The sequence below is a fragment of the Drosophila obscura genome, unplaced genomic scaffold, assembly GCF_018151105.1.
Source record: "Drosophila obscura isolate BZ-5 IFL unplaced genomic scaffold, ASM1815110v1 contig_46, whole genome shotgun sequence".
Lineage (NCBI taxonomy): Eukaryota > Metazoa > Arthropoda > Insecta > Diptera > Drosophilidae > Drosophila > Drosophila obscura.
In genome coordinates, this window is record NW_024542835.1 from 633,443 (window position 1) to 775,000 (window position 141,558).

The 141,558-nt window shown below is 40.8% G+C and overlaps 11 protein-coding genes, 1 long non-coding RNA gene and 1 pseudogene across 21 annotated transcripts in view; 7 read left to right on the forward strand and 6 right to left on the reverse strand.

The window, feature by feature from the left end:
- Positions 1-2,905: 2,905 nt before the first annotated feature.
- On the reverse strand, positions 2,906-12,769 carry LOC111073816 (atrial natriuretic peptide receptor 2-like). Of its 6 annotated transcripts, XM_022366325.2 has the most exons (9): positions 9,414-9,524; positions 8,969-9,096; positions 7,859-8,042; positions 7,526-7,795; positions 5,887-7,003; positions 5,728-5,826; positions 5,012-5,122; positions 4,887-4,953; positions 2,908-4,820 (listed from the first exon to the last, which is right to left on the reverse strand). In XM_022366325.2, exons 2-9 carry the CDS (start codon positions 9,051-9,053, stop codon positions 3,133-3,135), a joined length of 3,621 nt encoding a protein of 1,206 aa, XP_022222017.1. In that variant the 5' UTR covers positions 9,054-9,096; positions 9,414-9,524; the 3' UTR covers positions 2,908-3,132. The 6 variants fall into 6 exon arrangements, with proteins under 6 accessions (XP_022222018.1, XP_022222017.1, XP_022222015.1 ...); XM_022366323.2 differs by lacking the exon at positions 9,414-9,524 and adding an exon at positions 12,731-12,769 and having other exon boundaries at positions 2,911-4,953; XM_022366322.2 differs by having other exon boundaries at positions 2,911-4,953.
- Positions 12,770-15,340: 2,571 nt separating this feature from the next.
- On the forward strand, positions 15,341-17,282 carry LOC121404894. Its single transcript, XM_041595291.1, has 2 exons — positions 15,341-16,177; positions 16,470-17,282. Exons 1-2 carry the CDS (start codon positions 15,341-15,343, stop codon positions 17,280-17,282), a joined length of 1,650 nt encoding a protein of 549 aa, XP_041451225.1.
- Positions 17,283-29,093: 11,811 nt separating this feature from the next.
- On the forward strand, positions 29,094-30,143 carry LOC111073811. 2 transcript variants are annotated; one of them, XM_022366315.2, is made up of 3 exons: positions 29,094-29,278; positions 29,375-29,495; positions 29,547-30,142. In XM_022366315.2, exons 2-3 carry the CDS (start codon positions 29,451-29,453, stop codon positions 30,021-30,023), a joined length of 522 nt encoding a protein of 173 aa, XP_022222007.1. In that variant the 5' UTR covers positions 29,094-29,278; positions 29,375-29,450; the 3' UTR covers positions 30,024-30,142. The 2 variants fall into 2 exon arrangements, with proteins under 2 accessions (XP_022222007.1, XP_022222008.1); XM_022366316.2 differs by lacking the exon at positions 29,094-29,278 and having other exon boundaries at positions 29,403-29,495; positions 29,566-30,143.
- On the reverse strand, positions 30,085-31,889 carry LOC111073809 (TBC1 domain family member 20). The gene is made up of 4 exons (XM_022366314.2): positions 31,643-31,889; positions 30,791-31,578; positions 30,627-30,736; positions 30,085-30,571 (listed from the first exon to the last, which is right to left on the reverse strand). Exons 1-4 carry the CDS (start codon positions 31,695-31,697, stop codon positions 30,358-30,360), a joined length of 1,167 nt encoding a protein of 388 aa, XP_022222006.1. The 5' UTR covers positions 31,698-31,889; the 3' UTR covers positions 30,085-30,357.
- Positions 31,890-35,892: 4,003 nt separating this feature from the next.
- Positions 35,893-36,424, reverse strand: LOC121404881. The gene is made up of 3 exons (XR_005968255.1): positions 36,311-36,424; positions 36,091-36,236; positions 35,893-35,999 (listed from the first exon to the last, which is right to left on the reverse strand). It is a non-coding gene; the product is annotated as an uncharacterized LOC121404881 (long non-coding RNA).
- A 133-nt stretch (positions 36,425-36,557) lies between these two features.
- On the reverse strand, positions 36,558-38,359 carry LOC111073812 (asparagine synthetase domain-containing protein CG17486-like). The gene has a single exon (XM_022366317.2). The coding sequence runs from the start codon at positions 38,305-38,307 to the stop codon at positions 36,595-36,597; it is 1,713 nt and encodes a 570-aa protein (XP_022222009.2). The 5' UTR covers positions 38,308-38,359; the 3' UTR covers positions 36,558-36,594.
- A 10,273-nt stretch (positions 38,360-48,632) lies between these two features.
- On the forward strand, positions 48,633-49,156 carry LOC121404895. Its single transcript, XM_041595292.1, has 2 exons — positions 48,633-48,712; positions 48,784-49,156. The coding sequence occupies exons 1-2, from the start codon at positions 48,648-48,650 to the stop codon at positions 49,154-49,156; spliced, it is 438 nt and encodes a 145-aa protein (XP_041451226.1). The 5' UTR covers positions 48,633-48,647.
- Positions 49,157-53,274: 4,118 nt separating this feature from the next.
- On the forward strand, positions 53,275-55,353 carry LOC111081803 (serine/threonine-protein kinase haspin homolog). 3 transcript variants are annotated; one of them, XM_022377951.2, is made up of 6 exons: positions 53,276-53,387; positions 53,446-54,409; positions 54,468-54,483; positions 54,571-54,671; positions 54,728-55,023; positions 55,096-55,353. In XM_022377951.2, exons 1-6 carry the CDS (start codon positions 53,323-53,325, stop codon positions 55,298-55,300), a joined length of 1,647 nt encoding a protein of 548 aa, XP_022233643.2. In that variant the 5' UTR covers positions 53,276-53,322; the 3' UTR covers positions 55,301-55,353. The 3 variants fall into 3 exon arrangements, with proteins under 3 accessions (XP_022233642.2, XP_022233644.2, XP_022233643.2); XM_022377950.2 differs by having other exon boundaries at positions 53,275-53,387; positions 54,468-54,671; XM_022377952.2 differs by lacking the exon at positions 55,096-55,353 and having other exon boundaries at positions 53,275-53,387; positions 54,468-54,671; positions 54,747-54,837.
- Positions 55,354-55,590: 237 nt separating this feature from the next.
- On the forward strand, positions 55,591-60,433 carry LOC111081804. The gene is made up of 6 exons (XM_022377954.2): positions 55,591-55,991; positions 57,974-58,184; positions 58,247-58,358; positions 58,435-58,590; positions 58,649-58,816; positions 58,874-60,433. Exons 2-6 carry the CDS (start codon positions 57,981-57,983, stop codon positions 59,038-59,040), a joined length of 807 nt encoding a protein of 268 aa, XP_022233646.1. The 5' UTR covers positions 55,591-55,991; positions 57,974-57,980; the 3' UTR covers positions 59,041-60,433.
- Positions 60,434-85,415: 24,982 nt separating this feature from the next.
- On the reverse strand, positions 85,416-86,073 carry LOC121404896. The gene is made up of 2 exons (XM_041595293.1): positions 86,028-86,073; positions 85,416-85,960 (listed from the first exon to the last, which is right to left on the reverse strand). Exons 1-2 carry the CDS (start codon positions 86,071-86,073, stop codon positions 85,416-85,418), a joined length of 591 nt encoding a protein of 196 aa, XP_041451227.1.
- A 42,667-nt stretch (positions 86,074-128,740) lies between these two features.
- LOC111074586 lies at positions 128,741-130,387 on the forward strand (annotated as a pseudogene).
- Positions 130,388-130,476: 89 nt separating this feature from the next.
- LOC111074585 lies at positions 130,477-134,933 on the reverse strand. The gene is made up of 5 exons (XM_022367415.2): positions 134,839-134,933; positions 131,731-133,573; positions 131,253-131,666; positions 131,033-131,193; positions 130,477-130,979 (listed from the first exon to the last, which is right to left on the reverse strand). Exons 2-5 carry the CDS (start codon positions 133,561-133,563, stop codon positions 130,733-130,735), a joined length of 2,655 nt encoding a protein of 884 aa, XP_022223107.1. The 5' UTR covers positions 133,564-133,573; positions 134,839-134,933; the 3' UTR covers positions 130,477-130,732.
- Positions 134,934-140,980: 6,047 nt separating this feature from the next.
- The window catches only part of LOC111074588 (ATP-dependent (S)-NAD(P)H-hydrate dehydratase), a 6,139-nt gene continuing 5,561 nt past the window's right edge, over positions 140,981-141,558 (forward strand). For both annotated transcript variants that reach the window (XM_022367417.2, XM_022367418.1), the window contains exon 1: positions 140,981-141,148. In XM_022367417.2, coding sequence (XP_022223109.1) covers positions 141,007-141,148 — 142 coding nt within the window. In that variant the 5' untranslated portion in view covers positions 140,981-141,006. The remainder of the gene's footprint in view (positions 141,149-141,558) is intronic.

The window sequence follows — 141,558 nt, forward strand, 5'->3', positions numbered from 1 at the left end:
CGAGCCACCCGATGCATTAGCAGCGCTCAACGACTAATGATGACTGTGAAATTTCATCTAACCGCGTTCTCGCCTTGCATTCGATCCCCGATTCCCTTCTCTCTGTCTCCCTCTGTTTCCTTCTTTTTGCCACTTTATCTAGCATGCCCTGGCTGTTGCTGTTAGGGCTGTTGCTAGACCATTGCATTAGTGCGGCAGAGCGCAACATAATGTCGTTGTGCACTTGCCGCGGCTCTTTTTGTGGAAAATGCGGCGCTATTCGAAAAGGAGACAGAGAAATGGGCTGGTGGCGCTGGCAGCCAGTGCCGAGGCGGGAGCTCTATGATGTGGATTTCATAATTACGTGCGCTGAGTGCGATTATTATGATTGTTTCTTAATTCAAGGATTTACAATGTGTGTGCACCAGGGCCGGGGAGTATGTATGCGATGGAGTAGTATACTCGTGGTGTGGGTGGTTTTGTGCCAAGCATACAAAACCCAGGAGTTTGGATGTACATTTAATGTGAGTTACATGTATTTTTATTCATATTAAATAAATACACTCTCTGTGCATATGAAGTAGCTAACTTTAAAATTATCTCTTTTACTTCGAAGAGTTAAGGCATATTACAGCTTACATTTCTTTGTATGACTATGTACATGGAGTACATATCTACATACTTTATGTCGTATACATTCATACATACATATTATAGTGGGCCGAACTTTCAAATTTGTTTAATCTTAAATCGGCCCGGTTATAAAAAGTTGTTTTAAGGGATTCAGGATTAATGGAAAATCAAAATTTTCAAATCCGTTAATGTTTGACCCTCGCGCATCGAGGTCCAAATTATTCCTTTAAGTCTCACTTAAAGGCCTGTCTCAACACCGCGGAAAATTCCTCCTCCCAGGAATTTGCTAGTTATTCCGTGAGGGTGTGGAGCCACAGCGATTTTGAATATTAACCAGTCGATTTTTTTTAGCTTATATCCCTTGCTGTAAGCATTTATTTTCAAAATTGCCAAAAACTTTTCAATTGGCCTTAACTGAAGAACATTTTGAGCGTTTTGCAGCCTAGGCATAAACTTAATTATCAAGTGGTCAAGAGCTTCCAGAGTTGTTCTGGCACATTGCGCATACGCTAAGTCGTGCCAAAATACCGTATTATCATTCACATGATACTTATCAATACATTTTTTAATCGCCGGAAGACAATTCTCCTTGCTATTTTGCGCATTCACAGCCAATCCTACTTTAGAAAAGAGAGAGGATCGCTGATTCCCCGCTCGCTTATGGCCAGCACCAATAAAACCTTTTTAGGAAACTTTTTTGATGTAATCTGAGTATTAGAAAGCTAAAAGTAATATTTCGGAAAAGCTGTGAAAAGCTTGCAGAAAACAAATTTCCAGAAAGAGCACGCAGCCCACGTTTTATTCTCTCGCTGTACTTCTATGACTTTAGGAACGGTTTTTTTAGAACATTTCATCACTCCCATGTCTTTTTCATACTTTTTCACAGTTTTATCGCTCACATTGTATTTTTTGACACGCAATTTCAGACTTTACGGAACTTTGGAACTTATTGAGAACATGTTAAATTTTGTTCGTATTTCATTCCGCATACCTTAAAGCAAAACAATTATTATTGCTTCAATTATTGATTTTGTTTCGATTTAATATTTATACATTCACGACTCGTCACCTGTATAGATGTTAAAAACATATTTTAAAGCACCACGATCGCATTTTTTTGAAAATTCATTTTAAACTACCTTCATGAAATTCGTCCTGCAACGAAGAACGTCAACTGTTGAATTCGCTATATCAGTTTTTTACATTGGCAATACATGGTGCTTCATCAATAAAAGTTAAACTAAGCTCATCTAAACATTCTTGGCTTAAAAATCCACCTGAAATATGATAGAAAATCATGACAAAGACATTTTCATATCTTAATTTCAATTTTTGCCCGATTGCCTGAATCAGATTTCTTGAAATTATTAAGTAGTGTCTATCTCGTGCCAGAAAATAAATTGAAATTGAAAATAGTATTGTGTGCCTTACTGATAGTGTATATCCGTGCAGATATTTTTTATGTCAGAATAAACATGAAAACTGGTTATTCGACTCCTGCGGAGAGACCATTTAAACCGTACGTCAAATAGCCGAACAAGCGTGAACTTAAGTGTAACATCCCAGAAATTTGCATATGTTGATAAAATGCCGTTTTTCCAAATTCAGCTATAAAGAAATACATGAAACAACAGTTTTTTGAGAACCCAATTTTTTTTGTGTGAGGACTCCTCTAACAGAATAGTATTATCTAGTTTTTTAGAGGATAATAAACACATCTTTGCTGCTACGGCTCATTGGAAGCGAGGAAAACGTGAGGTTAATGCGACGTAATCAACCAAGGCTATGAATTGGTTTCTGTTTGTTTTTGGCACTAACACAGCCAACAAAAAGAAAAGGTTTCTGACCGTATAATTTGAGATAATTGAGAGAGAGAAAGAGAGTCTGTCCGTCTATCCGTAAAAGACCTTAAGAGTTAGAGCAACCAAATTTTGTGTGCAGACTCCTATTATATCACATTAAATCAAGTACAGGTACCCTGTACAGGCTTCACAATGCCAAAAATTTGTGGCACATCTCCGATGTGCTTCTGGACCTCAGAGACCATAAGAACTAGATCAACGGAACTTTGTATCCAAGCTTCTGTGATATCACACTGTTACAAGTGTATTTTAAGATTTTGCGTTGGCTTTCCTACCAAAGTCCCCCACTCTCACCGCATTAACCAACAAATCAATTCGACCCTTTTACGAACAACGATACCAAAAGAAAGACAAATAATAATTCCAGCGCTTTCGTATTTTTACGTATAAAATGTATTGTATAGGTTACATGTATTATATATGTATGTATGTACATATATTAGATAAAAGTAAACATAAACCACAAATTACACAAATTAAAACATAAGAAGCTTAATTAATTTAAAATTCATGTACCATATCAAAGACTCTGAATATTAGGAATGTATGTATGTTTGATTCTTAGTAATTAGTTATATTTTAATGATATTATTTGTGTGGAGATTTCTTATTGTTTGCGTAAATTTAGTGTGTAAATTTAAAAAAAAAATATACAATATTAATTTATATATGAGCTAGACCGTTCATTGCCTTGGGGCATTAAAAGTGGAGACATTATACTGTAACCATCTGGGGTTATTGGTGTAAACGAACCAGTATCACAAAGAGGTTTGAATATAGCATCGGGCTCAGCATTGGGCGAAATGGTCAAATTGCTCAATTCTTCACACTCCTTTATTTGATCAGATTGACTTTCCGGCATTTCAATACAAGTGGCAGGGACCTCAAGAGTAGGAGTTAATAGTCGAGGGTAGCTGGAAATATACTCCACAACCTCCAAAGCAGTAGGCCGTTTGCTTGCTTCCTGGCTCCAGCATGCTTTTAAGAGACCCTCTAGTTGCGGCTTAACTCCGAACGGTATATGCATCGTTTTACCATTCTTTACAAAATCAAGCACCTGATTATTCGTTAGACCTTGATAGGGATACGAGCCGAATGAAATTACTTCATAGAGTACCACACCGAATGACCATATATCAGAAGCTGGAGTAAATAATCCCAAGGCTAGTGTTTCTGGTGGCATCCAACGAACGGGAAAAAGCTTACGAACGCCCTTTCTATTAAACCTATAATAGTCACTCTCAAACGTTGGTCGAGCCATACCAAAGTCTGCAATTTTGACAACACGCTGGGCATTTACTAGACAATTTCTGAGCGCGATGTCCCGATGAACGTACTTCTTTTCAGCTATGTAAGCAAGACCACATGCAATATCCATAGCATACAGCGTAAGACGCTTTGATGAAATATCACAGTCATCTGTAATCTTTTCTTTCACCATATTCCTACGGGCCAATAGATATGTTTTTAAGTCGCCGTACAACATGAACTCCATTACTGTATATATTGGTTCATTTTGCAAACAAACGCCTAATAGCTTTATAATGTTTTTATGATCGAATTTCTTCATTGCCTCTGCTTCGGACAAGAAATCCAATCGATCTTCCATAGACTGCCCAGACTTCAGCGTTTTTACAGCTACCGCAGTCCACTGGCCAGAAGATATCTGTGCTTCTCCACCGTAAACCATACCGAATGCACCCTCCCCTAGACGACGGTTAACCACAACGTTCTCCTTTGGAATTTCCCATTTATCTAAAGTGTTCATTTTATTCTGCGATGGAGAAAGCAGGTCTATCCCAAACATTTTCATAATCTGTGCCGATCGTTTCAGCTTACGGCTATAGCGTTTCTTCCAGAACCAGAACGATATAAATGATATTAATGAAATTGTAAGTAAACACAATATTATGGCGAAATACATCGCAGCCGTATCACAGTTTACTCGCAATGTACGAGCTAATCTCGAAAACCGGCAGTCATATCTTCCATCCTCTGGCACTACACCTTTTAACCATAATATATTGTTGAAGTTCAACGATAAATTACCTCCGCATATATGCATACCGGCTCCCCTACCCTTTATGGTGGGCTTAAACTTTCCCACTTTTACATAGCTAGCATTTTTCCACTGTAAAATGTCCAAATCGATAATACGTGATCCCACAAGCTCTCCTTGGGCAAAGGAAACATGACCGGACAAACCTTCAAAATTAGTTTGCCCAATTAGTTCACTGAGCCGATTTACAATCTCAGTATTCCTTAAATGATTGACAGCATACTGGTCCTTAAGAAGCAATTTGTGTGCGGCGATCGCATAGGCCCAAACAGCGTCGTAAGTAAAACCTGCATAGTTTGAAAGCTCTCCATATTGGTTTCTGTATTCATCTAACCAAGCCCTTATTGGCTTACCCTCCGGCATTATTGAGTCAGGGTTACCAAATGGAGTATGCCTTACACTAAAGTGACCTTCGATTGCCTGTAAAGGATGTTCATAAAGAATTTGAGTTAAAGATAATATATTACATCATAATTACATTTCTGAGCTCACTCGCAGTACAGCTACTGTTAACTATACTTTGCCACATTTTAAAATCTTTTGGCAGCCAAGGTGGCAGAAACCAAACATATGTATCTTGTTGAGTCATCTATAAAAAAAAGCAATGTATAACGAGAAGACACGTGTGAGTCACTTCTTTGGACGCGACTCTACTTTTATACCCGTACTCAGTCAGTATATAAATTCGTGAGCTTATGATTTATGCTGAATTTTAAAATATTTTACATTTCACATTTTTTTCCTACATCTGTTATCTACATCTACAATGTCGATTCCACATCTGAAATGTAGATTCCACATACACAATGTAGATTCTACATCTTGTCCGCAAAGGTTCGGCAATCAGGTAGACATGGTCATTCTCTACAATACTGCGTTTTTATTTTTATCTTATCTTTAATATTGTGGCTGCCACAGATGTTCGTACTTTGTGGGGTATCACATGAGTCTGGAAACCAAATTTGGTTGCCCTAGCTCTTATAGTCTCTGAGATCTAGGCGCTCAACAAGACGGACAGACGGACGGACAGACTGATGCTGATCAAGAATATATATACTTTATGGTGTCGGAAACGTTTCCTTCTCTGCGTTGCACACATCCACTTTTACCACAAATCTAATAAACCCCTTAACTCTTTTTGAGTACGGGTATAAAAACTAATTTAATTAAAAGCTCAAAATTAATTATACAAACCCCCAATTTGTGCGCTTCGCAAAAAAGAATGGCGGCATTTTTGATTTGTATGTCTGCAATTATAATTTTAGCATGAGCTTCTTTTAATTTATGTAGATGCTAAAAAAATTCAAAAATTGATAGTTATCAAAAATTCATAACTAATGCAAAGATATGTACCTCTTTCATTTCCATGGGAGTGACAACAGGTTGCAATTTTCGATGAGTAATAAGATTAAAATTTCGAAGCTTCAACTTTTTCTCCATTTGAGACGTATTTTCATTGGATTCATCTTCTGTTAAAGATGCAACACGACTCCATTTACATTGCTCCATGATATCGAGATATGCATCAACAAACAGCATATTTGAGCCAATTGTACGAAAAAAATAAGGATAGGCTTTGTGGTTACTAAAGGTAGCACCCTCCGCCGAATAGGACATTATCATCATGTTCATGTGTTTTGAAATACCAGCAATTGGCTCTACTGTTTCGCTACACGCTGGACCTAAAACACCCAGCATATTTGGAACATTGTAATAGTGTATAAAGGACTTCATGACCATGTCCGACTTGCATTGCCCATCGTTTACCAAGATTTCCAAATGATAGCCAGGCAGTATTGTCTGGTCTTTATTAATTGCTGATGCAGCCTGTTTTGCAACATTTATAACATTTTCATGTCCTCTATTGGTTATATTAATTGGAAATATGCCACCGATAAATAGAGTAATATGTTGATTGCTTTCCTTCCACAAATTGTAATAGTTTCTATTTGTCAAAATCCAATGGCATGCAACTTTATCGTAAATTTCAGTAGCAGTAATACTTAGATCGTTTCGATAGTACTTTAGATCCTCTCTTATATTTGCCAAATGCTTGTCAGATAAATAAAAATACCGAAGTGCATACATAAGTTGCTTGTCAGATTCCAAACTCTTAGCATAGTATTTTAAAATGGGAGTAAGCTCATATTTGCAACCTGAGCGCTGCAAGCATGTAAAATCTTCACATCTTGGCATTGTAATTTGTTGAAACGTGTTTTGGCCATCAATTATTTCGGATGGCGACCAATGCAAAATTATAAATCGTTTTGATCCATTGGAAAATTTCTGTTCGTAATCCTTGATAAGCCATGAAATTGTCTCTCTAAACCTTTCACCAATCCAAAGTACATTAACCATCATGGCAGTTTCATCCAACTGATCCTGAACAAAACTGGAATCGTTTCTGAACTCTGCTAATATTGTTACACATTTGTATCCAACGCAGATGGGATTTCTGTACATCTGAGCACTAAGCAATTGGTTAATAATAAAATCATACATGGTTTAAAAAAGCGACTACGAGTATACCAACACATGCCAACAAATTTTAACGTTTATCTGCTGTAGGATTTTTTGGAAGTTCTGGACCGCACGTTAAGGGATACATATGTATGTATATATTCTTATAACAAAATATTGAAATATTTTCTCTTTTGTGATGGCGTTCTAGTGAAACGCCATTTTTTGTATTGATTTTTTTTTTGTTCAAGTTATGTTAACGAAAAATTGTTTGTACATATATTGTATGCTGGATGCGCCATTTTTTATGTCGGTATGTAAACATTGAATAACTTTGACATTTGCCAACTGACTTCTATAAATAAGGTATGCTTGAAAATTGATGTGGACTAATTTTAAAATACAATACAATAGACATCTGTGTATGAGCTATATATTGTATATGAAAAACTCGTACGTACCAGAACAACTGCAAAACTATCCTTACGACAAAATCTTAGAGTGTAACTAAGAAAATAAAATATTTTCAAACCTGCTAAATTGTAGAAGTCTATTTATCACGCTGTCTTCCATTATATAAAGATCATAATATGTGTTGTTGACATTTTTAAAGATTTCGTAATGTAAGCTTTGGTATGAAATCATGTCCTTTGTATTTTGTGATTTTGGTACAAACCAGCCAAAGCGACCAAGCGTCATAGAGGCACCCGCATCCAAAACATTTTCAGGTAAAGCACCAAAAGTATATGGCATCCAAGCTTGTAAATTAATCATACTGATATTTGGATACCTATTATCTCGTCTAGGATTAAAATGACAACATAAAAAATATATATAATTTACCACATATCACGCATTGTTTTACCTAACTAAATCCAGCGTCGTCCATGCATTATAAGTATTAATCGGAACAATTCGAACATTTCTGTAACCCAACACATCTTTTAAAAACATAAAGAATATACGCGTCATCACCTGGTGTAGAGGTCGATTGGTCATTTGTAATCCAATTTCCAATTCATTTATTTCTTGTTCATGTGAAATAATATCTACAAATGAATAATAAAACAATTAAATGTTATTTTCTCTTGGTAAAGGGACTAAATGGACAATATTACAATATTGATTTCTCGAGCGACTATAAACTACAAAAAATATATTAGAGCTTGCTGCTTTTGTTAAAAAAGGCTTTCAAGGAAACCTACACACGGATGTCATCTTCACCGATTTTAGTAGAATTAATCCGTTTTAGAAAAATACTTGATCTACTAGAATTTTCGAACAATCTTTTGAGCTTAATTTCAAGAAATTTAACTTTTGGGTCATAAAGAGTGTTTTTCGAAAAACTCCCCTCGGAAGTACCCATCCAATGGGAAGACACCATCGCGATGCTGCATCGGTTGGGTGTTCAGACGGCTGTAAGAATTCTCAGATGGTAATAAGAGAAATGCATTAAAAATAGATTTAAATGAAAATATATGATTTGACTTTTATGGCTTACTCGTACATTCAGTATTCTGAATACCAAACAATTTTGTTATTTTATTGATCATTATGGAAAAATGATCTGCGAAAGCATCCCTCAGGTGTAAAAAGAGTCAAAAAACAAGTGCGCTTAAACTTGATTTGTTTATTCTGACTATATTAAAAGTCCGAACGCAACTTAAATATATATATACATACATATTTCTATAAAATTTTTTACTCGTATCTTTAAAACTGTGGAGGCTACTAGATTTATCAATTTATGGGGATAGCCAGACACGGATACATAGACTAGGCTATTGGTTTTTATCAAGAATATATATTCTTTATGGGTTCGAAAACGCTTCCATGTCTATTAACAGCACATCAATTCAAATGCAGTTAATAAACGCCTATACTCTTTGAGTACCAGTTATAAAACTATTCATTTTTAAAATACTCAATGCGATGATAGCATTGTAATGTAATGTAGAAAATTTTTAGTACGTACCGTAATTGTTAACGCAGTGAAATTTAGAACTATCTATTCCGGATGAAACCAGAAAGATTACGAAAAATGGTAGAAGCCCAATCATCTTAATGGAACAAATATTTTATAAAATAAAATATAACATTGCTCTGTAAAAATACAAAAATAAAAACATCGTTAAAAATCCGTTGATATACATAAATACCCAAAAACAACAAATCTATGTCAGTATATCTAAGCGGGCGGACAGATATGGATATATCCACTCGGCTATTGATGTTGATAAAAAATATATGGATTTATGTAAATTATGGGGACGGAAACACTTCCTGCCGGCTGCTGCATACATCTGCACGAATTTAATATACCCCTTTACTCTTTAATTACTGGATATAAAATATAAGCTCTATTCCACCTAAGTATAATAAAAGCTGTAGGCACTGTAGACAGTAATGTTGCTATTTACAAAATTAAACCAATACGCATTGTACATATGTACTGTTTAACTACAATTCTGCCATTTTCCTGCTACCAGCTAGACAAAAAATAAAAACAACAGCGCTTATATGTACTTCTGGCTCGTACTGTTTGCTTTTTACGTAAGGGTTTTATTCCAGGTCTCACCAACCTAACAATTAGTCTCAAGACCAGTCAAATACGGCCGTTATGAAAGCGCGACTAAATGAAATAGAAAATCGGAAAAACACGCAAATGAATGTGATTCTTTCCAGCTTAATTTAATTTTGAACAGTACTCTTCCATGCAAAATAAAAATGGTCCAATATATATGCACAAATGACATAAAAACCATTCATTAAAATACACATGTATTTTATACATATTATAATGTAAAATTATTATTTATTATTTTTTGTATTTTATAATATTATATTGATATACTTAAGAAAAAAACTAAAGCATTATTGGAAATTTCTACTCCCGATACTGAGACAATGAATTCAATATTTTTGATTTATTGAAAGACAATACCACTATATTTTTGTATGTATTTACATATGTTTGTTTTGTATATATAATTTTACCATGTTTGGGCTGCATATATCATATATGTATTATAATAAATATTATTATTATATTAGTCTGGGCCAAAATTTGACCAAACAATTTTTTTTTTAAGCGGGATTTCACCTTATTCTTATTCTGTTCTTTATTGGTAAAAAAAATTATAAAATTTTGTTCAAATTTTTAGTGTAATGTTTATTTTTATACCCGTACTCAAAAAAGAGTTAAGGGGTATATTGTATTTGTGGTAAAAGTGGATGTGTGAAACGCAGAGAAGGAAACGTTTCCGACCCCATAAAGTATATATATTCTTGATCAGCATCAATAACCGAGTTGATATAGCCATGTCCGTCTGTCCGTCCGTCTGTCCGTCTCGATGAGCGCCTAGATTTCACAGACTATAAGAGTTAGAGAACCAAATTTGGTTTCCACACTCATGTGATATCACACTGCTACAAGTGTATTTCAAAATTTTGCCCCGCCCCCACAACGGACGAAAATCTGTGGCAGACACAATTTTAAAGATACAATAAAAGACTTCTTTTTTTCTATGGCAGAACTTTTTTATGAATAATTTTTGAAGGCTGGTATTTTTTTTAAATCTTTTTTAAGAGGTAGCGCTTCTTTTTTTCACGTAACTCTAGTATCTTACGTCTGGTTGTATTGCTATTTTAAAAAGATAATTATAACAGCTACAAGGTAAGCCCAAACACTTTGTGATTTCAGCTTACCGTCTGGGAAATATAAAGCATTAAAATGCAAAAATTATGATTTTTGTGCGGTATTTTTTACGAAATTATGGCTTTAAAAACTCAGGAAAAATCAGGAAAAGCTTTACAAAAATACCTGTTTTTTAAAAATTCTTTAAAAAAAATTTCTGACATAGAAACAAAATATCATGAAACCATTTCTAAGCCCCATATCTATCAGAAAAAGTCGGGTTTGTTCCTTGAGGAAAAATCGTGTCGGGTATTGTAATTGATTAATGACGATATTAACGGTATTGATATGTATGCAATAGATTTCACCGCATTATCCAATTCATTGAACTTTTTTTAATTTTCTTACTACAAACATTTTTTGAATTCGGTAGCAACCTTTTTAAATAAAAATAAAAAACATTATTATATTACTGTCTAACCCAAGATAACAAAAATTAAGTGGTTGACGTTTGAATTTCGAAAAAACAAATTTTGTTGCTCAACATATTTGTATACCTTTTTAAAACCAAAGTATATTTTTTTTGTGGACTCAAAATATACTAGTACTCAGTCAGTATATAAATATGTGTGCTTTTCATTTATGTAGAACTTTATCTGCATCTATATCTATAATGTCGATTCCACATCTGAAATGTAGATTACACATCTACAATGTAGATTCTACATCTTCTCCGTAATAGTCTCGGAGAATAGGGCAATAGGGCAGAGTGTGTGCGAGCGAGAAAGTGAATGAGTAGCGTTGTCTCAAGCTGGAGGAGGTGGGGGAAGCAACTGAAAATTAATTTCTTTATTCTCACTATAATAATGATCCGATCTGATTGAAATCTGCCAATCTGGTAGATATGGTAGTTTTCTACGATACTACGTTTTTAGTTTTCTCGTATCTTAAAAATTTTTGGATGTCACAGATTTTTATCCTTTGCGGGGCGTATAGGGGCGTGTCAAAATTTTAAACGGAAACGGTTCCTTCTCTTTACACACATCCACAAATACAATATACCCCTTAACTCTTCGAATACGGATATAAAAAGCTTTGGTATCTTAAAATTATGGAATTGCGTCTTGGAAAAATTGTACCGCATTTTTCCAATTCGGATTATATTTAGAATGAAGAGACAGTTTTCTATGTAACATTCATGCATACACAAACGTAAATATTTGCGATTAAAGTAGCTATCATGTTTTACACCAACAAAATATCAATACAATCATATGTACATACTCTTTTACATATTTTTTAAATATATTTTTTTTATGTGGATATTAAAACATTAAAACATTACGACTATATGAAATCAATTAGTGGTGGTCTGTCCCGTGTGCGGACGGACGGATTCGGCTTTCCGATAAAAGAATATGATATTTAGTGAACAAATTGCTTGCTTGTGAGAAATGTATGTGTGTACATATTATTAATATACTGCATCACTATAATTTTGTATATGTGAGCGTTTGTGATCTTAAAAAAAAGCCAAAGAGAATGTATAATAAAAATATATATGTGAAAATTATAAATAAACAACATTTCCTGTGTACGAGTATTTTTGACCGTTTAATCAAATTTGATCAAGTTCCTATCCACACCACCTATGTAACTTGATATACATATATATAAATGCACATATGTATACTTACTTAATTGCGTTCTATTTTTTTAATTATTTCTTATAGTTTTTTGTGATTTATTAAATTTAATTGAATATCATCTGTGTTAACTACCAGCTTAAGCTTTACTGTACATATTATTTTAAATAAATATTCAAATTTACACTATTAACATTTTTAATTGATCGTCTACAAAATTGTTTTCTGTATAATTTTTTGTTTGTTTTAATCGCTGCTGGAACGAATTTAATGGTTGGATTTTAATTTCCCACATACATATATATTTATCATCAATATATGAATGTTCAGTCTGCTTTTTTATAATTTTAGATTTTTTAACATCGACTAACGGACACGAAGTGTTATGTAGATTAAATATACAATAATTTCCTCTTAGATATTTTTAAATAACACTATATAGATTTTTATATACTTAGATTTCAGAAATTATGTGCTTTCGACAAAGCTTGACAAGTGACTGAAACTGAAAACGCAGAAGCATCGCGCTGACGGCAATTTCGTCCATGTTTTGACGATCAAGAGTACAAAAGAAATACCCTTCGTTGTGTTGTTGCATTTCTTTACTAAGATCTAAAAAAACTTATTTTTTTCATTGATTTAAAAGATTTAAAATCGTTAGATATTAAAGGAATTTTAACAGCCAACCATTTAAGAGTAAACTTGTAATAGATTGTTAAAATTTTTTCAAACTATATTTTAAAATTCATATAGGCATCGCTAGAGTATTAAAAGAAACATAATCATATTTCTACAAACAAAAAATTGCTTTATATGCAATTCCCAACTCTTCAACTAAGAATTTTGATGATATTTTTACAATGTTAATCGCTCAAAAGAAAATAGGCATGTCAGAGATATATGCTGATATGCTGTTAGATGTGCCAATAAAGACTATTAATAGCTGTTCTATACATTTAGATGTTTATTCATTGTAACGTCTCACCTGCCTACCCACGAACACAAATATATGAATTATCCCAGGCTAGTTGTTGGTCAGTGAGGGGAAGCGCGCGCTCGAGGTTTCCGGATTCTGCTCGTGATCTTGATGATCTTTGCCCCCCACCCCCATCATGCTGGTGGCCTATTCTCATCATACCGAAAATAATCTAGCGTGCTACGACGAAACTAAACCGGGAGGGACTATTTATCCCTGAAGTACAAAAGAAAGCTTGAGGCTGTGCTGCGAGGAGCTTTGCCTACATCTCTGTTGTCATTGAGATGGTGTCGCCCGCCCTACCTTGGCCATTCCAAGCCGCCTTCCTTAAAGATGGAATGGCCCCTTATGCCTAGGGATGTCTACTTGGGGAGAATGCTAGCTAAGGCAAAATAAAAGCAAATTAAAACATTATAAAATATATTCTAAATTCTAAAGAAAAATTGAACATACTGACATACTTAAACTACAATGGAAATGAGTGGACTAAGATTGAACCAATATGAACTAATACGAACAAATAATAATAAATATGAATCATTACGAACTAATATGAATAAATATTTAAACGCGCAATTAATAGGCAATTAATCGAATGTTTTTACTCTTGGGAACGTGCTCTATAGCTAGCAAGAAGTGCTGCGCGTAAACTTTGATGGCAGATCCGCTCAATTAAATCCGCGTATAAATGTTATATGTCCAATATACAAAAATGCCGACTTAGGTGGCCAAAAAACACTCACCCTTGTCAGGAGTCCATCGAAGAAAGCGCTTTCACCGACGTACTGCTGAAACTTTAACAGGGAGAAAACGGGAGAGAGGAAAAATACTGGGACAGATACAACATATTTTTAACGCGCATTCCCTGACCTCTCGCTCTCATGGCTCATTGCACAAACACTTGCCTAACTGGCTGCGACACAAACGTAACGGTTAAACTAGAACATTAATTTTCTTTCAACTTAAACATAACAAAAAAAAATACACGAACTAGTCACAAAAAAGAAATAAAATTATTTTTGGGCATCTGATAAGCCTCGGGAGATTCGCCGCCCGGATCCACAAGGGGGTCTCTCTCGATTCCCTCGTTCCCGATAGCGAAGGGTCGTCCGACGCAGCTTTCTCACTACACGTCCACGGCACTAACTAGCCATCCGCTAAGCGCTAGCTCTGCCTGCTAAAATTTCTGCTAATCCCCTTTTCCCTTGTTCCCTAAGCTGCTGATCGCGAGCGCGGCTGGTATTGAACGAACAGGCAGGCGCAAGGGATATGCGAAAAAAATGGGCTCGTCCGAGCTTTTGCGTGTGTTGACCGCCGCCTCCTATGTGATGGAGCGGGACTCCTCTGCTGATTTTCTCCTGGACAGCGGGAGCGATCCGCCAACTCCGTACTCAATTTAAGGGCACCTCTTCGCTGCGTCGCCTCTGCCCAGCGATGGCTAACGGGCGCCAAGATCTGCGATGGAGTTGGAATGCGATGGAATTAGACGTTGTCGCCTTCAAACTTTAGTTGTTTATTCTCACCAATTCAACGAAATTCTACCCAAAAATAGCCCTCCTCCTTTCTGGACCTTTTCACAACCACTTTGCCCTTTACTTGTGTGTATGCGCGTATAAAAACGGAAGTTCTTCCACTCCGCACAACCGCACTGACTGGGGGACCAAAAACAAGAGATCGAGCCAGACGCTTCCTTTCAAGCGCCAACCTCATGGAATCGGAAAGGTTAAGGGCCACTGAGTGAAAGGCCTGAAATTTGTCCCTGTTACTCTCTTTCCCTCCGAAAAATTCCGTGCCCTGATCATTCGCTCTGAGCCCTAGAGGGCGCCACCTTTTTCCCCCCTGGCCGACAGCGAGCGCCACCCTCGCACACTCTGTGGCAACCCGGATCGCGGCCCTCTGGCAGGGCCAGCAACAACCTCGAGACGAGATGGCAGCTCCAGCAACGGACTCTCGACAAGTTAGCAGCTTCAGCAACTACGACGACACGCGACAAGACATTGTAATAAAATATTAAGAAATAAAGAGTTATACCAAACGACAGATAGAGCGTACATTGGCCAAGCCGCCAAAGTTAAAAAACAACGGCAAATGCAAAATCAGCACTATTTTTTGCGTTCTTCGACCAAAAGCAAACCGGCAGAAGACGACAAGTTCTACGACGCAACAAACATGGCGAACACGGAGGCCACACTAAACGAGTTAAGAGAGCAACTGCAGCAACTTCAACTAGTAAACGCACAGCCAACAGCTGCAAATTCTCAAAACTTAGCTCAAATCGTCATCCCAAAATTCAACAAATCGAATCCGACACTTTGGTTCGCGCAACTAGAGCGCCTCCTTAGTTTACACAATGTGGTGCGCGACGACAACAAGTTTGACCTGGTGTCAGTACAACTGGAGGAAGATGCAGCCCGTGCAATCGAAGATCTCATTACTCGGCCACCTACTGACAACAAGTACGACGCAATGAAGCGTCGGCTGCTCGAAACTTTCGGCGAATCAGAGGATTCGAAAATGAGACGACTCCTCCGGGGTGGCGACATGACTGGGAAGAAGCCGTCGGAGATCTTGACTCACTTGCGTCGCTTAGCACCTGCTAGTGGGTGCGAAGCCGTAATACGAAACCTTTTCTTCACTGAGTTACCTTCGTCGATTCGCCCACTCATTTCGGTTTGGGAGGAGAACGACCTGGACAAGCTGGCAAAGATTGCCGACAAGATGCTCGAAAACAGCGCTATCGACTCAATAGGTGTTATGTCGACTCAACCCAAGCCCGCTGAGCAAAGGCAGCACAGCGTGGAGGCGGTAAGTAGCAACAATCCAAATTTAAAAGACGTTGCTGCTGCTCTGCATATTCTAACGCAGAAGGTGGATAAGCTACAACACGACACGCACGCCGCCAAGAAGCCCAAGGTTCCTCAGCCAGTAAATGGCACGAGCGCAAACAATGATGTCAACAATGCAACCCTTTGCTACTACCACATCACGTTCGGTGATCGGGCACGCAAGTGCCGCCCAGACTGCCGATATTATCAACAGTTAAACTAAAGCTGCTACCGCTAACTCAGCTGGTAGGCGGTAGCATCTCAACTGCACATCCAAGATCAAAACACTAGTCGGACGTTTCTCATCGATTCCGGTGGTGTCAGTTATACCCTGCGCCATGGCTCAACGCAAACTTAGAGAAAGTAAACTTTAATTGTATGCCGCGAACCAGACTACCATACGAACCTTTGGACATCAGGACCTGGAACTCGACCTGGGCCTGGATCGTTCCTTCAAATGGTCATTTGTCGTCGCTGATGTACAATCGGCAATAATTGGCGCTGACTTCCTAGCACAGTTCCATTTGCTCGTTGACATCAAGAAACAACGTCTTACCAACGGCACAAGCATATCCGTAATCTCGCAGGATTTTGCTTCGCCAAATGACGATAAAACGGAGCAAGGCGAGCACCTACACATCGACAACATGAACTCATCCAATTCACTTTCAGTTCGCCACTACATAACAACAACTGGAGCACCCGTAGCAGATCGGCCCAGGCGACTCATGGGAGAGAAACTTTCTGTGGCTAAAGCACAGATACATCAACTAATCGACAACAAAATCTGCAGATACTCCAAAAGTCCATGGGCCAGCCCGTTGCACATGGTAGCAAAAAGCAGTGGTGGATGGCGGGCTTGCGGCGACTATCGCAAGCTTAATGCCATCACCGTTCCAGATCGTTACCCGATTCCCCACATTCACGATTTTGCCGACCGACTATATGGCAAAAGCGTTTTCACTACACTAGACCTCGAACGAGCATACTATCAAATACCGATGGCCCCAGAGGACATCGAAAAAACAGCGGTATGCACACCGTTCGGGCTAATTGAATTCGTAAAAATGCCATTTGGACTGAAAAATGCGACACAAACGTTCCAGCGTTTCATGGATCAGATCTTCCAAGCGGTTGAATACGTCTTTTGTCCAACTCAGTGGAGGAGCACAGACAACACGTGGATAGGATTCTACAAATCTTAAAAGCGCATGGACTTTGCATCAACGAGAAGAAGTGTCATTTTGCACAACCTGAAGTGACGTTCTTAAGTTACACAGTTAACGGTAACGGAATTAAACCCCCAGAGGATCGAGTCAAGGCGATCACTGAGTACACTCGGCCACAAACTATTTGCGAATTAGGTCGCTTTCTTGGTATAGTTAACTATTACCGTCGCTGCATACCTCATGCGTCAGAGATCCAGGCGCCACTCAACGATTTGACACGCAACATGAAGAAAAATGACAAACGACCAGTGCAGTGGACGCCAAGCTCGATTAAAGCATTCGACAATTGCAAAAATAGCATAGCTAACGCCGCAACCCTCGCTCATCCCAGTCTTAATGCAGAACTAAGTCTCACTTGTGACGCCTCCGACACAGCCATTGGAGCGGTACTTGAACAAAATACGAAAGGGAAATGGCAGCCTCTCGGTTTCTTCTCCAAAAAACTCAGCGCTACTGAAAGAAGGTACAGCACTTATGATAGGGAGCTTTTAGCGATTTACGAGGCTATAAAGTATTTCAAACACATGTTGGAGGCCAGGATTTTTGTGATTAAGACTGATCACAAGCCGCTGAAATACGCCTTCAACCAGAAACCAGAAAAAGCTTCAGAGAGACAGCTGCGACAGCTGGGGTTCATATCCCAACACTCAACTACAATCTTGCATGTGAGTGGCACTGATAACGTGGTTGCCGATGCCCTCTCCAGGATTAACGCCATCACGATGCCGACGACTCTGGACACAAAAGCTATTGAAACTGCCCAGGCAACGGACACCGAGCTGTCTGAGATTTTAAATGGCGACACATCTTTAAATCTACAAGCGATTCCAGTCAACGATGATATCCTATATTGCGATATGGGAACAGGAACAGCTCGGCCATATATTCCCCAGTCCTTGCGATTCCATGTATTTTCAAACGTACACGGACTGTCGCACCCAAGTGGCAGGTCAACTCTAAGACAAATCTCTCGAAAATACGTGTGGCCGTCAATGCGCAAAAATGTTCTGGAGTGGTCAAGGAACTGCCTCCCGTGCCAACGAGCCAAAATTCATAAGCACAACGCTATGATCCCGGAAAAGATCACCGTTCCCGATGGAAGGTTTGATCACATACATCTAGACATTGTCGTGATGCCCTTGGTTAACGGATACAGATATTGCCTGACAATGATCGACCGCTTTTCTCGCTGGCCAGAGGCTGTGCCATTAAAGGATATAACTGCAGAGACCATTTCTGAGGCATTATGTTCGCGCTGGATTTCACGTTTCGGCTGCCCATTGACTATTACAACCGATCAAGGAGCTCAATTCGAGTCGGCACTCTTCAAATCACTGGCCAATATGCTGGGAAGCGAGCACATTCACACGACGCCATACCACCCCCAGTCAAATGGCATGATCGAGCGTTGGCACAGGACTATGAAAGCCTCTTTGATGTGCCAACCGGATACACCATGGACCAAGCTGCTTCCGACCGTTATGCTGGGCCTCCGCACATGCTTCAAGGAGGACATTAAGGCATCAGCAGCAGAAATGTTATATGGTTGTACTCTACGCCTTCCAAACGAATTCTTTTACGACCTAGACGCGCCTTCGAACCCACTCGACTTTGCCAGTCAGTTCCGGAAAAGAATGCAGGTGGTGAAGCCAACTCAACTTCGCATCACAGCACACATAAACTCTTCCTGCTTAAAAACATTCAAAATTGCTCACATGTCTTCGTCCGAACTGATGCGGTGAAACAACCCTTGGAGCCGCCGTACGCGGGACCATACCCGATTATATCCAAGTCATCAGACCGGGTTTTCCTGATTCGGATTAATGGAAAGGAGACAGCCATTTCAATCGACCGGCTTAAGCCAGCATTTATAGCAAACGACGAGACCAGTCCTACGCAAGATCAGCAGTCGAATGTGCCGCGGACATATGCAAAGAAAAATCAAACCTAAAGATTTGGCACTTTTGTAGGGGGAGTACTGTGGCAACCCGGATCGCGGCCCTCTGGCAGGGCCAGCAACAACCTCGAGACGAGATGGCAGCTCCAGCAACGGACTCTCGACAAGTTAGCAGCTTCAGCAACTACGACGACACGCGACAAGACATTGTAATAAAATATTAAGAAATAAAGAGTTATACCAAACGACAGATAGAGCGTACATTGGCCAAGCCGCCAAAACTCTGGCTGCTGCTACAAGCGTTACATTATCCATGAGTATACCAGGTATAGCTGCTAAGAAAGGAATGCAAGTCTGATTTCCCTTTCTATTAGTATGATTGAAACTATATATCAATGCACGTTCCAGTGCACATGTGTACATATGTATCTTGCAAGTATTTAAATATATACAATCCTTGTTTCTCGTTTCCTGGGCTTCCTCTGACGTCCAATTGTTAGGCACTGATGTTCAATTACAATTTGACCATGATCCAAGAATATCAAGAATAATATTCAGAATATTTTTCTAGTAACAGATCTGGTCATCAAATTTGCGATTCGCCAGAAAATATTTTTGATTGAAAAATATTAACAAAGAATACAAAGAGACTAAACCAAGAATTATACGTTACATAAAGTTGCATCATTTAAAGCTCTCATTAAGTTTTTCACCTGGTTTCGGCTGAGGCCCCACTGTGCGACAGCCAAATGTTTGGTATTTGTACCTATTACGTTGTCTAGTCAATAAATGTACAGAAGTACACGAAAATTTGGCGAGTTTATCAACAAAGGGTAAGTAAGCTTCTTGTTCAGGCCAGGACTCAACTCGATGTTTTTTTGAAATACGCCAAGTTGTAATTAACACTCAGCAGCTCCAGCTGATATTACAGAAATTTGTCAGAGCATTTGTCAGAGCATATTGTCAAGGACACAAAAAGCGGCCCATACAAGAACCTTACCAGATTAGATTGGCGAATGCATAGGAAAGCTCCACATGTTTGATATAAATGTTTAAATGTCCCTTTCCATTTATTTTGCTAAAGAATTTATAAAATACTTTTTTCACATATATGTCTAAATAAAGCCTCACGCAGACTCTTCAACAGAGCTAAAGATCTAAATTTTGAGCAGAACTACAACAAGGAACTTCGGAAAGTCAAACACGCCTCATGGCGTAAGTTCTACAGCGAGAACCTCAGAAACTTCGCACTTGCTCAGAGTTCTTTCGACGAAAACACCCACCTTAGGCTTCCCGAAGAAAGACGATCAGTCCTGGACAACGTACAGTAATGAGTCGTTAAACCTTTTCCTCAACACTCACTTTCCTGGTTGCGATGTAAAGCGTTCCTCAACTATACGCCTTCCTTGACATAGAACTCACGCTTAACAACATCCTCCCGACCGCCATCACGGGTGCACTCACGGACCTGGGGATTGATTCCCGGTAAGCTTTATCGATCAGATTACTTCAATGGGGACGTCAACGTGCACCAGATTTGTCAGCAGAGGCACAACGCAACAATAATAAGTATCTGGGCCTGACCCTCGACAGAATGCTTGACTGGAAACTGAGCATAGAGAATAGGGTATAGAATGCCACAGTGGCCCTCTATTCCTGCAGAAAGACCATCGGACTTAATTGAAGAATGACCCCGTGTATAGTTTGGTGGCTCTACACTCCCGTCATTCGGCCAATCATGATGGATGTTGGTGTGTTGGTTTGGTGGCCAGCCCTAGACAAGAAAACTTTGTTAAATAATCTAATCCGAGTTCAACGCAAGGCAGTGCTATGTATAACTTGCGGACTGCATACTACCCCAGTCGACGCTCTGGACACAATGCCGTACCTTCTTCCCGTGGTATGGCTTAAATAAAAGCTCTACAAAGCTTTGCTACATCTGTTATCTCCATCTACAATGTCGATTCCACATCTAAAATGTGGATATATACAATGTAAATTTATCATCTTCGCCGCAAAGTTCGTGCATTGCAAAGGGCAAAGTGTGTGCGAGGTGGGGAAGCAACTGAAAATTAATTTCTTCATTCTGGCTATAATATTATTCCGATCTGATCCAGATCCGGCAATCTGCTAGATATAGTCATTCTCTACGATACTGCGTTTTTTGTTTTATCTTATCTCGGAAACGTTTCCTTCTCTAACGTTACACACATCCACTTAGCCAAAGCAAGCTAAACAAGTCCCGAAAAAGCCTAGGAAACCAAAGCCAATTACGATCTCTGGGGTTCTGGACATTGCTGCCGACGAGGCTGCCCTGAGCCCTCCGATCCCTGAAGGGGACTACGAATTCCGCACGGCTCCCTCAGCGACCTCAAAAGCTATGCCAAGGACGTTGACACTCACAGGCAGGTGATCAGGGTCCTAAATTCCCTGCAGGAGCAATATACCCACTTCTGTCTCTCCAAAGACAGGGCCTACCATGTAGTGGCTAAAAATCTAGCAGCTTCCACTCCAAAGAAAACTATAAACAAGACCTTTGTGGAATTGGGGAATCGGGTGGTAAATCTATATAACCCGAAGTCCAGAAGAAGCCCCATCATCAATGCCGACGGAGTCAGGCGGGATACTCCAAATCAAAACGTTTGGCTCATTGACCTTGCCCAGGCCCCAAACAATAAGGAGGCCCTTAAAATTGCAAGGGTGGGTAGGCGACGTGTAAAAATTGAGCTGTCCAGGAAAAACAACGGCATGAGGCGATGCATTGCAGCGCAGAGCCAAAAACACAAACAACAAAGGGCTCAAAGAGTGATGAATATCCCCTCGATGGCTGTCCAACGAGGGACCTCCTTCGAGGATGCATCCAGGTTTAACCAGTCCCAGGAAGCATGGCACCAAGGAGGCCAACAGAACGCATCATACCTCCCACAGGACTACAACAGCTCCTTTCCGGTACTCCAAAGCAACCGCAGGCAGCCTACCTCCCACTCCCAAGACCAATGCCCTCCCTCAGGTCACCCCCTATAACGCTCGCAGCATTGCTCACAACTCCAGTGAACTGGCGCTATTGCGTGCTCACAATGGCGACGTGATACTAGTCACAAAGACTCAGCTGATTGAGGGCTACGATGTATACGGAGCGGATCACCTGAGCAACAGGGCCAGAGGAAGATCTGCCGTCCTCATAAAGACTAGAATAACGCACGACCACCTGTGCGCGGTAAGACTAAGGCAGATCCAGCTAGTAGAGGTCGTGGTGACCTACCTACCACCATCGACCCCTTGGACCAGTGCGGAGTTCGACAGCTTGCTTACCCAGCTTGGAAGCAGGTTCATCACCGCCGTCATGCCTGGACTTTTTCGTCTACAAGTCGATCCCCAGCAACCTGTTCTCAGTCCGTGAGGAGCACGGCTCCCTGGACCTAAAAACGGAGCTGAGGACCACCAATGGAGTGGAAGGGGTTATGGACTCCACTCCATTCAGACCATTCAGGACGGCCTCAGCGAGGAGAGCAAGCCTAGTTGCTGCTAAGCTGGATGAAGTCCAACAAATTGAGCTCCCGGTGGCCCCAATCACGCTCCAGGAACTAAAAACGCCATGCTCATATCAAAGACTCACCTAACAAATAAAAACTATTTTCACCCCGATGGCTATAATTTCTATGCGACAAATCATCCCGATGGTAAGGCACATGGAGGTACTGGCGTTCTGATCAAGCATCGCATTAGGCATTATCCATTGCCTTCATTTGCTACACCTTATCTATAGGCAACATCAATTCATATTGAAATTCAGAGCGGCTACCTAAACCTAGCTGCAGTAGCCCCCCGCGCTTCTGCATATTCGAAACAGAATTTGTACCATTCTTCGACCTACTAGGTGACCGATTTATAGCAGCTGGTGACTACAATGCCAAACACACCCATTAAGGATCTAGACTTACCAACCTGAAAGAAAGACAACTATATAACGCTATAATAACGCCACGAAACAAGCTAGACTTTATCTCTCCGGCAAGCCTACATATTGGTCCACAGATCCAAACAAGCAACCCGACTTGATTGATTTTGCAGTTACACGAAGGGTGCTGCAAGCTCAGATTCATGTAGATCACTTAACAGATCTATCATCGGACCACTCGGCCATTCTACTTCAACTTTACGACCATCCACAGCTTTCGGAACGCCGACACTTTCTAACTTCTAGCAGAACAGATTGGCTCAAATATAGAAAGTACATAAATTCTCATATTGATAGCTGCCCAAACATTTATTGTAAAGATGACATTGATAGGTAAGTCGAAGCATTAGTATCCACCATGTCACTGGCGTCAAAACATTCAACACCAATATTAGCACCTAATAAACTTTCAAACAGCAGTCGTATTTCTAGGCACATTGAAGTGCTGCTACGCGATAAAAGAAGGCTTCGCCGAGTGTGGCAATCACACAAATCACCTGCCTCGAAAGAGCGGCTAAAAATAGCCAACCACCTACTACGCTGAGCCCTAGAAGATGAAAAAAACCGAGCTCAAATATCCTATATGGAGCAACTCTCCCCAACTAGCAAACGACTCCCACTGTTGAAAGCTAAATCAGGCGTATGCTCACCAATCGAGAGTGAATCACCTTTGCGTACACAAACAGGAGAGTGGGCTCGCAGCAACAAAAAAAAGGAAAATATATTTGCGTCCATCTAGAAAACGTCTTCAAACCACACCCAACAAATAGCTTTGTGCTCCCAGACAAAATCTTTGTTGAGCTACTGAGCTTCTTCAGTAGCGTTGTATTGCGATATTATTAAAAAGGCGATGATTGTTCAGTTAATGTATTCACAGTTTATTGTACTTAAGTTAATATATATGTTTTATCCAAAACTAGCGAAAGGTGTGCGTATTTGATAACGAGAGTTAACGATGGGTCGATTGAAGACGCGGGGGCCGGTTCAAGACTGTTGAAGTTTATGTAAGGTTTAGTTTAGAACTCTGTGGCAGGCAGGTCACTGTGCCAGACAGCAAAACGTTTAACTACGGTGATGATCGAATCTGAAGTGTCTTCTGCTTTCTCTGACGGGCCTCCCCCACAGCGGCTGTCGAACGCCGACAAGAGCAAAGCACCAGACAGAGCATAAGCAAAGCAAACAAAACAGTAATAAAGAGAGACGTTACTTAAGGATGTTACATATGGTCTCTTTGCTCATTGTGCTGCCATGGGCCGGCGCTTAGCCGAACATACTCCCCCGTTGAAGAGCACGGATCTTTAACGTCCTTATTGCAGCACTGTTGTTGTCTCAGCACCGTCTTCAGTACCGCTACATGCTGGGTCGAGCGAGGGCCACTTCAGATGAGCTACCTGAAAATAGAGAAGCAAAAAGTGGAGCTGCCTTGAGAGACGGAGAAACCTCCCTGCAACTATCCATCCCAGTTTGGTCTCCTGAAGACGTGGCAGTCCAGTTCCCAACTTGATATTGCCAGGCATAGAAGCTCGAAGAACAGAGCCGCTCCAATCAGAATATCAACTGGCTGGGGCTGGTGAAACTTCTGATCCGCCAGAGGTATGTTGGAGGGCATGTTCCAGCGATTAATGTCGTGGATACCGTTGGGTTGGTTACCCGTAATGGTTGGAGCAATAAGTGCCGTAATGGTCGCGGCATAGTTGGACGCGTATGATTCCAGTTGGATATCGACGCAGCATCCTTCGGATATGGCACACGAATCGCCTAGACCAGAAACGGAAACTTCCGCTCTTTCTTCTGTAGCTGCAACTGTTGAGCCAGACGAGAAGTGACGAAATTCACCTGCGATCCAGAATCGGCAGGGCACGGCAAGGAATCAACATCCCGGAGCGACCCTTACGCTGATTATGGCAGTGGGCAAAATCACAGCGTCCCGTCGATGACTCTGGCCAAGAGCGACGTGGCTGACGATGTTACGGCATGTTCAGCGACAGGGGTATCGCGGGAATTCGTAGAGTCGATGTTGATTTGACGAGTTGAGGCAGAATGGCTTGAGAAGTGTAGGACGAAGACTCGAAATGAAGTAGTGTGTGATGCTTAGCACCACATACTCGGCAGGATCGTGACCGACATTCACCTTGCTGATGGCCTGATCGTAGGCAGTTGGTGCATAGGGATAGCTTATTAGCTTCCTGGAGCCGAAGTCGAGGAGAAAGGTTGCTGAATTGAGAACATCGATATATCGAATGTCCGGTGTCGCCGCAGAGCGCGCAGGCAATCGGCTTGAAGGTAGTTGCAACTAGGCAGTGTTTCCGATTGCTATTAGTGTACATTTCCTTAGCGTGCTCCTGAGTCTCCAACCTCTGGCATCTCTGCTCCAGAAAAGCGGTAAATTGCTGGCTTGTGGGTATGCTATCCATTGACGAGCATTCCTCCCACTTGGCTTGTGTGGCGCTGTCCACTTTCTGTAGCAGGATATGTATCAGAATGCAGTCAGCTATCTGGTCCTTTGTCCCCATACTCTGCAAGGCCCGCAGATTGGCATTAACAGTATCTGACAATGACCGGAGCTGGGACACAGACGAGGTCTCAATACGCTGCACACCCAAAATGTCGGTGACATGTGCCTGAAATATTAAACGCTTGTTATTGAATCGTTTATTAAGAAGGTCTAGGGCGATGGGATAGCTGGCGTGGCTGAATTCTAGCGAAGAGATTGTGTCTAGAGCAGGTCCTTTCAGGCAGGATCGTAGGTGCTGCAGCTTCTCCACATTCGTTAGGTCAGAATCCTTGTCAATTATGGAGGCAAACATGCCCCAAAACGCAGCATATTTCGCGTAGCCCCCGCTGATTCGGGAAGCTTTAATTCCGGCAGGCGAGGCCGACTCTGCACTATGACTGTAGCTGGGGCCTCTCCAACATGATCCGTCCGCATTGTTGAGCATGGGAGCATTGTGGGCTGCCGCTTGTTCAACTCGCGCTTCATACGAATTTCCAGCATGACCACGCATTCGTCAAACTCCTCCCTCAAGGGACTGCCAATCTCATCGAGATCAATCCTCTCCAGGGCATTATGGTGCTCGTTGAACGAAGCGACCAGATCCGCTAGCAACTTTAGTCGCACATTTAACTCCTCCTCACTGAGTTCCCCAATCCTCTCCTTGCCGACGGCAGTTTCCATTCTCCGTGCTGCTCCTACCATGGATTGCACCTTGCGCTTGTTGAATGCAGCTTCCGAATCGACGAACAAAGGTGAGGGGGAGAGATTGAAGGGGTGCTATTAGAAGCCATCGTGTATGCTCAGTAGAAAGCTGGGTTTAGAGTCACTGAGCGAGTGTAGAGGTTAACAGCCGGTGAATAACCTCGAGCAGTTTTACATGAACTGTACAATCGATCGCAGCGCTCAAAACACACGGTCTTGCAGTTTTACAGATCAGCAGCGTGAGCTAACAGTTTGAAACGCACTAAACTTGTGCATCCGACAACAACAAAGGCATGCACACTGAGAGCACGAAACCGAAACGAAACAGCAGCAAGCAAGCAGACCGCAAAGCAGATGACGCGAGAACCGTTTCTGTTGCTTGTGCACATACGACAAACCGACAAAAAAACCGTGGTTCAAAGCCAATTTATCCAACGAAAATGTTATGTTTTTTGTGATAAAATTTAACAAGTTTATGTTTCTATCACGTCGGGGTCACCAAATGTTGAGCTACTGAGCTTCTTCAGTAGCGTTGTATTGCGATATTATTAAAAAGGCGATGATTGTTCAGTTAATGTATTCACAGTTTATTGTACTTAAGTTAATATATATGTTTATCCAAAACTAGCGAAAGGTGTGCGGATTTGATAACGAGAGTTAACGATGGGTCGATTGAAGACGGGGGGGCCGGTTCAAGACTGTTGAAGTTGTTAGATTTATGTAAGGTTTAGTTTAGAACTCTGTGGCAGGCAGGTCACTGTGCCAGACAGCAAAACGTTTAACTACGGTGATGATCGAATCTGAAGTGTCTTCTGCTTTCTCTGACGGGCCTCCCCCACAGCGGCTGTCGAACGCCGACAGAGAGCAAAGCACCAGACAGAGCATAAGCAAAGCAAACAAAACAGTAATAAAGAGAGACGTTACTTTTAAGAGATGTTACATATGGTCTCTTTGCTCATTGTGCTGCCATGGGCCGGCGCTTAGCCGAACAATCTTAAAGTAAAAGAAAGCTCCGGGCCACGATTTCATCTCCACTAAAATGATCATAGAGTTTCCGAGCTGTGCAGTATATTTCCTCACCATGATATTCAACAGCATGATGAAATGGGGATATTATCCTCAAGAATGGATGAAATCAGTCATCACAATGATCCATAAAGCCGGAAAAGACAAGTCCAAGCCATCATCATATAGACACATCAGCCTACTGCCTTGCCTATCAAAGATATTTGAAAAGCTGCTCCTGAATCGTATCAAACAACACCTATAAATCAAAGAAGCCATCCCGATGCACCAATTTGGATTTCGCGAAAAACATGGAACTATTGAACCAGTAAACCGTATAACCTCTGAGATAAGAAATGCATTTGAAAGACTGTTTTTCCGGATGTCTCCCAGGCATTCGACCGCGTTTGGTTGGATGGCTTAATCCACAAAATCAAAATATTACCTTCACAGAACATCCATGGAATATTGGAGTCATACCTACCGCAAAGAAGTTTCCGAAGTATTTGCTTGTTTTTGGTATGCTTAGACCCACCTCGAAAATTCTATCAATTTGATATATTTTGCCAGCAAACACGAAGCAAACATTGCAATAAGAGAACAAAAAACCAAATGAAATATTTTAATAATGAAGACAAATAGAATCTAATTAATGCAGTATTATATGAATGACAATTATATGGATATTATAATTTATTATTTTTATTAAGTTTCATAAATATAAAACAAATATTGTTTTTAAAACAGTTTGCCTTCACGGTGGTCGGCACGGGAGGCGTCGCCATCTGCTTCTGCTGATAGTCAGACACATTACCTTGAGAATAAAATATTGGAGAGCCAAGGATATGCCCGAGGAAGAGCGTCCCCAGGCGAAGAAGTGCATTTTATTTAAATTTAAACAAAAGCAAGTAGCGGTCTGAGCAGTGTAACCGTTCGGAATGCAGTGCACACCTTTGGTCACACCACTGGCCGCTAGAAGAATATATGACATTTGTTTGCTAGCAAACAGTTTTTGGATCTGAGTACTTGGCTTAACCCTAAGCAGACAAACTTGCCCTCCATTATATCTGAACAACATCAACATTCCACAAACCACCGAACTAACATACCTTGGTGTATATCTGGATAGAAGGCTTACTTGGATTAACCACATCGAAGCGAAGAGAAATCTACTTAAATTTAAAGCTAGTAATCTACATTGGCTAATAAACACCCGTTCACCACTAAAACTGGAGTATAAAGTACTTTTGTACAATGCAGTTCTCAAACCCATCTTGACATACGGCCCCGAGCTATGGGGAAATGCTTGCGTTAGTAATTTAGAAATAATCCAGAGAGCTTAATCGAAGACTTTAACCAATACCCCGCCATGGGGACGTGACATACCGTCCACTACGGCAATTTGCAAGCCCGAGAGGGCCAATAAAACTAAAAAAGATACTAAGAACTATCACTGGGTCACCATGGTACATACGGAATGAAAATATCCATAAAATGTAGGATCAGTTAAAGATGAATTTGCCAAAGTGCCATTATCAAGAGTCGCTAGAAGTTCACTACATACCCGGCCTCGCCAACATTCCTCAAAACACGTTAGTAGACACAGCAGCCAAAGAAACCCATAGACTGCGAAAATACACACCCTTGCCATGTTGTTCCAAGTAACATTTGTGATACATGCGATACTATCGATAACGCCTCGCATATAATTTTTAATTGTACTAAGTACAACACAACAAGACTAAACTACCCATCTCTATGAAAATATAATTATATTTACAAATTCTTTGAAAAAGAAAACATCAGCTCGACATCATCGACAAAATTGACGTAAAACTGTAATAAGTTGTCTTCTTCGACTTGGCAATTTCCACCTTGTAAAGACGGGCGGCAAAATAATCCCACGCTACTCAAGGGTAGAGTAACATAAAACCCCAAAACAAAACAAAAAACTTTTTTATAAAAAAATTGATTAATAATCTTTATTAATAATACTGTATATCAATTCTTAGCCGAATACCCAAATCAGGGGAATATCAACGCAATCAGGAAAGGCAGTGGTGTCCAGTAACATCTAGTATTTTTAGGATGGACCTACTAAAAAATATAGATAACAAAGAAATATTTGTCGAGGTAGACCTGTGATATTCAAATGTTTTGCCCAATATTAAATATTTTTACAAGGTTCTTCATTTGGCTGTAGATTACCTAATTGGAAATATAACGGAGAAACAGACGCTACGTCTATCGCACAAATATGGATTTCAAAACCCATACGATTTTTTGCTGGCCACTCGAACTTTATCGACTTACTACATGAACTACAACTTTGATATCAACAGAGCCGAGTCGTCAACGTTATTTTCCTACCTTAGTCCTGAAATGAACCGGCTTGTGCCGATAGTGCTTGCAGCACGTCAACCAGAGGTAGTAACACACAAGTTTGAATGCTCCAAAAGGACCATGTTTTTCATGGAGTCCTTTTCTTGGGATACACGGTTAATATTAGGAGACAGTAGCTTCGGTGAAAATGTTCATCAAGTAATTACTCTGAACATGAGCTGCCGGCAAAACAAAAACAAAACAATTGTATTTTTTGAAATGAATAAGAAAAATATAAACTCCTTCATATGCTTATTAGAGAATATACTTGCAAAATAGAAAGCAGTAAACGTTCATTTAATATTTAATAACATCTTAATTTTATACTTATTGTTTATTTGTAATATTTTCGTGCGTAAAAATCAATAATTGTTCACTATTATTTACATTCATATGCTCAAAATATACAAATTTATTTAATTTAGTATTACCTAAATTAAGTTAATACACTTAGTTAAAATATAAGAATTTTTGGCCATGCCAATTTTACCCATTTGTTTAAAAGACAGTGCAGTCGTTAAAGCGAAACCTCAGCCATACAAATCCATTTTGGGCGAATGGGTTCAAACCTGACGATGTATCTCGGGATCAATGTTAGATAAGCATGCGACACTCAGCTGATACCCGCCGACAGATACTGATTCTTGTAATAATATGCACAAACTCCAACTACAATAGAAACAGCTGTGGTCACTAGCAAAGACTTTGATGTGAATAAGTTTGGGAGCCATTGGCTTAAGTTGTAGCTTCGATTTGTGGACGTGGAACGCGTAAGCTTCTTTCGTCGCTCCAAAAGCATTTTTTCTTCGACGTTCCTCTGTTCTTTCCTATTTTCAGAAATAAATATTATAATTTAGTTTTAACTCGGAAAACGTTACATACTCTTTAAGAATTAGAACTTCAACTTCGTTTTCTATTGCCGTCAAGCTGTACTTATCATATAGCTTGCTAGAAGTTTTCAATAGATGTTCAAACGGTAAATCTTCTGGTAGCTGCAAATATAAAAATCAACTTAAATTTCTTTGACTTATTTTAGTCAATCATACCCTTGATAAAAGACAATGCACTGATGCCATATCACAGTCTTCCTTTAATATTTCATTTGAACGATGCAGTAAAATCGCGGCCGTCACGAAAATTGGTGTAAATATTGGTGAAGCAAGGAAGTAGTCATATAGACGCACTACAGCTTTGTATGAATTTAAGCTGTGCCCAAACCAGGTCAGGTACCACGGTAACGCGAACAAAGTGCCCACCGTAGAACGTTGTAGAAACTGGTAGAGTTCTGGATTCTCAAAATTTACCACAGGCCAGATAAACATCAGCCGCCTTTGGGTGGCCTCCATTGTTTCTTGCATGCACTCGGAAAAGTGCGTGGTGGAGAGTTGCTCCATTATAGCATATGCCACTTCTTCTCCAGCAACCAGGAGAAATGTTACTGCCACATCATGATAACCTTGATAGTAGCGCAGATTCGGATACTTTTTAATAACCCGTAGAATTAGAACGGTAAGTTGGTCCTGCAGTGCAATACGTTGTTCATATGGTATTCCAGGAGGAAATCTTTTCAAAGACCGATTTACATCTAATACAACCTGATTGTATTCAGGGTGATTTTGCAATTCACCAAGAGTTGGGGCACGCTCTAACGTATTCACATCAACGCCTGCCAACTGCGGCCACAAAATCCGTCGCAAATTATCGTTTACAAATCCATAGGACGTCAAGGCTAACTTTTGTAGAGTATTCACGGGTATATTTTGTCTATTCTCGTTCTGAGCAATTAATTCTTCTATCTCCAGCCGTTTTCTTTGCTCATCATCACTCTCGGGTGCTGTTGGGAAAGATATAAGCTGTTATTCTTTGTTCAATTACATCATTTTAATAATCTATCATACAATTTTCAAAACTAAGAGCAGGCTGATCGATTTTTATTTCATCAACATTGCTCATTGTTCTCAAGTAAGCAAGTTCCGTAATGCAGTCGCTAAGGTATTTCAATCAATTCAATTTGATTTTGTTTTGCAGCAATCTGCTTTTTTTGTTAAATATATTCAAATTGAACATTCGTGAAAGAATATAAAACAAAAGATTATTTTTATGCAAAAAACAAGATGTGTCAGTACAGAAAATTGTAATCGATGTTTAACGCCTCATCGATATATGTTTATGGTCTCACTTTAAGAATATTTACTATTTGCGTTTAAAGCCTAGAACCTAGTACTCAGATCGAAAAAAACACCTAGCGAACAGAATCAGGGTTGATATTCGTATGAAACCGATAAGAAAATTTTTACGGCAAAAACTGTTTTCTAGGCTCTGTACGGAAGGCAGTACCACTAACCATACAGTATATAGATGTGCCAGTTCATACAACGAACGTGTCGCAGCTGAGTTTTCTGTCCCAGCTCCCAGGGCCTTCGGCTCTGTGAGGCTGAGACATTCGGATCGGGCGCCAGGCCATTCGGGTCGGGAGCCGGGCCGTTCGGCATGTATGACTCATGTCGGGAAGCGAAAGCAAGATGAGCATTGCAAATGTATGTGTGTAAGCAGACACGACAAATTATTTATCAATTATTATTTTCCGAAACCGTTTTGAGTTTGTTTTGAGTTTCGTTTCCAGGTTACGTAAATGTGTGTGTGCCATGTATTCACACATACTATGCTTGTGTGTGGGCTCTACAATTTTTTGCCGCTTGAACTGAATTTCGATTTTTATACTCGTACTCAAAAAAGAGTTAAGGGGTATATTAGATTTGTGGTAAAAGTGGATGTGTGCAACGCAGAGAAGGAAACTTTTCCGACCCCATAAAGTATATATATTCTTGATCAGCATCAATAGCCGAGTCGATATAGCCATGTCCGACTGTCCGTCTTGATGAGCGCCTAGATCTCAGAGACTATAAGAGCTAGGGCAACCAAATTTGGTTTCCAGACTCATGTGATACCACACTGCTACAAGTATATTTAAAAAGTTCGCCACGCCCCCTTCCAACCCCACAAAGGACGAAAATCTGTGGCATGCACAATTTTAAAGATACGATAAATCTAAAAACGCAGTCTCGTAGAGAATTCCCATATCTACCAGATTGCCGAATCTGAATCAGATCGGTCCATAATTTTAGCCAGAATGAAGAAATTAATTTTCTGTTGGTTCCCCCTCCTTCTTCAGCGCTGCTGAGGCTACTGATTCTCTTTCTCGCTCGCACAGTCTGCCTCGCTCAGTGCGCGAGCAACCCCTAGCGGAGGAGATGTAGAATCTAAATGGTACATGTATAATCTACATGTTAGATGTATATGTAGATAACATATGTAGCAAAAAAATGTATAATTTTTTAAAATTCTAAGAAATCATAAGCTCAAAAATGTATATACTGACTGAGTACGGGTATAAGTACAGTCGCGTCCCCAGAAGCGACTCACTCGTCCCTTCTCGTTCGGTTTGTTTTGAAGGGCTGATGTAGTGATCTGAGCCGACCTGCCGCAACATAAATGAGGAATGGGCAGAGTGGGTGGGGGTGGGAAATAAATACAATATATAAAAATAAAGGATGTTATCTCTGCTCATATCTCCTAAACTAAAATTATCTTGAAAATTAGATTAGCTAAAGCTCTGGAAAATGTTCTACTATTTATTTTATTCAAAGCGTTCATAAAATATTTTTTAGTTTTGCCACCTCTTTTCGGCCCCACTGTAAATACAAACAAATAACTCTAAATTTTAAAGTTTAAAACCAAAATGACCTATTCAGGGCCGAATCAACCCTCAACCGGGCCCTGGGCAACCATCAATCTGGGGCCCTCCTTTATTTTGTATTTTTTCTCAGTGGCTATTATATTTTTTATTCATTATTTGGAGTTTTGTTTTTTCAACAAAATTTTTCTTTTATCCCTAGGGGGGCCCTAGGCAACTGCTAATCCGGCCCTGGACCTATTCCCGTCGTCAGACTTCATATTTTGTTGGTGTATTCTGTCACTCATATCGACACGGGCCGAGGTATTTACTAAGCCGAAAGCAGAGGCAAGGGCTAGCCGAAAGGAGAATGGAAGAAATACCCCGCGCGCCCTTTGCAACATCAGCTTTTCAAAACAAAACGAAAAACCGAAATTCAGTTCAAGCGGCAAAAAATTGTAGAGCAAGCATAGTATATCTGAATACATGGCACATACACATTTACGTAACCTGGAAACGAAACTCAAAACAGTTTCGGAAATTAAGAATTGATAAATAATTTGTCGTGTCTGTTTACACACATACATTTGCAATGCTCATCTTGCTTTCGCTTCCCGACATGAGTCATATATGCCGAACGGCCCGGCTCCCGACCCGAATGGCCTGGCGCCCGATCCGAATGTATCAGCCTCACAGAGCCGAAGGCCCTGGGAGCTGGGACAGAAAACTCAGCTGCGACACGTTCGTTGTATGAACTGGCACATCTATACACTGTATGGTTAGTGGCTCAGATCAACAAAAAAAAGGTCGGTATATACTGGAAAAGTATCCGAAGTATTTGCTTGTTTTTTTGGTATTTTTAGACCCACCTCGAAAATTATATCAATTTGATATATTTTGCCAGCATACACGAAGCAAACATTGTAATAAGAGTACAAAAAACCAAATGAAATATTTTAATAATGAAGACAAATAGAATCTAATTAATGCAGTATTATATGAATGACAATTATATGGATATTATAATTTATTATTTTTATTAAGTTTCATAAATATAAAACAAATATTGTTTTTAAAACAGTTTGTCTTCACGGTGGTCGGCACGGGAGGCGTCGCCATCTGCTGCTGCTGACAGTCAGACACATTACCTTGTCAATAAAATATTGGGGAGCCCAGTATATGCCTGGGGAAGAGCGACCCCAGCCAAAGAAGTGCATATTATTAACTTTAAACAAAACCAAGCAGCTGTCTGAGCAGTGTAGCCGTATGGAATGCAGTGCACACCTCTGGTCACACAACTGGATGCTGGAAGAATATATAATATTTGTTTGCTAGCAAACAGTTTTTGGATCTGAGTACTAGGCTTAAAAATGTTGTCTCGACAAATACGAACAACTGAACAAAATTTGAGCCAAGTCGGCCCAGCCGTTCTAAAAACTAATTTTTTTCGCGATTATGCACGTGATTATGCACTACACATTTTTATCTCTCCATTTTTATACCCATACTCAAAAAGAGTTAAGGGGTATAATAGATATGTAGTAAAAATGGATGTGTGCAACGCAGAGAAGGAAACGTTTAAGACACCATGAAGTATATATATTCTTGATCAGCATCAATAGCCGAGTCGATATAGCCATGTCCGTGTCCGTCTGGATGAGCGCCTAGATCTCAGAGACTATCAGAGCTAGAGAAACCAAATTTGGTTTCCAAACTCATGTGATATCACACTGCTAGAAGTGTATTTCAAAATTTCGCCCCGCCCACTTCCGCCCTCACAAAGGACGAAATCTGTGACAGGCACAATTTTAAAGATATGATAAAACTAAAAACGCAGTATCGTAGAGAATGACCATATCTACCAGATATCATAATTACAGCCAGAATGAAGGAATTCATATTCAGTTGCTTCCCACCAACACCTCCATCAAGAGACCCGCTACTCATTCTCTTTCACGCTCGCACACTCGCCACGTTCAGTGCGCGAGTGCCCCTAGCGGAGGAGATGTAGAATCTAAATGGTACATGTAGAATCTACATGTTAGATGTAGAGCAGCGGTGCCCAGGCCCAGGCCCATCCGCGAGCTCTTTTGTTTTCGTAATAGCCCTCAGCATAGGAAACCAATTCTTGTATGCATACACAGTTTGTGCTGTGTACCAGCATACCGAAAGCCCAACACATGCAAAGATCTTCGTGCGATCCGTCCAGCAAAAACCGGTTTTGTCTCTTCTCTGATTGGTGTTGACCCGACTTTTGTTATGATTTTGTTGTTGTCTTTTCTTCGAGTTTACACTGTTTCCTTATTGGTATTTGTGTTCTTATTTGTGAGTATGGATGAGTGCTCCGTCGTAAGCTCATATTTGGCACCTCTGATGTAGAATATATGTACATACATAGATGTAGCAAAAAAATTTAAAATGTAAAATTTTGAAAAATTCTACATAAATCATAAGCTTACAAAATTTATATTATGAGTGAGTACGGATATAAAAGTAGAGTCGCGTACTCAGAAGCGACTCACGTTCCATCTCATTATATATATAGATTTCCTAGTCATATTTCATGTTAGAGTGGAGGAAGACTTTCAACGCAATCGTGCCAATGAAAAAGAGAGTATTCGTCATCAGTTACAACTTCATTTTGGTCTTGAAAGTAAAAACAAAGAACTTTACCACAGCCTGCCCATTCCATCTATTCTGGATAGTTTTTCTTCCATTGACATAAATGACACCAACAATAACACGTTTTGTCGAGATGAACCGGAAGGCTGTGCCTCCAACACTTCCCCTGTGGGTCCTGAAGGCGACTCCTGCTGATCCTTATGAGGTGCGAGCGATAAAAGATATTCTCCGAAATTTGTTAATACATAAATATGTATTTAAATATACAAACCTAGCTTTTGAATAAGTGGTTTGTGTGTTCCTGGATATCAGACAGGTCTTTGATCGGATGGGACATCGATTTTATTTCCAATCAGCATCACAGTCATGTCGATATAGCAAAGTCCCTCTGTTTATTTATACATATGTATATACATAGCTGCAATTGTGTGAAATCAGTCTCTGACTAGAACTCGAAAAAATGCAGAACACCGCGTTTAAATTAAATGAATCGCGTAACACCAAGCGTCTGAAAAACAAAATGCATAACTATTCTGAAATTTGTTCGCTTTTATTTCAACTTTTATTTCCCAACGAATTAGCAAGTTTAAACTGTAAGTAAATAGAATGCTGTGCTGCGTGCTGCTTTTTGTCAGCAATTCTTGAACCAAATTGAATAGCTCGCTTTTTCAACAGCACCGCGTCCCGCAGACCCAATTGATATCCATACAACCTTAATAGCAATTTATCACCGACACCTTCAGGAAAGCTATAGCAACATTTCTGTTTCGGCTCTAAAGACCGAACAAATTGAACAACGTTCTCCTCGATGAAAGGTGCCCGCGCTGTTTTGCCATTATCCGCAATAACGCGATCATCTCTCGCCAAATTTCGAGCAGGTATTCTCTGCCAGTCTTTCTCGAGTTCATTCTGTACAACAAGTTGACGCTCCCGGTCGTCTCCCAGACAGTGTCTATAAGCGTTTCGATGGCGATTATATCCTCCGAACAATTCATCAGCACCCGAACCTATGACGGCAACTCTGGCAGATGAGTACGTAGTATGGGTAGCGAACCAAAACGCACAGCCTAGACTCTCATCCAACACTGTCTGTAGCGGATAGATAAGATGATGGATATGTTTTGAGAGGTGAAGCTGTAATTCCTGACGGTTCACATCGACTTCTATCAGGTTCCAACACCGCTTGGGACATATTCGTTTCAGCTCAGTGTATGACTGTAACGCAGTCTTACGGTCCGGAACATTCCAGTATTCCTGTGTTGCAGCTGTATTTTGAGCAGTAATTCTTTCAAACGCCACATTAATAAGTTCTATCGGTTCTTCAGCTGGTACATATCTGTCAGCAAGGATAGCTAAAACAGTGCAATCGATGCCACCAGAAAAAAGTATACACACTTTAGCGTGGGTACAGCGAGTGTTTTGGACAATCTTTAAGCAATCACGACAAAAGGGGGGCGTTTTGACTCGTGATGCCACAGAACTTTGAAGTAACTTATTGAAGGTGGCTAATGCTAATTGGATTTGGGGAAAACTAAGCAGATTTTCATAAAGCTGTTCATGGTTGTCAATATAGGCAACTTTGTAAAAGTCGAAATCAAAATCTAGTTGGCTTTTTAACAACCAATCTGGTGATATTGTACGTTTGATCATCGTTTTCCAGCCCATTGCCAAATCAAGTGTGCTGAGTTGATGGTGCGTATATTCATTCAGGGTCTGCCAGGGAAATAGTACACAGCTGCTCAACGTGTCTATTTTTAATTTGTACAGTCCCAACGGCGGCAATTCTAGTGTTGATAACTCATCGATCCCCGAGTAAAATGAGGTGCTCAATAAATGAAATCCTTGCTGATTATGCTCTATTATCAATGAATTTCTACCCAGTGCATCTCGGGCAAAGTAAAGCATTTGATTCGTATACAATATCAAACAATATGGACCCTCCAACTCTTTCAGGACAGCAAGAATCTCTTCATCACAGTGGCATTCAGACAACCTCTTAGCTAACCATAACGTGTCTGACATTGAGTCGGGTTTTTCCAAGTTGTACAAATCTCCATTAAACAACAATACACAGTCCCCTTCGATTACAGGCTGTTTTTGTATACTCTCTCCTTGTTGCCACAAGACACTGCCGGAGAGTAAAACATTACCCAGAAGTAGCTCATCCTGCACATCTGGACCACGATTATTTAGGACTGTTTTTAGGGTGTTATTTAGTTCAATACAACTAACTGTATTTTGATTAATTGCGCAAAAAATTCCACACATTACAATAATAGTACATGCGTTCAGACCGGGAAAATATTTGTACAAGACGGACGATAACGATGTACGATTGCTATGTCCAGTATTCGATAATTTGAAGCAATGTTAATGGTACTCTGGTAAACATACAACGTACTGTAATCACTGCTAACTTTTATTTATTAACACTAACCATACAGTATAGTATATCAAGGCTGCCACAGAAGTCTGGAGCGAAATGGGAATACGGAAAGATGATTTCCACGAAAAATTTCAGTGGTACCACAGAATTCCGAGCGGTTTAATTTTTTTTTTTCATTTAACATACCAAATTCGAACTAACCTTCCACGATTAAATTCGAAATACCTGGGTGTCCACATCGACACGAGACTGTCCTTTAAGGAGCCCCTGGAGTATGCCCACAGGAAGGCCAGCGAGACCGCAGGATCGCTTTCTTGGATGCTGCAGAACACGAGAGACCCAAAGCAGGCAACAAGGAAGTAGCTGAAGAGCGTCGTGACGTCGCAAAAGCTCTACGCCGCGCCAGTGTGGTCGGAGGCCGCGAAGGTGAGAAGCTACACACATGATCATAATAATAGGTACACACATCTACGTGAACTTTATCATAATAGAAAACAGTTTTATTCGATATTTGAAAATTAAAATTAGTTCCCACTTATTCTTTAAGTATTTTTTTTCATTAATAAAAAGCTTTTTATAGTATATGATAATGTTATAAATGAAAAGAGATCCATTTTTATTTTAAAGTCGATGTCAGGCTGATCAAAATAATATCAAAATAAAGGCTGTACACTTCAAGTGTTCTCAGGATAAAAATGTTGTAACTGAATATTTAATTTTTTTTTTGGCTTTATTAGTTAATACTACTTAATATCCAGTGTATCCACCTCTATTTTTGGACACCTTTATAATTCTCAGGATAAAAATGTTGTAACTGAATATTTAATTTTTTTTTTGGCTTTATTAGTTAATACTACTTAATATCCAGTGTATCCACCTCTATTTTTGGACACCTTTATAATTCTCTTTGGCATACTTTTAATAAGTGCCTGGCAGGTTTCTATAGGTGTCTCATACCACAATTTTTGGACGCCCTCCCATAATTTATGCTTGTTTGAAAATGAAAACTTGGCTAATTTCTTTTTTAAATCTCCCCACAAGTTTTCAATTGGATTTAAGTCGGGAGATTGACTAGGCCACTTTAAAACGTCAATTTTATGTTCCTCAAAAAAGTTGGTCAAAAGCCTTGATATGTGCTTTGGGTCGTTATCTTGTTGAAATACCCAACGCAAAGGCATATTTTCTTCAGCATAAGGTAACATAGCACTCTCCAATATAGACTTGTATTCCTCAGCGTTCATTTTGTTCGTTGTCTGGAAAAGTGGACCTACGCCGTACCACGAGAAGCAGCCCCATATCATTATATTGCCACCTCCATGTTTGACAGTTTTTTTGGTGAAGAGTGGATCAAATTCCTTTCCTTTAGGGCGTCGTACATTCCTTTCAAAATCATTCCCAAATAAATTTATTTTTGTTTCGTCGCTCCACAAAATGTTTCTCCACTTTTTCTCGCCGTCGCATCCTACCCAGTCTTTATGAAGTTTAGAAAAAGTTAGCCTCATGGCTATATTTTTTTTGCTCATAAGTGGAACCTTTCTTGCTATTTCTCCCAGAAGGATGGCTTGTTGTAGCCGTCTACGGATTGTTGGAGCACTAACTTCTTGTCCGATTTCTGCTGCAATAGCCTTTGACGACTTAAATGACGAGAAATGCTCAGAGATATAATGTAGTGGTCAAGTGTTATGCTTGTTTTCTGTGGTCTTCCCCGCGTTTCCTGACTACATTTCCTTTTTAATGCATTTTTAATAAAGTTATGAGATCTTTGCATTAATTTGGCAATGGCACGAAGAGATTTGCCTTCTTTTCTCAGACTAAGAGCCAATCGTGCTTCCTCCTCTGTACAATGAGAATTTCGACCCATTCTTGTAAGGAAAAAATAATTATTTGTTTATGTTTTGACTTTAGTTAAATGAAATTTACCTTAAACGGACAAAAAATCAAGAATTCTCAAATTATTTACTTAATATTGAAGAATTACTGACACTGTACCTATTATATTGATCAGCCAAAGTGTGTGGTCAACTCACATTTTCGGTAAAAGCTCTGTTATTAGGGGGTTCACCTATTTAATTTTTTTGTCAAAGAGTTGCCACATATTGACAAACAAAAAATACAAAAAAAAAATTTTTTTTATAACTCATAAAGTACGATAAAACTGATGTGAATTGAAAATTTTCAACGTGTACCTATTATTATGATCATATGTGTATATGCGAGGGCTGGAGGCAAAATCAGGATCGCGTGCTCGTTCCGAGTGCGGCACTGGCATGGTGGAGAACGCACAGCATGTCCTCTTCGAGTGCCATAGGTTAAGCGTGGAAACTATGGTGCCGCTGATGCTAGCAGAGCAGAGAGTATTGGAAGCTGCCGCGGTGTTCGCCTCTAGCGTGATGAGAACGCTGAAGTCCCTGGAGAGAAGGCGGAAGGAGCAGACGGAGAAGGTGTCCTTGCGCTTGCGAAACAATGCTTTGCGGCAGTACCGCTCGACGCACGACCCCTATCACCATCAGTCTCCAGTCCGTCACCCCATATTGTTCGCATTAATTGTTACTAGGTGCAAGTAGTCTAAGCTAAAATAAACTACATGAATTTAAAAAAAAAATATGTTCGGTGCTACAGTATAAATAACACTAGTCAACACGATTTTTCCTCAAGGAACAAAACGAACTTTTTCTTAAAGATTTGGGGCTTAGAAATGGTTTGATGATATTTTTTTTTTTTCTATGGCAGAACTTTTTTTTAAAGAATTTTTGAAAACTGGTATTTTTTTTTAAAGCTTTTTTCAGAGGTAGCGCTTGTTTTTTTCACATAACTCTAGTATCTTACGTCTGGTTGTAAAGAACTTTGCTATGTTGAAAAGATAATTAAAACAGCTAAAAGTTAAGCCCAAACACTTTGTGATTACAGCTTACCGTCTGGGAAATATAAAGCATTGAAATGCAAAAATTATGATTTGTGCGGTATTCTACGAAATTTTGACTTAAAAACTCAGAAAAGTCAAAAAAAATTATATCTTGTGTCCCTATTTTTTGTGTATAGGTGCGTTAATTTGGCGTCGTTTAAGGTATCGCTCATTAAAATATATGGAGAGACTTGGAGCTAAAATTCGTTAACCAAACCTAAAATATGGAAAAAATGAACAAAAATATTGAATGCGGCGGGCCCAACTGCCAATTGGGAACAAAGCAAACGAACAAGGGTTGTACATTTGGTACCTGATCGCGCTCCTTTGTTCCCAATGGGCAGTTGGGCCCGCCGCATTCAAAAACGTATTTTTTGTTCATTTTTTCCATATTTTAGGTTTGGTTAACGAATTTTAGCTCCAAAGTCTCTCCATAGATTTTAATGAGCGATACCTTAAACGACGCCAAATTAACGCACCTATACACAAAAAAATAGAGGATACAAGATATAATTTTTTTTCGACTTTTCCTGAGTTTTTAAAGTCAAAATTTCGTAAGAAATACCGCACAAAAATCATAATTTTTGCATTTCAATGCTTTATATTTCCCAGACGGTAAGCTGTAATCACAAAGTGTTTGGGCTTAACTTTTAGCTGTTTTAATTATCTTTTCAAAATAGCAAAGTTTTTTACAACCAGACGTAAGATACTAGAGTTATGTGAAAAAAACAAGCGCTTCCTCTGAAAAAATCTTTAAAAAAAAATACCAGACTTAAAAAATTCTTCAAAAAAAAGTTCTGCCATAGAAAAAAAACCATAATTCTTTAAAAAATTTAAAATCTCCATATCTATCAGAAAAAGTCGGTTTGGATCCTTGAGGAAAAAAAAAGTTCGATTTTGTCGAGTAGTGTAATTGACGTTCAGTAAAATATATGTATGTAAAATATACATTTGAATCAGGGTGTTAGGATGCGATAAAGCCGTTTTTCCCAACCATCAACCACCATCTCTAATTTTTTTTCTTTATCAGCTTTTTGAAAAATGTATTAGCCGGCATTGGATAAAATCTGACTAACTTACAAGTGGTTTAACTTTTGAACCATCAATCTTACCTCTGAAAATCATTTTTATAGTGATAGACAAATATTTAAACTTCAACACAACCAGCTTCATTTATTTTGCAACATTTTTTTAAAGCAGTTCTAGCTATTCATTACAAAAACTAATTACACTACTCGACACGAGTTTTCCTTAAAGAACAAAACCAACCTTTTCTTAAAGATTTAGTGGCTTAGAAATGGTTTGATGATATTTTTTTTCATAGGCAGAACTTATTTTGAAGAATTTTTTAATTCTGGTATTTTTTTAAAACTTTTTTTAGAGGTAGCGCTTCTTTTTTTCACATAACTCTAGTATCTTACGTCTGATTGAAAACCACTTTTCTATTTTAAAAAGATAATTAACATAGCTAGGATATATAAAGCATTAAAATGCAAATATGATGATTTTTGTGCAGTATTTTGTTACAAATTTGTTACGAACCTGTTTTAGTGGTGGGGCAAGGCCGGCTAGCCAGTCATCTCAGGAATAGGTTTTTCCCAGGCCCCCCAGGTCGCACAACAAACCAGCTGTTCGGGCATCTCGAACAAATATGACAACAAAACGACGATTCAAAACAAACCAACGGACTTTACACTAAACCTCACGGACAATCATCCCTCCGACGCGGAACAACTACACATCTCCTCTTTTCCTCAAGTGTAACGGCCGATCTCCATTTCGCCGCTGTGGTCCCCTTTCCCCCCCATACTAAACACACTAGCAATTCATATTAAACGTTATAATTTCACTTTAAATCAAATTTTACACACATTCTTTTTATATTCTATAACTCCTAGCTGGTTTAGGTCGACCTCCTAATCCCCATCCTAACCTCTTCCTTTCCGCGACCTAAATTATGGGCATGGGCGTATCAAATTAACTATGATTAAATAAATAAATAATTATAAATAGTGACAATTACATATATAAGAACAAATAAATAAATATAATTAACGGTAAATAAATAAATAAATGTATACACAGATATGCGACGGCCTAGTGGGTTCTAAATTATATGTATGTATTTAAATAGGGTTTAATAAAATCTTTGCTGGAGGACGGGGACGATATTCCGGGGTCCACTTCCAGGCCGGGCGAAGGACCATGCCGCTGTGGACAGGACGGCGGAACTGGGCACAGTTCTTAGCAAATTTACAAAAAAAAAGTGGAGTGTAAATTGGGATTTTTCTCCCCCATTGGAGCGGACTCACTTTGTTCCTTTTTTTCAGCTTTTCTAGTCTATCCGCATCGGTCCCGCTAGGCAGCTCTACTTCCTCCTTGCTATTCGAGGAAACGTAAAACAAAAAAAATTCACTTTGAGTGATGACCACTACCCATCCTCATTTCACTCACTTTATAAATATTTTTATTTATTTTTATTTATTTTTTTTTTTTTCTGAGACCCGATCCGTAAACGATTTTTTTTTGTACTATCTTCCGCCAACGATTTTTTTGATCTGTCCTAAGCCTAAGCCTAAGCTTCCCATACCTCTATCGTTGGTGGCCAAGCCCCATCGATCTCTTCTATTGCCCTTGAACCAGGTTCAAGGGCATGGCCTACTCTTCCTGTAACCGCTCTCTCTCCCCTTAAGCGTGTGTGGGTGAATTGGCTCCGGGACACCGGCTCTCCTCTCTCCACAAGGGAATTCAAGAGCGCGCGGATCTCATAGTTTTAAGATCGCCCGACTAGGGGGCGCCACCATCCGCTCACCACTATCCCTTCAACCTCGGCCTTGCCACCCTGTCTGGAAACCTTCCTCTCTACCATGCAAATTATTTCAATCGATTACCCTGAAATGCAACACCTAGTGAAAATTCGGGGGACCATGGACGCGAAGAATTATTCACCAACATTGAAGGACCTATAAGTTTGCGTCGGCCTTGCCTACAGCGCCCCAACGTAGGCTTACACCCACTCTTCTCCCCGTTAATACGTGAGTACATCTTGGTGTTAATTTTGCTCCTACAATTTTAGGTCTTTGGCGTGAAAAATCCCCACCGGCTTCCCCGCCAGGTCTTCAAGTTCGTAGGCGTTATTTCCAACCGGGCGTACGACTCGGCACTTCAGGAATTTCCGGGCGAACTTAGCGTTGTAGCTCTTCCTAAAGTCACTGAGGGTGAAGTTGCGCCTGTATACTTCTTGCCCAGGTTTGGCGAAGAATATTCGGGCCCGTTTGTTGTAGCGCTGGCTGCTGCGCTCAACAAAGGTTGGCCTTAATACGTTCCTGGATGATGTGGCATTTATCCGCGGGGTCCAATGCGTGCACCTCATGCTCCGTCAGCGACTGCAGCTTCCTCGCCAACTTATAGCAGTTCCCATTAAGGAACATTTGCTGTCCAAAAACTGCAAAAAACGGCGTCACGCCTGTTGCTTCGTGCACTGAGTCACGGATCGACACTTTAATCTCCGGTAGGTATATATCCCAGTCTCGATGATCCTTCTCTAAATACGTCCTGATTGCAGTTAATATTGTCCGGTTCACCCTCTCGGCGGCATTGCTCTGTGGTGAGTAGACTGCTGTGCGCAGATGTCGGACGCCAAAGGTGCTGGTCATGTCCTGGAAGATCTTCGACAGGAACTGTTTTCCGTTGTCGGAGTGGATCACCTCGGGCACCCCAAACTTGTAGAACACTTCCTGTACTAGGAATTGAACTACGTTCGCCGCGGTCGCCTCTCTCATCGCTTTCAGGAAGGTGAATTTAGAGAAGTGGTCTACGACGACAAATATCCAGGCTTGTCCCCTTTTTGACCGGGGATACTTTCCCAGAAAATCGCCGTTTCGGCCTCCGTGGACAGGAAAAACTTTCCACGCGGATGCTTCTTCAGCGCGTCTGTCAGCGGCACTGCAATGGAAGCGTAATCCTTGATGAAGCGCCTGTACCATCCTGCGGTTCCTAGGAAGCTTCTTAGTTCCTTCACTGAACTCGGATTGGGAATCCTTTGAATGGCCAAAACTCTCTCAGGATCCATCTGCAACGTGCCACCTCCGATGATAAATCCCAGGTATTTCAGAGACCTAAAGCAAAATTTTGATTTTTGTAAGCCTATTGTTAAATTTGCTTTTCGCAGGCACTGGGCCACCAACCGAAGGTACCGGAGATGTGTCTGGAAATCGGGAGCTATCACCAAGAAATCATCTAGATAGACGAAAACGTTTGATCTCAACTGCGTCGGGATCACTTTGTCCATCACCCTGCATAGCCTCTGTGCAGCGTTACACAGACCGAAGGGCATCATTACAAACTGGTACAGCGGACGACCTGGAACGGTGAACGCGGTACACTTCCTGCTTTCTGGGTCCAGCTTAATTTGCCAGAAAGCAAATTTGAGGTCTACACTGGAAATGTAGTGCGTCTGGTCGATCCTGGACAGTATTCCCTCGATGCTAGGAAGAGGGTATGCGTCTTTGACGGTGAGTTGGTTCAGCTTTCGCGCGTCCAAACAAAATCTGTTTTTGTTAGGCTTCCGCACTACCGTCGTCCTGTTGCTCCACGGACTATCGCTAACCTCTATCACTCTCAGTTCCAGCATCTTGTCCACTTCGGTCCAGACCACTTCCTGCATCGCTGGGGATTGAGGGTAGTGTCGATCTTTAAAAGGCTCCGCGCCCTCTACCAACTGGATCCGATGCTCCTCTACCGTCGTTGACCCTAATCCGGCATCTTCGTAAGTTAGGAACTCCTTCTTCACCTCCTCCAGTTCTTCAGCTTCTTTCTCTTCCAGGTCCCACGCGTCCACATGTACGTTCTCCTGGTGGTCTTCGGCATATTGGCTGATCTGTGACATCTGGACTTCGGATATCTTGGCATCGCTGGGCGAACTTGGATAAGCTCCGAGGACTGTGGGAGCCAACGCGAACGACCTCCAAAAATCGACACCCAAGTACATGACTTGCTCCAGGTATGGACAGATGTAAAAGAGAATGTCCTTGCTGATTCCTTTGTACTCCACAGGGATTCTCGCTTTGCCGATTATGGTCCGGTCCTCTCCTGCGGCGGTTTTGACGATCGAGACATAGTTGTCCATCTCCACCCCGAGGTCGTCTAGGAGCTCACGACTGCCCTTTCCGAGGACACTTACGGATGCCCCAGTATCCAGGAGTCCGGAAATCTTCCGTCCTAGGATTTGCACCTTGGCAAAAACCCTTGGGTCACGTCCTGCTCCACGCCTGACTGCTTCAGCCACCTCCTTGCGAGTCTGTCTCCTTTGCCGGAAGCGTGCCCGGGCCTTCTGGAGTCTACGGCTGACACCTCGCATTCCACTCAGCTGATGTCCGTCAAAGATCCGATTTCGGACTTGTGTATATCTCCTCATCCTCTCTTCGGCCGGTAAGAATTTTAAACTATATTTTTCTACACTACTTGGGTTAATATGCTTAATTTTTACAAACTCCAACAGCGCATCCTTCACTTTCTCGCGGGCCTTCGTCCCGAGCTCTGATGTCCCGCCTTTATCAGGCCCGTTCTTGCGTTTCCCGAGCAGTTGGGACACTTCGGCGTGTACGTTTCGGGCTTTCCGCAGAGGTAACAGAATACTCTGCATTCCTTTGCCATACACTCTCGGAACCCGTGGTCAACTTCTCCGCAATTCCAGCAACCCAGCCTCGGCTTCGCTGTCAGGTGGGTTTCCTCAACCATCAACTCTTCCTCTCCTTCCAACAGCTCCGAATCTGGCTCTATCTCCTCGACTCGCTTCCCGGATTGTTGGAATTTTGTCGTCGGGCGAAAAGCTGACCTTCGCTCACGTCTGCGTAAATGGTATTCCACCTCTACACACTCTTCCCTCAGCTGCTCCAGGTTCCGGACTCGGATCGCGTACACATACCGAGCGATCTCCTCCTCGAGTCCCTTCTTGACGACTCTGACCATCTCGGAATCCGCTATTGGTGTGATAAGCCTTGCGTCCAGCCTCCGCATAGCTCGGAAGTAGTCTTCCACCGATTCTACAGGTTCTTGGCGTCGCTCATGCAACGCACGCAGCCGCTCGTACTGCCCACCTACTGCACGGAATCGGGTCACCAACTCGTCCTTTAAGTCCTCCCAGACTTCTGGAGGCCTCTCTCGGGCAAACTGCCAGTACCACTCGGCAGCCCGTCCTCTCACCAGATGGTGAAAATTATTGAGGACTTCGTCCCACGAGCGTCGACTCTGCCTCTGGAGAAATTCGACCCGAAAGACAAAATCCTCCACCGTCAGTTTGGCTGGGTCTGGGTCGCCGTCGAAATGGATGTCCCACTTGTCGACGCGTCCCCATCTCGGCTCTCTCCACTCGTCTCGCCTCTCGTAGGGCGTCGTGAATCGCCGAGCTCCGCCGTCTCCTGCTGGTTCCCGTTCCAGTTCCATCGGTCTCGTTTCCAGACCGCCATCTTCCACCATGTGGGACCAACTTTGGCTCCGTCTCTCCGGCTTCCTTGGAGGCGCTTGTGGAATATGCTCCTGTTGTTCCACGGAACCTTTGGGTCTGGTGCCGGTACTCTGTCTTCGCCATTCTGGAGCCGCTGGACCGCCTTCTCTGCCATTTGGACCATTCTCCCAGCCCAGATCATGGATCAATTTTCCCTTCTGGCGCAGGGGCGTCATTGCCTCCGTTATGGCACCCATCAGCTCCATAAATCCACGACGGATCTCTTCTTGCAGCGTCCTGCTGATGGTGTCCGCCATAGCACCTCTCTGCGTCTCCTGCGCTTGTGCTATGGCGACGTTTATGCCCGAAAGAATTTCCGACGGAAATTCTTTTGGGGTCTTCGGCGGGTTCCAGCTGTCGTTCTCGCCTCCTTCCGCGCCCTGACTATCTCCTCCTCGCATCTGTTCAGGCAGGTTTCCTGGCGGAGGAGTCCTGTGAGTCATTTTCCCTTTTGACCGTAAGTTGTAGCTGCTCATAAACTTTTCTAACTACCTAACTTTCCTTTCTTTCACAGATAACTACCTAACTCCAACTAAACTCAACCCAAAAAAAAATAAAAAAAAACTGCAAGATCAACCACAAGAGGGGAAAGTAACCACAACTGCTACTGGAGCCATCTGCACTTGGTTCCCTACGTCTTTGCTTGTCCAACGTCTACCTTCTTAGTCGCGAGCGCTGTTGACTTCTCATCTTCTACAGAAGATTAAGTGTCAAGGGCGCTCACTCTTCTACCTAGCTGCTTCTGTCCCACTACTCTACTGAAGGATATCCTCGGGATCCTGTAGCTGCTCCAGATGCATCGCGTGACCGACTAAATGTCCCCACGGGCCACCTACAGCAAAAATCTCTACGAGATACTACCTTCCCGCCTCCTCCAGCGGTAAGTAGGGGAAGCAGCACCAACCAAAAACTACTCGACCTTAACTAACTTTGGGTATTTTCTCTTTCCAGGCTCTCTTTCGTCCACCAGGCAACGGGTCGGTTGCTAACTGGCTTGAGGATTCTCCTCCGTCAGTGCCAACCTCACCCCCTTGAGAGCTCCGGCTTCCCTCTGTCAGATAAGTTCAAACACAAACTACAAAAAAAAACAATTTACTTTGTGGATTCCTACATTTTCAGATCCCTCAGTGCCGTGCATCTGCGAGCCAACCTTCACAGCTCCTCACAGGCCACCGGAACACAGACGGACCCTTACTGCAGACTACCACTCGAGATCGTTCCTCTCGAGTTCTCTCGAGTTCTCCCACTTTCGTGTTCGAGAACGGACTGCGACTCACAAATTTGTCTTAGATTGGGCGCCATTATTGTTACGAACCTGTTTTAGTGGTGGGGCAAGGCCGGCTAGCCAGTCATCTCAGGAATAGGTTTTTCCCAGGCCCCCCAGGTCGCACAACAAACCAGCTGTTCGGGCATCTCGAACAAATATGACAACAAAACGACGATTCAAAACAAACCAACGGACTTTACACTAAACCTCACGGACAATCATCTCTCCGACGCGGAACAACTACACATCTCCTCTTTTCCTCAAGTGTAGCGGCCGATCTCCATTTCGCCGCTGTGGTCCCCTTTCCCCCCCATACTAAACACACTAGCAATTCATATTAAACGTTATAATTTCACTTTAAATCAAATTTTACACACATATTATATTCTATAACTCCTAGCTGGTTTAGGTCGACCTCCTAATCCCCATCCTAACCTCTTCCTTTCCGCGACCTAAATTATGGGCATATCAAATTAACTATGATTAAATAAATAAATAATTATAAATAGTGACAATTACATATATAAGAACAAATAAATAAATATAATTAACGGTAAATAAATAAATAAATGTATACACAGATATGCGACGGCCTAGTGGGTTCTAAATTATATGTATGTATTTAAATAGGGTTTAATAAAATCTTTGCTGGAGGACGGGGACGATATTCCGGGGTCCACTTCCAGGCCGGGCGAAGGACCATGCCGCTGTGGACAGGACGGCGGAACTGGGCACAGTTCTTAGCAAATTTACAAAAAAAAAGTGGAGTGTAAATTGGGATTTTTCTCCCCCATTGGAGCGGACTCACTTTGTTCCTTTTTTTCAGCTTTTCTAGTCTATCCGCATCGGTCCCGCTAGGCAGCTCTACTTCCTCCTTGCTATTCGAGGAAACGTAAAACAAAAAAAATTCACTTTGAGTGATGACCACTACCCATCCTCATTTCACTCACTTTATAAATATTTTTATTTATTTTTTTTTTTATTTTTTTTTTTTCTGAGACCCGATCCGTAAACGATTTTTTTTTGTACTATCTTCCGCCAACGATTTTTTTGATCTGTCCTAAGCCTAAACCTAAGCTTCCCATACCTCTATCGTTGGTCACCAAGCCCCATCGATCTCTTCTATTGCCCTTGAACCAGGTTCAAGGGCATGGCCTACTCTTCCTGTAACCGCTCTCTCTCCCCTTAAGCGTGTGTGGGTGAATTGGCTCCGGGACACCGGCTCTCCTCTCTCCACAAGGGAATTCAAGAGCGCGCGGATCTCATAGTTTTAAGATCGCCCGACTAGGGGGCGCCACCATCCGCTCACCACTATCCCTTCAACCTCGGCCTTGCCACCCTGTCTGGAAACCTTCCTCTCTACCATGCAAATTATTTCAATCGATTACCCTGAAATGCAACAAATTTGGACTTTAAAAACTCGGGAAAAGTCGAAAAAAAATTAAAATTGTATTTTACGTCTGGTTGTAAACCACTTTGCTTGTTTGAAAAGATAATTAAAACAGCTAAAAGTTATTCGTTAATCAAACCTAAAAGATGAAAAAAAAAAAAAAATGAACAAAAAATACCTTTTCGAAGGTTACGGGCCGAACTGTATCCTTGTTCTCTATTTCTATGAGTAAAATGTATTAACCAAACCTAAAAAATAAAAATAAAAATGCACAATAAATACCCTTTGGAAGGTTGCGGGCCCAACTACCAATTGGGAACAAAGCAAACGAAACGAAAACGGGCTGTACATTTGGAACCTGATCGCGTTCCTTTGTTCCCAATTGGCAGTTCGGCCCGCAACCTTCGAAAAGGTATTTTTTGTTCATTTTTTTTTTTTCATCTTTTAGGTTTGATTAACGAATAACTTTTAGCTGTTTTAATTATCTTTTCAAACAAGCAAAGTGGTTTACAACCAGACGTAAAATACAAGAGTTAAGCATAGAATCCAGCACCGCGGAATCGAAAAATTCCCGTCAAACTCCATATAAAAAAACGGTGGCAGGAATTTTTCGTTTACGTTTCCTGGAGTGTGTATCCTGCAACACGAGCGGAATCCACAGATTTATATCGATAGTTGCATATCGGGTCCGTTTATGGACTGCCTTTTGCCTTTTTTAGTATTAGCAGAATTTTACAGTTGGCACTGTTTGCAAAACACAGCTAATTCATCAATCCTGTTTTAGCTATGTTCCACACCCTCACGGAATAACAAGCAAATTCATGGCAGGAATTTTCCGCGGTGCTTGAGACAGGCCTTAAAAACAATAAACACCCTAATAGCATTTCCCCACTGACGACCATCCACTAACCATTTCCGGGTTGGTCCGTAAGGTTTTGCCGTTCCGAAAATTTTCCAGATATTCCATCTGGAATATTATAGCTCGCACGTTTCTGTGCAGTATTTTTGCGACAATTTTCAAATTAAACAATAAATATCCACAACGAAAAAACAGAATTCACTACGAAAATGTAAACAATGGCAGACAGGAAAATGGGAATAAGAACAACACACAGTCCATCAGCTGTTTAAGTTTTTTCTTTTAGAATTAATAAAACTTGAAGAAAAAGATATGTAATATATGTAATATGTAATATGATTAGAGAAGTTTTTGCATTTGCTTCTTATTCCTATCCTGGAAGGAGAGTATTAAGGGTTTGCAGGGACCTCGGAAGAAATCCCATGTTTATATGGAGATGGCCCAGACCATGATAGCGCCTGGAATCAAACTATCATTCATTTATATATCTACGCTAGACCTCATTGAATTCGTTAATTTACTCATTTAGGCAGGGTCCGGTTTTCACATTCACTTTGTGCTTTAATTTTCAGCAAAAAGTCATACTCTTAATTTCAAGAGTAATTTGTTTACTCACTGTACTGTTAAGCGCCAAACCCGCGCGTTATACCCGCGCATTAGTGCCATCTCAACCAAAAAGGTCTCTGTTATGTTTAACAGAGATTTATCGATAGACAAGGGCTGACACAGATGTTCGGAGCAATTCCGACCATATTGTTGCTCTGACCAATTTTTTTAGATCGAATTTTGAGGTTGGTTTAAAAAAAATAAGTTATATAAAGATCACAGGATCAATTGCCCAGGTAATATTGTTAAATTCATATCAATGCATCAATAAGTCATACATTTTTTTTCCTTTTGCAATTAAGATTTGTTTATTTGTATACCTTAATATATACTATAATATTTTTTATTATATAAACGTCGATTTAAGATAGTAGCAAGCACTAATTTTAATTTTTTTCTGTTTAGGAAACATTCGTAAGCAAGAAGAAGGCGATGAAAAAATTCGTGCGCTGCACAACCACTTTCAACGACGTTTGGCAAACGACTGACAAATATATCGTCCTCAAAAGAGAGCATATTTCACGATGAGACCATATTATTTAGTTTCAGCACGAGCTTAGTTTATTAAATGCTGATTATTTTTGAGCGATTGCATGTTAGTAAGAAAGCCGTCTTCTCTAGATACGGGTACGAACACTAATTTTGCGTTTTGTCTTCCATTCTAACTCTAAACGCCTTCTGCTACATTTTTTGTCGAACAAAATACAGTATGCATAGTATGCATTTCCTTAGTTACCATACGAATATCTTATTTGATTTGGTCGACAGAAAGCTAAGTTGAACTGAGTACTAGGCTTAAGACTTTATTGGGATCTGAGTACTATGCTGTAAGGAAGAGCTCCCATATATATAAAGAATCTATAGAGATAAAAATAATAAATTAATAAGAGAATCAAGTCTCCTTCGTCCATTTTTCTGTCAGATTTGTTGTATAATTTAGCTGATTTCCAAAATTTAATTACCCTCCATAGTGCCATCAAAACACAAATCAGATATTTTTCATAGCGCAATACCGCAACCTGCTATGCTATGCTTTTATATCCGCTCATTCTGCGTTTTTTCTCTCTTTTGATTTTGATAGAGAACTCTCGGCAGTTTAAATATACTAGAAATGTTGAACTTTATTGGTGAAATCTTAGTTTTTTTTTTGTTTCCAGCCATTTTTCTTTGTCGGTAGGTATCAAAACAACTGCGGGCGCACTTTCAAGAATACCACTATCGTTTGTTCTCAGATATGCGGCTCAACAGTTAAGAGAATACCCACAAGATCTAAATTCTTACTTAAATTATCGAGATATGCATTTCACATCTCTATTCCAGCGATAAATTTAAATAGTAGACTTACAATTTAATAGAAACAGAGTAAAGATGGAGGATACTTTGCACGATGAAGCATGGAAAGATTCATTTGATAAATTATTGGACCCCCGTCCGTAAGAATTGTGCTATTAAGTTGTCTTGCAAAACAAACAATCTTTAAATTCCACACAGGCAACTGCGAATTCTTAACATAATTAAAACGAATGTTAGAGCATCCTTTAACCTTGATTCCAGTGTAGAAAACAGCAACCACAGCATTTTAGAAATCAATGAGCCGGGCCGGCCAAAGCAACAAATTTTAGATATATGTGATGATTTAAATGAAGTGGGAAAGCGCTCAATTTCAACGCCATTTGGAAAACGTTTAGGCGCTGATTTATTTCACTGCGGAATATCTCCTATCACGGGAATGAAGCTTGACGGATTTGGTGGTAACACTGAGAAACAACAAGACCGTGTGCAGGCAGAGCTGCATATAAAAAAACGAGTATGCTTCGAAATAGAATCCAAGAATACAATCGGTAATTTGAACGAATTGAATTCTAAATTCAAGAACAGGCACTCGAAAAAGAAATCTGACGAGCGTGGACTTGGAATTCGGTCTTCACTTGTTTTACAGCCAGGAAAGTGGCGAAAATCTCTGAGTTCTTGGCGCCGAACGCAAGTAGTTGAAACCACTCTAAACATAAGCGCAAACTCACCTTTACTCACTGCCCGCGCATCTACGCATGTCAGGACCTCTAGTTCAGTTAGCCAAGGACGTAAATCGATATTTTTAAATGACTGTAATAATATAATTATTGATTATGAGAGCCAAGTCCTGAAACATTGCGATCAGCGTAAGCCGCTTCGATTTGACGTTGTATATGCACAATCCAAAATGTTAAATGCCAAAAAAATAGGCGAAGGTGCTTATGGCGAAGTGTTTAGGTATACTATGAAACGGAAAAAAGGAGATACTCATAACTCTGACGTGGTCCTAAAGGTTATACCTATTGAAGGTTCCACTGAAGTTAACGGAGAACTGCAAAAGACCTTTGCACAAATATTGCCAGAAATTATAATTTCTAAAAAAATGTGCAGTCTACGATTAGGAAAAAATAATACTACTGATGGATATGCAAATATATACAAGGTAATACAATTTTAAGATAAGATGTACAAGCAATTTGGATAATTAAATCTGCTTTTAGGTATCATTAGTTAGAGGAAAGTATCCGGAACATTTGATAAAACTTTGGGAATGTTACGACGATGAAAAGGAATCTGAAAATGATCATCCTATAATATTTACAGATGACCAACTATTTATAGTTTTAGAATTGAAGTTTTCTGGAGAAGACATGTCCAACTTTAAATTTGTAAATGCTGAACAATCGTATTATGCATTGCAACAGGTAAGATTATAGAAAGATTACGATTATTACTTATTGTTAATATTAACTATTTGAAGATAATTTTGGCTCTGGCAGTTGGCGAAGAAGAGTGCCAATTTGAGCATCGTGATCTTCATTGGGGCAACATATTAATCGAACCAGCTACTGTGAAAGAAATTTCGTATAAATTTCATACCAAGGACCTGACAGTTTTTTCGAAAGGGGTGAAAATTACAATCATTGACTACACTCTATCAAGAATAACTATTGACGAATTTTGCAACTTTAATGATCTGTCTTCCGATGAGGAACTGTTTGCTGCGTCAGGAGACTATCAATATGATATTTACCGACTGATGCGGGATGAGCTCAAGTGAGTAATCGACTAAAATAACTGTGTATATTTAGTCTTAATGCTTATTTAAATATATTTCTTTATTTGTAGAAATAATTGGGCTTCATTTGCGCCTAAAACAAATGTGCTTTGGCTGTCTTACGTAACTGCAAAACTAATTAATGGCATCTTTTATAAGAGCGCCAACACGAAAATCCACAGACTGTACATTGAGAAGCTAAAGAAATTTCAAAGTACAATACTGTCGTTTGAAAGTGCCACCCATTGTGTCAAACATGTCTTTGATTTGAATTAGCATTTACTTTGCATATATTAATTATATTTTAAATAAAATTTTTTATTTTTAAATCAGCACAGCTGTAAATGTTTATTTGACTCTTATCTGTATAGTTTCACCATTTATGTACACATATATGTATATATTTTATTTTTGATTGAACTAAATAAAAGGGAGTAAAGCTTCCTTAAGTTCGGACAAGAACCAACATGTCTAAGAGCTTTAGAGTATATCTATGGTATTTTATTTTGGTTCTAGTTGCTATAATATAATACTAAAGGATATTTCACTTTCAGTTCCGGACAAAAATTTACACTAGTGCATAGTGCAACCTCGTTCTCATGTATCAACCGTTGTTCTTGCTTGTGAATAAAAAAAATAAACACATTTCACAAAAATAAAATAGTTTATAACAAATAATTCTTCCGTTCAATAAGAAAAAAACTGACACATTATTTACCCCACTGCTATATGTCTTAGCCGTATGTTTTGAAAACAAGAGACTTCGCCCAAATACAGAAATCACACATAAAAGGGTCACACAACTTTGGTACATAGCAAAAATCGATAAAATATAAATAAAAACTTTAAATATTTACTCGGTAATAAAATGTGATTGTGCTAAGTTTTGTATAATGCGTTATTATATTTAAAAAAAATGAAAAAATAGTTCTTCGTTTAGTTTGGCAAACGAAATTACGCACAAAAGGTGAGAATAAACGAATGTGAGATAGTGGGATAGCTGAAGTCATCTGGTACAAAAACCGCTAGAATGCAATTCACAGGACCATGCAATCGGGGGTGAAACCACCACAGATTTTTTAGGTGTATATGCATACTTACTCATACTTGTGTATGTGTACCTATGGGTTTTATTTTAAACTAGTTTAGCTAAAAAAAAAATGGGGAGTATATTGTACATTGTATACACATATACATATGTGTTAACATACTTTTATTTAAATTTATGTTTATAAGTTTTTTTTTACCGTCTGGTTCATAATTGCGAATCAGTAATAATTCCTATATACATATGTACATTGTAAATGTACATACATACATATAAAATAAAATATGGCCTAGGTATCCACTATATTACGGGCTACTACGTTTATAAATTGAATACATACAAACAGACATATGAACACAGTACGTTCAACACCCAATTAAACCTGTTGAAATTAACGGCAATCCCAAGACATCGAAATGTTTAGTTAGTAATATAATTTTTGGATTTTGGGTGTGGCTGCAGAAGAACAAGGCACTAAATAGGTCAAAAGTGTAGGTTGTAAGTGACCAGCATGCATTGACATAAAATGCTATTTATTTTAATAAACTAAGAATAACTGCAGAATTGGTAAAAATAAAAATAAAATAGTTCGCATTTGGGGAGATGTGCATTAGCTCTTTAGCTACCATATGCCACACGTACAGTAAGCACACATATTATTTGGACACCTATACCTTGGCGTACGGTTAAGTTAAACAGAAAAAGTTACTTTTATATCAAAGATCAACATTTCTACTATCTGTTCATAAAAAAATATTTCAGTTTTTACTATGGTATCCTATGACTTGACTGATCTCTAATAGCTTCTATTTCGTTCAATAACTCAGTGTTCCCAAAAGCTTTGCTTGGTTCGGGATCTATGACAAAGATTTGATCGCTGTGTTCCAACAAATGTGTTGCATACATATTTTCTAAGCGAAGTAGGAGGTCAAGTTATATTGTATCAGAAGCAGTGGTCAAAGAAGGTTATGATCTCGAAGGCTGGTCCGTTACAACATTTTCTGGAAATGACCAGTTCTGATAGAGGTAAAGAAAACGTTTCCGACCCCATAAAGTAAATATATATTCTTGATTAGCACCAATAGCCGAGTCTATATAGCCATGTCTGTCCGTCCGTCTTGTTTGTCTATAAGAGCAACCAAATCTTGTTCCCCGACTCATGTGTACAAGTGTATTTCAAAATTTCGCCCAGACCCCTTCCGCACCCACAAAGGACGAAAATCTGAGGCAGCCACAATTTTAAAGATACGATACGATGTATCATAGAGAATGCCCATATCTACTAGATTGCCGAATCAGATCGGATCATAATTATAGCCAGAATAATGAAATCAATTTTTAGTTGCTCCTCTAGTGCTGCTGACGCTACTTATTCTCTTTCTCGCTCGCACACACTCTGCCCAGTACAGTGCGCGACATTTCGCAGAGAAGATGTATAATCTACATTGTAGATGCATAATTTACATTTCAGATGTAGAATAAATATGTTAGATGTAGATGACAGATGTAGCTAAAAAATGTAAAATATTTTAAAATTCTACATAAATCATAATCTCACAAATTTATTTACTGACTGAGTATATATCTCTTCTAAGATGCTCTGCATAGGGCACGGGCAATTCGGCCCGTCGGCCCTGCCTAGTACCTAGTACGTACATAACTACATACTTTCGCCTACCAATAAATTTTATACTTTTTATTCAATTCAACAGCTATTAAAAAAGCTTAATAGCTATACAGGTGATAAGTTTTAGTTATGTGTTTTTGTTTTGTTTGTGTTTTTGAATATCGTCTCTAATTTTTCGTACGTAAAAACAAAGGCTATTAACACAATACATAGTCTGAAATAAAAAAATTAAAATACAGACATACAAATTATTGAAACTTTAACCGTTTTGTAGGACGAATATGCATTCGGTTGGAATACATTCTGCCATGGCTATTAAGCGGCAGCGTAAAAGAAGAGATGAACAAAAAAGAGCTCGAGAAAGAAGGTATAGCACTCAAAGCTCCGAGAGTGGCGAAACATTTCATTCACCCAGTGGGTCTGTGAGACGCAAATATCATCACCATCATGCGGCCAAGCCTGGACCTGGAATGCTTGACAGTCAGGTGGATGATTAGAAAGTACTGTTTTGATAATACAAGTATAATGAATTTGCTTTGTAAAATAGGTTGTTACCAGCATTGGAATGCTTCATATTGGAATAGTGTTCATTGTTTTTGGAGTTTTTCTTATCGGGGCAGGAATTATTCCAGATGAGACAATGTCCTGGAATGTGTTTAGTAAGTAATATACTCGCACATACATACATATGTATGTATATTTTGTACCTGTGTTCAACTTTTCCGATTATTTTAGGTTCCAGCTCTGCATGGTGGAATGAAGTGACTTGCACAGGACTATTTTCCCTTGGACTAGGCCTATTTTTATTAGTTTTAAATTGCCTCATAAGTCGAAAGGAAGAGGAGGATCTGGAGGATTACGTACAGCGGCAGCTTACTCGGTCTCGTTCAGGTAACACATAGTTTTGTATTTAAACTTTTGAAGATATACATATGAATATTTGTTCTAGGGCACCGCCTTGAACGAGATGTAGAAACTGGTGTGTTAACCACGCGCCATGCACGTAAAGCTGTGGCCTTACAAAAAAGCGGCCGCAATAACTCTCCCACAGATGTCGCAGTCGTAAACTGCGCATCTTCTGATAATTTATCTAACGGACCGATAGTTGGACGTAATTGTTAGCGAATATCGCATTTATCCCCTATTCAATTTATTTATTAAACTTATGTTTTAGGTATGAATAACTCTGGTGATATACTCCTCGAAAAAATTATCGAGGAAGATACTCCCTATTTAAATGACAGAAGTGCAGGAATATCGCCGATTGAAATAGAAAATGATACGAAACAACTTTTAAGAAGGGAGTCTATTACTGATGCAATCAATATCACACGAATATAAAACACTTACTTAAAGGTACATACCTATTGTACCTATTGCGTATAATCAACTGCAACAATTTTTTAAAGACATTTTAGCTAACTATTGTTATAGCCATTGTACACCCGTCGAAACATTTAAATGTTTGAAAATACTATATTATAACTTTTAGATTCTATAAACTATTATAATTTTAAAACCAAATTATTTATCGGGTTTTGCGGAATGCGTCGAGCAATGAAGTATTACTGAAGATTAGGAAACATGCGAGGCTTAGCAACAGATCGGAAAACTGCTATTGGGCTTTTTGTACACTGATTTTTGGCAGTTAGACGAGTTTGTCCATAGAATATGGGAAAGCTGTGATGAATACCTGTGACTCCCAAGCTCAGTGTAAAATAAATTGCATCAGAACGGGAAGCGTGACGTATACTGAATATTTAAAATACCCCCTCTGACTGAAAACGTATATTTTGGGGTCCCTACTGTATTATTTAAAAACGAAATTTTAATCATTTTTGTTATTTAAGCAACCCGTTTGTCAAAGAAATAAAAATCAATGCAAAAATTTTCGAATAAAACATGGTACCGTTTTACCCAAGTTATATAAATCAGCTCCTCCACAATGTTTATGAATCTACATATACGAGATAGACTATAACATTTATCTGCTGACTAGTGTAATAATAAACTATTGCACAATAATTTATATTACATATGTATGTACAAATATGAAACAAAAAACAGATTAGGGCCGATTTCTTAATGTCAATATAAGCTTTATCTGTCCTGTAAAGCGGGATGAATCCAATGATAGCATTCATTTTTTGTACTTCTAGACTAAGCATTAGTGTTATTTTAAAACTCATGCAAATAATTGCATTCCAATACCAAAGGACCTTATGAAAATATACTAATTTATTTAATATGTAAGCTTTAAACGCCTGAATAATAAAAATGATTTGTTTTTTGTTTTGAATGAACAGTAATTGGTGCTTTCCGTTTACTGAATTCTTGTACCCATATTCATAGTTGTGAAATGATTAAACCTATAAAGAGCCAAGAAATGCTGTAACTTGTTATGTTTTGCTATATATGGTTTAAACTTTTGCAAAAAAAAAAACAATTTGGCATTTCTTGACATATAAAGTCCCACAAAATTCTATGAAAGCCAATCAAAACTTGTTACGTTACCAATTGTAACATTGTTTTCCTTTAAATATTTATCCATTGTTTATTTGAATTTTGATTTTTTATTGCTACAATATTTTTAAGAAAGAAATCCTTCTTAGACTACAAAAAAACACACAAGAAAGAAGACTTTTCAAAGAAACACCGTTATTGTCTGTATATACATATATTTAGATATTTTTACGATTTTTTCTACAACTAAGCCTAACTTTTTATTACTTCGAAACCCAACAAATAAATAATTAAATTTGTCAAATACTAAAATCATGGTAATTTGAAATTTCTGTTTTCTGCGTTAATATGTTGACAAATGTTTTGTATTTCATCTTACAAGAACATTAATTCTGAAGTTTCCTTTTATTACACAAGGAAAGCTTTCTTATTTGGTCTTACATTTTGGTAATGCCTAACGTAATGTTGACCTTTGTAATCGTGTGTGCTTAAGTGGATGGATTGAGCAGAATCCGACGCACATCTGACCATGGTTCAGGGAACATATTCGTGATTACTTCACAACCTTCTTTCCAGTTGTGTTATTCATAACACACATAATTTCGATCAATCGTCTACATTGAAGAAATGTGATCCAATCATGGCGGTTCCGAATTATACATATGGAGGAAATATAAGCCCTGCAGTTCTGGCTGTCACGGCATGAAAGTGTCATAGGAAAAATTGTTCGGGCTCGACGTCGACAAAGGCAGCGACGTCGACGTCAGCATGAAATTCTTACCAGCTTCAACTGCTGCAGATCGAAGCTGACTCGTAAGAAAGAGAAGCAGATATCCATAGATTTCCCTCTCTCTCATATTTTTAGTTTTCTCTACCTGCATTCGACCCTAACTCTTCTACTCTCGCGCATTTCGTCTCCTCAAAGGAACGAGGGGAGAAAAACCGATTATTTGGTGCAATCTTTTGTTGCGAGAGGCTGTGATTTTTTGTTGTTGTGCGTCTATTTAGATGTTTATTCCTTTTAAAAGTAGTTTTTCAGTGTTTTTAAATCAGGTAAGTGGATTCAGTGATTACAGTGTTCGTTGTTAGTTAAATTAAATTGTTATATGGATTCCGCTAGAAAAAATATGTCTAGATTCTAGAACATTCTAGCCGCGTGGTTAACCGAGTGTGTCGCTGCGCGTGTTTTTTTTCGCTCGAGGAAACCCATGTAACTGTAAATACTGGATTTTTAATTTAATAAAAAATATATATGCAATTTGACTTATTTATTTACAGATCAAAAAAGTTCGGAAGTTGCTGGAGAAGAACCCATTGTCTAGGTGCCTCAAAAGTGTGCTGGACGAAACAGTAGTCCAGGAGTACAACATAAACGGGATTTGCGGCAAAAAAATTTTTAAAATGCCCCGCCCGACTATTTAATTTCAGGAGCATTGCTGCTTCTTAACCCGATCAGGCCCTACAGATAACACTACTCGACAAAATCTAACTTTTTTTTCCTCAAGGATCCAAACCGACTTTTTCTGATAGATATGGGGCTTTAACATTTTTTAAAGGATTATGGTTTTTTTTCTATGTCAGAACTTTTTTTGAAGAATTTTTTAAGTCTGGTATTTTTTTTTAAAGCTTTTTTTAGAGGTAGCGCTTGTTTTTTTCACATAACTCTAGTATCTTACGTCTGGTTGTAAAGAACTTTGCTATTTTGAAAAGATAATTAAAACAGCTAGAAGTTAAGCCTCAACACTTTGTGATTTCAGCTTACCGTCTGGGAAATATAAAGCATTGAAATGCAAAAATGATGATTTTTGTGCGGTATTTTTTACGAAATTTTGACTTTAAAAACTCAGGAAAAGTCGAAAAAAAATTATATCCTGTGTCCTCTTTTTTGTGTATAGGTGCATTAATTTGGCGTCGTTTAAGGTATCGCTCATTAAAACCCAACTGCCGATTGGGAACAAAGCAAACGAAAAAGGGTTGTACATTTGGTACCTGATCGCGATCCCAATTCCCTATTGGCAGTTGGGCCCACAACCATCCAAAAGGTATTTTTTGTTAATTTTTTTTCATTTTTTAGGTTTGGTTAACGAATTTTAGCTCCAAAGTCTCTAAATGGATTTTATCTTTTCAAAATAGCAAAGTTCTTTACAACCAGACGTAAGATACTGGAGCTATGTGAAAAAAACAAGCGCTACCTCTGAAAAAAGCTTAAAAAAAATACCAGTTTTCAAAAATTCTTCAAAAAAAAGTTCTGTTATAGAAAAAAACGAGAAGGAACGTGTGAGTCGTTTCTGGGGACACGACTCTACTTATACCCGTACTCAGTCAGTATATACATTTTTGAGCTTATGATTTTTTAGAATTTTAGAAAAAATAAATAAATTTACATTTTACATTTTTTTGCTACATCTGTTATCTACATCTACATATACAATGTCTATTCTACATCTAACATGTAGATTGTACATGTTCCATTTAGATTCTACATCTCCTCCGCTAGGGGTTGCTCGCGCACTGAACGCGGCAGAGTGTGCGAGGGAGAAGGAAAATGAGTTGCGTTGTCGTTTGCTGGAGGGGGCGGGGGGAAACGACTCATAATTAATTTCTTCATTCTGGCTATAATTATGATCCGATGTAGTTCAGAATCTGGTAGATATGGGCATTCTCTACGATACTGCGTTTTTAGTTTTATCGTATCTTTAAAAATGTGCCTGCCACAGATTTTTGTCCTTTTTGGTGGCGGAAGGGGGCGGGGCGAAAATTTGAAATACACTTGTAGTAGTGTGATATCACATGAGTCTGGAAACCAAATTTGGTTTCTCTAGCTCCTATAGTCTCTGAGATCTAGGCGCTCATCAAGACGGACAGACGGACAGACGGACGGACAGACGGACATGGCTATATCGACTCGGCTATTGATGCTGATCAAGAATATATATACTTTATGGGGTCGGAAACGTTTCCTTCTCTGCGTTGCACACATCCACTTTTACCACAAATCTAATATACCCCTTAACTCTTTTTTGAGTACGGGTATAAAAAATATCATCAAACCATTTCTAAGCCCTAAATCTTTAAGGAAAATGTAGTTTTGTTCCTTGAGGAAAAATCGTGTTGACTAGTGTAATTAAAAATATTTAAATCAACAAAAAATCTAGAAAATCGGTGTAAAATAAATATATATTTTTCTTTTATTTGAAAAAAATTTTGTGGGTGGCTTTTTCATATGAAATTATCCGTGAAATTCCTTTTAATTTCATGAGAAGTTTCACAGGTGATTTCATATAGGACATTTTCGGAAGAGCCCTGAGTGATTTCACGTGATTTACGTATAAGCTACCGGTGAAATCACTAGAAAATTCAGTGACAATTTCATATGAAGTTTTACGAGTGATAAAAGCCTATCTGGCTAGGATGCTCTACCTCCTAGTCTTAAATTAAAGCTTAGCTCTTGATTACCTGTTTCTACGTTTACATGGCCGTATGCCAATAATTTCGCTTGAGGGAAAATTTTCGCTCGGCAAAACGTGGCTTATGATTGTTGACGCCAGAAAGAATGAGAAAATACCAGGGATGAGACAACCATACCCTCAGTGCAGAACTATGAAATTTCAGCGTACCCTTTAATTTTCAGCTAACTACGTCAGCACACACGCGGCCAGCAGACAGGAAAACCGAAGACTCAGCACACGTGCCATCGAACGTCAAGGAAATGCGATCACCCCACGCAGTAAAATACAACCAATAGCCTGGTAAAGTTCCGATCAAAACGCTAGAGCGAAACCCGAGCCCGGTTCGGAGCAATGGCCCTATCAAGAAAGGGAAAACGCTATGTATATCTGAGTTTTCCCTGTACTGAGGCAGTTCACTTGGAGTTCGCCAGCAGTTCGCAAATCGGTAGTTAACTTTCGAGTTCGCTTTCGAGTCGATAGGCAGTCCATCAGCCATAGTCGATCGGCAGTCAACCGGGAATCAAGAAGTAACCTACACGTCGCGGCCCAACAACCAAACTAACTAAATAGCAATAATAATAACCCGACATAGATAAACAAAACTATTTAAAACACTAAAAGAACCAAAAGGTTTTGTGAATAGTTCTCTGTCAGTTCCTGACAAAGTTCCTGAGTCTTCGTGAATTACAAATATCTTGTGATTCAGGACCCTGGACGTACTGATGCATACCTCAGCCTGAGATAGGTCCCCACAAGTGGCACCCGAGCAGGGACCTTAAAGGATTTTGAACGAAAATTTCAAGACAACCGTGGACTTCGTGGAAGTCCTTCCCACTGGAAGGAAAAATGGGAAGGAAAGGAAAAGGATAATTGGAATAGGAAAATTGAATAGACAAGCTAAACTCAACAATAATTCACTAACGTAATCCGGGCGCGAAAACAATCGCGAAAGTATACGCAGTGCCGATCCTAAAAGTGCCGTTTAGCAGTGACTCAGTGCCAAAACCAACAGAAAACCACCATGAAATATCACGACGAGGAACAACCAGAGGAGGCAAACCCTGCGGGAGACTTTTTCAATCCAGGGGTCAGCACCGGCTGGATCCACAAACTCCGTCGGGACGAGCTAGAAGTCCTCGCCGAAGAATTCGGATTTGGCAGCGAAGGAACGGTCGATGAACGCCGAAATAAATTTGCCGCACTAGTCGCCAGGCCAATCGCGCAAGAAGCCTGGGTTCTCTTAGGAGAGTTCGAGAGACACTATTCCAAGCCAGCCTCACGTTCACGCTCCAAATCACCACTGCCCACTACTCCTGGACCATCCGACACTCCCCAAGAGTGGATTACAAGTCCCCGCAGCTACCGAATACCGCAGTCCTGCAGCCCCGTTCCCAAGGCCTCTAGCTACAGAGACCCAGCGCCCGTACCGAGGATCTTGTTAGCGATCGACCGACCCATGGAAGGACACCACTACAACCACGCCGCACCAATGGCGGAACACATCCGAAAGTGGGGAATCCAGTTTGACGGCCAAGATGACCCTCTATCATTCATTGAGCTGCTCGAAGAACGCGCGCTCTCGTATGGGGTGGACACAAACCAGCTGCCGCGGGCCATGGCCGAACTTCTCACAGACCGTGCCAGTCGTTGGTTCCGGACCAGCTGACAACAAAGTTCCTCATGGTAAAATTTCCGTCAGTAATTCTTAACGTTCTTCATGCCACCACAGTATTTTGAACAATTGGAAGACCAGATCCGAGCCCGCAAGCAAGTGGCGGGGGATCTGTTCAAAGATTTCCTCATCGAGATACGTTTACTCATGCACCACGCCAGGTATGACGCAGCCAAGGAGCTAAACAGGATCTACGACAACGCCCTCCAAGCATACCTGATGGACGTGCGCTTAAGACTTGTCACAGCTTACACTGCTGGCCACGGAGTTCGAGAGCATTCAAGAGCGGACCATCCCGACCACTCTCGCACCACCACGACACACGCAAGGCTGGCTACAGAGCAGAGGAGCGGTGACTCCAATCGGACACAATTTCGGAAGCCCCATTGGGACTCGGCAGACTCACCAAGGAGACAGACATCCAACCCAGCCAGAACGGCAAAGCCCGATGTGGCACATCGCATGATCACGACCCCCAGCGCCAACCCAAGCGCAGCCTGTCGCCGGTGTGGTGATGGAGGGCATGCGGCATACGACTGCCAAAACCCTTCGATCCTACTCTGCTGGGAATGTGGCAAGCGCGGCACACGGAGCATCGATTGCTGTCGCCAGAACACGTCGGGAAACGACTCGCGTCCTCGACTGACACGGGATCAGCCGGGAACGACGTCTCCCCCGATCCACGAATAAAAACCCCGCTACATATGAACGAGAACCGGATTGTGGCAATGGTAACCATAGGAGGGCATGCAACGGAAGCCACCGTCGACACAAGAGCAGCTCGAAGCTTCATCAGTGCAAACCTCGCCCGACAACTAGATAACATCACGAACCTGCAAGATGCGTGGTCCTACCAAATATGTTGGATCAAGTTATCGTCGGCATGGACTTCCTATGCGCCATTGAAACAACGATCCAGTGCGGTACCACACTTTTACAATTACGAGATCAGTGCCCCACACCTCCTATCCACACCGTTCCAACCAACAGCGTACAAGGCAACGAGCCCCGGCACCAGGAATCGAAGCCAACGGCAGCCGTTATACGTCCGTAACCTATCCCAACGATTTCGGCACCCAGCAACGCCAACATCACACCCATACAAACCCCATCGAACATACAAACACGACTTACCCCAACGAAGAAAACAACCCAGATCACCACGAAGAACACGACACCCAGCCCAGCCCCAGCAAAGGCAAAGTGCCGGCCCTCGAACACGAATCCGAAGCCAACAACAACCAAGCAACCGGGAAAACGAGGCCCAAGGTCACTACGGAGCAACCACGTCCTAGGCCAACCATAGGGGACACATACCCCAAAGAAACTACGAGAATCTCACCCACGAGACAAGCACTAACGCACTGGAACCCGGCGCTCGACACAGGAAGCCCAGGTCCAAGTCCAGCAACAGAGCACGTAAGTACTATCTCCTCAAAGGAGAAAGTGAACACAGAGACACCCTCAGAGACGACGAGCAGCCCTGAACTAAGACAACAATATCGACACCGACAACGGCAGCAACAGATCGACAGCCCAGCAACAAGGGAAACAGTCACGCTGACCCCACCCTGGTCGGGGCCCATAATTGAACTGATATCCACAGAGCCCCTCAACGCGGGCCCGGAAACCAGGACGATGACCCCACGATACACCGACCGCAACCCTGTCGTACCAACGGCCGACACCGCACAGATCTTCGCCAACCCATTGGAGTACCTTCCGCGTACCGACATGTTCCTTAGCGCCATGCACCGAACCATGCCTAGAGCCATGTCCGAGATCTTCGTCGCCCAAACAAGTCGTTGTTTGAGTCGATACAAGAGGCGTCATCGTGACTCACACGACTATAACACGAGTACTACACCCGGCATACCAAAATATCGTAATCATGGTAAATACCACATCCATTGTCGCCCACATAAGCGAATTCCCCCGCAGAATCGAACCACCCAGCGCGTTCGACACCACCATCCTACCCGAAACATCGGACCAACACTTTGACCTCGAGATCGAAGACGAGTCAGAACCAGCCCCGGATCCTTGGCCACCCGACATAGCGCCACAAATTCAAGCATTTCTGGACGAGGAGCTACCAAAGTTCACTAATCTCCATGGCACCTCAGACATCGCCGAGCATACCATCGTCATGAGGGATAATCGACCCATCAAGCAACGATACTATCCGAAAAACCCGGATAGGTCTCATCGAGCCCTCCCGAAGCCCTCACGGCGCGCCAATCGCACTCGTGCGTGAAAAGAATGGGAAATGCGTCCATCCCGGACGCGCACCCGCTGACCAGAATCAACTACATCTTGGAACGTCTACAAAATTCACGATTTATCACCACTCTCGATCTAAAGAATGGATACTGGCAGATACCAATGGAAAACGAAAGTCGAGAAGCAACAGCTTTCACAGTACCAGGCCGAGGCCTGGTGATACAAGGCCATGTTAGCCGAGTTATGCGACATTGTGGTACAGTTTGCCACCTATTGTCTGCTAGTAGCTTGAAGTGCTCTTTTACAATGTGCTTACAAGTGGCCATTGGCATACGAATGTCCTCCTTGTCTTGGAGAAGGGGGATTGTAGTTCCAGTTCTGGCCAGCTCATCGGCTATGCAGTTGCCTTCAATGTCGACCCTGGTGGCCAGGGACCCATATTAGGGTGATAACAAACTGATGAGCCATCTCGTGTAGAGATTTGCGACAGTTTGCCACGGTAGGAGCTTGGCTGCCACTATAAATGTTTAAATGAGATGCCGTAGTGGCAATTTCTCAAAGCCACAAAGCCGAAGCCAAGGCTTCGTTGATCGCTATGAGCCTGAAAGAGTGTCTTATGTTTAGCTGTTCGGATTCCCCCTCCGACCTAATTGTCCAGTTTTGAGCCATCTGTGAAGATTTGTATGGCTCCGTCTGGGCCAGGTGGTCCCTCGAGCCAGTTGTCTCTGTGGGGGATAATTATTTCAAAAGGAGTATCTATGTACTCCCTCGGAACACAGTAGTCCGTTTTTGTTGGGACAATCACGTTTCCGTTTAGGATAGATGCATGAACAGTGTGCTGTGACACCCATTGGTCGGAGTCTCTCAGACGAATTGCTGCCATTTCTGCCTGCTCCCTGCCTGCAAGGTCTAGGCTCTGGAGGCATAGGATCGCATTTAGCGCATCGTTTGGTGTGGTGCGTAGGGCTCCACTGATGCATAGGGCGGCAGTTCGTTGTACTTTGCCCAGTTGTTTAGTGATGGTCTTTTTTGATAGGGCAGGCCACCACACTGTGACTCCGTAGAGTAGTATTGGCCTAACTATTGCTGGGTATATCTATTGGACTATGCTTGGGTTCATGCCCCATTTCAAGCCAATTGCCTTTTTGCAAGTGTAGAGGTCTATCGTGGCCTTCTTCACTCTGTCTTTGATATTCAGGTTCCAACACAGCTTCTTGTCAATTACCAACCCCAAGTGTCTGGCATTGTCGCTGAAGGATAGCCTGCATCCGTTTAGTATTGATGAGTTGAGAGGAGGAACTTTGTATTTGGTTGTGAATAATACAAGTTCCGTCTTCGAGGGATTGACTCCCAGACCTCGTGACTTTGACCATTCAGACCGTCGCGTGAGCTTTGCAGTCATTAGATCGCAAAGTGTTTGAGGGAATTTTCCCGAGAAGATGATGGCAACATCGTCAGCATATGCCACCACTTTGCAGCCCCCTCCCCCCCCTTCCAGGTCGCACAGAATCTTGTTGACTGCTATGTTCCATAGAAGGGGTGGTCACCATGTGACGATCCACCCCCAGGTCAGTCAGGGCCTCCGTGATGGCCTTTGGTATGATGTTGTTAAAAGCTCCCTCGATGTCTAGGAAAGCTATTAAGGAGTATTCTTTGACGTGTAGGGATTTCTCTACCGTCGATACTACTTCATGGAGTGCCGTTTCCGTGGATTTTCCTTTTCGGTACGCATGTTGTGCGCCTGACAGCCACTGAGGATTTATGGTTGTTCTCAGCTGCAGCCCGACTAGTCTCTCAAAGGTTTTGAGAAGAAAGGACGATAGACTTATTGGTCTGAAGTCTTTTGGGGTTGTGTGTAAGGGTTTCCCTGCTTTGGGGATAAAGACTACTTTAGCCTTTAGCCAAGCGCGGGGGATTTTTCCCACTGTCAGTATCTTCCTGAAGATGCATTGCAGCCAGTTAATGGCTGTTTCTCCGGCTTTTTGTAATTGAGCCGGAGTGACCTGGTCGGGACCAGTTGATTTGAAGGAACTGAAGCTATTTATTGCCCAGCTGATGTTCCTTTTTGTGAGGATGTGCGCCATCGATGTTGCCGGGCCATAGGTGGGGGGTCTGCCGGCTCGATGGTTGTGCACCCTGGAAAATGTGTCTCGAGTAGAATATTTAGGGATTCCTCACTAGAGCTGGTCCACGTACCATCCATTCTTTTGAGGTACCCCACCGAGGGGGCTGTTTTTGAGAGGATCATACGGAGCCTTGTGGCTTCCGAAGTCTCCTCAATGTCAGAGCAGAATTTTTGCCAAGAGGCTCTTTTTGCTCTCCTAGTTTCCCTCTTATATAGGGCTAGCTTACTCTTATAGTTTGCCCAGTGTTCCTCCTCGTTGTGGCTTTTGGCTCTATTGAAAAGAGTCCTGCAGCTTTTACGTAGGATACTTATCTATTTGTTCTGACCACCAGGGGGGTTTCTTTTTCCCCCTAAGTTTGGTTGAGGGGCATGCTTAAGATTAAGATTAAGATCATCTTGGGTGTCTGGGCATTTTGGTGCTAAAGATAGGAAGTAGTTCTTCCATTTTTTAACTATATATGTCCCAGTTGGCTTTCCTGGGGTTTATGTAGTAAGTGGGTTTAGGGTTTTCGAGAGATAGGACTGTCTTAATATACACCCCCTAGCGGAGGAGATGTTGAATCTAAATGGTACATGTATATCTACATGTTAGATGTATGTGTAGATAACATATGTAGCAAAAAAATGTAAAATGTGACATATCCAAAAGACGTATAAATCAAATTTTAAACGAAATCGAAATGGTTACATATGCTTCCCGCGACGCTGTACCGAGGTTATTGAAGCGCCACATAACCGCTCGACTAGAATTTGCTGAGAAGTACAAATTTTGGTCAGAGGAGTTCACTAAAGTTATATTTTCGGATGAAAAAAAATTTAACTTGGGCGGTCCTGACTCCTGCCAAAAGTATTGGCGCGACAAAAGGCAACCACGGCAGCACTGCCATAAACGAAACCACGGTGGAGGATCATTTATGGTTTGGGGTGGATTTGGGTATGCTGGGAAGTCCCCACTTTGTTTTATACCCACCAGAACAAATGCAGAAATTTATGTAGAGTTGTTGGAAACAATACTCATTGAATTTGCTGGAAACCTTTACGGGGATGAGTGGATCTTCCAGCAGGACAACGCGCCCATCCACTCGGCACGGAAAACAAAAAACTTTTTGCAAGCTAGGAAGATTCCCTTATTGCAATGGCCAGCGATCAGTCCGGACCTTAACCCAATAGAGGATCTTTGGGGAATATTATCCAACAAATTTTATAAGAATGGACGCCAGTTTGATACGGTAAATGACCTCAAAAAGCATTGCTCCAGGAATGGGATCAAATTAACCCTACAATTCTTAAAAACTTGGCAACCTCAATGCCCACCCGGATAAATCAAATTTTCACTAAAAAGGGAAAGCATATAAACTATTAATAAGCAAAAATAAAAATTAAAAAAAAATAATTTCATTAGTATTTTTAATTTTCATTTAGAATGCCCATATACTTTTTCATATGAATGGAAAGTTATTCATTTAATATTTCGTTATTCTTAAAGTTTATGAAAATAATATTGTTATTTTTTTGTTAATATATACCTTTACTATATATATAAAAAAAAGTTTAAATCATTCTCTTTGTTTTTAATATTTTTTTGTAAGTAATATCAATACACATATACTTCTTTCCCTGAGGTACGTGTATAATCTACATGTTAAATGTAGAATATACATAGTATATGTATAATATACATGTTTGATGTATAATATACATGTTAGATGTAGAATATACATAGTATATGTATAATATACATAGTGGATGTAGATAACAGATGTAGCAAACAAATTTTTTTTCTTGATTCTACAATTCTAAAGAATCATAGCTCAAAAATTAATATACTGACTGAGTCCGGGTATAAGTAGAGTCGCGTCCCCAGAAGTGACTCACACGTTCCTTCTCGTTGTAAATTATTTCTATAAAATATAATAGCTTTCTTATTTCAATAGTAAAATGGTCTTTTAAGTACAAGGTTTTCTTTATTAAAGCTGATTCTACTTCTGCAATTATGTAATTTTAATCAGTTCATTTATATGTGCGTCCTACTTTGACAAAAATTGAAAAAATAAAACCTCTGCATTCATGTAAACGAGAATTCTCTGTGTTTGGTCTCCCAGCCGAGCATTATTTAGTATTTTTAGGCAGTGGTGCAGCATTAAAGTAATTCCTGTTATTTGTTCGTTATTTTCACTGCTCACTGTACCTAAATATAATCAACACGCCCCCTCACTGTAATAGCCGTTTCAACCGTTGTTGTGAGCTGTCGGGCTTTTCCGACCGCTTGAATCATTTCCAAAAAAAAGTCAGAACGCGAGATCGTTTAAACTTAACAATGTTGGCTTTATTCTCGACAAGCGACAAATTCAATCCGTGTGTTTTATGGCGAAGGGTTACAGAACTATCGATATCTATCGTGGCTGATGGTCGCTCCTCATAAAAAGTTTTATTTTCGACGTTTAATTAAAACTAATTGTGTTTTATTAGTGTACCCTGTGTTGTAAACCGACCGTGCAATCTGTCCACTACCTGTGCTCGTTTAGTTAGCGTATTTTTGTGTACTATTTTCATATTTAAAGTCAATCGGTCTTCCTCATTTCTTCCGTGCATTCGTATTCACAGCTGTGTTGTTGTTGACAACAACAACTCCGTTCTTCCTACATACTTGCACTGACGCTCTATGTTCGTCGCCTCTACGAGCCCGCCTAAAGCTTTACGTTTATCTCGTTTCTGTGTTTAAGCTTTGTTTGCTTTGATAAGGCTAACTGCGTTTCGAGCCGCCACCGTCGAACGCTTTTTGTTGTTTTTGCGATCTTTGTTATTGTTTGTGCGTTTATCTGAGTGTTACAAGCGTGAGAGACAGCTTTACCATAAACACAGACTTATTCTTTGATTGACTGATTGTTACCTTTTCCCCATCTATTCTTTTTGTTTCTTTTTCTTTCGGTCTACACTCTTATAATGAGTACTTGCTGTGCCAAAAATTGCCGCTTGGTAGCCGTAAAGCAAATTTTCACCTACTGCTGGCTGTGTGACAACATGGCACATAAGGTAGGCGCTGACCTCGGCCAAATCGGTGGACGCGTGGTCGACTTGATTAAGTCTCGATGTGGCCTTAACTGGACATGCTGGGACTGTTGGCAGGTTGAAAGCGACATGCGAGTTTTTATGAGACAAACTCATAATGAATTCGCGGCCGTCAACTCTGGATTCCGACTGTTACAGGAAAAGTTTCTTTCTATGGAGTCTCACTTCAAAAATCTTAAAATTTTGACTGAGTCGCCTTAGAGAAAGAAAGGTAACAACAGTCTGCCCACTGGTAACAAAGGTGTTTTTCTTGCAGTTCCGTCTTTAATAGACTTTGGTGCTGTCAAACTTGGCTGTAATGGGGCACCGACTGTGGCTTCTGCATCCGCCTCCTCAACAGCCGCCTCTCCCGTGCCAGTGTCTGACTGCGATGTCAGGCGGGAAGTCAATGATGATCCTGTCGCTGGAGCTTCGGTGCCTTCACTGAAACCCGCTGACGCTGCCGCCAGCATGGATGTGGAGGCTCCATCTGCCTCGGCATCCATCGTCAACCAAGAATATGGCCCAATACACTACTCGACAAAATTGAACTTTTTATTTAGGCTGTGAACCAAAATTACTTTTTCTGATAGATTTCGGGATTTTTGTAGTACTTTATTATTTTTTTTATGGTGTCATTTTTTTTAAAGAATGTTTAAAATCTGGTATTTTTTCACATGGTTTTTTTCAGAGGTAGTGCTTCTATTTTTCACATAACTTAAGTATCTTATATCTGGTTGCATAGAACTTTACAGTTCTGTAAAGCTGACAAATGCAGCTATAAATCCGATCCAAACACTTTGTATCTGTAGCTAAAGACCTTTTTGCGGCATTTTTTTTTTTCGAAATTTTGATTTTAAAAACTCTGGAAGAGTATAAAAAAAATAATTCTTGGTCAACATTTTTGGTTTTAGATGGACGTAATAATTAGGCGTCGTTTAAGGTATTGCTCATTAAAACTATGGATAAACGGTAAACTTTCAACCGTTTGATCAAAACGACTCAAAACTAATTTTACCTGAAATTAGTGCTTTTTTTTAGTATAACTTAAGTATCTTATATCTGGTTGCATAGAACTTTGCAGTTCTGAAAAGCTGACAAATTCAGCTATAAATCGGAGCACTTTGTATCTGCAGCTTAACGCCTGGAAGATATTAAGCTTTCAAATTCAAATTTCATCATTTTTTGCGGTATTTTTTTTCGATATTTTTAATTTAAAAACTCGGGAAAAGTCGAGAGAAAAATAATTCTTGGCATGCATTTTAAAGTCGTTTAAAGTATTGTTCATTAAAATCTATGGATGACCGGTCAACTTGCAGCCGTTTCACCAAAAGGACTCAAAACTAATTTTACCTGAAAAATACCGTTGCACAACCTCTGAAAAACACAATGAAAAAAATACCAGGTTTTAAAAATTAAAAAAAAAAAATTTACACCTTAAAAAAAATAATAAAGTACTACAAAAATGTTTAAATCTATCAGAAAAAGTCATTTTGGTTCACAGCCCAAATAAAAAGTTCAATTTTGTCAAGTAGTGTTATACAAGTCGAATTCATGGTGAATTTTGGTGATTTTTTGGTCAGAGTCTGGGCCCATGAGCTTGGGGGCCCCGGTGCGCCGCACCGTCTTGGACGTACGTAGCTACGCCACTGCTTGGATTGCCTCTTGTGGCCGTAAAACGTTTGATGGCGGCCAGGAACGAAGCTGTCGTCAGATCCTTTACCAGCTCCAGCCATACTGCCTTGGTGGCGAAGCAAATAAACAAATAAACATATGTAACACTTCTTTGGGGCCTTGTTGCGTACATCGGTCTTGTAGTAAAAGGGTCCACAGTAGTCAATCCCGGTCACACTGAATGCCGGTGACTTCTCCACTCGATCCTTTGGTAAATCTGCCATTATGTGCTTCCCGAGACGAGGCCGATATTTACTGCAGATGATGCATTTCCGCAATGCGCGAGAAACCCTCTTTATTCCGCCTATCGGCCAATACTGCAACCGAATCAAGCCGAGCAGCGACTGCGGGCCTGCATGGTGATGCTTCCGGTGAAAGTGTTGTCTTTTCAATAGCAAGGTTCTTTACAACCAGACGTAAGATACTAGAGTTATGTGAAAAAAGAAGCGCTACCTCTAAATAAAGACTTACAAAAAAATACCAGACTTTGAAAATTCTTAAAAAAAAGTTCTGCCATAGCAAAAAAAACCATAATTCTTTAAAAAAAATTTAAAGTCCCATATCTATCAGAAAAAGTCGGTTTGGATCCTTGAGGAAAAAAAAAGTTCGATTTTATCGAGTAGTGTAATTGGATGGCGAGCATAATAATCAAACGATGAGTGTTGAAGTCGTCCACCTATGCGAATTAATCCAAACGAGTCCAGAACAGGAGACAGCAATGCAATGCTGCTTGACGAATCGATTTTACTTTCATTTGTCAAAGCCTTATACTGTGGAGACAACGAAGCCCTTTGAACAATGCCAAGGAACATGTGGGTTCCCCCACGAACATCCTCGAGTGTAAGCTTTGGTGACCTAATCCCTTTGACGAATTTAAAAACATATCCAAAAATTCGTTGCATCGTTCCAAACGAGTTGATGTACTTCAAGTTACGCGAAATGTCCACTCGAGCCGAAGTTAGCAGAGCCTTCTGCCGAACTTCAGGAAGGTCTCTCTCTGGCAAACAAGATTTAGGCCAATTATCCTTCTCCATTTGTAGAAATGCCGGTCCCCTCACACACATAGACGACTGCAAGGGTTCCTGAGGTGAGGCTCCCTTGGAAATTATATCAGCCGGATTCAACGCGGTCGGGACCTAATTCCATTCTATTCCCTGCGTCAGCTGCTGTATGGCATCGACCCTGTTGGCAACGAACACGTTGAATTTCGAAGACTCTTCCTTCAGCCACGAAAGCACCACAGAGGAGTCTGACCAATAATAGACTTTGCAATTGAGTGCTTCTATCCTCAAGACCTCGCTAACCAAGTGCGCAAGAAGCGAGGCACCACAGAGCTCTAACTTGTGAATGCCCATCGTGTTCAGAGGTGCCAGCCGAGATTTCGAATAGAGTAGATGTGTCTGAACAACAACCAAGCAACCGGGAAAACGAGGCCCAAGGTCACTACGGAGCAACCACGTCCTAGGCCAACCATAGGGGACACATACCCCAAAGAAACTACGAGAATCTCACCCACGAGACAAGCACTAACGCACTGGAACCCGGCGCTCGACACAGGAAGCCCAGGTCCAAGTCCAGCAACAGAGCACGTAAGTACTATCTCCTCAAAGGAGAAAGTGAACACAGAGACACCCTCAGAGACGACGAGCAGCCCTGAACTAAGACAACAATATCGACACCGACAACGGCAGCAACAGATCGACAGCCCAGCAACAAGGGAAACAGTCACGCTGACCCCACCCTGGTCGGGGCCCATAATTGAACTGATATCCACAGAGCCCCTCAACGCGGGCCCGGAAACCAGGACGATGACCCCACGATACACCGACCGCAACCCTGTCGTACCAACGGCCGACACCGCACAGATCTTCGCCAACCCATTGGAGTACCTTCCGCGTACCGACATGTTCCTTAGCGCCATGCACCGAACCATGCCTAGAGCCATGTCCGAGATCTTCGTCGCCCAAACAAGTCGTTGTTTGAGTCGATACAAGAGGCGTCATCGTGACTCACACGACTATAACACGAGTACTACACCCGGCATACCAAAATATCGTAATCATGGTAAATACCACATCCATTGTCGCCCACATAAGCGAATTCCCCCGCAGAATCGAACCACCCAGCGCGTTCGACACCACCATCCTACCCGAAACATCGGACCAACACTTTGACCTCGAGATCGAAGACGAGTCAGAACCAGCCCCGGATCCTTGGCCACCCGACATAGCGCCACAAATTCAAGCATTTCTGGACGAGGAGCTACCAAAGTTCACTAATCTCCATGGCACCTCAGACATCGCCGAGCATACCATCGTCATGAGGGATAATCGACCCATCAAGCAACGATACTATCCGAAAAACCCGGATAGGTCTCATCGAGCCCTCCCGAAGCCCTCACGGCGCGCCAATCGCACTCGTGCGTGAAAAGAATGGGAAATGCGTCCATCCCGGACGCGCACCCGCTGACCAGAATCAACTACATCTTGGAACGTCTACAAAATTCACGATTTATCACCACTCTCGATCTAAAGAATGGATACTGGCAGATACCAATGGAAAACGAAAGTCGAGAAGCAACAGCTTTCACAGTACCAGGCCGAGGCCTGGTGATACAAGGCCATGTTAGCCGAGTTATGCGACATTGTGGTACAGTTTGCCACCTATTGTCTGCTAGTAGCTTGAAGTGCTCTTTTACAATGTGCTTACAAGTGGCCATTGGCATACGAATGTCCTCCTTGTCTTGGAGAAGGGGGATTGTAGTTCCAGTTCTGGCCAGCTCATCGGCTATGCAGTTGCCTTCAATGTCGACCCTGGTGGCCAGGGACCCATATTAGGGTGATAACAAACTGATGAGCCATCTCGTGTAGAGATTTGCGACAGTTTGCCACGGTAGGAGCTTGGCTGCCACTATAAATGTTTAAATGAGATGCCGTAGTGGCAATTTCACAAAGCCACAAAGCCGAAGCCAAGGCTTCGTTGATCGCTATGAGCCTGAAAGAGTGTCTTATGTTTAGCTGTTCGGATTCCCCCTCCGACCTAATTGTCCAGTTTTGAGCCATCTGTGAAGATTTGTATGGCTCCGTCTGGGCCAGGTGGTCCCTCGAGCCAGTTGTCTCTGTGGGGGATAATTATTTCAAAAGGAGTATCTATGTACTCCCTCGGAACACAGTAGTCCGTTTTTGTTGGGACAATCACGTTTCCGTTTAGGATAGATGCATGAACAGTGTGCTGTGACACCCATTGGTCGGAGTCTCTCAGACGAATTGCTGCCATTTCTGCCTGCTCCCTGCCTGCAAGGTCTAGGCTCTGGAGGCATAGGATCGCATTTAGCGCATCGTTTGGTGTGGTGCGTAGGGCTCCACTGATGCATAGGGCGGCAGTTCGTTGTACTTTGCCCAGTTGTTTAGTGATGGTCTTTTTTGATAGGGCAGGCCACCACACTGTGACTCCGTAGAGTAGTATTGGCCTAACTATTGCTGGGTATATCTATTGGACTATGCTTGGGTTCATGCCCCATTTCAAGCCAATTGCCTTTTTGCAAGTGTAGAGGTCTATCGTGGCCTTCTTCACTCTGTCTTTGATATTCAGGTTCCAACACAGCTTCTTGTCAATTACCAACCCCAAGTGTCTGGCATTGTCGCTGAAGGATAGCCTGCATCCGTTTAGTATTGATGAGTTGAGAGGAGGAACTTTGTATTTGGTTGTGAATAATACAAGTTCCGTCTTCGAGGGATTGACTCCCAGACCTCGTGACTTTGACCATTCAGACCGTCGCGTGAGCTTTGCAGTCATTAGATCGCAAAGTGTTTGAGGGAATTTTCCCGAGAAGATGATGGCAACATCGTCAGCATATGCCACCACTTTGCAGCCCCCTCCCCCCCCTTCCAGGTCGCACAGAATCTTGTTGACTGCTATGTTCCATAGAAGGGGTGGTCACCATGTGACGATCCACCCCCAGGTCAGTCAGGGCCTCCGTGATGGCCTTTGGTATGATGTTGTTAAAAGCTCCCTCGATGTCTAGGAAAGCTATTAAGGAGTATTCTTTGACGTGTAGGGATTTCTCTACCGTCGATACTACTTCATGGAGTGCCGTTTCCGTGGATTTTCCTTTTCGGTACGCATGTTGTGCGCCTGACAGCCACTGAGGATTTATGGTTGTTCTCAGCTGCAGCCCGACTAGTCTCTCAAAGGTTTTGAGAAGAAAGGACGATAGACTTATTGGTCTGAAGTCTTTTGGGGTTGTGTGTAAGGGTTTCCCTGCTTTGGGGATAAAGACTACTTTAGCCTTTAGCCAAGCGCGGGGGATTTTTCCCACTGTCAGTATCTTCCTGAAGATGCATTGCAGCCAGTTAATGGCTGTTTCTCCGGCTTTTTGTAATTGAGCCGGAGTGACCTGGTCGGGACCAGTTGATTTGAAGGAACTGAAGCTATTTATTGCCCAGCTGATGTTCCTTTTTGTGAGGATGTGCGCCATCGATGTTGCCGGGCCATAGGTGGGGGGTCTGCCGGCTCGATGGTTGTGCACCCTGGAAAATGTGTCTCGAGTAGAATATTTAGGGATTCCTCACTAGAGCTGGTCCACGTACCATCCATTCTTTTGAGGTACCCCACCGAGGGGGCTGTTTTTGAGAGGATCATACGGAGCCTTGTGGCTTCCGAAGTCTCCTCAATGTCAGAGCAGAATTTTTGCCAAGAGGCTCTTTTTGCTCTCCTAGTTTCCCTCTTATATAGGGCTAGCTTACTCTTATAGTTTGCCCAGTGTTCCTCCTCGTTGTGGCTTTTGGCTCTATTGAAAAGAGTCCTGCAGCTTTTACGTAGGATACTTATCTATTTGTTCTGACCACCAGGGGGGTTTCTTTTTCCCCCTAAGTTTGGTTGAGGGGCATGCTTAAGATTAAGATTAAGATCATCTTGGGTGTCTGGGCATTTTGGTGCTAAAGATAGGAAGTAGTTCTTCCATTTTTTAACTATATATGTCCCAGTTGGCTTTCCTGGGGTTTATGTAGTAAGTGGGTTTAGGGTTTTCGAGAGATAGGACTGTCTTAATATACACCCCCTAGCGGAGGAGATGTTGAATCTAAATGGTACATGTATATCTACATGTTAGATGTATGTGTAGATAACATATGTAGCAAAAAAATGTAAAATGTGACATATCCAAAAGACGTATAAATCAAATTTTAAACGAAATCGAAATGGTTACATATGCTTCCCGCGACGCTGTACCGAGGTTATTGAAGCGCCACATAACCGCTCGACTAGAATTTGCTGAGAAGTACAAATTTTGGTCAGAGGAGTTCACTAAAGTTATATTTTCGGATGAAAAAAAATTTAACTTGGGCGGTCCTGACTCCTGCCAAAAGTATTGGCGCGACAAAAGGCAACCACGGCAGCACTGCCATAAACGAAACCACGGTGGAGGATCATTTATGGTTTGGGGTGGATTTGGGTATGCTGGGAAGTCCCCACTTTGTTTTATACCCACCAGAACAAATGCAGAAATTTATGTAGAGTTGTTGGAAACAATACTCATTGAATTTGCTGGAAACCTTTACGGGGATGAGTGGATCTTCCAGCAGGACAACGCGCCCATCCACTCGGCACGGAAAACAAAAAACTTTTTGCAAGCTAGGAAGATTCCCTTATTGCAATGGCCAGCGATCAGTCCGGACCTTAACCCAATAGAGGATCTTTGGGGAATATTATCCAACAAATTTTATAAGAATGGACGCCAGTTTGATACGGTAAATGACCTCAAAAAGCATTGCTCCAGGAATGGGATCAAATTAACCCTACAATTCTTAAAAACTTGGCAACCTCAATGCCCACCCGGATAAATCAAATTTTCACTAAAAAGGGAAAGCATATAAACTATTAATAAGCAAAAATAAAAATTAAAAAAAAATAATTTCATTAGTATTTTTAATTTTCATTTAGAATGCCCATATACTTTTTCATATGAATGGAAAGTTATTCATTTAATATTTCGTTATTCTTAAAGTTTATGAAAATAATATTGTTATTTTTTTGTTAATATATACCTTTACTATATATATAAAAAAAAGTTTAAATCATTCTCTTTGTTTTTAATATTTTTTTGTAAGTAATATCAATACACATATACTTCTTTCCCTGAGGTACGTGTATAATCTACATGTTAAATGTAGAATATACATAGTATATGTATAATATACATGTTTGATGTATAATATACATGTTAGATGTAGAATATACATAGTATATGTATAATATACATAGTGGATGTAGATAACAGATGTAGCAAACAAATTTTTTTTCTTGATTCTACAATTCTAAAGAATCATAGCTCAAAAATTAATATACTGACTGAGTCCGGGTATAAGTAGAGTCGCGTCCCCAGAAGTGACTCACACGTTCCTTCTCGTTGTAAATTATTTCTATAAAATATAATAGCTTTCTTATTTCAATAGTAAAATGGTCTTTTAAGTACAAGGTTTTCTTTATTAAAGCTGATTCTACTTCTGCAATTATGTAATTTTAATCAGTTCATTTATATGTGCGTCCTACTTTGACAAAAATTGAAAAAATAAAACCTCTGCATTCATGTAAACGAGAATTCTCTGTGTTTGGTCTCCCAGCCGAGCATTATTTAGTATTTTTAGGCAGTGGTGCAGCATTAAAGTAATTCCTGTTATTTGTTCGTTGTTTTCACTGCTCACTGTACCTAAATATAATCAACACGCCCCCTCACTGTAATAGCCGTTTCAACCGTTGTTGTGAGCTGTCGGGCTTTTCCGACCGCTTGAATCATTTCCAAAAAAAAGTCAGAACGCGAGATCGTTTAAACTTAACAATGTTGGCTTTATTCTCGACAAGCGACAAATTCAATCCGTGTGTTTTATGGCGAAGGGTTACAGAACTATCGATATCTATCGTGGCTGATGGTCGCTCCTCATAAAAAGTTTTATTTTCGACGTTTAATTAAAACTAATTGTGTTTTATTAGTGTACCCTGTGTTGTAAACCGACCGTGCAATCTGTCCACTACCTGTGCTCGTTTAGTTAGCGTATTTTTGTGTACTATTTTCATATTTAAAGTCAATCGGTCTTCCTCATTTCTTCCGTGCATTCGTATTCACAGCTGTGTTGTTGTTGACAACAACAACTCCGTTCTTCCTACATACTTGCACTGACGCTCTATGTTCGTCGCCTCTACGAGCCCGCCTAAAGCTTTACGTTTATCTCGTTTCTGTGTTTAAGCTTTGTTTGCTTTGATAAGGCTAACTGCGTTTCGAGCCGCCACCGTCGAACGCTTTTTGTTGTTTTTGCGATCTTTGTTATTGTTTGTGCGTTTATCTGAGTGTTACAAGCGTGAGAGACAGCTTTACCATAAACACCGACTTATTCTTTGATTGACTGATTGTTACCTTTTCCCCATCTATTTTTTTTGTTTCTTTTTCTTTCGGTCTACACTCTTATAATGAGTACTTGCTGTGCCAAAAATTGCCGCTTGGTAGCCGTAAAGCAAATTTTCACCTACTGCTGGCTGTGTGACAACATGGCACATAAGGTAGGCGCTGACCTCGGCCAAATCGGTGGACGCGTGGTCGACTTGATTAAGTCTCGATGTGGCCTTAACTGGACATGCTGGGACTGTTGGCAGGTTGAAAGCGACATGCGAGTTTTTATGAGACAAACATAATGAATTCGCGGCCGTCAACTCTGGATTCCGACTGTTACAGGAAAAGTTTCTTTCTATGGAGTCTCACTTCAAAAATCTTAAAATTTTGACTGAGTCGCCTTAGAGAAAGAAAGGTAACAACAGTCTGCCCACTGGTAACAAAGGTGTTTTTCTTGCAGTTCCGTCTTTAATAGACTTTGGTGCTGTCAAACTTGGCTGTAATGGGGCACCGACTGTGGCTTCTGCATCCGCCTCCTCAACAGCCGCCTCTCCCGTGCCAGTGTCTGACTGCGATGTCAGGCGGGAAGTCAATGATGATCCTGTCGCTGGAGCTTCGGTGCCTTCACTGAAACCCGCTGACGCTGCCGCCAGCATGGATGTGGAGGCTCCATCTGCCTCGGCATCCATCGTCAACCAAGAATATGGCCCAATACACTACTCGACAAAATTGAACTTTTTATTTAGGCTGTGAACCAAAATTACTTTTTCTGATAGATTTCGGGATTTTTGTAGTACTTTATTATTTTTTTTATGGTGTCATTTTTTTTAAAGAATGTTTAAAATCTGGTATTTTTTCACATGGTTTTTTTCAGAGGTAGTGCTTCTATTTTTCACATAACTTAAGTATCTTATATCTGGTTGCATAGAACTTTACAGTTCTGTAAAGCTGACAAATGCAGCTATAAATCCGATCCAAACACTTTGTATCTGTAGCTAAAGACCTTTTTGCGGCATTTTTTTTTTCGAAATTTTGATTTTAAAAACTCTGGAAGAGTATAAAAAAAATAATTCTTGGTCAACATTTTTGGTTTTAGATGGACGTAATAATTAGGCGTCGTTTAAGGTATTGCTCATTAAAACTATGGATAAACGGTAAACTTTCAACCGTTTGATCAAAACGACTCAAAACTAATTTTACCTGAAATTAGTGCTTTTTTTTAGTATAACTTAAGTATCTTATATCTGGTTGCATAGAACTTTGCAGTTCTGAAAAGCTGACAAATTCAGCTATAAATCGGAGCACTTTGTATCTGCAGCTTAACGCCTGGAAGATATTAAGCTTTCAAATTCAAATTTCATCATTTTTTGCGGTATTTTTTTTCGATATTTTTAATTTAAAAACTCGGGAAAAGTCGAGAGAAAAATAATTCTTGGCATGCATTTTAAAGTCGTTTAAAGTATTGTTCATTAAAATCTATGGATGACCGGTCAACTTGCAGCCGTTTCACCAAAAGGACTCAAAACTAATTTTACCTGAAAAATACCGTTGCACAACCTCTGAAAAACACAATGAAAAAAATACCAGGTTTTAAAAATTAAAAAAAAAAAATTTACACCTTAAAAAAAATAATAAAGTACTACAAAAATGTTTAAATCTATCAGAAAAAGTCATTTTGGTTCACAGCCCAAATAAAAAGTTCAATTTTGTCAAGTAGTGTTATACAAGTCGAATTCATGGTGAATTTTGGTGATTTTTTGGTCAGAGTCTGGGCCCATGAGCTTGGGGGCCCCGGTGCGCCGCACCGTCTTGGACGTACGTAGCTACGCCACTGCTTGGATTGCCTCTTGTGGCCGTAAAACGTTTGATGGCGGCCAGGAACGAAGCTGTCGTCAGATCCTTTACCAGCTCCAGCCATACTGCCTTGGTGGCGAAGCAAATAAACAAATAAACATATGTAACACTTCTTTGGGGCCTTGTTGCGTACATCGGTCTTGTAGTAAAAGGGTCCACAGTAGTCAATCCCGGTCACACTGAATGCCGGTGACTTCTCCACTCGATCCTTTGGTAAATCTGCCATTATGTGCTTCCCGAGACGAGGCCGATATTTACTGCAGATGATGCATTTCCGCAATGCGCGAGAAACCCTCTTTATTCCGCCTATCGGCCAATACTGCAACCGAATCAAGCCGAGCAGCGACTGCGGGCCTGCATGGTGATGCTTCCGGTGAAAGTGTTGTCTTTTCAATAGCAAGGTTCTTTACAACCAGACGTAAGATACTAGAGTTATGTGAAAAAAGAAGCGCTACCTCTAAAAAAAGACTTACAAAAAAATACCAGACTTTGAAAATTCTTAAAAAAAAGTTCTGCCATAGCAAAAAAAACCATAATTCTTTAAAAAAAATTTAAAGTCCCATATCTATCAGAAAAAGTCGGTTTGGATCCTTGAGGAAAAAAAAAGTTCGATTTTATCGAGTAGTGTAATTGGATGGCGAGCATAATAATCAAACGATGAGTGTTGAAGTCGTCCACCTATGCGAATTAATCCAAACGAGTCCAGAACAGGAGACAGCAATGCAATGCTGCTTGACGAATCGATTTTACTTTCATTTGTCAAAGCCTTATACTCTGGAGACAACGAAGCCCTTTGAACAATGCCAAGGAACATGTGGGTTCCCCCACGAACATCCTCGAGTGTAAGCTTTGGTGACCTAATCCCTTTGACGAATTTAAAAACATATCCAAAAATTCGTTGCATCGTTCCAAACGAGTTGATGTACTTCAAGTTACGCGAAATGTCCACTCGAGCCGAAGTTAGCAGAGCCTTCTGCCGAACTTCAGGAAGGTCTCTCTCTGGCAAACAAGATTTAGGCCAATTATCCTTCTCCATTTGTAGAAATGCCGGTCCCCTCACACACATAGACGACTGCAAGGGTTCCTGAGGTGAGGCTCCCTTGGAAATTATGTCAGCCGGATTCAACGCGGTCGGGACCTAATTCCATTCTATTCCCTGCGTCAGCTGCTGTATGGCATCGACCCTGTTGGCAACGAACACGTTGAATTTCGAAGACTCTTCCTTCAGCCACGAAAGCACCACAGAGGAGTCTGACCAATAATAGACTTTGCAATTGAGTGCTTCTATCCTCAAGACCTCGCTAACCAAGTGCGCAAGAAGCGAGGCACCACAGAGCTCTAACTTGTGAATGCCCATCGTGTTCAGAGGTGCCAGCCGAGATTTCGAATAGAGTAGATGTGTCTGAACTCCAAGTGAGGTAACCGATCGCGTATAAATGCACGTTCCAAACGCAGCGAGACTGGCATCACAAAATGCGTGCATTTCGAGCCTGGCTCCAACTTGTAGAACGTAGCGAGGAAACTAAGCACGGTCAACTTCGGCAACATCCTGGCAGAATAGGGTCCATTCACTCTCCAAAGCCTGCGGCAAGCTCTCGTCCCAGTCCAACTTACTTCTCCACATCTTCTGAAGAATTATATTCGCTCTTGTCAATGTTGGTCCGATTAAACCGAGGGGATCGTAACACCGTGCGATTACAGTTAGCACAGTCCGCTTTGTGTGTCGGCTAAGACTGATGTTGGGTGCAAAGGTGAATAAGAACTTGTCCTTGCGTGGATCCCATACGAGCCCAAGAGTCTTTGTAATGTCGCTCCCGTCGTCAAACTTTAAAAGGGTTTGAAATCCCGCAAAACGACTTTCGAGCCCAATGGATACGACGAAGACCCATCCATGGCGAGTTGTTGCATTGCACGAATGGCCAAAAATGAAGCAGGCTTGGTGCCATACGTGACCGTGTCCAGCTTACAAACTAGGATGTCATCTTTGGGTGAATCACGCCACAAGATGCACTGTAACAGAGAAACTGGCTCTTGCACGCGCGCACATCGGTACATCTTACAAACGTCTCCGGTAGTTCCAATAGGAAATGTACGAAAACGCACTAGAGTGGTGAAAAGCTTCGCCTGAATTGTGGGCCCTGACATTAGGAGCGCATTTAACGAGAATCTAGACGACGTCACTGCTGAGCCATTGAACACGACCCTTAACTTTGTGGAAGAACTCTCCTCTTTCAATACGCAATGGTGCGGCAAGAAGTATTTACACTCATGTAATTGCGAGCTAGGCACGTATTGCTCCTTAACCTTTGGATTTCGACTAAACTTGCGCTCAAGATTCTCAAATCGGCTTTTAGCTTGCAAATACGAATCGCCTAACGGACCTACATCACGCTTCATCGGCAGATGAACAGAGTAGGCAACCTACTGTAGGCAACCTACTGTAGTGCTGCTTGAAGTGCTCTTCAGAATGCTCTTCTGCGGACATCCTTGAGATTGGCTCGTAGACATGTTCTACTTCTCAGAACTGACGAACCTAACTGGTTCGGGGTAGGGGCAGGCGTTGCTCTTTGCGATGCAACGAATGATGACGACTGGGGCAGTCGATTGCAGCCTCCCGATAACACCCATCCAAGGACTGTTTTTTGCAGCAATGGCAATCCCGAAGCTAAATGGATTTTGCCAACGCACAGCAATTCAAAAAATATATCTGCTCCGATGAGCAAATCAATTCGCTGTGGTACGAAAAACGATGGATCAGCAAGCTGTATTCGACGGTACGCTCCAAGATTCAATGTTGCACGAATGGCTGCTCGTCTGTTATCCGCGTAGCTACAACGGCCTTCATGGTTGTTGCGTACTCCGAGATGCGAGATTTTAGGACGATATCGACTGAGTAACCTTCTGTGGTAAAGCTGACGTCTCCAATGCCTGAAACTGCAGCCAACGATTTCCTTTTGCGAAGTATTAGCTGCTCCACAAACCGAGAAGTGACGAAATGAACTTGGGAACCAGGATCCAAGAGAGCTGGACAAGGTAGAAACGTGCCAGCCAGATCCTTGATGAGCACAACAGCTGTTGCTAGAAGCACCACATCAGACGAGATACGAGTGGACTGGGGAGCGCTGGGCGAAAGTGTGACCATCGAGCTAGGTCGGGCAATGCTGGGGTTAATACCAGCAGATTGGTCCATAGACTGCGTGGATACGGGCGATGGCATGTAATGAAGCAGCGCATGGTGCTTTGATTGGCAGGTACGGCAGGGACCTGATCGGCAATCTCGCATCTGATGGCCCTTAGGGTACGTACTCACGGTCTACTGGCTTGCTAACCTGACCAGAGTTCCCATGCAAGGCGTGATCAACATTTTCCGACATCTTTTGTCCAGAAAGGCACACAATTTCTCCCAAAAGGGAAGATCTTGATTCGACGAGCCTTCTTCCCATTTCGATTGAGTCGCCCTGTCCAACTTCTGCACAACTGCGTGAACGATTACGCAATCGGCGATCTCCTCTTTTGTTGCCAGCGATTCCAGCGCGCGAAGATGTGCGGTGAAGGAGTCCGTAAACGCCCGCAGCTTGCCAACCGATGAATCCGCTCGCTCCAGCTCCAGCCCTCTCTAATGTGTGCCTGTAGGATGAGACGTTTATTACTAAATCGTTTTTAAGTATATCTAATGCAGTCGTATAGTTGGCCTGGTTTATCTCCAACAAACTAATGGTGTCCAACGCCGCGCCGCTCAAACATGTTCGCAAATGTTGCAACTTCTCGATACTAGTCAGATCAGCTTCACTATCAATCACAGCAGTGAACATTATATAGAAGCTTGACCAATTGGTATAGGCTCCGCTGAACTTGGGCAGCTGCAGCTGCGACAAACGCGATCGATTGGCCATATACAAGTTAACTCCAAAAGAGTTCAACGACACACAAACCATAAATCAAAAGAAATCTTGCACAATAGTTTGTTGCCCTGCCACTTGCAAAAACATTGCGCAAGAAAAATTTCAAAAAGTAAAATTCCATTTCCTGCCTGATCATGCGCCGAGAGGTGAACTTCTCAAGAACCGCTCATTTCGGATCATCATCGCCCCACCCCGTCGTTGACACAGGACAATGCTGACAGTGCGTCTGCACAGAGTCGGTTCTCCCGAAACCCCACTGCCACTGCTAACCGTTCTGCCGCTGCCAACATTCCGCCGCGTCGAATAATAGGTTACGTTAAGATTTTGTACACTAGCTTGAGTCAGTTGATAAATTTGATTCGAATAAATAACTACATTTGCTCAAATAAAAAGAATTTTTCCTTTTGTTAAAAGGACAAAATTAACTGGCGCCCGAACAGGGACCTGACTAGTGAACAATACAACAAAAAGTTTAGTACCTTCGCGAAAACTGCAACAACTTGCAGCCGTCGGTCTCGAAACGCAAAATACCGGTTCAACTCGCAACAATACTTCGTTATATTGCCCGGTATAGCCCATTGGTGGACTACCATTCCTGAAAGAGTTCCGTACTCAGGAAAGCCAACAACAAGGAGTGAATCTCAGGAACCTGAGTAGGTTTATAGCATCCAAAAAGGACCAATTCCGGATCACCCGTTGGAGGAGCCACATCTCAACGATGTTAAGGTAAGTAAGGTGATAAGAAAACAAAGTGAATACGAAAATTCTAAGAAAACTTCTGCCAGACAGGAAAAGAAACACAAAAGTGAACAATTTAAACATAAGACAAGAAAGAAACAAATTTGGAGTATTCATATCTCATTAAATAATATTAAAACATTTTACAATGGCAAACCCCGACGACTTAGTCAGACCAGCCGTTCTGGCCCATGATCCAAATAGACAAAATAACAATAGAGAAGAAGTTACGCAGATGGTAACTACCTTAGTGACTACAATACTAGAACAGTCGTTACCAGGAATAATTAAAAATATAATCAATCCAAACGCTGACTTTCTCAACGTTGCTGACCAAGTTATTAATCCAGCTCTTGGAGGGAATTTGAACGATTTAGATAGAATCCCAGACATAGTAAAGTGTATTCGAGAATATTCCAGTAATCCAGCCGAATTTAGCTATTGGAAAAAACGAGTAGATAGAATTCTAACAAGAAGGAACTCCAAAACATTTTGGGATCATTCATTCCATTCGTAACAAAATTGTTGGGAACGCTGATACGGCATTAGAATCTTATAATGTTCCACTCAATTGGAATGCGATTTCCAAGTGCCTAACCCTTCACTATGGTGACAAAAGAGATCTGGGTACACTAGAATACCAGATGACTACAATAGTTCAGGGCAACCAATCAGTAGAAGAATTTCATCAGGTCGTTTATAAACAATTACTCTGATTCTCAACAAAATAGGTTGCATGGAATTAGGTAGAGAAGCTGAACAATTAATGACAAAATTATACCGAGATAAAGCACTAGATACTTTCATAAGAGGACTACGAGGAGATCTCCCTCGACTTCTAGGAATGCGGGAACCAGTAGACCTCCCATCGGCACTACACCTGTGTCTTAAACTAGAAAATCAAAATTTCCCCGCTGTTCATGCTAATAACAAACCCTAATTTCAGGATTTAGAGGATCAAATCAAAAACCGATCCTAGCACCAAGATCAAATTTCAATTATAACAAACAACAACCTCAATACAATCAATATCAATATAATCAGTTTAAGCCCCCAATTCCACCACGTCAAAATTACAATTACCAACCTCCACAATTCGCGCAGAATTATTCTCGACAACAAGTCCCTCAAAATTACATTCCAAATCGGCCAATCGCACCTAAGCCGCAACCGAAACCAGAACCAATGGACATAGATCCAAGTATCCGTACTAGGAATGTAAATTACATGAATCGTCCGCAGTTCGAAGTAGGGAAAAGACCCCCCAACAACGCAGAATTATGCAGAAAAGAAACAGAGACAGTTCAACGTCCAAACAAATGAAAAAGAAACCAACACCTAAGCTGACGCCGAATATTACGCTACGATGGCAGAATACGAACAATTAAAAACAGACTACGAGAATGAAAACAACTTCGAACAGAGTTTTGAAGAATACTTGCAAGAACCAGGTGACGATAACGTAAATGCAAATCCAGAACAATATAGTGATCTTCATTTTTTAGTATAAAAAACTCCTCATTGCCTTACATCGAATGTAAACTGAGGAGTGGGAAAATTCTAAATGTATTAATAGATACAGGTTCAAACAAAAGCTATATTCAACCCAAACACGTCAATAACCCCACCTTAAATGAAAAACCATTTAATGCAGTAACCGTTAGTGGTAGTATTAGAATAACCCACTACAAATGGCCAATCTTTTTAATATACCAGGTACTAATGTACAATTTTTCCTTTTACCAACTTTAAGATAATTTGACGCCATACTAGGAAATGACTATCTAAGAGAATTAGAAGCAGTCATTGATACCAATAAACAAATAATAAAAATAAAAAATGGAAACACCATTCCCATAAAAGAAAAACATTTCGAAGCCGTCAATATTATGTTCGATAGAACCGAACATTTGACGATTACCCAAAAATGAAAATTAGAAAAGCTTTTCAGAACTTATTCCAATTTATTAGCGATTCCAAACAAAAAACTCACGTACACTACTAATATAAAGGCCGAGATTCGCACCACCACCGATACTCCCGTGTATTCGCGATATTATCCATTACCGATAGGATCTAAAGTCGAAGTAGAGACACAAATGAAACAATTGTTAGAGGATGGGATAATCAGACCTTCTAGATCACCATATAATTCACCCGTTTGGCTAGAGCCAAAAAAACTAGACGCATCCAAAAAGAAGAAATTTAGAGTGGTCATTGACTACAGGAAACTTAATTTAGTAACAGTAGCAGATAAATATCCAATTCCTAACATAAATGAGGTATTAGCCCAACTAGGAAACAATAAGTTCTTTTCGGTATTAGATCTTAAAAGTGGATTCCATCAGATTCTTTTAAAAGAAAGCGACATAGAAAAAACGGCATTTTCCATTAACAATGGCAAATATGAATTCACCCGTCTCCCTTTTGGCTTAAAGAATGCCCCAGCAATATTCCAAAGAGCACTTGATGATATCCTACGACCACACATCGGGGAAATATGTTACATTTATATTGACGACATAATTATTTTTGGAAAAGATGAAGAAACACATACTAACAATCTTAGAACTATATTTGATACCCTTGAACAAGCCAATATTAAATGCCAACTCGATAAATGCGAATTTTTCAAGAATAAAGTAGAGTTCTTAGGTTTCATAATTTCCGATAAAAGAATAGAGACAAACCCTTTAAAAGTAGAAGAAATTGCTAAGTATCCTTGTCCGAAATCACTAAAGGACCTTAGATCCTTCCTAGGTTTGTCGGGCTATTCATCAAAGATTATGCCTTATTAGCAAAACCACTTACCTCACTACTAAGAGGGGAAGATGGTCGCGGATCTAAAACCAATTCAAGCAGAAAGATCATTCACCTAAACGAAGAAGCAATGGCGTCATTCCAAAAACTTAAAAATACATTAATTTCAACCGAAGTTATCTTACAATATCCCGATTTCAATAAAGAATTTCAACTTACGACAGATGCCTCAAACTTTGCCTTAGGAGCAGTCCTTGCTCAGAATGATAAACCAATATAATTCATTTCCCGAACACTTTCTAAAGCCGAAGAAAATTATGCAGCAAACGAAAAAGAAATGTTAGCAATAATATGGGCATTAAAATCATTAAAGAATTATCTCTATGGAGAAGCGAAAGTGAAAATTTATACTGATCATCAACCTTTAACCCATTCTATGAGCGACTGGAACGGTAATGCAAGAATAAAACGATGGAAGACATTCTTGGAAGAATATTATTATCAGTTAATTTACAAACCAGGAAAAGCCAACGTTGTTGCCGATTCCCTATCTAGGATTAAGGAAATAAATTCCGTCACTACACAACATAGTAGTGAGAGTTCTGCTGAAAAATTAATACCCAGTATTGAAATCCCAATAAATGCTTTTAAAAACCAAATTTTTATCTTTCCAGGAAATAATAGTAATTATAAATTTAGCCTACCATTTACAACATTTCATCGACACGAAATTACACAAAAATCTTTCACAGGAAATGACCTAATAACAATATTGAGAAAACATCTTAATTTGTCCGTTATTAATGGAATTCAAACGACAGAATCCATTATGGGTCAAATTCAAGGAATATACCCATCAAATTTCTCTCAGTACAAAGTTAGATTTACACAGAGTAAGGTAGAAGATCTGAGCAACGAAAATCAACAAGAAGAAGAAATATTAAATGTTCACAATAGAGCCCATAGAAATGCATTAGAGAACCAAAAACAACTACTAGAAAAATTGTATTTTCCAAAAATGAAACAGAAAATCATCAGTATAGTAAAACAATGTCAACTTTGTAAAGAAGTGAAATACGATATAAGCAGACAGAGTAATATTGATAAACTTAAAACAAAACAAATCTCCGATTTAAAGAACCACAACAAAAACAAAAAAACAATAAAAATATATTCACCAGGTCAAGAAATTTGGGTAAAAATAAATACAAGGTTAGGCTCTAAGTTGTCTCCAAGATTTAAAAAAGAAATAGTAAAGGAAGACAACAATACAACCATAAAAACAATGTCAGGGAAAATCGTACACAAAAGTAATATAAAAAATTGCTAATATTCCGATATTCATAAGTCCAAGTCCATGTCCGTCATATCATTTATATTAAATAATTGTACCTTTCCCAACAAAGTTTTCCGAATGCGGGATTCCATCCGATTATAGCACCACGAATCGGCAAATACCCAAAAAAAAAGAAAAGAACAAAAAAAAAATAATCTTTTTATTTTTTTTCCTCATTCCTCATTCTGTTTCATCCCATCACTATTCTTCCTACAATTAGTAGCTGGAGCAATAGAATTAACAAATTACACTACTAGCCATATTTTAACAATTCACACGGGTATTGGGAAACTAACACAAGAACATACAAAATTAATCCATATCATAGATCTAGAAACAATAAAAAAAACACTGGATCAAACTTTATGGTATATCGAAAGAGATCTTCAAGAAAATGAGTTTTACAACACATTGTCCCACGAAATAAATCAAATTTACACTATATTAGAAACTATTACACCCACACGATTTAGTAGATCTATAGACATGATTGGCACAGCTTGGAAATATATCGCTGGAAGATTTAAATATGATCCAAGACAATCTTAATGATATAATCTCAAATCAGAACAAACAAATTATAATAAATACACAATTTAAAGAAAGAATAAATAAAATTACAGAAATAAGCAATAGACTTTTGAACACAATAAAAAAGGACAATTCATTCAGCAATGAAATAGCCATTAACTTTCAAAGTTATAAAAGATAAATTAATCAACATCAAATATGCAACTCAATGGGCAAGATTAAATATAATAAACACATTCCTGCTTAATGAAAACGAAATAAATTTAATAAAAGAAAACTTTAAAGAAATTCTCACCCCATTAAACTCAATAGAAGAAATGCTCGAGTTCTCAGATGTTTCAATTTTATACAATAAAAATACACTACTTTATATAATTAAGATCCCTAAATTAGACAAAGAAACCTATAAAAATATTATTATTCGACCCGTAATACGAAATAACACCATTGTAAATCTCCCTTTTCAAGAAATCATGAATGAACTTATGGAATTAAAAACCACTGTAAAAACTATAACAACATAAAAATTTGTAACAAATTTAAAACAGTTAATCTAAATCACGAGAGTTGTATAAGTAAGCTCATGATAGGGAAAGACTCCACATGTAACTATAGTAATGCAGATCATATGGAACCTTTAGAAGAAATAAGCTCAGATCTTATTATCTTAAACAACTTTAAAGGAACGGTCAAATGGCAAGAGGGTTCTCAAAATTTAAATGGAACATATTTACTGAAGTACTGGAATGAAACAATAAACATTAATGAAAACACATTTTCAAACCTACAAAAAACTCTTATCCAACCGGGAAATCCGATGGTACAATTAAGTCCATTGCAAGAGAAAAAAACTAAAATATTATCACTACAATCACTTGAAGAACTACACATTAATAATACAAAACATCTCAACTTCCTGCAAACTCATTCCTCAATAAACAGTATGACCATCATAACACTGTTTACGATCGCAATAGTGCTGGTCATAATATCACATATCTGTCGAAAACCACAAAATGTTATACTTAACATTCCTCCAGAAACACCAGATATTAAAATTGACACTGACACCAAAACAACAACAATAAACCCTAAACAAAACTATGAATTCAATAACTGATCTGAAATACTCCCTTTTGAGTAGCTTGATTTTAGTGGACTGTATTATTTTTATTTCTTGTTCGGTTCGCTGTCTTTTCGGTACTGAATAATGCCGGCGCAGCGGCAAGCGAATACAGCTGTTTTTTCGTCTCTTACATTCTATCCTAATTTTCTTTTGTCTTCGAGATGGACTTAATATATAAAGGTGACAAAATAATATCGGATGCGTTCCTCAACATCCCGGCCCGCCCTGAAACATAGTTTCTGAACCGGGCAATACAGCAATCTTAGTGATTGGTCGGGTAATCTCTCCAGATGGGGTCTTGAGCCTGACTGCTCGAAATAGGTCGTCCTTTCCTGGATAGGTGTCAATAACCTTTGCGATGTTCCATGAAGACGGTGGTGTGTTGGATTCCTTAACAAGCACAACGTCTTCGCTCGTGATGACTGACGTGATCCATTTCGGACGCTGTTGCAACGTTGTCAGGTACTCCTGATGCCATTTTTTCCAGAAACCTTGGTACATAGATTGAATGCTCTGCCAGTAGCCCAATCGGCCCACAGGGATGTGATCCAAGTCAGCCTCAGGTATAGCGGTGTATGTATGGACGTCCAATTAAGAAGTGAGCTGGCGATAGATAGTTGACCTCAGTATCTGGTGTGTAACAGAGAGGTCGTGAGTTGACCACTGCGCTGACTTGAGCAAGTAGGGTACGCATCTGCTCAAATGTAAGCGTTGAGCTTCCGATGACTCGCCGAAGATGCAGTTTAACAGATCGAACTGCCGATTCCCACTTTCCACCCCAGTGAGGCGCACGTGGTGGAATGAAAACCCATTGGATACCCTCATCTGCCATGGTATGGGTGATCAGGTTGGTGTGTTGCTGTGACGCCAGTAGTGTTTGCATTTCATCGAGTGAGCGTTTTGCACCGATGAAATTTGTGCCGTTGTCGCTGTAGATTTTGCTGCACCTGCCACGTAGAGATATGAAGCGCCGCAGCGCTGCCAGGAACGTTTCAGTGGTGAGATCAGTGGCAAGTTCCAAGTGGATTGCCGACGTGACTAGGCAAACAAATAGGCATATGTTTGATGCGTGGTTTGCGACCCTTGCCATCCTTGAGAAGGATTGGCCCAGCATAGTCGCAACCGGTGTTGACAAATGGCAGTGCCTGCGTTATACGAATGCTGGGTAGGTCAGCCATTCGTTGCTGTGATGTGTGCTGTCTTTGTCGAAAGCAAGCCAAGCAGTCGTGTGTAATTTTGCGTATGAGATTACGTGCGCCGAATATCCAGAATCTTTGGCGAACAATAACGAATAGTGCAGAAACACCTGGGTGCAGGTTGACTCGGTGCTCGTGTTCCAAGATGAGTTTCGTGACGCGATGGTGTTTTGGCAGCAAGACTGGGTGTTTTGCTTCTGTAGGCAATTGCGAGTGATGCAATCGCCCGCCAACCCTGAGTACATTGTCCTTGTCAATGATTGGTGAAAGTTTCACCAGTTGAGATCGGCTCCGTAATGGTTTCTTGGCAAGTAGAAGTTGGTAGTCGTCTTTGAAGCATGTTTGTGTTTGTCGCAAACACATAATGCGTGCCGTATTGAGCTCCTCAAATGTAAGAGATGTGGAGCTTCTGTCCTGAGATGGATGCTTGGTGCGTTCAATGAAGCGAACAACATAGCCAACAACGTGGACGAGCTTCAGCCAGGAGGAAACTCGGGCTATTAGTTCCTCCAGCTGATTAACCGATTGTGATTCGGCCAATGTGGACAAGCAAGTAGTTTTGACTTCATTTTGTATGCCATTTCCTGAAAGAGATAAGTAATACCTTGAGTTGTTGAACTTTACCATAAATTGATCCCTGTCCCGTAGCCACAAGGGACCAGTCCACCACAACTGAAAGTCCATAAGGTCGTCAGACATGAGGCCTCTGGACGCACAATCAGCTCGGTTTGTTTTGGAGTCCACATGACGCCAAGCATGGCGAGGGATGGAGTCCAGTATATCCGAAGTGCGGTTCCCAACAAATGTCTTCAGCTGGGCTGGTGCATATGATAGCCATGATAGAACAATTGTAGAATCGCACCATGCAAAGACAGTGGTGTTTCTCTGTCGTAATGCAGACTTAATTGAGCGTATCAGTTTGTTCAGTAGAAGTGCTCCGCAAAGTTCCAGGCGTGGCAAAGTTTGTTGCTTGAGTGGGGCCACCCTTGTCTTTGCAGCTACTATCTTTTTTTTTTTTTACGGGATTTTATTTATCGAATCTTCCCTATTAGAGACTTACGACAAGTATACAAATCTTAGCCTAATATATTTATTTAATTATTTACACTTAATTACTTAGAGTACGTCCCTAGCTAAGTATTATTGCTGGGTGGGAAGGTCTCTTCGCCGGAGTCGTGTATGGCTAGTGTGCCAAGTTAAAGACTGCGCAAGTCTATTAGGATGGACTTGAAGCTTGGCCTGGTACTTTGCTTTCACTTTGGCAATTTCATCTTTAACTGATCCTACATTTAAGTCTTTATGGATATTTTCATTCCGTATGTACCATGGTGCCCCAGTGATAGTTCTTAGTATCTTCGATTGAGCTCTCTGGATTATTTCTAAATTACTAACGCAAGCATTTCCCCATAGCTCGGAGCCGTATGTCCAGATGGGTTTGAGAACTGCATTGTACAAAAGTACTTTTTACTCCAATTTTAGTGGTGAACGGGTGTTTATTAGCCAATGTAGATTACTAGCTTTAAATTTAAGTAGATTTCTCTTCGCTTCGATGTGCTTACGCCAAGTAAGCCTTCTATCCAGATGAACACCAAGGTATGTTACTTCGGTGGTTTGTGGAATGTTGATATTGTTCAGACATAATGGAGGGCAAGTTTGTCTGTTTTACGTGAAGGTGACATGCTTGCACTTTTGCTCATTTACATGTATCCGCCAGTCTGCTAGCCATTTTTCTAAGGCCACGAGATGAGATGATAAGTGATCCGTGGCCCTTCTTGGGCACTTGGAGCGACTTAATATGGCAGTATCATCAGCAAATGTCGAAGTTGTTGTTAGGCTGTTTGTCGGTAGATCTGCTGTGAATATGATATACAGTGTCGGTCCAAGCACGCTGCCTTGCGGTACACCAGCTTCAATTGGATGATATTCAGAGAGGAAATCTTTGCATCGTACTGCGAAACTTCTTTGCTGTAGGTATGACTCCATTATTCCATGGATGTTCTGTGGAAGTAATATTTTGAATTTGTGGATTAAGCCATCTAACCAAACGCGGTCGAAAGCCTGTGCGACATCCAGAAAAACAGCGGAGCAATACTCCCGTCTTTCAAATGCATTTCGTATCTCAGAGGTTATACGGTTTACTTGTTCAATGGTTCCGTATTTTTCGCGAAATCCAAATTGGTGAGTCGGGATGGCACCGTTGATGTGTAGGTGTTGTTTGATACGATTCAGGAGCAGCTTTTCAAATATCTTTGATAGGCAAGGCAGTAGGCTGATAGGTCTATATGATGATGGCTTGGACTTGTCTTTTCCGGCTTTATGGATCATTGTGATGACTGATTTCCTCCATTCTTGAGGATAATAGCCCCATTTCATCATGCTGTTGAATATCATAGTAAGGAAATACACTGCACAGCTCAGCAATTCTAAGATCATTTTAGGAGAGATGAAATCGTGGCCCGGAGCTTTCTTTTGCTTTGAGATTTGGTCTTTAATGACCCTTGTGACTTCTCCTGATTGGAATATGATAGGCGGAGTAGCTTCGGGATTGTTGGTTGGTGGGAGCACAAAGCTATTCGTTGGTGGGTGCGGTTTGAAGACGTTTTCTAAATGGACGGCAAATGTATTTGCCTTCTCTTTGTTGCTGCGAGCCCACTCTCCTGTTTGTGTACGCAAAGGTGATTCACTCTCGATTGGTGGGCATACGCCTAATTTTGCTTTCCACAGTGGGAATCGTTTGCTAGTTGGGGAGAGTTGCTCCATATAGGATATTTGAGCTCGGTTTTTTTCATCTTCTAGGGCTCTGCGTAGTAGGTGGTTGGCTATTTTTAGCCGCTCTTTCGATGCAGGTGATCTGTGTGCTTGCCACTCTCGGCGAAGCCTTCTTTTATCGCGTAGCAGCACTTCAATGTGCCTAGAAATACGACTGCTGTTGGAAAGTTTATTAGATGCTAATATTGGTGTTGAGTGTTTTGCCGCCAGTGACATTGAGAAAACCAATGCTTCGACTGACCTATCAATGTCATCTTTACAATTAATGTTTGGGCAGCTATCAATATGAGAGCTTATGTACTTCCTGTATTTGAGCCAATCTGTTTTGCTAGAAGTTAGAAAGTGTGGGCGTTCCGAAAGCTGTGGATGGTCGTAAAGGTGAAGTAGAATGGGCGAGTGATCCGATGATAGATCTGTTAAGTGATCTACATTAATCTGAGCTTGCAGCACCCTTCGTGTAACTGCAAAATCAATCAAGTCGGGTTGCTTGTTTGGATCTGTGGGCCAATATGTGGCTTGCCCGGAGAAATAAAGTCTAGCTTGTTTCGTGGGGTTATTATAGCGTTATATAGTTGTCTTCCTTTCGGGTTGGTAAGTCTAGATCCCCAATGGGTGTGCTTGGCATTGTAGTCACCAGCTGCTATAAATCGGTCACCTAGTAGGTCGAAGAATGTTACAAATTCTGTTTCGGAAATGCAGAAACGTGGTGGGCAGTATACTGCGGCTAGGTTTAGGTAGCCGCTCTGAATTTCAATATGAATTGCTGTTGCCTGTAGATAAGGTGTAGCAAATGAAGGCAATGGATAATGCCTAATGCGATTCTTGATCAGAACGCCAGTACCTCCATGTGCCTTACCATCGGGATGATTTGTCGCATAGAAGTTATAGCCATCGAGGTGAAAATAGTTTTTATTTGTTAGGTGAGTCTCTGATATGAGCATGGCGTCAATGTCGTGTTGAGCGAGGAACTGTAAGAGCTCGCATTTGTGCTGAGAAATGCCATTTGCATTCCAGAAACATATATTTGGACAGGACATTTAAACAGATTTCTGTTTGATTAGGAGCTCTAGGAGGAGATTTTGGTTGCGCATAAGCTCCTGCATCGTTTGTTGTATTGCTACCATTGTATTTGTTATAGTTACCAGCATTGACTCAATTCCACTAGGCAATTGGGATGGATTAGCAGGGGTATGTTGGGCAGAGATTTCTGGGATCTGATTTGATGCCTGATTCTGCATTACTCCAGCTGTGGTTGGTTGAAGTGTCGGCTTAGAGACTGAGGCGTACGACCCGTTGTTGTAACTTAACGCCTGAGCAAAAGAAACTCCTGGAGTCGTAGTTGATGGTATATATGTTAAGTTTTGTCGGACGACCGGGTTTCGAGCTGCAGTTATTTGTTGGTTTAGGCGATTTTTCAATTCTTTATAGACAGGACAACCTCTATAGTTGGCAGTATGGTTTCCCCCACAGTTGCTACATTTTTTGGCAGATGGGTCCTCCTTATTTACGGGGCAGGCCTCAGTGAGATGAACATCACCACAGGCAACGCAGACTGCCCGTAGAGTGCAATAGGTTTTCGTGTGTCCATATTCCTGGCAATTTGTGCATTGGACCGGTCCATTTCGTTTGTGTGGTTCCTCAACGGTGATCCTACGGTGCAGTAGGTATTGAAGCTTGTATATTGGGTGAACTTCATTTTTACTTATATGCATACTTTCAGGTTTCAGTTCTACTTTGAACATTGGCTGGGGAATTTTATTTCTATTTATTATGTTCATTGCCATTTTGACTTCGTAGCCCTTATCGTTAAGTCCATCTATTATCTCATTGATTGGGACTGTTGGTTCGATTCCTTTGATAACCACTTGTAATCCTTTGCTACTTTTAAGTAAGGTGTAGTAATTCATTTTTTCATTTTCGAGGTATTTCGCAACTGATCGATAGTTTTGTTCGTCATTGACTTGTATTTTTGTTTCATTTATATTACCCCTTTTTATGGACGTGACATAGAATGTGTTTGCGCCAATTGTATCAGTTATTTTTTTGACCAGTTCAGCACAATTTGCCTGTCGAACATAAATAGGTGGCGGTCTTAATTTTTTGGCCTTGGGTGTTTGGGTGATCTCATCTTCATTTGGGACACTTAGTATCGCAAATCTATTGTTTGCTAGTGCCTTATGTGGCACAGTGTTCTCGGTTATTTTAGTTATTTTAGCTGCATTGTTGTTCTTCACATTTTGTGGGCTCAATTTTCTTTTGATTTGCACATAGCGATCGAGCCCAGTCTGAATTAACGCTCCGTTAGCATTTTTTGAACTTATTGGTTGGGAGAGGTGGGGCTTTTCGCAGTGGGTCGACAGTATCGGGCGCTGAGCAATTGCAGTGGTTGTTGTTGTGGTTGTGGTTGTTGTCGTTGTTGTGGTCGAAGACACAGTTTTGAGCGAGGGCATTGTACTAGTTGTTGTCGATATTAGCAAATCGCTGGTTAGGCAGTACGAGTCGGCGGATGGGCACTGAGCACTCCATGACCCACTTTGCAATGCAGGGGAGAGAGAGCGTGCTCTCTCCTCGTTCACTTGCAGTGATGCAGTTTTTGTTGGTACTGCTGCCTTTGGCGAGCGTATAGAGAAGTACGCGTTGTTTTTTGCTTGCGAGAGCCGACGCTCGTCTTGTTGTTGTTGCCGGGCTTGGCTCATTTTGGCTTTGGTTACAGTGCTTGTGCTCTTTACCGAGCTGGTGCTCTTAAACGTTGACATTTGTTCTTTTCTATTATTTCTATTAGTCTTTATTACTCGATTGGATGGTATTCATGGGCAGCACGATCACTAGTACCCATGCCTACCCCGAGCGCTTTTTCGCGAATTTAATTTATGATTAATCGCGATTAATTGATTTAATTGATTTTCACCGCGGAGCGATACAAAAATACGTCTGTAGTCGTTGACGGTTGACGCTTGACGCTTTGCAGCTACTATTGATACGGAAATAGAGCCATCGTCGTGTATTACTCTGCTGTACACTACAGCAGCGTATGCCCTGATTGAAGCATCGGAGAATCCGTGCATCTCGATGTTGTCTGCGTCGTTGACAACCAAGCGTGGCAGCTGAAACTGCTGCAAGGTGTCGAGATCTGCTCGCCACTTCAGCCAATCGTCTGCCAGTTTGTTTGGGAGTGGATCATCCCAGTCCAGATTGAGTAGCCATAGGCGTTAAAAGAGGATCTTGAATTGAACCACGACGGGTGCCATGAGTCCAAGCGGGTCGAATATCCGTGATACGTCGGACAAGACTTGTCGTTTTGTGCAGCTGGGATTTGCAGATAGACCCACATTGTACGTTAAAGTGTCCTTCCCAGGGTGCCAGTAGAGTCCCAGGACCTTTACTGGTGACGATTGAGTAAGTTGGGTAGAGGAATCGGGGTCCTCTGTTATGGAGTTGGTATTTGATACCCATTTACCGAGCTCTAAGTTGGCGCAAGACATTAGTTGTATGAGTTCGTTTCGATTTTGTAGCAGTTCTTCCTCACTGTTTGCTCCAGTAAGAACGTCGTCAACGTTTAAATCCTCCAATAGGATTTTCGCAGCGTTCGGGAATTCGTGCCGATGATCCGAAGCCAGTTGTTCCAATACACGAACTGCTAGGAATGGTGCACATGAGGTTCCGTATGTGACAGTACAAAGTTGGAAATGCTTGATTTGTTCCGATGGATCTTCTCTCCAAATGATCCTCTGAAAGTCTCGATGCTTGCTGCTGACCCATATTTGGCGGAACATTTTCACAATGTCAGCTGAGAATACGAATTTGTACATTCTGAAGCGGAGGCACACAGCAAACAGATCGCGTTGGATGCTGGGTCCTATAAAGAGAGTGTCGTTCAAGGCCTTTCCATTGGCGTCGCGAAATGAACCATCAAAAACTACACGGAGTTTTCGACCCAACACAGGGTGGTGTGGCATGTAGAAATGCTGCCCAGCAGTGATTTCGTTTGACGGCAGTTCTCGCATGTGTCCCAAAGATTGATATTCTCGCATGAAATTGATGTATTGGATTCGTAGCGGCTCATTGTGTTGTAAGCGCCGTTCCACCGATTTGAAACGGTTGAGAGCTCCTTGTAGAGTGTCTCCAAATTCAGGATGTGCAGTGTTGAATGGAAGCTCCACGATGTACTTCCCCTTTTCATCTCGAGTGTGTGTGGCGAGGAAGTGTTTCTCGACCTGTTCATCTTCGGGTTCCAGTTTAGTAGTACAGTCGACGCTCTCCAGCTCCCAAAACTTCTGAAGCGACGATTCTATATCGAAGGTTGTGGTAAGTGTAATTGCGTTACGTGTTTGGGGTGTCATGAGTGACGTGATAACCCATCCGAAAACCGATGAAATGGCGATAAGATTGCCCTTGCTGACATACATCTTCCTTCCTGTAAGTGTAGACCATACGTGTTCGCTACCCAATAAAATGTCGATCGGTGCGTTTGTGCAGAAGTTTGTATCAGCCAATTGTAGATCATTGAACACCTTGAGTGCCGATGCGTCGATGTTTTGCCTTCCCAGTGATGACGAGATACTGCCAAGTACATGGGCGTATACATCCAGATGGTCATCAGAAATCCGGGACTTGATGTGGAGTTTGCTGCATCCCCTTGTGGTGTCAGCTTTACTGACGATATTCCCGAAACCAGAATGCGCGAATGTGAACGGGTCAAGCCAAGAGCGTGAATGCAGCGTTCCGATGCATAGGAGAGTTGTGAGCCTGTATCCAATAAGAGCCGACAGGTTATGTATTCTCCCTTTGCGTTCTGAACATAAACCATGGCCGTGGGTAATGTGCTTCTGCTTAATCCATTTGTTAGTGTTGATGTTGCAGTGCCTTGCGCACATACAACCGAAGATGCACCTTCTACTTGGGCAACGTGACTTGAAGTCACCGCAGTGTTGTATTGAGCATTTGAATTGCTACCATACTCCTCCTCAGTTTGAGGAAAGCTCCAGATAGTGCTCGATGTAGTACCTTGTGAATGGAGTAAGGTGTGGTGATGACCTTTGCAGTGTTTGCATGTGTATTTGGATTTTTGTTTTGGTTTGTCCCCTTGCGTAGCTGCTTTGCCGACGGTCACAAGCTCCCCTTTGCTCAGTTCCAATTCCTCGCAATGATCATCCAAGAACTTGAAGAAGTCGTCGAGAGTGGGTGAGTCTTTGTCCATACTGCGTTCAATCCACCTGCGCCTCGTGTCAGCGTCAAGTTTCTCCAGTGCCAGATAGATGATCCAACAGTCGCGTCCCGTTTGGTTAACAGCATCCAGACCACGAACAATCTCGTTTGCACCGTCGGATACCTTACGCGAAACCGCCGCATCAATTTTAGTAGTTGTTGGCAAGCTCATAAATTGTTGCAAAAACGTATTCACAATATGCCTCGGCCGATTTTACCTTTCTTTTAGACGCTCCCATGCAGTGCTGTAAGCAGTGTCAGTAATTGCCAAATGACGTACCAAGTTGGCAGCTTCATCGATCAGTAGTGTTTTCAAATGATGGAACTTCTGTGTGTTCGTCAAATGCTGCTTGCTATGAATTGTACTTTCATAGATATCCTGAAAGGCTGGCCACTCTGTGTAGTTGCCAGCGAACCGCTTGATTTGAATTTTAGGCAATTCGCTTTGCATTGATGGCGCCGCACCAACTGCAGAATTCGAATTCGCCGTACCTCTAACTTCGCCGTCACCATAAGCATGCACGGACATGTTCGTTGTGTTCTGGTTTGCAGCTAACTGCTCGAATAGCTGTTTTTGTTGTTGTAGCAGACTGAGTACTGCGTCGTTTTGTAGATGAAGGCCATTGCTGCCATCCCCGATGTTTGTTGTAGTTAGAGTTGCTTGTAGAAACTCCTTCCTCTCCAAAAGCATAGCATGTGCCTTCAGGTACTTCTCCTCGTAAAGAATGTTGTCTTCCTCTGGATCCACATACCCATCCACTTGTTCGAGAAGGGCTATGGAATCCCCAAGTTGTAAGAACTCCTTCCAAGCAGTTTGGAGCAGCTCTATCCGTGATGTGACCTCTGTCGCTGAAGTTGATTCCGACCGTTCTACCCAAGCCAAAGCGCGTGTTATAATGGCCTTGAGTCTGCCACGGGTCTTTACCAATGCCCTTAATTGTTCCATTGTTAACAATTATCAACTGAATACCGAAGCACACCAAAACCTGTACAAGAATCCGTCTCGAATGACCAAAGAATGATCTGGAATACTCCCTTTTGAGTATCTTGATTTTAGTGGACTGTATTATTTTTATTTCTTGTTCGGTTCGCTGTCTTTTCGGTACTGAATAATACCGGCGCAGCAGCAAGCGAATACAGCTGTTTTTTCGTCTCTTACACTCTATCCTAATTTTCTTTTGTCTTCGAGATGGACTTAATATATAAAGGTGAAAAAATAATATCGGATGCGTTACTCAACAATAACATACCATACTTTTAAAATTCATTTGAGGACAAATGAAATAAGAGGGGAAGAGTTAACTCCAAAAGAGTTCAACGACACACAAACCATAAATCAAAAGAAATCTTGCACAATAGTTTGTTGCCCTGCCACTTGCAATAACATTGCGCAAGAAAAATATCAAAAAGTAAAATTCCATTTCCTGCCTGAACATGCGCCGAGAGGTGAACTTCTCAAGAACCGCTCATTTCGGATCATCGTTGACACAGCGACAATGCTGACAGTGCGTCTGCACAGAGTCGGTTCTCCCGAACACCCACTGCCACTGCTAACCGTTCTGCCGCTGCCAACATTCCGCCGCGTCGAATAATAGGTTACGTTAAGATTTTGTACACTAGCTTAAGTCAGTTGATAAATTTGATTCGATTAAATAACTACATTTGCTCAAATAAAAAGCATTTTTCCTTTTGTTAAAAGGACAAAATTAACTTACATGATGGATTGTGATTCACTGGGATCTATCCGAAAAGTGGAACAATGCGTGGGCTTTGAGTGCTTGCCTAACTCACGCTGCAGAAGGGTTTTCACTTTTAGTAAGGCAGTACCGAACTTCCCAGGCAAGTCGCTAGTAATAGCTTGAAAATCCTGCTCCTCCAATCGGTCGTGAGTGACATAAAAATTCGACTCCCATTTGTCCAACAGATCTAGAAAGCCTTTCAGATCATACTCGTCCAAGCTTCGCAACTTTTCGACGTCCAATTGGGAGCACAGGGCCTGAAGTCGGTCGAAGATGGCCCTTGTCTTGAGGGCAAGAATGCAATTCGGCTAGTAGCTGGATCAGCACTAGCCGCCACTTCACCAACTGGAGAGCCTTTCGACGGCGTGACATCCGAGCCGGACGCAATGTTTATATTGTCGTCACTCATTTTTGCTTAATTTTTATTTTATTTATGTGATTGTCTAGTTTACGGTAAACTATCCACGAAACAGAGTCTGCGCAGATCTAACGATGCGAGCGCCAGTGCGGTCAAAGGCAGCGAATGCAGGTAGAAAGCTGCAACTACGAAAGCAACGGCGAACGCCCGTACGTATGTATGTAACTGAACTGCACCAGCACCGAGGGCGAAGCGAAGACCGAAAATTCAGCGGAATCAAGCAGCGCACATACGATTATGCTGTATATATGTACACAAGCGATTCCGTTATTGCGATCAGTGAACGAGCGTTTGATGGTAAGAGCGAGCGTGCATTCTATGTAAGAGCGACAGCTAGCGCAAAGAGCTTATTGCAAGCGGCTGCTCCGAACAACCGTTCTTTCGTCTCTTTATATCGCACCATTCTTTCTATCGCTTTTCGAAATCACTCTCTCGCTCTCTATTTCGTAGCATCGCGTAGGGCACGGGCAATTCGGTCCGTCTGCCCTAACAAGCCTAATGGTCATGATCTGGTCTAGCACTTGCATGCCTTTGCAATCTCTCGCACTTTTCTCTCGTCGCATATATAAACACGAATCGCGGTCTATATATTCATCTAGCTTTCTTCATTCTTTCGCCTTTGCTATCGCTCTCTTCATCTATCTTTCTCTGGCTTGCATTAGGGCACGGGCAATTCGATCCGCCTGCCCTTAGAGAGAGTCTGGACGTAGCACTCGTACCTGATACATCGTCGCTAAATCGACCAGGCATATTAGCAATAAACAAATATATTTGTAAATTAATCTGTTCGTGACGTTTCATTGTAAAACCAGGTGATACATTTGGTATCCTCCTCTAAACAGTCTGCATAGGTAAATTTAAGTTGACAGGAGTTTAGGTGAAGAAAACCTTGTCCTTAAATGACCTTTTAAGAAAGTGAATATTATTAGATGAATAATTTTCAAAAATATATTAATGCTTATTTTTATTTCATGAAAGTTGATCCTTTTTTTTAGGTAAGTTTTAGAGAACTGGCAATTCTTGGGGTGCAGACCATATAGCAGCATTCAATATAAGTCTTTTAAAAAAAAATTATCAAAATCGGACATCATTTGAGCTGTCGGCGCAATTTTGTCCAAAAAAGGGCACTTCGATACACTGTGCGGTAGTTGGAGAGAGAGAGAGAGAGAGAAAAAAACCCCCCCTGGTCTGAGGTGAGGAAATGAGCCCCAAGAACCCGAAGCCTACGGTTTCCCAGTGCCGGACAGTGACAGAAGAAGTGGGGGACCGACTCCTCCTCCTCCTCGTCCCTGCAGCTTCTACAGAAGTCGTTATGAGGTATTGACAGTCTGGCAGCGTGTGTGCCGATGTGCCAGTATCCTGTGATGGCTCGGATGCCGGTTGAGCACTGTACTCAGCTGACTTTGTAGAGCTCTTCCGAGCGTTTATTCGATCGACTTGGCCAGATCGACCTGGAAGTTTTACAGGTTACAGGTTGCTGCCATCGTCTGTCGGTAATTAGCTCGAAAGCTTCGTTCGTTAGTAGCCTACACGTAGCCAAAGGCATCGCTACTTGCTTCTTCTCCGGTAGGAGAGGTGTGGTAGTAACCTGCATGGCTAGTTCGTTGGCAGCATCATTCCCGTCGATATCCCTATATCCGGGGACCCATATTAGGGAGAGATCTGAATTCTCTGTTATCCCATTAAGTGCTCTAAGAGCTGCTTGGCTGTCTGAGAGGACGCACACTGAATGTCTGTTTAAAGAAAATGTGGAGACGATTTAGATAGCCTCGTTTATTGCTTCAACTTCCGCTTGGAGCACATGGAAGGGCGAGAGAAAACTCCTCTTTTGAAGAGTCTCTAGGAGGCTATCTGAGTTCTCTGTTTTTATACCCGTACTCAAAAAAGAGTTAAGGGTTATATTAGATTTGTGGTAAAAGTGGATGTGTGTAACGCAGAGAAGGAAACGTTTCCGACCCCATAAAGTATATATATTCTTGATCAGCATCAATAGCCGAGTCGATATAGCTATGTCTGTCTGTCCGTCTGTCTGTCTGTCTATCTGTCTCGATGAGCGCCTAGATCTCAGAGACTATAAGAGCTAGGGCAACCAAATTTGGTTTCCAGACTCATGTGATATCCCACTGCTACAAGTGTATTTCAAAATTTCGCCCCGCCCCCTTCCGCCCACACAAAGGACGAAAATCTGTGGCAGGCACATTTTTAAAGATACTATAAAACGCAGTATCGTAAAGAATGCTCATATCTACCAGATTGCCAAATCTGAATCAGATCGGATCATAATTATAGCCAGAATGAAGAAATTAATTTTCTGTTGCTTCCCCTGCCCCCTCCTGACCACAACAACGCAACTCATTTTACTTCTCGCTCGCACACTCTGCCGCGTTCAGTGCGCGAGCAACCCCTAGCGGAGGAGATGTAGAATATGAATGGTACATGTAGAATATACATGTTAGATGTAGAATATACATAGTATATGTAGATATATAACAGATGTAGCAAAAAAATTTAAAATGTACAATTTTTTTTTTATTCTAAAATTCAACAAAATCATATGCTCAAAAATGTATATGCTGACTGAGTACGGGTATAAGTAGAGTCGCGGCCCCAGAAGCGACTAACACGTTCCTTCTCGTTTTAATATAATTTAAGTTATCCGATTGACCACTGTGGACAGTTTCACAATCAGTAGATTGACTTGAAAATAATTTTAATAGATCTGATGAGAAGTCTTCGACAAGTTCAATATTTTTTCCTCAATTTGCATTCGATTATTATTTTCAACCATTAATATCTCTAAGTTATCTATTTGGATAGAGTCTTTCGTATGTATTTCGGGATTATCGCATATCTTACTTAGCACCTCCGCTAAAGCATTATTTTTTCCTTTTATGAATCTTACTTCGAAATCATATTCGTTTAATTGAATTAGCATTTTTTTTAGATATTTTATTAAAGGCTTCGCAATTTTAGAGTAGTCTCTTATATATCGTCGCAAATAGCCGGTAATTCCTTATTTGTTTTTGCGTTGTTGGTAATTCTATCAATGGCTTCAACTTTCTTGGAGTTTGGTTTTAACCCGTCTACGCTTAAAATATACCCTAAAAACTCTATTTCGCTTTTAACAAACTCACATTTGTCTAATTGGAGTTTCAGGTTTGCATTAGCTAGACATTCGAATATTTTAGTCAGATGCTCAATATGTTCAATTTTTTTTTTTAAAATAAGAATATCGTCTATGTATACCAAACAAATATGGTCAATAAAGCCGCCAAGCAGATTGTTAATCAGTTTTTGGAATGCTGCGGGTGCCGTTCGAAGGCCGAAAGACATACGCAAAAACTTGTAATGTCCGTTGGCAGTGGAAAATGCTGTCTTTTTAATGTCGTCCTCACTCATTTCGACTTGGTAAAAACCCTTAGCAAGATACAGTGTAGAGAATATTTTTCTCCCAGCAAGTTTCTGAATTAGTTCGTCTATATTAGGGAGAGGGTATCGATCTTCAACTGTTTGGGTGTTTAATTTAACAAGGAACAAAACCAACTTTTTCTTAAAGATTTGGGGCTTAGAAATGGCTTGATAATATTTTTTTTTTTCTATGGCAGAACTTTTTTTTGAAGAATTTTTGAAAACTGGTATTTTTTTTAAGCTTTTTTCAGAGGTAGCACTCTTTTTTTCACATAACTCTAGTATCTTATGTTATGTTGTATGTAACTTTGCTACGAAGTTTTGACTTTAAAAACTCAGGAAAAGTCGAAAAAAAAAATGATATCCTGTGTCCTCTATTTTTTTTATGTATATGTGCATTAATTAGGCGTCGTCTAAGGTATTGGTCATTATAATCTATGGAGAAACTTTGAGCAAAAATTCGTTAACCAAACCTAAAAAATGAAAGTATTTACAAAAATACCTTTTGGAAGGTTGCGGGCCCAACTGCCAATTGGGAACAAAGTAAACGAAAAGGGGTTGTACATTTGGTACCTGATCGCGTTTCTTTGGTATGAAATACATAATGGAAACCAAAAGCCGTCTGTTCTCATCGCACATGCTGTTAATATGAAGGAAACATATCAAACAATGGCTTAATTGTTTGAAAATATAAAATATAAAGATCACCAGTGGAAGGTCGCGTGTGACTTAAAAGTCGTAGCTATTTTAACGGGATTGCAAGGTGGGGACTCAAAACACTGCTGCTTCCTGTGTCTATGGGATAGTAGAACTAGAGAACAGCAGTACTCAAGAAAACTCTGGCCAAAACGGAAGGAACATACTTTGAAAAGACGTTATTTTACCACCATTACACATTAAGCTGGGACTATTGAAAAATTTTGTTAAAGCACTGAATAAGGAAGGCAAATCAATGCCTAAAAGCTAACCTAAAAGCTGTTTTTCCACGTCTATCGCGGATATTGGATTCGTAGCGGCTCATTGTGTTGTAAGCGCCGTTCCACCGATTTGAAACGGTTGAGAGCTCCTTGTAGAGTGTCTCCAAATTCAGGATGTGCAGTGTTGAATGGAAGCTCCACGATGTACTTCCCCTTTTCATCTCGAGTGTGTGTGGCGAGGAAGTGTTTCTCGACCTGTTCATCTTCGGGTTCCAGTTTAGTAGTACAGTCGACGCTCTCCAGCTCCCAAAACTTCTGGAGCGACGATTCTATATCGAAGGTTGTGGTAAGTGTAATTGCGTTACGTGTTTGGGGTGTCATGAGTGACGTGATAACCCATCCGAAAACCGATGAAATGGCGATAAGATTGCCCTTGCTGACATACATCTTCCTTCCTGTAAGTGTAGACCATACGTGTTCGCTACCCAATAAAATGTCGATCGGTGCGTTTGTGCAGAAGTTTGTATCAGCCAATTGTAGATCATTGAACACCTTGAGTGCCGATGCGTCGATGTTTTGCCTTCCCAGTGATGACGAGATACTGCCAAGTACATGGGCGTATACATCCAGATGGTCATCAGAAATCCGGGACTTGATGTGGAGTTTGCTGCATCCCCTTGTGGTGTCAGCTTTACTGACGATATTCCCGAAACCAGAATGCGCGAATGTGAACGGGTCAAGCCAAGAGCGTGAATGCAGCGTTCCGATGCATAGGAGAGTTGTGAGCCTGTATCCAATAAGAGCCGACAGGTTATGTATTCTCCCTTTGCGTTCTGAACATAAACCATGGCCGTGGGTAATGTGCTTCTGCTTAATCCATTTGTTAGTGTTGATGTTGCAGTGCCTTGCGCACATACAACCGAAGATGCACCTTCTACTTGGGCAACGTGACTTGAAGTCACCGCAGTGTTGTATTGAGCATTTGAATTGCTACCATACTCCTCCTCAGTTTGAGGAAAGCTCCAGATAGTGCTCGATGTAGTACCTTGTGAATGGAGTAAGGTGTGGTGATGACCTTTGCAGTGTTTGCATGTGTATTTGGATTTTTGTTTTGGTTTGTCCCCTTGCGTAGCTGCTTTGCCGACGGTCACAAGCTCCCCTTTGCTCAGTTCCAATTCCTCGCAATGATCATCCAAGAACTTGAAGAAGTCGTCGAGAGTGGGTGAGTCTTTGTCCATACTGCGTTCAATCCACCTGCGCCTCGTGTCAGCGTCAAGTTTCTCCAGTGCCAGATAGATGATCCAACAGTCGCGTCCCGTTTGGTTAACAGCATCCAGACCACGAACAATCTCGTTTGCACCGTCGGATACCTTACGCGAAACCGCCGCATCAATTTTAGTAGTTGTTGGCAAGCTCATAAATTGTTGCAAAAACGTATTCACAATATGCCTCGGCCGATTTTACCTTTCTTTTAGACGCTCCCATGCAGTGCTGTAAGCAGTGTCAGTAATTGCCAAATGACGTACCAAGTTGGCAGCTTCATCGATCAGTAGTGTTTTCAAATGATGGAACTTCTGTGTGTTCGTCAAATGCTGCTTGCTATGAATTGTACTTTCATAGATATCCTGAAAGGCTGGCCACTCTGTGTAGTTGCCAGCGAACCGCTTGATTTGAATTTTAGGCAATTCGCTTTGCATTGATGGCGCCGCACCAACTGCAGAATTCGAATTCGCCGTCACCATAAGCATGCACGGACATGTTCGTTGTGTTCTGGTTTGCAGCTAACTGCTCGAATAGCTGTTTTTGTTGTTGTAGCAGACTGAGTACTGCGTCGTTTTGTAGATGAAGGCCATTGCTGCCATCCCCGATGTTTGTTGTAGTTAGAGTTGCTTGTAGAAACTCCTTCCTCTCCAAAAGCATAGCATGTGCCTTCAGGTACTTCTCCTCGTAAAGAATGTTGTCTTCCTCTGGATCCACATACCCATCCACTTGTTCGAGAAGGGCTATGGAATCCCCAAGTTGTAAGAACTCCTTCCAAGCAGTTTGGAGCAGCTCTATCCGTGATGTGACCTCTGTCGCTGAAGTTGATTCCGACCGTTCTACCCAAGCCAAAGCGCGTGTTATAATGGCCTTGAGTCTGCCACGGGTCTTTACCAATGCCCTTAATTGTTCCATTGTTAACAATTATCAACTGAATACCGAAGCACACCAAAACCTGTACAAGAATCCGTCTCGAATGACCAAAGAATGATCTGGAATACTCCCTTTTGAGTAGCTTGATTTTAGTGGACTGTATTATTTTTATTTCTTGTTCGGTTCGCTGTCTTTTCGGTACTGAATAATACCGGCGCAGCGGCAAGCGAATACAGCTGTTTTTTCGTCTCTTACACTCTATCCTAATTTTCTTTTGTCTTCGAGATGGACTTAATATATAAAGGTGAAAAAATAATATCGGATGCGTTACTCAACAATAACATACCATACTTTTAAAATTCATTTGAGGACAAATGAAATAAGAGGGGAAGAGTTAACTCCAAAAGAGTTCAACGACACACAAACCATAAATCAAAAGAAATCTTGCACAATAGTTTGTTGCCCTGCCACTTGCAATAACATTGCGCAAGAAAAATATCAAAAAGTAAAATTCCATTTCCTGCCTGAACATGCGCCGAGAGGTGAACTTCTCAAGAACCGCTCATTTCGGATCATCGTTGACACAGCGACAATGCTGACAGTGCGTCTGCACAGAGTCGGTTCTCCCGAAACCCCACTGCCACTGCTAACCGTTCTGCCGCTGCCAACATTCCGCCGCGTCGAATAATAGGTTACGTTAAGATTTTGTACACTAGCTTAAGTCAGTTGATAAATTTGATTCGATTAAATAACTACATTTGCTCAAATAAAAAGCATTTTTCCTTTTGTTAAAAGGACAAAATTAACTTACATGATGGATTGTGATTCACTGGGATCTATCCGAAAAGTGGAACAATGCGTGGGCTTTGAGTGCTTGCCTAACTCACGCTGCAGAAGGGTTTTCACTTTTAGTAAGGCAGTACCGAACTTCCCAGGCAAGTCGCTAGTAATAGCTTGAAAATCCTGCTCCTCCAATCGGTCGTGAGTGACATAAAAATTCGACTCCCATTTGTCCAACAGATCTAGAAAGCCTTTCAGATCATACTCGTCCAAGCTTCGCAACTTTTCGACGTCCAATTGGGAGCACAGGGCCTGAAGTCGGTCGAAGATGGCCCTTGTCTTGAGGGCAAGAATGCAATTCGGCTAGTAGCTGGATCAGCACTAGCCGCCACTTCACCAACTGGAGAGCCTTTCGACGGCGTGACATCCGAGCCGGACGCAATGTTTATATTGTCGTCACTCATTTTTGCTTAATTTTTATTTTATTTATGTGATTGTCTAGTTTACGGTAAACTATCCACGAAACAGAGTCTGCGCAGATCTAACGATGCGAGCGCCAGTGCGGTCAAAGGCAGCGAATGCAGGTAGAAAGCTGCAACTACGAAAGCAACGGCGAACGCCCGTACGTATGTATGTAACTGAACTGCACCAGCACCGAGGGCGAAGCGAAGACCGAAAATTCAGCGGAATCAAGCTGCGCACATACGATTATGCTGTATATATGTACACAAGCGATTCCGTTATTGCGATCAGTGAACGAGCGTTTGATGGTAAGAGCGAGCGTGCATTCTATGTAAGAGCGACAGCTAGCGCAAAGAGCTTATTGCAAGCGGCTGCTCCGAACAACCGTTCTTTCGTCTCTTTATATCGCACCATTCTTTCTATCGCTTTTCGAAATCACTCTCTCGCTCTCTATTTCGTAGCATCGCGTAGGGCACGGGCAATTCGGTCCGTCTGCCCTAACAAGCCTAATGGTCATGATCTGGTCTAGCACTTGCATGCCTTTGCAATCTCTCGCACTTTTCTCTCGTCGCATATATAAACACGAATCGCGGTCTATATATGCATCTAGCTTTCTTCATTCTTTCGCCTTCGCTATCGCTCTCTTCATCTATCTTTCTCTGGCTTGCATTAGGGCACGGGCAATTCGATCCGCCTGCCCTTAGAGAGAGTCTGGACGTAGCACTCGTACCTGATACATCGTCGCTAAATCGACCAGGCATATTAGCAATAAACAAATATATTTGTAAATTAATCTGTTCGTGACGTTTCATTGTAAAACCAGGTGATACATTTGGTATCCTCCTCTAAACAGTCTGCATAGGTAAATTTAAGTTGACAGGAGTTTAGGTGAAGAAAACCTTGTCCTTAAATGACCTTTTAAGAAAGTGAATATTATTAGATGAATAATTTTCAAAAATATATTAATGCTTATTTTTATTTCATGAAAGTTGATCCTTTTTTTTAGGTAAGTTTTAGAGAACTGGCAATTCTTGGGGTGCAGACCATATAGCAGCATTCAATATAAGTCTTTTAAAAAAAAATTATCAAAATCGGACATCATTTGAGCTGTCGGCGCAATTTTGTCCAAAAAAGGGCACTTCGATACACTGTGCGGTAGTTGGAGAGAGAGAGAGAGAGAAAAAAACCCCCCCTGGTCTGAGGTGAGGAAATGAGCCCCAAGAACCCGAAGCCTACGGTTTCCCAGTGCCGGACAGTGACAGAAGAAGTGGGGGACCGACTCCTCCTCCTCCTCGTCCCTGCAGCTTCTACAGAAGTCGTTATGAGGTATTGACAGTCTGGCAGCGTGTGTGCCGATGTGCCAGTATCCTGTGATGGCTCGGATGCCGGTTGAGCACTGTACTCAGCTGACTTTGTAGAGCTCTTCCGAGCGTTTATTCGATCGACTTGGCCAGATCGACCTGGAAGTTTTACAGGTTACAGGTTGCTGCCATCGTCTGTCGGTAATTAGCTCGAAAGCTTCGTTCGTTAGTAGCCTACACGTAGCCAAAGGCATCGCTACTTGCTTCTTCTCCGGTAGGAGAGGTGTGGTAGTAACCTGCATGGCTAGTTCGTTGGCAGCATCATTCCCGTCGATATCCCTATATCCGGGGACCCATATTAGGGAGAGATCTGAATTCTCTGTTATCCCATTAAGTGCTCTAAGAGCTGCTTGGCTGTCTGAGAGGACGCACACTGAATGTCTGTTTAAAGAAAATGTGGAGACGATTTAGATAGCCTCGTTTATTGCTTCAACTTCCGCTTGGAGCACATGGAAGGGCGAGAGAAAACTCCTCTTTTGAAGAGTCTCTAGGAGGCTATCTGAGTTCTCTGTTTTTATACCCGTACTCAAAAAAGAGTTAAGGGTTATATTAGATTTGTGGTAAAAGTGGATGTGTGTAACGCAGAGAAGGAAACGTTTCCGACCCCATAAAGTATATATATTCTTGATCAGCATCAATAGCCGAGTCGATATAGCTATGTCTGTCTGTCCGTCTGTCTGTCTGTCTATCTGTCTCGATGAGCGCCTAGATCTCAGAGACTATAAGAGCTAGGGCAACCAAATTTGGTTTCCAGACTCATGTGATATCCCACTGCTACAAGTGTATTTCAAAATTTCGCCCCGCCCCCTTCCGCCCACACAAAGGACGAAAATCTGTGGCAGGCACATTTTTAAAGATACTATAAAACGCAGTATCGTAAAGAATGCTCATATCTACCAGATTGCCAAATCTGAATCAGATCGGATCATAATTATAGCCAGAATGAAGAAATTAATTTTCTGTTGCTTCCCCTGCCCCCTCCTGACCACAACAACGCAACTCATTTTACTTCTCGCTCGCACACTCTGCCGCGTTCAGTGCGCGAGCAACCCCTAGCGGAGGAGATGTAGAATATGAATGGTACATGTAGAATATACATGTTAGATGTAGAATATACATAGTATATGTAGATATATAACAGATGTAGCAAAAAAATTTAAAATGTACAATTTTTTTTTTATTCTAAAATTCAACAAAATCATATGCTCAAAAATGTATATGCTGACTGAGTACGGGTATAAGTAGAGTCGCGGCCCCAGAAGCGACTAACACGTTCCTTCTCGTTTTAATATAATTTAAGTTATCCGATTGACCACTGTGGACAGTTTCACAATCAGTAGATTGACTTGAAAATAATTTTAATAGATCTGATGAGAAGTCTTCGACAAGTTCAATATTTTTTTCCTCAATTTGCATTCGATTATTATTTTCAACCATTAATATCTCTAAGTTATCTATTTGGATAGAGTCTTTCGTATGTATTTCGGGATTATCGCATATCTTACTTAGCACCTCCGCTAAAGCATTATTTTTTCCTTTTATGAATCTTACTTCGAAATCATATTCGTTTAATTGAATTAGCATTTTTTTTAGATATTTTATTAAAGGCTTCGCAATTTTAGAGTAGTCTCTTATATATCGTCGCAAATAGCCGGTAATTCCTTATTTGTTTTTGCGTTGTTGGTAATTCTATCAATGGCTTCAACTTTCTTGGAGTTTGGTTTTAACCCGTCTACGCTTAAAATATACCCTAAAAACTCTATTTCGCTTTTAACAAACTCACATTTGTCTAATTGGAGTTTCAGGTTTGCATTAGCTAGACATTCGAATATTTTAGTCAGATGCTCAATATGTTCAATTTTTTTTTTTAAAATAAGAATATCGTCTATGTATACCAAACAAATATGGTCAATAAAGCCGCCAAGCAGATTGTTAATCAGTTTTTGGAATGCTGCGGGTGCCGTTCGAAGGCCGAAAGACATACGCAAAAACTTGTAATGTCCGTTGGCAGTGGAAAATGCTGTCTTTTTAATGTCGTCCTCACTCATTTCGACTTGGTAAAAACCCTTAGCAAGATACAGTGTAGAGAATATTTTTCTCCCAGCAAGTTTCTGAATTAGTTCGTCTATATTAGGGAGAGGGTATCGATCTTCAACTGTTTGGGTGTTTAATTTAACAAGGAACAAAACCAACTTTTTCTTAAAGATTTGGGGCTTAGAAATGGCTTGATAATATTTTTTTTTTTCTATGGCAGAACTTTTTTTTGAAGAATTTTTGAAAACTGGTATTTTTTTTAAGCTTTTTTCAGAGGTAGCACACTTTTTTTCACATAACTCTAGTATCTTATGTTATGTTGTATGTAACTTTGCTACGAAGTTTTGACTTTAAAAACTCAGGAAAAGTCGAAAAAAAAAATGATATCCTGTGTCCTCTATTTTTTTTATGTATATGTGCATTAATTAGGCGTCGTCTAAGGTATTGGTCATTATAATCTATGGAGAAACTTTGAGCAAAAATTCGTTAACCAAACCTAAAAAATGAAAGTATTTACAAAAATACCTTTTGGAAGGTTGCGGGCCCAACTGCCAATTGGGAACAAAGTAAACGAAAAGGGGTTGTACATTTGGTACCTGATCGCGTTTCTTTGGTATGAAATACATAATGGAAACCAAAAGCCGTCTGTTCTCATCGCACATGCTGTTAATATGAAGGAAACATATCAAACAATGGCTTAATTGTTTGAAAATATAAAATATAAAGAACACCAGTGGAAGGTCGCGTGTGACTTAAAAGTCGTAGCTATTTTAACGGGATTGCAAGGTGGGGACTCAAAACACTGCTGCTTCCTGTGTCTATGGGATAGTAGAACTAGAGAACAGCAGTACTCAAGAAAACTCTGGCCAAAACGGAAGGAACATACTTTGAAAAGACGTTATTTTACCACCATTACACATTAAGCTGGGACTATTGAAAAATTTTGTTAAAGCACTGAATAAGGAAGGCAAATCAATGAATAAAAGCTAACCTTAAAGCTGTTTTTCCACGTCTATCGCTGGCAAAAGTGTAAGAAGGAGTATTTGATGGTCCCCAAATAAGAAAACTATTAAAAGATGATGGATTTCCAAATATATTATCTAAGAATGAAAAAAGCAGCTTAGAACTCATTCCGATTGGTAGTAACAAACATTCTCGGAAATAGCAAGTTTGATGATTATGTTAATATCGTCAAGAGCAAATATGTCACTAAAAGTCCATTTCCTGGACTCGGACTTGGACTTTTTTCCGACAAACCTAGGTGACGTTAGTGATTAACACGGAGAGAGATTTCACCAACAATTAAAAGCTATGGAACGACGGTATCATGGTGTTTGGAATGAGAATATGTTGGGCGACTATGTGTCGACTCTCATAAGGGAATACGATTCGAATGACAAAGGAAGACAGCCAGAAAACTTAAATTATTTTAAGAACAGTAACAGGCTGCGTTTAAGCAGCTCTCTTGTTCTAATCGGCTCAGAAGACGCGCCGAACTATGACATAATGCTCTTACACTCTCGTTATGCATGGGGCACGGGCAGTCGGTCCATTTTGCTGCGATCAGTCTGTTATTCATCTTCAGAACCGTCGGTCTCTATACTGTTGTATTTGAGGAGCCAAATAAGAACATTCCAATTGAGTGCTAGATATAGACTGACTATTTATTATATAGAGTTGCCAGATTATAATAATACGAATAATGCGTTAGGTAATTTTAGGAATATCGACACATAACACATCTCCTCCTTTAAATTAGATACTTTTAGTAGTATTTTGTTTATGACCTGAATTCATTAGGTGCGAAACGATTAACTTGCTGGCGAGTTCGAGTGCTTCGACGAACTGGTATGCAAGACTGGCGCCGTGAAGGTATCTGTATCGGCTGCTGGATAGACACCACTGAGCGTTCGGAGGAACCAGGATCATGATCCGGATGCAGCAATGGTGGTGGAACTAGCAGTTCACCTTGGCGCTGTGGTTGTTGACAAGAATCTGGTTGTGGGGTTTTGGGTATATACCAAAATTTTGGTTTCAGCTGATTAAAATGGCGCTTGACATAGCCATTTGTTGTGCGAACAATGTACATCATTTTTCCAATTGGACGATCGATAATGCCTTCAATCCACTTTTCTCCCCTCGAATAGTTACGAGTGAAGAGTAGTTCGGAACGTACTTTGAGACTTGCTGGTTTGTCTCGACGGGTTTTTCGAAAAGTTGGCTTAAAACTGTGCGAACTGGACGACCGTGAATTAACTCAGCTGAAGTTTTACCATGTGCGTTGGGTGTGAGCCTATAGGAAGCGAGATCTTGAAGCCGATCTTGCAGATTCTTTTAGACAGAGAATTTGAACGATTGAACAAATCGTTCTGCTAATCCATTGGATGCTGGGTGAAACGGTGCTGTCGTGATGTGCTTGATGCCATGTAGCTTGAAAAAATCTTTGAAGGAGTCAGCCGTAAGCTGCGGCCCGTTGTCGCTGACCAGAGTTTTGGGATATCCTTCGATTGCGAAAATGGAGGATAATGCAGGAATCGTATTTGGAGTTGTTGTAGACGACATTTGAATAACGAATGGAAACTGTGAAAAGGCATCTACACAAATTAGCCACATGGCATCAAATATGGGACCAGCGAAGTCAATATGGATTCGCTCCCAAGGTGTTGTTGCTGCAGGCCAACTATGGTACTTTGGTGGTGCAGGGTTATTACACTTGCAGATGCTGCATGATTGAGCAAGGTTTTTGATGTCTTCGTCGATGTTAGGCCACCAAACATGTTGCCTGCCTAACTGCTTCATTCGAACAATGCCCCAATGTCCCTCATGTAGAAGTTTCAGGATATGGGCACGTAGAATGGTTGGAATTACTATTCGATTTTTTTTTTATGAAGGCATAGCAATTGCTGGTTGATGGTTAGATCAAACTTACGGTTGATGCAAGGCAATAAGGTTTCATTACCAGCTTCAAGTTTTTCTGGCCATCCTACAGATACATAGTGCATGACTTTCTTGAGAGTTTTGTCGTTGTCCATGTGATTGAGTATGGTTTCTGAATTGCATCAAAACAGGGCATCGATTGAGTCAACGCAGCTCCAGCAAATGCCGTACCTGTGGGCGTAGGCACCACACTCTCTTGCATTTCGGAGGCCCTGATGCTACTGCAGCCCAAGGTGGATCTGTTCCACTTGGCACTTCGTCTCCGTATGCGTCGGGTCATCCCATCACTGAGTCCTCCGCTTCAGCGTCTACGGCGGCTACTCATACCACTGAACAATCTATCTCAGCATCTACCTCTTCTGCTCTTATTGACCAGGGTCTCAGTGATGATGTCGATCTGATAGCCACGGCAACAGTCTTGGTAAAAAATAGTTCCGGAGTTTTTGTTCCCTGTCGAGCGTTGCTTGATTCTGGCTCACAACTACACTTAATTACTTATCGTTTCGCAAATTAGCTTCAGCTTCGGAAAATGAAATCATCGACTTTAATATCAGGAATTCTACCTTTGTCACGGTTGGAGTTTCGGTCAACGTTAGCCTGCACTCTCGTTCATCGGAATACTCAACTCTCATCACCGCTGTCGTAGCCTCTAGCATAACCGGCCGGCATCTAAGCTTCGTAATAGACACTTGCAACTGGAATATTCCAGCGAACAGAAAAGGCCACTAGCTGATCCAGAGTTTTATAGACCGCAGCGTGTTGATCTTCTAATTGGCGCCAGCTTGTTTTACGAACTCCTCTGTGTTGGCCAGGTCAAGCTATTACCAGGATTGCCATCAATTCAGAAGACTCGCTTGGGATGGGTCACATCTGGAGGTTTTTCCCGGGTAAAGGAGGGGTCCTCTTTAATGGTTTCGCTCGCCCCGGCCGTAGCGGCGGAGGATAACCTAGACGAGAGACTTGAGGTACTGCTGCGATGGTTTCGGGAGGTAGAGAATTGCACCGAACCCATAGTAAATTTTACCAAAGAAGAGCTGTATTGTGAAACTCACTTTGTGCAGCATTTCCGCCGATTGCAAACCGGCAATTATTGTGTAAGGCTGCCGCAAAATACAATCTGGATCTCTTGGGAGAATAGTACCATCAAGCTCTTCGTAGGTTCTTATCCCTTGAACGGAAGTTAGATCGCCGTCCTGATGTAAAATCTCTGTATGCTGCTTTCATAAACGAGTACCTTGATCTAGGTCATATGTCTTTGCTTCCTGACGAGTCAATCAGCTTCTGCCGATATTTTTTGCCTCACCATTCCGTCACAAAGGAAGATAGCTCTACTATCAAGCTTCGGGTCGTTTTCGATGGATCCGCATCAACTTCATCTGGTTATTCCCTGTACGACGTTTTAATGACCGGTCCTGTAATCCAACCCAAGCTTTTCCATATTCTTACTCGATTTCGGTCACATGCAGTTGCGATTATGGGAGATATTTGCAAGATGTACCGATGTGTAAGGGTCTCACCTGAGGACAGTAACTTCCAGTGTATTCTATGGAGGAATTCCTTGCAAAAGAAGTTGCGTGTGTTCAATCTGGACACCGTTACTTATGGGACGAAGCCTGCCTCGTATTTATCTGTGCGGGCGATGCATCAGCTGGCAATGGATAAACAGATAGCGTTTCCTATTGGTGCTGAGATTCTTCTGGGATTCCTGAGGAGGACAAGGAAACTTATTGAACTTCGACGATGGCAGCGATTTTACCAAAACATTAGGACTTGCCTGGGATCCGGTGTCTGACCATCTTTTATTCTCCTTTTCTGCCCTACATTCGTCTTCGCATCCCTGCAGGCGTTCCGTCTTGTCAACAATAGCCCGGTTCTACGACCCCCTTGGACTAGCTGGACCTGTCATTACAAAGGCTAAAATCTTTCTCCAGCAGTTGTGCAAGGAGAAGTTGTTCTGGGATGAAAGCTTGCCATCAGGACTGAACACCTTGTGGCAGGAAATATTTAGCAGTTTTGGCCACATTCGACGCTATGAATTTCCTCGGTTCGTGCTTATTCCGAATTTTGAGCTAGAAATTCACGGATTTTGCGACGCCAGCATTGAGGCTTATGGTGCCTGCATTTATGTTGTGTCTAAGGGTCAGTTGTTCAGCAGCCACTTACTATGTGCAAAATCTCATGTTGCTCCATTGAAAACAATTACTGTACCAAAGCTGGAGCTTTGTGGAGCGGAGTTGCAAGCTAGGCTCATACCTGAGATAGCCGGAATGAAGGTATTCAAAGGGAAGTGTTACTGTTGGTGTGATTGGGCTGTTGCGCTCTCTTGGATTCGGGACGAGCCGTCCAGATTCAACGTATTTGTCGGAAATAGAGTGGCAACAATACAGGAACTTACTGCCCAAATGGAATGGCACTATGTTCCCAAAGCATTCAACCCGGCCGACATTCTCTCGCGAGGGGCTCTTCCAGTGGAAATGAGCGAGTCACCTCTTTGGGCTCATCGACCTCCCTTTCTTTGCGGATCCTCTGATGACTGGCCACCCACGGTGCTACGGTGCTGTTAAGCCAACCCTGGAGCTTCGTCGGAAGGTTCTCCTGGTAAAATCGCCCTATGTAGACATGGTATCTGAGTCCAATTATGCGAACTCTTTTGCTTCCATGCAACGCGTTTTTGGATATATTCACAAGTTTGTCATCCGGTTTCGGCACCCCGGACTCACTGTTTCTGACATTGAACATGGAACTCAGTTATTGGTGCGGCTAGTCCAGCGTACGGAACTATGAGAGGACATGAAGACACTGCGTGCTAAGGGGGTGGTCTTCTCATCTAGTTCCCTCGTATCGTTAAATCCTTTCATTGATCATTCCGAACTTCTCAAAGTTGATGGCCGGCTGAAGAACTCGTCATTGGATTTTGATGGCCGTCATCCCATCATCGTGCCCAGCAGTCATCCGCTTACTTTTGCAATCATTTCTCACTTTCACGAACGAAATCGGCACGTTGGACCTCGAGCTCTGCTTGGATTAATCCGATCCCAATATTGGCCTATTGGGGGGAGGAAGACGGTAACCAAGGCAGTAAACAAGTTCGTAAGATGCTTTCGAACGAAGCCTAGAGTATTGGAGCATATCATGGCGGATCTTCCGAAAGAGCGGCCAGACGGTTCTCATGCCTTTGAGATCGCAGGCGTCGACTTTTGTAGCCCAGAGGCTAAAGGTACGCAACAAGGCTCCAATCAATTGCTACGTCGGCGTCTTCGCGACTAAAGCTGTTCATTTGGAGCTGATCAAGGATTTGTCTACAGTCTCTTTTCTGCACGGCCTAAAGCGGTTCTTATGCACAATACGAAGGCCGCGACAAATTTGATCAGATAACGCAACCAATTTTGTCAGTGCCAGGAATGAGCTTTTGGATCTAAAGCGCCTATTTCTCAGCGACACCCATCTGAAGGCGGTCCTGGAATTTCGTTTGGTTGAGGCCATTGACTGGCACTTCATACCGCCACGCTCCCCGCACTTTGGAGGCCTGTGGGGAGCTGCAGTGAAGACTTCTACCGTTCTATAGGCACCTCGGTGCTTGGATTTGAGGAACTGCGTACGCTTTTATGGCACATCACGGCAGTTATTAATTCAAGACCCTTAGTATCCATTTCAGATAATCCTGCCGATCTGGATGTTTTAACTCCAGCTCATTTCGTGACGTAACTCAGCTAAATTTCGATCGCCTGAACGTATGGCAGCACGTTTCATATTTGCAGCAGATCTTCTGGTCCCGATGGAAGGAAGAATACATCACTTCACTGCAAAAGCGCTCAAAGTGGCGCACGCCGAAGCCTAGTTTGGCAGTCGCAGATGTGGTCCTTGTTAAGGATGAGAATCTGCCTCCCATGAAGTGGCCACTAGCTAGGGTGGTCGAGCCATTACCCGGAAGAGATGGCGTCGCCCGAGTCGCTGTTCTGAAGACTGCATCTGGAATCACCAAGCGAGCCGTTAACAAGCTGTGTCTGCTTCCCCATAAAGATGCTGTTGAAAGTCAGGCTTCCAACGGGGGGAGTATGTCGGGTCAAGCAGCATAACGCATATGCCCACGCCCGGCAGCGTCTGTTCTGGCAGCTATGTCTCCCGCTGCTTTCGTGTTCCGTCAATCGGTCCATTTTGCCCTGCGATCAGTCTGTTATTGATCTTCAGAACCGTCGGTCTCTATACCTTTAGCAATCATATTAAATACGCGTACTGCCGCTACTACATATTAATAAATTGTTATGTAATTAAACTTCTCGGCTCTTTTCTTAAAATTAGGCCTAAAATAGCTATTAACGAGAAGCTTCTGGGGACGCAACTCTACTTATACCCGTACTCAGTCAGTACATACATTTTTGAGCATAAGATTTTTTTTAGAATTTTACAATTTAAAAAAAAATTTTACATTTTACATTTTTTTGCTGAATCTGCTATCTAACATGTAGATTATAGATGTACCATTTAGGAAAATGAGTTGCGTTGTTGTGGTCAGGAGGGGGCAGGGGAAGCAACAGAAAATTAATTTCTTCATTCTGGCTATAATTATGATCCGATCTGATTCAGATTTGGCAATCTGGTAGATATGAGGATTCTTTACGATACTGCGTTTTATCGTATCTTTAAAATTGCCTGCCACAGATTTTCGTCCTTTGTGGGGGCGGAAGAGGGCGGGGCGAAATTTTGAAATACACTTGTAGCAGTGTGATATCACATGAGTCTGGAAACCAAATTTGGTTACCCTAACTATTATTGTCTCTGAGATCCAGGCGCTCAACAAGACGGACGGACAGACAGACATGTCTATATCGACTCGGCTATTCATGCTGATCAAGAATATATAAATATACAAATCTAATATACCCCTTAACTCTTTTTTGAGTACGGGTATAAAAACGCTTAAAAGCTCAACAACTCCTATACACAAAAAATAAAGAGCACAGGATATAATTTTTTTCGACTTTTCCTGAGTTTTTAAAGTCAAAAATTCGTAAAAAATATGCTTTATATTTCCCAGACAACAGCAACAAGACGAGCGTCGGCTCTCGCAAGCAAAAAACAACGCGTACTTCTCTATACGCTCGCCAAAGGCAGCAGTACCAACAAGAACTGCATCACTGCAAGTGAACGAGGAGAGAGCACGCTCTCTCTCCCCTGCATTGCAAAGTGGGTCATGGAGTGCTCAGTGCCCATCCCCCGACTCGTACTGCCTAACCAGCGATTTGCTAATATCGACAACAACTAGTACAATGCCCTCGCTCAAAACTGTGTCTTCGACCACAACAACGACAACAACCACAACCACAACAACAACCACTGCAATTGCTCAGCGCCCGGTACTGTCGACCACTGCGACAAGCCCCACCCCTCCCAACCAATAAGTTCAAAAAACGCTAACGGAGCGTTAATTCAGACTGGGCTCGATCGCTATGTGCAAATCAAAAGAAAATTGAGCCCACAAAATGTGAAGAACAACAATGCAGCTAAAATAACTAAAATAACCGAGAACACTGTGCCACATAAGGCACTAGCAAACAATAGATTTGCGATACTAAGTGTCCCAAATGAAGATGAGATCACCCAAACACCCAAGGCCAAAAAATTAAGACAGCCACCTATTTATGTTCGACAGGCAAGTTGTGCTGAACTGGTCAAATTAATAACTGATACAATTGGCGCAAACACATTCTATGTCACGTCCATAAAAAGGGGTAACATAAATGAAACAAAAATACAAGTCAATGACGAACAAAACTATCGATCAGTTGCGAAATACCTCGAAAATGAAAAAATGAATTACTACACCTACCAACTTAAAAGTAGTAAAGGATTACAAGTGGTTATCAAAGGAATCGAACCCAATCAATGAGATAATAGATGGACTTAACGATAAGGGCTTCGAAGTCAAAATGGCCATGAACATAATAAATAGAAATAAAATTCCCCAGCCAATGTTCAAAGTATAGCTGACATCTGAAAGGCGCCACGAATATGAACACACGAAAACTTATTGCACCCTACGGGCAGTCTGCGATGCCTATGGTGATGTTCATCTCACTGAGGCCTGCCCCGTAAATAAGGAGGACCCATCTGCCAAAAAATCATACTGCCAACTATAGAGGTTGTCCTGTCTATAAAGAATTGAAAAATCGCCTAAACCAACAAATAACTGCAGATCGAAACCAGGTCGTCCAACAAAACTTGCCATATATACCATCAACTACGACTCCAGGCGTTCCTTTTGCTCAGGCGTTAAGTTACAACAACGGGTCGTACGCCTCAGTCTCTAAGCCGACACTTCAACCAACCACAGCTGGAATAATGCAGCGTCAGGCATCAAATCAGATCCCAAAAATCTCTGCCCAACATACCCCTGCTAATCCACCCCAATTGCCTAGTGGATTAGAGTCAATGCTGGTAACTATAACAAACACAATGGTAGCAATACAACAAACGATGCAGGAGCTTATACGCAATCAAAATCTTCTCCTGGAGCTCCTAATCAAACAGAAAGTAACATACCTTGGTGTTCATCTAGGTAGAAGGCTTACTTGGCGTAAACAAATTGAAGCGAAGAGAAATCTACTTAAATTTAAAGCTAAAAAAACTACATTGGCTAATAAACACCCGTTCACCTCTAAAACTGGAGTACAAAGTACTTTTGTACTTACGTAATAATAAAAAAATATTTTCCAGACGGTAAGCTGAAATCACAAAGTGTTTGAGCTTAACTTCTAGCTGTTTTAATTATCTTTTCAAAATAGCAAAGTTCCTTACAACCAGACGTAAGCTACTAGAGTAATGTGAAAAAAAGAAGCGCTACCTCTGAAAAAAGCTTAAAAAAAATACCAGACTTCAAAAATTCTTCAAAAAGAAGCCATAGAAAAAAACCATAATTCGTTAAAAATTGTAAACCCCGAAGTCTATAAGAAAAAATAATTTTGGGCCACAGACTAATTGTCGTGTTGACTAGTGTTATCTGTGTCCTGTGGTCATGTGTAGTGTTCTCTATCCGGTATATTTTTATGGCTTGTCTTGCACGTTAAATTTAAAATAAAGCATCTCTGGACATTGATATGCAATGACTGCAGCATCCCAGGCAGAAACGCAGCCCTACTGCCGACCGATAACATGTTTTGAAGAGCATAGACATGGACATCGACGAAATCAAATTAATAGACAAACAAAAAACAGATAGAATCATATTATATGTACTACGTGGAATTGGCAGGTATTGCTGTCGCAGAGGTTATACAATCAAAAAGTTTGTTTTATATTAATACAACTAATATATTATAATTTCCATGTAATTGTCCTTCATGTAGCTGCCTTAACTAGACTATATTTGTCTTCATTATTTAATAGATATTATTCAATTTCAATTGGGTTTTTTGCTCTCCTCTTTGAAATGATAATGTTTGTATTTGCAAGGGTACCTGGCGGAAGATAGAGCTATTTTATCTTTTTCGACTGGCTAGAAAGATACCATTTAATACCGGAAAATATCATCATGCGTACAGACCCTAGCAAACAATGCTTGAACAAATTTGTTATCGGTTTCATACGAATATCAACCCTGATTTTGTTTTCTAACAGTTTTTTCGGAACTAAGGACTAGCACAGACTATACAATACCAAGATGCGACATGAGCGACCAAAAAGCTGTTCTATGGCGGTTTTTATTGGAACGCCCCAGCGACAGAGGGAGCGCGCGGGGTTTCAATTGTCTTTTCGGCTATGCCTTGTCTCTGACCGCAAACCCGCTGCCCGACGGCTTCGTCTAGTCGTCAGCGACGAGTAGAGCGAGCCCGAAACAGCGCCACACAGTGGGGCCTTCGGCCATTTCAACTTGCTAAATTAATAAGCTAATAAAAGTTCAACAAATTTTTTCACACGAAATAATTTTCAACGTTGAGTACTTATATCTCCTAAAATAAAATTATCTTTACAAGCTCTGGAAAATTCTCTATTTATCCAAAGCGCTCATAAAAAGGTCGTTATATACTAAAAAAAACTATCCGAAGGTATTTGCTGGCGTTGCTGGTATGTTTCTAACTCCTCGAAATTTTGATCAATTTGATATATTTTGCCAGAAAACACGAAGGAAACATTGCAATATAAGAACGAAAAACCAAATTAAATATTTTAATAATGAAGAAAAATAGAATCAAATTATGAAGGACACTTATATGGATATTATTATATATTATTTTTATTTATTTTATAAATATAAAAAATATATTGTTTTTAAAACATTTTTTCTTCACGGTGTTCGGCACGGGAGGCCCCGCCATCTGCTGCTGCTGATGGTCAGAAACATTACCTTGAGAATAAAATAGTGGGGAGCCCAGGATATGCCTGGAGAAGAGCGACCCCATCCGAAGAACTGCATTTTATTAACTTTAAACAAAACCAAGCAGCTGTCTGAGCAGTGTAACCGTACGGAATGCAGTGCACACCTCTGGTCACACCACTGCCCGCTAGAAGAATATATGACATTTGTTTGCTAGCAAACAGGTTTTGGATCAAAGTACTAGGCTTAAAAGAGAATACCTTGAAGAGTCAAACGAAAATTGAATGGGTGTTTGTTCCTCCTGGTATTGTATAGTCTTTGGTACTAGGCATTAAGGACCTTCCCAGAAATGGAAGGTGGATGGTTGTACGTGTGAAAAAGGTATATGTATAACATTGCTTGAAGTATCGAATAGTCGACATAAAAATCGTATATCGTTATCGCCCGTCTTGCACAAATATTTTCCCGGTCTTAAGGCATGTACTATTATAGCCTTTTTACACTGGGCGCGACTGCTATCGATTTCGGAATAGACGCAATGAAGCAGAAAAGGCGTTTACATTGGCAGACGCGCGTCTTGAATTTTGTTTTGGGTGCTTGATGACAAGGAAAGTAAACAAATTTTGAGAAATCAACAGAATTATGCAAGACGACAAGAAAATGGACGAAAGAGAATTGATTCTTATATTTATTTATTATTTTCAGACATTTCTTTGTAGAGCTTGTGGGAGTTCTTCTTAAAATTATGAAAACCATCGAAGTTCGTCTCCAACAGTGTCATAATGGCATCAGGGGATCACAAAAATGTCGTATGATAATAATACAATCAGTTTCAAGTATTTTGTTTCATGATTTCATGTATATTTTCACCTTTTTGCACAACCATTCATTTTAGCGCCAAAATTTGATTTTTAAACTACAAGTTTTTGTTGTTCTTAGAGGTGATAGTTGCGCTGATAGGCAGAAAAGTGCAAAAATGTGCAGTTAAGCGCAAAAGCAATCGAATATATCGAATAGACGCACATGAATCAGACACCGACGCAACTTTTTGCCACCACTAGGGCCCTATGCTTAACCTATGTAAAAAAACTGCGTCTCCGGCAAGACGCAAAGAAGCATGACGCAGTCCCAATGTAAACAGCCTATTATTGTAATGTGTGGAATTTTTCGCGCAATTAATCCAAATACAGTTAGCTGTATTGAACTAAATAATACCCTAAAAACAGTCCTAAATAATCGTGGTCCAGATGTGTAGGATGAGCTACTTCTGCAACAAGAAGAGAGTAAATATATAAAAACAGCCTGTAATCGAAGGGGACTGTGTATTGTTGTTTAATGAAGATTTGTACAACTTGGGAAAAACCCGACTCAATGTCAGACACATTATGGATAGCTAAGAGGTTGTCTTGATTATAGAGCATAATCAGCAAGGATTTCATTTATTGAGCACCTCATTTTACTCGGGGACCGATGAGTTATCAACACTAGAATTGCCACCGTTGGGACTGTACAAATTAAAAATAGACACGTTGAGCAGCTGTGTACTATTTCCCTGGCAGACCCTGAATGAATATACGCACCATCAACTCAACACACTTGATTTGGCAATGGGCTGAAAAACGATGATCAAACGTACAATATCACCAGATTGGTTGTTAAAAAGCCAACTAGATTTTGATTTCGACTTTTACAAAGTTGCCTATATTGACAACCATGAACAGCTTTATGAAAATCTGCTTAGTTTTCCCCAAATCCAATTAGCATTAGCCACCTTCAATAAGTTACTTCAAAGTTCTGTGGCATCACGAGTCAAAACGCCCCCCTTTTGTCGTGATTGTTTAAAGATTGTCCAAAACACTCGCTGTACCCACGCTAAAGTGTGTATACTTTTTTCTGGTGGCATCGATTGCACTGTTTTAGCTATCCTTGCTGACAGATATGTACCAGCTGAAGAACCGATAGAACTTATTAATGTGGCGTTTGAAAGAATTACTGCTCAAAATACAGCTGCAACACAGGAATACTGGAATGTTCCGGACCGTAAGACTGCGTTACAGTCATACACTGAGCTGAAACGAATATGTCCCAAGCGGTGTTGGAACCTGATAGAAGTCGATGTGAACCGTCAGGAATTACAGCTTCACCTCTCAAAACATATCCATCATCTTATCTATCCGCTACAGACAGTGTTGGATGAGAGTCTAGGCTGTGCGTTTTGGTTCGCTACCCATACTACGTACTCATCTGCCAGAGTTGCCGTCATAGGTTCGGGTGCTGATGAATTGTTCGGAGGATATAATCGCCATCGAAACGCTTATAGACACTGTCTGGGAGACGACCGAGAGCGTCAACTTGTTGTACAGAATGAACTCGAGAAAGACTGGCAGAGAATACCTGCTCGAAATTTGGCGAGAGATGATCGCGTTATTGCGGATAATGGCAAAACAGCGCGGGCACCTTTCATCGAGGAGAACGTTGTTCAATTTGTTCGGTCTTTAGAGCCGAAACAGAAATGTTGCTATAGCTTTCCTGAAGGTGTCGGTGATAAATTGCTATTAAGGTTGTATGGATATCAATTGGGTCTGCGGGACGCGGTGCTGTTGAAAAAGCGAGCTATTCAATTTGGTTCAAGAATTGCTGACAAAAAGCAGCACGCAGCACAGCATTATATTTACTTACAGTTTAAACTTGCTAATTCGTTGGGAAATAAAAGTTGAAATAAAAGCGAACAAATTTCAGAATAGTTATGCATTTTGTTTTTCAGACGCTTGGTGTTACGCGATTCATTTAATTTAAACGCGGTGTTCTGCATTTTTTCGAGTTCTAGTCAGAGACGGATTTCACACAATTGCAGCTATGTATATACATATGTATAAATAAACGGAGGGACTTTGCTATATCGACTGTGATGACTGTGATGCTGATTGGAAATATAATCGATGTCCCATCCGATCAAAGACCTGTCTGATATCCAGGAACACACAAACCACTTATTCAAAAGCTAGTTTTGTATATTTATATACATATTTATGTACTAACAAATTTCGGAGAATATCTTTTATCGCTCGCACCTCATAAGGATCAGCAGGAGTCGCCTTCAGGACCCACAGGGGAAGTGTTGGAGGCACAGCCTTCCGGTTCATCTCGACAAAACGTGTTATTGTTGGTGTCATTTATGTCAATGGAAGAAAAACTATCCAGAATAGATGGAATGGGCAGGCTGTGGTAAAGTTCTTTGTTTTTACTTTCAAGACCAAAATGAAGTTGTAACTGATGACGAATACTCTCTTTTTCATTGGCACGGTTGCGTTGAAAGTCTTCCTCCACTCTAACATGAAATATGATTAGAAAAATTATTTATAAAATACAAGGTAAATATACCTTTTCAAAGCTTCAACCTCGCTCTTGTGAGTGTTTTCAGTATCTTCAGTATCTTTCATTGATCTATCTGAATACAACTTCTCCAATAAGCGCACTGGATTATGGAATGTAAATCGCTGATGAAACTTGTCGGCAAATTTTAGATTCGTCTCAGTTACACTCTGAAAGAAATTATATTTTTAATTTAATGAATTTTCATATTTTTTTCGTTATTCCATACCGAAATAGGATATACTGGAGTTTTGTCCTGCAGGTTTTCAGGTACGTGGCGTTGTCGGCTTTTGAAATGACGACTGGATTTTGCTTTGCAAGTTTCGAGCTCACCTCTATCGCTATTGCAAGATGGTTTTTCGTTGTTTCCGGGCAGATACATTACGTGCTTTCCCCCAGCTAGTTTTTTTAATGATTGTGGTTCAATAACAGGTAATTCCTGTCTGTTATCTGTATCTTTAATTATATTCAAGCAAACTGCGTGTTTGTCGACATTTTTATGTAGCATCCAGTTCTCGAAGCCATCAATTTTAGTTACAGAAATACCCGTGGTCTGAGCATTTAAGCTGGTAACTCCACAAACAGGACGTTTGCTAAAAAAAAATTCGGGCTTTCTTTTTCGAAGGCTTTTGTAAATGGATACCTATAAAATAATATACAATGAATTAATAGTAAATCGTTTCTATGTCTTGGAATACTAAACCGACATCATTTGACTTTAAATTATCAAGCTTCCGCGCATGTTGTAAGTGACCATCTCTAGGTAGAGAAAGACTAAAGGTGTGGAGGGGTGATACCGAATTATGGGAAGATATTTTTGACTTGCTACCGTAGAATAATAAAGCTTCTCCCTCACATTTAGAGCGATAGTCGTCCGAGCTCGAGTCTGAATCTGTGTTGAGATTCCCCGCTCTGTCATCAATTTGATCGCACAGGTCCTGCTCAGGCGTCCATGGATTTTGCAAGTTATTTACTTTGCGAGCATGTCTTAGTTCGTAAATATAGCTCGGTTGAATTGGCAGCTCGGTTTTTTCTGTTTTTAGGTAACTACTTGGATCTGATGGTATATTCATATCTCTATCAATCTGAACTTCATCATCAAAAAGAGAGCGCCAAGCTAACGCCGGGCTAAAGGAAGGCGTATCAAGTTGACGACGTGGCAGAGTAGGGCGGATGCAAAGCCGCAAACCATTGTCATCAACGCTGTCCTCTTGACTTGTTGACTTTCTATATTCAATATCATAGTTCGGAACAAAAAGCAGCGATGTAACTTCATTTGAAATAACGTTTTTCTCGTTATTATACGTAATTGGGTTAGAGACGATATTCTTTGCAGGAGGATCTGGTGGAAATCCATTAATTGGCTGCAGAACTTTGTTGTTATCTTGAGAATCTTGGCGAGTCTCTGTGGAAGTGTTGACATCCATGCCGAAATAAAATGTTCGTCTGTGATTTTGAACCTCGGGGGTCGGAGCAGAAGCATTTTTTGTTTCTTTTGTATTCGATATAGAATTCATGGATGATTCTTTAATAGAATGGCTATTCTGTTTGTAATGAGTTTTCTTATCTTCAATGTTTTCTGTGTTAACATTAGCCTCCTTTGCATTCTTACTTCTTATTATAATAGCATCAGAACTTTTTTCACGCCTGTAGGTCATTTTCGACCGCTGCATTGGTACACTTGGCCTGCAATTTCCACCAACAGAGTTTCGTTCCGCACTTTTCCTCTTAAATGATAAATTTGATGCTTTATTTACTGTAGTCAGTCGATCGGTATTTTTCGAGAAATGAGTTTGTCTGCCCTGGTCATTTTTAATCTTAATACTTGTAGAGATGTTATCTTTTTTAGCTGTTTCTGGATGAACGGCAGCTTCAATATTCATTGTTTCAGTAGGCACTTCGGGAGCCCTACGTTTTTTAGTGTACTTGTTCTTTTTCTCCGATCTAGCTAGTGATTGATTCATCGCAGTTTCATTAAAATTTTGTTTTACTAGTTCCGGCTCTGAATATGTGTGTCGTTGCATTTGGGACAAATTAGATTTTGTATTTGATACTAAATTGTCTCTTTTGTAATTCGCTTTAACATGATGAAGCGTTTGTGAACGGGTAAACTCTGTCTGCATTGAGTGATTTGTAGATTCGACTATAAAGGTCCGCGATCTTTGCATTGGCACGTTCATTGGGTATGAAACAGGGTTTTCACTCAGCCTTCGACCGCTGATCGTACCTCCAGAATTGAGTATTGCTCCATTCGTAGTGGCTCGTAGGTGAAGACTCTTGTCAATCCGGGGCAGTACTTTAAATTGGACACTCTCATCTGTTTTGTAGTGTAATAGCTTCTGACTGTTCGACGTCGGATATGACTTCCGCCATTGCTGGCTGTGCCCTCTTTGTGGAGTAGGACTCGACCTTATGTCAGATTTTGCATAATCGTAATTACGATGTGAGCTTTGGCGAAACTGTTGGGAGAGATTTTTAGCATGCGGGTCCCTATTTTGTCTCTGGATGTTCATTTGATGGGAGCTGCCAGAATTGCCCATTTTAATGTGCCTGCAAAATATGAGTACGAAAATATGTTTTTAGTTAGTTATGGACCTTATGTTAACAGCAAAGGATTAACTGTAAGTATTTTGTGTTCACGTTGTTACTAGCTTAAACATAACAAACTTAGATGTTTAAGAAACCTGGTAGGCTTTAGAGGCCTTAGTCCTTTGATACTCTACCAGATTAATCGTTCCGATGTAGCTACACTAGTCATCCCATTTGAATAAAATATATGTGGTTGGAAATTCTGTGTATTAGAAACATTTAATCTTACCAAAATTGTATACATATAGCCAAGAGCCCAAAACTGAAATGTTTTAGACATCAAAGACGGGCCAGGTTCTACTAATGATAATGATTAACTTGTTTCTTCTCAAGAACCGAGTTTATACATATGTACCTGTTATACCATTTGAGACACTTAAGAGTCAATGGAAGAATTGGTTACCATTTATTTTAGGAGAATTGAGAGCTACGAAATTTTGAAAAGCACGAAAACGAACGGGTATATTTGTGGTTGTTTTCTTTTCAAATTGTACCCGGATCAAGTTGTTCCGTTTTTTGTCGGCATTAAAATAACCGATTATTGAATTTGATTTTATACAAATTTATTTTTGGGCTCAGCTTTATTTTCATCCGTATCATTCATAAGTACATAAATAAGCACATTTGTAATAAAAAATATATACATATGTACATAGTAGTTGATCTTTAGAGAAAGTAGGCTATATGCACTGTTCGTACATATGTATGTGCATATATACTATTTACGAACATATATATATGTATATATACATATGTTGGCACAAAGGGAAAACTCCGGTTTAACTAACATGGATATACATAAGTGAGTATGAAGATACATAATTTATTCTTTTTCATGAAGACTTTTGATCAAGAAAACCAAACTACATGCACATCTACGTGTGTATAAGAATACTTGCGAAAATATACATACACAACAGAATGTTGTGACAAGTAAACAAAACAACAAAATCCACTTCGGGAAATCACTCACAAATTTCAAAATCTATTGTAAATGGTAAGACTCACAAAAATGTTTCTCATGAACTAAATATATACACAACTTTCTTTTAATTTTCACCAAAAATGTTGCAAACTGCGCTAGAAACGTATTTATTTTGTTTTATAAAATACATTAGCATACATTCCATATTAAGGTTTTAAAATTTTATTGGTGAAATAATCGTAAATGGTTATCTGGGAAAATGAACACAAAGTAAATAAAATGGTTAATTTTTTTATTTTACGTTTTGCTTGGAACAGCCACCAGTGACCGCACTCGCGCATGCGCTTTCACAACAAGTTGATCTCGTTTGAGAAAAGCTCAGCGTTCCACTGTTATTAAGAGTCAAAAGCTCTTTACCATAAGAAAATTTTCGAACAATAAGATTTCATTTCAGTGGATTCAAAATTTAATGTAAATGTTAAAACTACTTTAATAATTTGTTGCTTGATTTTTCAATAAATCTTCATACATATATGTAAATACCTATATGCATATGTGAAATGTTAAATAAACATTTTGAATTGGTTTGTCTTAAAAATATCAAATAGTTTTGAACCGATTAAGCTGAAAAATATTATCAAAAATTAACTATAAGTATATGTATAAATATGTACAATATACAATACAATACAAATTTTTTTAAAAACCATCGATTGTCAATGTCAACGTTTTTTATATTTATCATAAGTGATTGGCCACCATTATCAATATTTCTTCTTCGATATAATGAATATCCTTCGACGTTTGTGATTGTACCATTGGTGAAATCTTTTGGAACTTTGTACATTTTCCATCTTTCATGCAAGGTGATAAGCGCTTCAGATCACCTCATGGACCATGAATAATGTTTTATTTGGTAACTATGTATATCGAACCGTAGTTGATCAGTAAGCGGATCTGAAATTTTCACTGAAATTACACTATATATTTCCTCAGGGCGTATTTTGTCAACTAACCAAATTAAAATGAGTGCATGAGGTAATCCCTTGAACTGAATACATTTAGCATTTTGTTTGACCGAATACATGTAATTATGTAATGAATCTCATTAAAGACCTTAATTTGGCCTGCGCGTGGTACGGTACCCATGTTTATGTAGATAAAGGCCTAAAATTTCTCTTGAAACATACATATGTACATTTCTATATATTATTATATATATATTATATTATATTATTATATTATATTATTATATTATAATTATTATTATATATATTATTTCTATATATATTATATCTATATACTTAAAAATCTCGTGTCATAGTGTTTGCGACTGAACTCCTTCCAAACGGCTGGACTGGTCGTAAAGTGGTTTTGATCTTCATATTACAACCTATTAACTTTTAATCGCGATTTTAGTGTTTTTTATCAAGTAGTGCTTTATTTTAGCCGTGCCAGTGTGTTTTGTGACATAATCTAATATCTTTATGTTTTTGTATCAAGTAAAATTGCAACGTCACATAAATCATGCAACATTATTGCGACATCGTATATCAAGTAGGTCTGCGCATAGGTCGTAAAATATTTCTAATCTTCATATTACCACCCATGCATGTTTAATTTATGTTTAATGTTTTTGGAACAAGTAGTGCCTTGGCTTAGTTGTCAGTGTGTTTTGTGACCTGATCTCGATCCAATATTTGTATGTTTTTTAAAGTTTTTTGTGAAGGTTAACTTTGTGTCTTATAGCCTTTTTACACTGGGCGCATCATTGGATTTTTCCGTTAAATGGAACATGCGACAATGGTGCCCATAAGGGCCCTGTGGATAGAAGAAGACAATGATGCGGCCGCATCTTTAATCATGCGGCCGTATTCTGTCTAGTATTTTTACAAAATACTGCAAATCTTCGGGGTATCGACGGATATCGATGGGTTATCGATAGCAAACAGCTGTTTTTATCGCATCAAACAATAACAACAAAGCTGAAAAATGATGCGAAAAAAGATGCGGCTTTGGTGTAAACAACTCGCATCATTTTCCGCACCTTCGACAATGATGCGGCAGTGTAAAAGGCTATTATACAGTGAAAAATACGTGCAAGATGTCCAGTTGCGCCGTCGAACAAATAATGCAACATTCATGGGAAATAGAGCAGAAAGAACAGTCGAACGGATCGATGAAAATAACGAAAATGTGCGTGAGGGCATTTCGCAATTGCATGCATTCTCATACACATACATACAATCAGGAAGTGTTGATTGGTGCTAGGGACAAAGAATGTGCCCATTGTCACTCGCTCAAATATAAGCATTAGTCAAATGGTATGTGTTGCGCATCACCGGAACCATTGAAAAGCATGCTCATCGGCACGGATCTAGATTCAAACATCTTCCTGAAGTCTTTTCGCAAATTAATAAAATTCCACATTTAAAATAAAAGGACAAGTGGACCACCATGTAGGCTCGTTGCTGCCAATGCCAACCGAAGCATACATTTTTACAAATATACTTCATGGGTGGTAAGGACATAAATCTCGCACTCGCCAATCGCGTAGATGCACATTGGGGTGACAATAGCCAGTCGCATAGTTAGAGTCTTGGAGTATTTAATAAGATTCGTTACAAAATTACACGGTCAAACAAAATGCTGGATGTATTCAGTTGAATGGCAAAAACGAGGATTACCTAATGCACACATTTTTATTATGTTAGTCGACAAAATACGCCCTGAGGAAATAGATAGTGTAATTTCCGCGGAAATTCCAGATCCGATATGAATCGCATATCGCCTTGCATAAAATATGGAAAATTTACAAAGCATTTTACAAAAGATTTCACCAAAGTCGATAAATATCCAATATATTGAGGAAGAAATATTGATAATTGTGTACACTCATTCATGATAAATATCAACAACGTAGACATCGACAGTCGATGGGTAGTACCATATTCTCCTCTGCTGAGCAAAACATTCACATTAATGTTATGTTCTGTAGTTCAGTGAAATCTATCAAACATATTTGCAAGTATGCGAATAAAGGCAGCGATATGGCTACATTTGCTGATGTGAAGGCTTCACGATTAAATCGAAATAATACGAGTTTGTTATAACCGTACTCAAAAACTCTTTTTTATATTAGATTTGTGGTAAAAGTGGATGTTTGCAACGCAGATAAGAAAACGTTTCCGACCCCATAAAGTATATATATTCTTGATCAGCATCAATAGCCGAGTCGATATAGCCATGTCCGTCTGTCCGTCCGTCCGTCTGTCCGTCTCGATGAGCGCCTGGATCTCAGAGACTATAAAAGCTAGAGAAACCAAATTTGGTTTCCAGACTCATGTGATATCACACTGCTACAAGTGTGTTTCAGAATTTCGCACCGCCCCCTTCCGTCCCACAAAAAACGAAAATCTGTGGCAGCCACAACTTTGAAGATACGATAAAACTAGAAACGCAGTATATTAAAGAATGACCATATCTACCAGATTGCCGAATCTGAATCAGATCGGATCATAATTATAGCCAGAATGAAGAAATTTAATTTTTAGTTGCTTCCCACGCTTCCTCAGCCAGAAACACGCTACTCATTCTCTTTCTCGCTCACACACTCTGCCGCGTTCAGTGCGCGAGCAACCCCTTGCGGAGGAGATGTAGAATCTAAATGGTACATGTAAAATCTAAATGGTAAATGGTAAATGTATAATCTACATGTTAGATGTATAATATACATTGTAGATGTAGATGTAGATAACAGATGTAGCAAACAAATTTAAAAGGTAAAATTTTTTATTTAATTTTAAAATTCTAAATAATCATAAGCTCAAAAATGTATATACTGACTGAGTACGGGTATAAGTAGAGTCGCGTCCCCAGAAGCGACTCACATGTTCCATCTCGTTTTTTATTGATATAAATGAAATAATACAAATACAAAACAAAAATAACTTTTTGGACCGATGGTATTTGATTTTTTGAATTTGTCTCCATTCCGACTAACAGTAGCTTCGAAAATCTATTGAAAAGGCGACCCCGGCTCGGAAAATCGCGATTTTAGAACGGCTGGACTGATTTTCATGGTTTCTGATTTTTTTTATTTTTTCTCCGTTAATATTGTTGTATGATGTAGGTCTTTCCAGGGCTATCAAACGTTTGCTTGATTTTTTGTATGGAAAGTATTATATAAATCAAAATATAAATTCAGTCGGTTTAGAGTGCTTATAGAACAGATTAAATTAATATGTTTGGACCGATTTGGCTATTTTTTTTAAAATAGTCTGAATAGTAAAATAAGAAGCGAAAGCAAGCTGAGAATTGCAAATGTATGTGTGTAAACAGACACGACAAAATTTTGTATCAATTCTTATTTTCCGAAACCGTTTTGAGTTTGTTTTGAGTTTCGTTTCCAGGTTACGTAAATGTGTGTGTGCCATGTATTCACACATACTGTGCTTGTGTGTGGGCTCTACAATTGTTGGCCGCTTGAATTGGTTTTTCGTTTTGTTTTGAGGGCTGATGTGATGTAGCGACCTATTCAGGGCCGGATCAACCCTTAACCGGGCCCTGGGCAACCATCAATCTGGGGCCCTTCTTTATTTTGTATTTTTCTCAGTGGCTATTATATTTTGTATTCATTATTTGGAGTTTTGTTTTTTCAACAAAATTTTTTTGTTATTTCTAGGAGGGCCCTAGGCAACTGCTAATCCGGCCCTGGACCTATTCCCGTCGTAAGACTTCATATTTTCTTGGTGTATTCTGTCGCTCGACTCGACGCGGGTCGGGTCGAGGCATTGACGAAGCCCGTTCATAAAAAATTTTTTCGTTTTGTTTTGAAAAGCTGTTGTTGCGTCGGGCACGCGGGGTATTTCTTCCATTCTCCTTTCGGCTTGCCTTTGCCTCTGCTTTCGGCTTCGTCAATGCCTCGACCCGACCCGCGTCGAGTCGAGCGACAGAACACACCAAGAAAATATGAAGTCTTACGACGGGAATAGGTCCAGGGCCGGATTAGCAGTTGCCTAGGGCCCTCCTAGAAATAACAAAAAAATTTTGTTGAAAAAACAAAACTCCAAATAATGAATACAAAATATAATAGCCACTGAGAAAAATACAAAATAAAGAAGGGCCCCAGATTGATGGTTGCCCAGGGCCCGGTTAAGGGTTGATCCGGCCCTGAATAGGTCGCTACATCACATCAGCCCTCAAAACAAAACGAAAAACCAATTCAAGCGGCCAACAATTGTAGAGCCCACACACAAGCACAGTATGTGTGAATACATGGCACACACACATTTACGTAACCTGGAAACGAAACTCAAAACAAACTCAAAACGGTTTCGGAAAATAAGAATTGATACAAAATTTTGTCGTGTCTGTTTACACACATACATTTGCAATTCTCAGCTTGCTTTCGCTTCCCGACATGAGTCATACATGCCGAACGGCCCAGCTCCCGACCCGAATGGCCTGGCTCCCGACCCGAGTGTCTCAGCCTCACAGAGCCGAAGCGCTGGGAGCCGGGACAGAACACTCAGCTTGCGCCCCTTTCGATGCATGAACTGGCACATCTATATACTGTATGGTTAGTGTTTAAAGTTAACAAAATGCAGTTCTTCGGCTGGGGTCGCTCTTCCCCAGGCATATCCTGGGCTCCCCAATATTTTATTGGCAAGGTAATGTGTCTGACTATCAGCAGTAGCAGATGGCGACGCCTCCCGTGCCGACCACCGTGAAGACAAACTGTTTTGAAAGCAATATTTGTTTTTTATATTTATGAAAATTTATAAAAATATAATATTATAATATTCATAAAATTGTCCTTTATATAATGCTGCATTAATTAGATTCTATTTGTCTTCATTATTAAAATATTTCATTTGGTTTTGTGTACTCTTATTGCAATGTTTGCTTCGAGTTTGCTGGCAAAATATATCAAATTGATAAGGTGAGTCTAAACATACAAAAAAAACAAGCAAATTCTTCGTATACTTTTCCGGTATATACCGACCTTTTTTTGTTGATCTGAGTACTGCCTTCCGTACAGAGCCTAGCAAACAGTTTTTGCCGTAAAAAATTTCTTATCGGTTTCATACGAATATCAACCCTGATTCTGTTCGCGAGGTGTTTTTTTTCGTTTTGAGTACTAGGCTTTTTCCATACTTAAAAAATAAATCGCTCATAACTTTGATAATTTCTTTAAATTTCAATAATAATGCTTTTGCTATCTTCTTCTTGATCACCGAGTTTGCTTACATTAGTATTAGGTCGAACATCTGACAGATGCTTCGAAAAAGATGCGGCCTTGGTGTAAAAGCCTCGCATCATTTTTCCGCACCTTCGACAATGATGCGGCAGTGAAAAAAGGGTAAATACCGATATATATATGTAATAGATAGTATATGAAATGCAATATTTTGTTTTTATCGATACCCTTACATAAATAGGCCGATACATGAACAAAGTCTAAAAAATGTCAACAATTAAAGAGATCCCTGTACATTTGCCTAAATTGCTTACTTTGTTTAGGACAATTGTGCCAAAACTGACAAACGACAAATATAAAGGACAATATGGGCGAATTGGCGTCATCGGAGGGTCTTTGGAATATACCGGTAACTCACCTACTTAAATGTTCATGTCTAAAAATAAAAACAGGAAATTTTGTTTTTTAAAAGGCTCAAGTTGCAGAAACTAAAAATGTTAAAAAATTTTAATGATTGGCTATATCTTCAGGTATATCCATTATATCACGACGAATCAAAAATACTGTGATAATGGTGGTAATATTTTCTTGTCCGCTTTATGTTGATATATGTTATTCCAGCAACGGTCCAAACAGTAAAATGTGATTTTCGGAGGCAACCAATTTTAGTGCCACCGTTTTTTTTATAGATTTTAACGAACAATACCGTAAACGACGTCACTAACACTACAGTATATATGTAGATGTGCCAGTTCCTACACCGAACGTGTCGCAGCTGAGTTTTCTGTCCCAGCTCCCAGGGCCTTCGGCTCTGTGAGG

What these genes read in the sequence shown, in the direction of transcription:
- LOC111081804 (XM_022377954.2), top strand. Translation starts at nt 57,981, where the DNA reads ATGCATTCGGTTGGAATACATTCTGCCATGGCTATTAAGCGGCAGCGT. An exon ending in AATGTCCTGGAATGTGTTTA is followed by an intron (nt 58,359 to 58,434) that starts GTAAGTAATATA and finishes CGATTATTTTAG; the next exon opens with GTTCCAGCTCTGCATGGTGG. An exon ending in GCTTACTCGGTCTCGTTCAG is followed by an intron (nt 58,591 to 58,648) that starts GTAACACATAGT and finishes TATTTGTTCTAG; the next exon opens with GGCACCGCCTTGAACGAGAT.
- LOC111073809 (XM_022366314.2), bottom strand. Translation starts at nt 31,697, where the DNA reads ATGAGCAATGTTGATGAAATAAAAATCGATCAGCCTGCTCTTAGTTTT. An exon ending in TGCATTGTCTTTTATCAAGG is followed by an intron (nt 30,737 to 30,790) that starts GTATGATTGACT and finishes TTATATTTGCAG; the next exon opens with CTACCAGAAGATTTACCGTT. An exon ending in GAAGTTCTAATTCTTAAAGA is followed by an intron (nt 30,572 to 30,626) that starts GTATGTAACGTT and finishes TTCTGAAAATAG; the next exon opens with GAAAGAACAGAGGAACGTCG.
- LOC111074585 (XM_022367415.2), bottom strand. Translation starts at nt 133,563, where the DNA reads ATGGGCAATTCTGGCAGCTCCCATCAAATGAACATCCAGAGACAAAAT. An exon ending in ATAATTTAAAGTCAAATGAT is followed by an intron (nt 131,667 to 131,730) that starts GTCGGTTTAGTA and finishes ATTATTTTATAG; the next exon opens with GTATCCATTTACAAAAGCCT. An exon ending in CTCCAGTATATCCTATTTCG is followed by an intron (nt 131,194 to 131,252) that starts GTATGGAATAAC and finishes AATTTCTTTCAG; the next exon opens with AGTGTAACTGAGACGAATCT.
- LOC111073816 (XM_022366323.2), bottom strand. Translation starts at nt 9,053, where the DNA reads ATGATTGGGCTTCTACCATTTTTCGTAATCTTTCTGGTTTCATCCGGA. An exon ending in TCACTGCGTTAACAATTACG is followed by an intron (nt 8,043 to 8,968) that starts GTACGTACTAAA and finishes ATTCATTTGTAG; the next exon opens with ATATTATTTCACATGAACAA. An exon ending in ACGACGCTGGATTTAGTTAG is followed by an intron (nt 7,796 to 7,858) that starts GTAAAACAATGC and finishes TTTTAATCCTAG; the next exon opens with ACGAGATAATAGGTATCCAA.
- LOC111081803 (XM_022377950.2), top strand. Translation starts at nt 53,323, where the DNA reads ATGGAGGATACTTTGCACGATGAAGCATGGAAAGATTCATTTGATAAA. An exon ending in CGTATTATGCATTGCAACAG is followed by an intron (nt 54,672 to 54,727) that starts GTAAGATTATAG and finishes AACTATTTGAAG; the next exon opens with ATAATTTTGGCTCTGGCAGT. An exon ending in CTGATGCGGGATGAGCTCAA is followed by an intron (nt 55,024 to 55,095) that starts GTGAGTAATCGA and finishes CTTTATTTGTAG; the next exon opens with AAATAATTGGGCTTCATTTG.
- LOC121404894 (XM_041595291.1), top strand. Translation starts at nt 15,341, where the DNA reads ATGCAAAATCAGCACTATTTTTTGCGTTCTTCGACCAAAAGCAAACCG. An exon ending in AGCCCAAGGTTCCTCAGCCA is followed by an intron (nt 16,178 to 16,469) that starts GTAAATGGCACG and finishes GCCGCGAACCAG; the next exon opens with ACTACCATACGAACCTTTGG.
- LOC121404896 (XM_041595293.1), bottom strand. Translation starts at nt 86,073, where the DNA reads ATGTCCGCAGAAGAGCATTCTGAAGAGCACTTCAAGCAGCACTACA. An exon ending in GCACTTCAAGCAGCACTACA is followed by an intron (nt 85,961 to 86,027) that starts GTAGGTTGCCTA and finishes TAGGTCCGTTAG; the next exon opens with GCGATTCGTATTTGCAAGCT.
- LOC121404895 (XM_041595292.1), top strand. Translation starts at nt 48,648, where the DNA reads ATGTCCCCACGGGCCACCTACAGCAAAAATCTCTACGAGATACTACCT. An exon ending in CCTTCCCGCCTCCTCCAGCG is followed by an intron (nt 48,713 to 48,783) that starts GTAAGTAGGGGA and finishes TTCTCTTTCCAG; the next exon opens with GCTCTCTTTCGTCCACCAGG.
- LOC111073812 (XM_022366317.2), bottom strand. Translation starts at nt 38,307, where the DNA reads ATGTGTGGAATTTTTTGCGCAATTAATCAAAATACAGTTAGTTGTATT.
- LOC111073811 (XM_022366315.2), top strand. Translation starts at nt 29,451, where the DNA reads ATGGACCTACTAAAAAATATAGATAACAAAGAAATATTTGTCGAG. An exon ending in ACAAAGAAATATTTGTCGAG is followed by an intron (nt 29,496 to 29,546) that starts GTAGACCTGTGA and finishes TATTTTTACAAG; the next exon opens with GTTCTTCATTTGGCTGTAGA.